At 44.8% G+C, this 144179-nt stretch overlaps 1 protein-coding gene and 1 long non-coding RNA gene across 4 annotated transcripts; one reads left to right on the forward strand and one right to left on the reverse strand.

The window, feature by feature from the left end:
- Positions 1–59318: 59318 nt before the first annotated feature.
- Positions 59319–116895, forward strand: Hlf (HLF transcription factor, PAR bZIP family member). Of its 3 annotated transcripts, none has more exons than XM_052755977.1 (4): positions 59319–59925; positions 62030–62365; positions 107419–107639; positions 112449–116895. In XM_052755977.1, the coding sequence occupies exons 1-4, from the start codon at positions 59811–59813 to the stop codon at positions 112665–112667; spliced, it is 891 nt and encodes a 296-aa protein (XP_052611937.1). In that variant the 5' UTR covers positions 59319–59810; the 3' UTR covers positions 112668–116895. The 3 variants fall into 3 exon arrangements, with proteins under 3 accessions (XP_052611937.1, XP_052611938.1, XP_052611939.1); XM_052755978.1 differs by having other exon boundaries at positions 59326–59925; positions 112452–116895; XM_052755979.1 differs by lacking the exon at positions 59319–59925 and adding an exon at positions 60461–60585.
- An 8249-nt stretch (positions 116896–125144) lies between these two features.
- Positions 125145–127115, reverse strand: LOC128123455 (uncharacterized). Its single transcript, XR_008222669.1, has 3 exons — positions 126960–127115; positions 126819–126860; positions 125145–125328 (listed from the first exon to the last, which is right to left on the reverse strand). It is a non-coding gene; the product is annotated as an uncharacterized LOC128123455 (long non-coding RNA).
- Positions 127116–144179: the final 17064 nt, after the last annotated feature.

A 144179-nucleotide genomic window follows, 5' to 3' on the forward strand; every position in this document is an offset into this window, starting at 1 on the left:
AAATTTTAATTATTTTTTTCAGCAGCCAAGTGACATCAACTGTGCTCAACTCTATGAACTTTCTTTTCTATAGATCTTTTCTCAAGCACTTGTGTCTTCGGTAGCCCTCTAATGCCATTACAGTTACACACACACACACACACACACAATCACATGTATGCACACAGAAAGAGAAAAAGGGAGGACGGAAGGAAGAAAGAGAGAGATTTATCTTTAAAGTGTCTCATGGAACATTTCATATACAAACCACACATACAAAGTCAAGGATGGTGGCAGACAATAGTAATCCCAGTATTTGAATGACCTTGGCAACAAGATTATAAATGTGAGGCTAACGTGGGCTATCTAGCAAGACTCTGTTTTAAAAATAGCAGCAATATGGTCAACCACAACACTCTTCCCGCTCACATCAATCTCATAATGAAAAGTGAAGAGGTCTTCAAAGTCTCAACGGTCGCAAGATTGCTCAAAGTTGAAGTCCAAAGTCTCTTCAGAGACTTACTCTCTAAGCATCAGAACACAATGGTGTGCAGCATACATTCTAATCCCAAAAGGGAAGAATAGGAGACCATCAAGGAAGCATTGGACCAAAACATGAAGAAAATTCAGCAGAATAAATATTCAATCCTCAAGGTACAGATCTGGAACCCAGGGCATCAGTGGCATGGTGTGAGCCCCAAAGGGGTTAGACAACTTGTGCCTTTGGCCTTTCTGTCTAAAGACCATATAGCTATGTTTGTGGATTGGCTTCATTCATTGCCCACGGCTTTCCTTGGCTAACAGCCCACATCCCTGGGTCTCTAACTTCCTGGAACATTGTTATGGTTTGAATGCAAAATATCCTCCATAAATCATGCATTTAAAAATGTGTTCCAGTCATTTAGAATATAAGAGATATTTTCATAATAGTATATTGCCACAATCAAACATTACACTGTTCTTTATATCAACCAAACATTTAAATTACCTCTAATCTGTTGGAATTGAAATTTTCATTGAAATAATTAATTGTTGTAATTCATATCCCATTTTCACATGCACTTTGATTATTTATTTTTATCTTCTTTTCCTTTCTTATGCTATATTATTTTCAGAAATTTTACTCTATTTTTGGTTTTCTATCACACACTATCCAAGCTACAGGGAAGAGTGAAATCACAGTTGTTCTGTAATTAAGAGACGTGAGTTTATGATCAGGATTTATTTTTACTGAGCTTCACTATGAGTCTGGAAATCTTTTTGTAAGTTTCACTCATAGTATTATATTTTACTCATCATTAAAATCTTTCTCTTAAAAAAAATGGTTCCCAGCTGGTGGGACTGTTTTGGGAGGACCTAAAATCTTTAGGAGATGAGGCATAGCTGGAGAAAGTGGGTTCCTGGAGTGGAAGCCTCATGTGGGCTAGCTCTCACCCCAGTCCTAGCCTGGGTTCTTTCTCATCTTTCTTATCCACAGAGATGTGAACAAATAGCCTCCCACTCCTACTGCCACGGACCTAACAGCTTCAGTCTCTCTGCCCTCAAGCTCATGTGAAATATTTTACTAGGGGGAACCCTGAAGACAAGGATAATAAAGGAAACGATTGAAATGATTTGTGCCAAAGGTAACAATGGCTTGATTCAGGACAATGGATACAAGAAAAGCAGAGAAGGCAAGGGTTCAAACACACTTCATGTTTTGTGAGAGATGAATAATAGCAAGGAAAGAAGTATGTCTTCACATTGTTCTCTATAGTTTTAGGAACATTTTATAGCAATTTCACACAAGTAAATACTTTGAGTTTGCTCTGAATCTGCATAATGGCATTAATAGAACTGTAAAAATCCTAATAAACTACAATAATTTATATTTTTATTTAAGAGATATTTAATGAATATTAAATGAAGCAAAGAGTAAGCAATTTGTACTGGTTGACTCATTACAAAATTTTATGACAGGACCATTTAAACTCATGAGTCCATCAGTTTGTTACTAGATATATAAATACTAATGTCCTCTTTTAATTAAAATGTTATATGCCATTAAAATTTCAAATTACATCCAAGTTTACTCATGAATTAAGTAAAATGTTAAAAAGTTTGGAAGGAATGAAAAATAGATCCATATATCTAGGAAAAAAATCAAGAAATTTTGGTCATGTATACTTGTTACGTATTATATATAAAAGAAATATTGCACAAAATGAATGTCAGATGAATTCAAGATCTAAACCTTCAGTCATATTAAGATAATAAACACCTAGAGGTCTGCACACATTGTGAAAACAAAGGACAAGGGCTGGGGATGCAGCTCACTGATGGAGCACTGGACCAGCACAGGCAAAGCTCTGGGGTTTATCCCCAGCAAAGTAAACAAGAAAACCAAATAACAAACTCATCTACTGTGGTGATATATTGTGTACCCTAATAAAGCTTGCCTGAGGATCAGAGGACAGAGCCAGCCACTGGATTAGACATAGAGGTCAGGCAATGGTGGCACACACCCTTAAGCCTATCACTTGGGAGGCAGAGATCCATCTGGATTTCTGCGAGTTCAAGGCCACACTGGAAACAGAGCCATCTCTCCAGCCCAACCAGAAATTTTTTAACCTTCAAGAAGAACAAATATTTATTTAAGATCTTGACAAAGGTATGAAGAGATATAGAAGTTCTTATACACACTTAGGGGAAAGATAAATTGATACAAGTTTTACAGAAATAAATTTGACGAATTTAAAATAAGTATACTATCTTATAGGAGTTTCTGTTAAAAAATATTAGTACTTGGATAAAAAGATGTATTAAGGTATCATTTCTATTAGTATAAAATTATAAATTACCTTATAGTCCCTAAGTAAAATGATTAGCTGTTTGTACATATATTAAATAACATTATGTATCTATTAAAATACAAGGCATATTTATAAGTATTACTTTATATTATTTCACTTGTTCTTAAAATAAGCAAATAATAAGAAATTTTAAGGTAGATCATTCCAAAAATAAGAATGCCTGTTGTGCAAGCATAAAACGGGCTTAGACCCCCCAGCGCCCATCTACAGCTGCACACACTGATAACCTGAACACTGTGGAGCGCAAAATAGGAAGGCAGATCACTAGGGCTTGCTGGCCACCAGACTAGTTCCAGGTCCGGTGAAAAAACCTGTCTCAAAGGAATTAGGTGGAGTGTGACAGAGCAGGACACCCAAGTTCTTTGTCTGGCTTTTGTACACATATATTATTCTTGTACACATGCCACACATGAATACCACATATACGTTCATGTGCAAATGTACACATAAAGGAAAAATACAGTCTACATAAAGGAAAAATGTCTGTGTGCATGTGTGTGTTGCTGCATAAGCTGAGCTCAGTAACCAAGCTGTATGTGCTTCCAAGTCATCCCTTGCTACTCATATACTACTTCCTCTACAGGTACTTTGTTCTTGGATCACCCTTGAGTATTAAGAACTAGTTAGTTCAAATTAAACTTCTATTTCACTTTTAGTTTAAATCTCTCCCCTCTTCCCAGCACCAGCCTAATCATAGTTTGGGGGCCAGCATTGGGGATGGCAGAGAAGTGTTCTCTCATTCATCTTTCCTTTCATCTCATCCTGGTTGATGACTACAACAGGGCCCATTGTGCAAAAGATTTCAGAGGAATGCCTGTGAGCTGGGCTTTGGTTGCATTGATGACATCAGACATTTATAAGTTTCAGAATACCAGGCTGCCTGTTTTACTAATACTATCCATGTTGATGGTACCCACAGCTCTATGGTTGCACCTTTGTCATAATAAGGGGTCAAATTATTTGCCCAGTTTGGCGAACATTCTAATCTGCACTGAGCTTAGAAACCAGTGTCACATGCTTCTCAAGAATCCATGACAATTCTGCAGTGTTTTCTCATCCTTTGCACCACTTAGCTAGATTATGGGTAATGAGCACTCAGGGCTGTTGGTTTGATTACGGACTGTGAGCTGCCCCATTGCTTCTGGAGCAGCCGACAGAGTCTGTGTCGATTTCTACTAGACATTCCACATGCGGCTATATCTATTGACTCCACAACTTACCAGCTGAACCAGGACACTTTTGAGTGTGTAATTGGAAGTCCCTCAGAAACCTCCCAACTTTGGGGGGCAAAGATGATTTTATGGTTCACTCAGATGGAAGAAGGGTTGGAGGGGGAAAGGATAGATGGAGGAGCGGGGAAGAGCAGAGATAGGACACATCTTGGTGTCCTGTATGGAGATCTTTGAATAATCAACTAATTCTTACACTGTTAATGATAAGAATCCCAGCAATAAAGTAGACCCAGGAAAGAGAAAGCATATTTGAATAAATGAATGGAATTATTGAAAGTTGGAAATTTCAAGTCTCATGAAAGGAGAGGGCTAGAGAGCCACGGATAGGAATAAGGAAGAAAAGATACAAGGAAGGGTGTGAGGTTTTGAAGGAAATGATCCCACTTGTTTTCAACTCCTACAGACAAACAGTGAACGTATAAGGAGACTGAAGATAAATGGAAGACAAAATGACCTTGGAACACAGACTACTCATCTGTCTGGGAAGAGAAGAGAGCAGAGAGGAGATCAGACCCTCGGCAAGAGGGTTGTGCCAAAGGCTACTGGAAGGCAGCAGAGACTCCATGTTCAGCTCAGATAAGCTAAGGCTCACCTCATCCTGCCCATGCTGGCAGGGCCCACACTGGGAAGTCATATTAAAGACTTAAGCAAACTGCCTGGGCAAGTGGTACCCACCTTTCTTCATCCATCTGTTACATATGAGAATAGCTACTCTGATGGTGAAAAATTGGAAAACTGTGTGGAAGCCACACATCTTTTAGAGTCTGATCACTGTTTTTGAACAGCATCTCATCTGTCCTGAGTGGAGAGAGCAGCCACTGTCCCACAATCAAGCTGTTGGTGTCGTTTCTTGTCTGATGTTGACCCTATGGACACCTTATCATTGTGGTTCTGTTGGTCACATCCTGTTGAAAGATAGATGTAGCCGCCAGATGTGGCTTTCCATCTTACCATTTGCTCACCTCTTCTGAGGAGTTTCCTCTCTCTTGGGGCCAGTTGTAAGTTCATTATTCTGGGGGATTCAGAGCATATAGAAGACAGGCTAGTGGGGAATGTGTTCGTATACATACAGAAAGAAGGAAAGTGGGGTGTGTGTGTGTGTGTGTGTGTGTGTGTGTGTGTGTGTGCAAGTTTGTGTCTGTCTGTGTCTTTAGTTGGGGGAAAGAGGTGAGATAAAAATGATTAAGAATAAAATATCTCCCAAGCATGCCTACCTTTTGTATCTAGAACAGTGGTTCTCAACCTTCTTAATGATGTTATGGTGGCCCCCAACCATAAAATTATTTTCATTGCTACTCCATAACTGTCAATTTGCTACTGTCATGAATTGCAATGTAACTATCTGTCTCTTCTGATGGCCTTAAGCGACCCCTGTGAAAGGGTAGCTCAACCACCCCCAAGAGGGGTTGCGACCCACAGGTTGAGAACTACTGATCTGGAATTGTCCCCCTTCCCAACTTTCAGGTGAAGAAACTCAACCAAAGACATAATTACTAAGCCTACATTTTAAAATGTCATTTTATGGCATTCAGCCTTAATGAGAAAAGCCTGAACAGAAGAGGAATCGAGCTTATTAAGCTCATTTTTTTTTTTTGCTCTATTTTTCTTGTTCTAAAGAGATCCAAGATTCAAAGCCAGGACAACAAAGGAGCTCTCATTCCCCTTTATGGGGTAATATGTTTGTTTTGTTCATTTTAAATTGGGCTTAAATTAGGCTTCCGAAGGAGGGAATTCATTAAAATCCTGATTTGCGGCTGGCATGCTGCCATCTCAAAGGCCAGTAGCATCGCTCTTGATACAGCTTAGAAGAGAAAAAAAAAAAAAATCCTCAAAATAAGATTGGGTCCCACTTGCTACCAATGTATGTTTTCATCAGATGGCAGAATTAGAAAGATGAAGACGTTGATTCCTGATGGGCAGACTTTATCCACTAAAAATAATCATAGATGTAAACCAGGTATGTGTCTTTCTAATAATTTTATGAAGATATAAACATAGAATCCCACAACTATGCATGCATGTTATAAAATTGATATCATATATAATGCATAAATTTATATTTTGCTCTTTTCACCTAATCTTATATTGTTATCTTTGCTTTTTGCCACTGAAAATATTCTGTGAAAAACCAATGTTCTGTATCTAAATAATGTCCCATCCTAGGCTAGTAATAAATCATCAGTAATTTGAGAGTTCCTTCCATTGTCTGCAGAGATGATGCCCACTTTTACCATTTTGTGAGGAGACGCTGCTCGAATATATAATTTTGACAACAGATATCTCTTTAAACTCTCAGCAGTGGGGTTTTTATATTCAGAGTGATGGTCATTCTGAACCCTTTGGAGCTCTTGCTGGGAGATGCACCCCACATCCAGGGAGCTTGTCACTGTGACTCCCAGGAAGGTTATGATTGGGTGGAAGGGAGTTTGGACATCAGAGGCTTTTCAGAGGAGATATCAGTCCTCACACTGCATCCCACCACAGCCTGCCTCACCTTCTGCATACACCATGGAGAAAGGGAGAGGATGCCGTTGTCTGCACACAAGAAGTGGCTTTACCTGGAAACCTCAAGAACTTCAAAAGTGTACCCTGGAGGTGAAGACCCAGCTATATGGAATCTAATCCATATTTCATGTACTTGAGAATGAAGAACTGAAGATGAGAATTCTTGGCTGCGATTAAGAAGGAACTATGTCTCACCAATAGCAGTTTCTCCTGGGGCCAAGTGAGGATTCTCTGATTAGTTGGGCCATCTAGCAGTACAGAATTTGACCAAGGAGGCTGGAGGTGGGTGACATGACACTCAGGCACTGAGGGAAGAGTTTGGCTAACTATTTAAAGAGTTCATCCTGTCCTCAGAACCAGGAGCTCCACAGAGCACCCTCAGAGCACTCCAACAGGCTTTAAACATCTGAACCAGGCAGAATGATGAACATTACAAATACATAGGCCATTCCCTGTCCCCTGACAGCACCTACTTCCTCTCTACCATGTCCCCTGGCCTTTGGGCTCTAAAGAGCAGAGGGACAGAACCCCCAGCAGATGATGGTATTTTCAGTTCAATCAAGGTTCAGACGTTAGACTAGGCTGAGAATGTTTAGATGTCTAATGTGACCCAAAGACTTTTTAATGATCTGAAAGAGGCCTGAAGCATCATAGCGTCTGCCTCAGAATTCACCCAAAAGGGCAGGAAAGAGTGTGCTCTCCTAAATGAAGATGTGGGAGCAGAGAGAAAACAGGATAAACTGTTTTCTGCTCTCTTCAAAAACTGAGGTTCAGTATTCCAGCAAAGATTTCTTTAAATTATAATGTTTATATAATAATAAATAAACCATAAAGGGAATTAAGCCTATTGGAAAACTGGAATTCATCTAATTAATCAAAGAGAGTACAGATAGTGGTAGTTACCAAACCAGTCAGCCTATGGATGGTTCCTTAATGTTATCAACTTGCTTTCTGTGTCTGTGAGTTATAATCACACCATCCATGTCAGCCGGAGACCTCATTGTAAACCGCAGTTAACTCAGTGGTAGAATGTTTGCTTGCCTGCCTGGCATGCAGGAGTCCCTGAATTCAATCTCTAACACCACAAACAAAAACAAGGCAAATAGCCTCTGCTAAGCAAGGAGCTTAAGTGAAATCAGGAGTTACTGAGTAGTTAGTTTATTTTCTGTTTTGGCACTGAGAAATTATAACGTAAGTAATCGGCAGTAATTATCTGGTCACAAAATTCATAGACACAAAAACCATAATTTTGCAAACTTTTGGTAGCTCAATTTAACAACTATCTGGACTCTTTAGTCTTCCTGATATAGAAAAAAATTAAAAAATAAAAAGTCTACTCAACCCAGTGCTCGTCCGTAATAGGTACACTTCAGATTTCCTGTCATTTGACTCAAGTCACCCCATGTATGCCCACTTCCGTTCTACTCAGAACCAGTAAGAAGGAAGCTGGAAGCTCTAGTTTCCTGAGCCCATATCTGGTGAAAGAGACCATCTACACCAGACACACATCTCCATCAGTCACCAAAAGGTCCTTAGAGTAGCTAGACAGTGACGGAGTTCAGCCAGGAGATGTCTCCTCCAGACCCTTGCCCTCCTACATCAGATGTATCCCCAGAAATAAAGAGTAGAAATAAGGGCAGTCAAACCCAAAAGGAATTACCTGTTTGCCTGGCATTTTAATTTCATAAATCTAGTAATGAGAAATGACAATGGAGAAATTCTATCCCCATGGCTCCCCCATATCAGACAGAGAATGTATTTTAACTTTATAACAAAGGCAGATTAATATGCCTCTAGCTTGAAATGACTTTGGAATTGTCTAGAAAGTTAACTGGGGAGCACAAGATCCCACCTCCATTCATCAATCATTGTGAATTATGTAATTAAAACCCCTATGAGCCTCCACAAGGTGAGGAACATTTTTAACATATGACTTAAACAAAGGTCTCAAAGGACAATTATAAGTAGAGGGACATAGCCTCTGATCAATCATAGAAGGAAAATGGAATTCATCCCTATCCCCCACACCCCTTTCCATTTGAAGAAACAACAGATAGGAAAGAAATTACTCATCTGGGCCTCTTCCTCCAAGAGGCAGAATCAGGCTTAAGTTCAAGAAAGAATATATGCCAGACAAGAGTTATCCCAGTGAGTGACACTTCCGGGCTAGAAGTTTCTCTTTAAAATCACCAACTTGTCCTCACTTCTCCCAAGTCTCATTAACATGGAAAGTAGGAGAGAGTGAGATGAGAGAGGTCTTGTTCCCACTCAGGTGTAGGCAATAATCACAGAGGTTTGATATTCTTCCTCCAGTGGAATGATTGGCTTTTTTTTTTTTTCTTCAAGACAGGGTTTCTCTGTTTAGTCCTGGCTGTCCTGGAACTTGCTCTGTAGACCAGGCTGGCCTTGAACTCAGAGAGATCCACCTGCCTCTGCTTCCTGAGTGCTGGGATTAAAGGTGTGCACCACCACTGCCTGGCTTAAATTACCAGTTTTTAAACCCTCCTGCCCCCCTCCTCTCCCTGATAAATCCTGGGAAAGCTGAGAGTCATGTACTGGTTTCTTGTTGCTCGACTGCCATTCTGTCCTGTTGTGACCTCAGTCTGCTCTGTGATGGCTACTGCCATCAGAGACTTTTCTTCGTCTCACTGCTACATTCCTAACTTCCTGGCTAGCCCCTGGCTTGATCTGTCGTCAACAAGAAGAGGGACATTTTCCTCCCTAACAATGTTTTGGCAAGCAGCCACAAGAGTTGCCTGGCTGTTGTTTTCATGTGAACATGCAGCAGGTACCCAAAACGCACTCAGCTATCAACTACCACATGCCTGGCACTAGGCTTTTATCTGGGACACTGGGGAGCAAGACATTGGTGGCAGCTGTGGACTTGGTGGAGTGCATTATCTGGTGTCGGTATTATCCCTCTTTTGTGCTGAGCACCATTCAAACAAGCTGTTCAAGTACAGAAAACCCTGGGGTGGCACTTCCTGGGCTGGCATTCATACCTGTTCATCATACTTAGCGTCTCGGGGCCGTCTCACCTCTCCACACTGAAATGAATTCAGGCACTTCCCTTTTTCTACACCTTTCTCCAAGGTTTTTTCATCACCAGTTTACAGAAGCTAGTACTCCATCCATTCCTTACTGCTGTCCCCAAGAGAGGTTGTGTATGTAATTGGAAATAGAGTTGTATTTGTCCCGGTAGGACAGAACTATGCTGATTACATGTGAAAAGATAAGGAAGAATATTTAAACCCAAGACCTGAATATTCACAGTATTAAAAAATTGTAGGCAAGGAACTGTCAGAGTGACAGCTATTGGAGGAACTGCTGGAGATATATTTTATATGTTTTGCTCACTTTTCTCAGGGCTGAAGAGTGAAGAAACCGTGGATGATTTCAGAAAGTAATGATATGACAAGATGTTTCTGCTTATCCTAAAATATATTTATTATTTAGTGAACTTGGAAAATAGGAGAACTTGTCCTAATGCTAGGGGTTCTCCAGATTAAGGAGGTCAGATATCTCACTCACTTCCTTACCCTTTTCCTTTCAGGAGAGATTTCCCCAGCCCCCTGAAACAAGATCATGTTATTTAGTCCAGGAAGGGCTACAATGTACAGTCCTCCTGCCTTAACTTCTCAAGTGCTGGGATTAGAGATGCATGTCATCATTCCAAGCTCTTTAGGATAATTATTTTATTCTGCCCTAAAATCCTGTATGGCAGAGACAACCAAAGTTCCTTTTTGTCTTCAGGAATTTTGTCGTTAGGTAATTGAGGCTGTACTTTACTCTTAGCCATAATTGCACATTCTATTCATTGTGCATTCTGGTCATCATTCTCTGGGATAAGGAGGCTGGAATTTCAGGCTTAACTGTGAAAACAGGGACCAATTATTTCCAGTTACTCCCAATGGAGCACATCATGATCTTCCCACAACAAAACAAGATCCTTGGAGTCAACAGTAAGAAGGTTTGGTCTTTCTGTTTATTGTGAAATTTCTTTTACAAATTTAAGACGTAGATGTTATAGTGAGGTGAGAACGTTTGCAGAATGAACTAGAGTCAGGGTAAGAGTGGTGTTGCTATGTAGACAGGATAGAGCCTGAACAGCTAGCTATAAACCTTTATCATTGTGTAATCCTGTGAACTGTCTTTGACCTGCCTACTCCCATGATAGGCATGTACTCAAGAGGTCAGTAAATCTGACTAAACAGAGACATACAGATCAGTGTGATCCTGGGACTTCAGATTGTTATAAACTGTGACAGAGCCTACTGGCAGGAACAACACAGAGTGCTAACTTGACTGTCTTGAATGCCCAGGCGTGAAATAGATGTCAAAGACTATCCCAGTTTTCTGCAGTGATTTCATTGACAAAGGGCAAAATTGTCTATATGAGAGAAGCAGTGAATGGAATGGACCCCAGGGTTTTGAGAGTGTGAACGCAGAATCGATGGAAGAATACAATATGGAAAATGTTCCTGAACAAAGCAAATGAAAACTTGATCCTGGTCTCATAGATAATAACCAACCTAAAGCCATACGTCACAGCAGAAGAGAGTTGTTTAGCTAGAGTATAGAAAAATGGATACCAGTAATGTAAACAATAATAGGTCCAGCCTATGTTGTTTACTCCAGGGTCCATGGAAGAGTCTAACAACCAGCTGAGGATTCTAATCTGACGGATATTCAATGAATCTAAGCACACTGAGTTCGTTAGTCCGTTCACTTTATTCTTCTAAGTCAATTCTATCTACAGTTTCTTTTCTGCTCTCTTAGCTCCTCTCAGTCCCTCCTGCTCTCAGTCCCTCCTGCTCTCAGTCCCTCCTGCTGTTCTCTCACATCTATCTAGTTCTTTCCATCTTCTTCCTCTCCTTTGTTCCCCCACGCACATATATATCCATTCATTAACAACTTGTTAGTAAAAACTACAAAGTAAACTTTCAGGGACAAGTATTCTGATAAGAGTCACACTTGGCAAAGACTTAGTCAGTTAATTGGTGACTGACAACAGCTGTAGGCTGTAAAAAGTTCTGGCCATCTCTTAAAGGGATAGCTACAAGGGTTACAGGGGAAGAATTTAAACCAATGAGAGATTTAAGGAAAAGGCAAAGAACACGTTGGCTATTTATGTGATTAATAATATCCAGACATGGTTAGTCAGTTAACAGCCTTTTTCTGTTAATCACCTGAATCTCAGGACCTATATATAATTAGTCTACTGAGCCTAAAACCTTGCACTAAAAACTGGTGTAGAAATAAATACAAAGTGTTAATTGTTATTTGAATCAGAGTGGGGAGGGGCTGGTGGAGGAAGCTTAGGGCAACATAGGTGCTATTGATCTCTTGAAGGACTAAGATATACCAAGGCCAGACACCTGCACTATCACTTCTGGTTCGCTATAATTCTTCTGAAGAGTTTTGATCTAACAAGGCCAGGCACCTGCAATTCCACTCTGTAAAAGTTTTACGAGGACACTTTGTCTGGCCAATATTTACCTTGTCAGTGGCTAAGGATAGAGAGCAAGACCTCTAAGTGTCTACAGTCCACATGGAACAATAGACCTAGTTATGAAGCATATTTTAGTATGTTTCTATTCATAAAAATTGTACGGTTAAATAAGAAACCATCTTCTAGACTATCCACAACTATGTGTGCCCATAAGATTGAGATGTAACCATGAGATTACATGTACACATTACATGGAAATGCATGGTAAATGGGGAGAATCATAGCTGTTATTGCACAAGTTTACAAGAGATAGCCAGTTCATTCAAAAGGCAGTAATTCCATAATGTCTTGCATGATGGTTTCCTCTAACAGAATCCTTAGTTCTGATAGGTTGGCCTTGTGAACTCTAGTAGTCACTGATGTATACTCCATGGACTTTTGCTACCAGCGGCTCTCAATACATCAAAACGACCAAATTTGGCATTATGCACTCAGTATTGCCCATGGGATACTCTCTAGAGCCCTCATGTAATAAACAGAGCACACAGCACTTGGCTAGGACTGTCTTTAGGATACTCACACCAACTCAGTTTTGAACACCAGAGCCTCGACTCACTTAGTAATTAGCTCCTGTCTTAAGTAGCTAAATTCTCTGAGCTTTGCTTCTTCATCTGAAAAAAAACTGAGACAATAATAATGGTTATTTTTTGTCTCTTTGACCTGAACACTTTGTGCACAGACTACATTTCCCAGTCTTCTCTGTAATTTTAGGAATGATCATGAGATTGATTTCTGTGCAAGGAAGTATGAGCTGAAGTAGTATCTGACTCTTCCAAGAGTCATACATACAATCTTCCTCTACATAATCTTCCATCTTCTTTATCCGTCTACTGAGGGATGTAACATAGCCTCCAACATCCTGAGTATTTGAGTGACTACATGATGCAAAGTCCCATTACCAACCCAGAACCACCTCTCATTTAGGAATTAATTTAACATAGCATTTAATCATTTTACCTAATGTGGTGGCTTGAAAGAAAATGACCCCCAAAGGGACTGGCACTATTAGGAGTGGCCTTGTTGGAGGAAGTGTGTCACTGGGGGGCTGGCTTTGAATTTTCATATATTCAGGATACCTCCCAGTGTGGCAGTCAACTTCCTGTTGCCTCTGAGTCAAGATGTAAGGACTCTCAGCTTGAGCACCATGCTGCCTGCATATTGCCATGCTCCCCATCATGGTGATAATGGACTGAACCTCTGAAACTATAAGTGAGCCATGCCTGTGAAATATTTTCCTTTATAAGAGATTTCATGGTCATGGTGTCTCTTCACCTAACTAAGATGCCTATTTTTTCTCTTTTATTGTTGTAAGACTTGAAAGACATGCATCCATGTAAAATATGTAGACTAGTTCCAAATTTTGTGCTGACTGTTCTGGGTCTGCACTAGACCAGTGTTCCTTGAGTGTAGTGCATGTGTGAGAAAAATGAACTTAACCCAATTCAGCTGTTATTTCATTCATTGACTTTAAAAATACCATAGTAGCCAGTGAGCACTGCACACAGTGTGTGTGAGTGGGATACATGCTAATTTGAGTGAGCAGATAGTAGACCTTCTATGTCTTTAAAGGACATTCCAAACGTAGGGTGGCTTAACAGCCATACAGTGTGTGTGTGTGTGGGGGGGGGGGGGTTGGTAAGAACAGCCCAGCACTGTACATGCATCTTGTCCTTATACAATTTGGGTTTGGGAGGTAAGAGAGAGAGAGGAGCTGGGTCAGATCATATCTAAGATATAATCTCAGTTTGGATGTGGTGGTATTGTGTTCCCCAAAATATTGTGCACCCTAATAAACTTATCTGGGGTCAGAGAACAGAACAGCCACTAGATATAGAGGCCAGAAAATGGTGGCACACATACCTTTAATCCTATCACTTGGGAGGCAGAGATCCATCTGGATCTCTGTGAGTTTAAAGCCACACTGGAAACAGCCAGGCATGGTGACTCACGCCTTTAATCCCAGAAAGCAAGCCTTTAATCCCAGGGAGTGATGGTAGAAAGGAAAGATATATAAGGCGTGAAGACCAGAAACTAGAAACTTTTAGCTGGTTAAGGTTTCAGGCCCCCAGATAAGTTTATTATGGTACACAATATTTTGGGGAACACAGTACCATCACATTTCCCCTTTTTTTGTCTAAAATTAAAAAAGCTTATAACTAATACAAGAAAAACTATCTGATAAGTATATACAATATATACAATCAAGAATTACATTAATGATATCTAGTCCATTAACATTTGACAGATTCAGACAAAAACTCTATTATATACATTAACAATGTCCAGTCCAGTAACATTTGATAAACTCAGACAAAAAAGATTTTTCCTTATCCTATTTAAAACAAGTAGTTCCGCCGGGCGGTGGTGGCGCACGCCTTTAATCCCAGCACTCGGGAGGCAGAGCCAGGCGGATCTCTGTGAGTTCGAGGCCAGCCTGGGCTACCAAGTGAGTTCCAGGAAAGGCGCAAAGCTACACAGAGAAACCCTGTCTCGAAAAACCAAAAAAAAAAAAAAAAAAACAAGTAGTTCCTTTTTTTAAAGTAGATTCAGTAATTGACCTTTTTATCTTATCATTTGGAGATATTTTTCTTGCTGAACTACTTATATAATGTTTTGACTTTCATTTTTTTTTGCTATTCTGCCATATCTATTTAGCAGTTTCAAATGTAATAAGACAGACCAATAACCTATTGCATCCTTTTCTCATCATACAGGTTACTAACTTTTCTTCTACTTAATTTTCTACCTTCATGTCCTAGAGTAAAGACTAATCTCCTTACAGATAAGAAAAATCCATATTAGAAATGAATATGGTGACATGATTATTAACCCTTCCAGCTATTACATCTTACATCATGCCAATTAAATCTGTGTCCCACCCCAAATTATTCTGTATGGCATGTGCAACTATCTGAAATTGTATTACTGTTTGTGGATGTATGAAGATGTGTGTGTGTGTAGGTGTGTGTGTTTGTATGTGCATGCATGTGCATTCATATACTTATGGAATAGATATCATTCCTCAAATAGCATATACTGTTTTTTCTTTGTTTGTTTGCTTTTTGATATGGCCTCTCTCCAAGTAGGCTACGCTGGCTGACCAGTTTAGCCCAGGGATTGCTCTGTCTCTGTCTCTGTAGCACTGGGACTATAAGTGCGCACACAGACACAGACACACACACAGACACACACACATCATGTCCAGCAGAGGACTGTGAGTGTGCACACACACACCATGTCCAACAGGGGACTGTAAATGTACACACACACACACACACACACACACACACACACACAATGTCCAACAGGGGACTGTAAGTGTGCACACACCATGTCCAGCAAGGGTTCAGGGACCAAACTGAGGTCCTTATGCTTGCAAGGGGAGCACTTTACTAACTGAGCTCCCTCCACAACCCTGACATGTTATTTTGACCTGTCTTCTCGTTTGTGTGATTGTTCTCACTGATGGAAGCTATGGGAGATGTAGGACTTCACGTGTTTGCCACTGTACTTCATCAGCCTGAGCACTGCCAGTCAGCAAGCAGAATCTCAAGGAACACTATTTTCTCAAAATGTGCTGATAATTTTTTTTGAAGGAGTCTATGATTTCTATGCATTGGTTTTCCTGGACTTTGGATTCTCAGAGATTAGCCCAAGAATTTCTAGGAGAACAAACCTAAGTGACAGATTCTGAGCCAAGTTTAGTGGAAAAGTCCAGTGCTTAGGTAGCCAGACAGCTGGAATCTGTAGGCAGTGTGACTGCATGGCCTTAAGAAATATTTGGGAATGAAGAGAAATTTGCAAATCAAAGTCTAGACACGTATATGGAGATGGATTTAGCTTATTGCCACATATTGCAATTCATTATCCTCCTTGCTGGAGTCAGGAAAAAACCCTCAGAGCCCTTGGGATTACCTTACATAGGAGAAAATGCCAAGGTGAGATATCATCCGCTAAGAAATAAGTCTTGTCAAATTCACCTCACGTTTTAGGGGTTAGGGTTATTAAATGAGGCTTGTGAAATTCACCTCATGCTGGGTCAAGGTTATTAACTGATGGAGCCCAGGACTGATCTATACTAAAGAATTTTCTTACACACAAGAAAGAAAAAGGTGGTTAAACTGACATAGGATTAAAGAACCGTTATGGAAGGTACAGCAGGGGTCTTTGGTGATGGACCTCAGCAGATTATATGAATGCCTGGAATACACACTGATCAAATTTGGGCCATAGAGATAGGAACAAGAACACATGGGTGACAGAATCATGCGCCCAATAAATGTCATTTGAGCTGTAATAATGGACTGAATATAGCAAGACTGAATTTAATGCAGATAAATATCAAGGCACGTACTTGGGGTCTACAGATCAACCACATATGTGATCCAGCTGAATTCTTCTAAATTAACCAAACCATTTCCATGCCACATAAGCAATGATACAGAAAATTCAGTCCCCGGCATCTTTCTTAGCCAAATCTTGAGCCTTAGTGGCCAGTGCCACCAGATAACTTGTGCTTTGCACAGTTCTGTGCCTCAGTGCCTGTTGAAAGAGTGTCTGCTGTCCCTGGCTATGATAGGTACCCCTCCACCAATGTGACCGACCCCCTTGATGCTGTTTTGACTTCTCTGGCTTTATGCACCCTCATGCCTGAGCCTAGTCTCCGGGAGCCACAGCCATGCACGCTCTGACTGTAGATATAGCTCAAGGATATAAGACTGGATAAATTGGTCAATCTTTTCAAATAAGAAAATGCAGGTTCTCACTTGGCTAGAAGTAAGCATAAACTGGATCTAAGCATTAAAAAACACACCAGGGCAGCCTGCACTGTGTGCAGATCCAAACCATCTTGTGATGGTTTAGAACTGAAATACTTTCCAGAGGCCCTTATGCTAAAGGCTTTGTTGTCGGTGGGGCACCATTTGGGATGGTGGAACTTTTAGGAGGCAGGCCTTCATTATTTTCCTGCCTCCACAAGAAGCTGTTGACTTTGTTGACTTTCTCCACCTACTCTGTGAAGACCAGACCACATCTCCAGCTCGGACTTGCTTCTGTGCAAGTAACCCAAAAGTGTATCCCCAAAAATGAAGATAAGAAGACCTTACAGTCTACCCTATGAGTGAGTATTCCTTCCGATTACCAGGGGAATGGACGAAAAGAATCTTCTTACTTCTTTAAAAAAAAATATATATATATATATATATATAATTATTATATATTATACACACACACACATATATTTACAAAAGCATGTTCAGTACTTAAAATTTGGAGAAGACAGGTAAGTTCAAATGTACATGTATATTCATCCCACATACACATATATATTTACAGAATAAATGTTGACTCCTACTTGTTATCACTGCCATCCTCCTCCAAAGGCCCTTATGCTAAAGGCCAGTTTGCTAAAGTATGGCAATATTTGAAAATATTGGGACCTTTCACAGATAGGGCCTGGTGGGAAGAAGTTAGGTATCCTTGGAGGGGGAATTGGGATTTCCAGTCCCACCCCACACCCACCTCCGTTCCTGCCTCACATGTGCTTCCTGACCACTATGAGACAGGCAAGTTCCTCTGCCATGTACTTCTGGCCATAATTTTCTGTCTGTAGGTCCAAAGGCAGCAGAGTCACATAACCAGGGACTGAAATCCCCAAAGCCACAAAGCAACATATAACTTTCCTTTTTTGAGACCAAATGTCATTCTGTAGCCCAGGCTGGCCCCAAACTCAGGATGATTCTCCTGCCTGCTGTGTTTTGGATTCCAGGCACACACACCCACAGCCAGCCCTTTTATTTAGTGTTGTTTATCTCCGGTGCTCTGTCACAGTGATGGAAAATGCAATACTTCGTTGCTACCTTTTGTGCTTTATAATATATTAAGATGTTGCGACCATGAAAGTATTGTTCTACTTCTAGAGCATTGAAGAATGCACAGTAGAACTATTTTTTAAATAATTTGAACTTTGTTATAAAGAACTTGTAAATAAAAAAAAAAAATCACACAGCGAAATTAGCCAGATCCAGTGTCTACACATCACAATGAACACTGATGCACTTAGAACTGTATTTTGCCAAGGTAAGTGGTCTGGAGAATAAGGTTTCACTACCCCCAAGTTTTCTCTCATTCTGATGTGATTTTCTAAGCACTGATTGTATCAGAATCCAGCCACCATATCAGTGGAGGACAGCTCTAAATACCTCCTTCCCACTACCCCACCTCTTTATTGTCCCTCCAGAGGGGTTCGGGGGTGCCTGGGGTTGACAATGCTTCATCTTCTCACCAGTTTTTGAGTGATGTCATGTGACTAACTTGGAGAAGGGCCAAAAGGATAATAAATAGCATCTTTAGTCAGGCCTGGAAGGACGGTAGTTCCTTAGGATGTCGGGCTGTTTTCCACGCAAATCCAGAGAAGAAGTCCCAGTGAATGTCATCCACATAGCATCCACCCAGGCATATAGTGGTCCCTTCCCTTATCATTATCCTCAGCTTCTTCTGCTGGGAGGGAGAGGGAGAGGTGAGATGTTATATTACTTGGAAGCCCTCCACTGTCTCTGTCTGTAAGTGATTTCTTTTCCTCAGACAGCAAACTCAACTCCTTGGGAGCCACCGTCTTAGTTACTGTTCTATTGCTGTGAAGAGACACCCTTACTAAGGCCACCTATAGAAGAAAACGTTTCATTGGGAGCTTGATTACACCTTCAGCTGGTTAGTCCATTATCATCATGCTGGGGAGTGTGGCAGCAGGCAGACATGCTGCTGGAGAAGTAGCTGAGAACTGCATCGGATTCACAGGCACCAGTCAGAGAGAGTGAGACTGCAGCTGACAAAAGCCTTTCAACCTCAAAGCCTGTCCCCATTGATGTACCTCCTCTAACAAGGCCACACCTCCCAGTCCTTCCCAAACAGCTCAGTTCCCTGGTGACTAAGCATTCAAATACCAGAGTGTAGGGTTCATTTTCATTCAAATCTCACAGCTATCTGGAAGCTATGGTGCTATGGCCCATTTTGTTTTCAAAGTACAGGAATGCCATGAAGACTCCACCTCACCTTTCAGAAGGAATGGGATTTAGTGTTATATTTGAAAGCTATACCTAAGTACTCTCACCCCACCCCACCCCTACCTTTCAGAGCTAATGAGGATCTCCCTGTCCCACCTCCCACTGAACCCCCTTGTCAGGTTTTGTCTGGCCTCAGTGGCCGCTCAGAGCCTCCCGTGGAGGAAGCACCAGGGAATGCCTCTTCACCAGAGTCTGTGGCATGGTCCCTGCCCTCTTAATTCTCATTGCTCTCTCCGTATCACAGTTATAAACGTGCACCTCACCCTGCTCTAGGCTTCTTTAAGTCACAACGTCTGGTTCCTCTGTTTCTCCCTCATAGAATTTGGAAATGAGTCCTTATCAGAAAAGCTACATGGGTTCATGGTGCCAAAGAAGAAACCGCTTGTTTCTCTTCCTTCTAGGACACTTCACAAGCTTCCTATTTTACCACCTTCCAGCTCTTGCTTGGGCTTCCCGGTGCTCCGGAGTGATGCAAGATTCTTACCAGCACACACCCTTGCTCTTCATGCTCACCCAGCACCACCTCGACCTGCAGGCAAAGAGTGGTTCTAAGCAGAATCCATAAACAATGGCTCCTCCCAGCTCTTCCTTTCCCTGCTCAGTAAACCCATGACATGACTCCGATCCCTTGGCTTCAAGGGGAAGCCAGAGCCCCCCTGACGGGCACCACTGCAATGAGGTGGGTGGGCACAGCAAGAAATTAAGTGGCCATAGGTACAAAACCCAGGCTCTGTCTTAACTTTCTGAGAGTGATATCCTCAAAAACAATTTCTCACCTGGAATTCTTCCCTACAAAGGCAGAATTGGGGCATCCCAAACCATTTCCAGCTTTATAAATGTACCATTTAATGAAATCTTGTATGAAAATGAAGACGGATAAGATAAGTGAAAACCTGCTGCCCTGGTTGAAGTTTAAGAGAATGTGATCCCTCCTTGCTTTATATTTTTGCACCTGCAGCTGCCTCTATAGCCCCTGGGAACCCCTGGAACCAAGTTGAAGGCCATTGAATGGACAACCTCTAAGCAGTTCTAACCAGAGTTACTAATCTCACAAGGTAGACATCAGTGATGTCCCAACAAGGAGAGGAGCTGAGGGGGAAGCAAAGCATCCTGGGGAGGATGGGAAGTCTACCCAGGGACACAGCTGTCTTTCTGTACACAGATCTGCCACACCCAGACATTCTCAGGGCTTTTGGGTTGTGGAGCCGCTCAAAGACAGAGACTGCTTTGCTCATCTCTGAATTCTCACTTTTCAGCACTGTGTCTAGTTCAAAGTTGCGAGGCGTTTACCCACCAACCCCACAGCTCCCCAGAGTTTTCTTGAGTGTGAGCAGCAGGAAATATTAGATAGAAGGATTTAGATTGTGGAGATGAACAGATAGAAAATAAAGGATAGCCTCGAGAGGGCCTGGAACCTATTCCAATGGGCCCTGACTCTCTCTGCCCCAGGGTATTTATAGAGATGCCAAGGGGTGGAACAAAAGACCTCCTCCCCCAGCACAGTCAAGTGCAGACCATCTCAGACACCTGCACCTCAGGCCCGTGATCCTAATCATCCTCTCTATAAGACCTGCTGGGTAAAGCCACAAGGAACCTGAAAACAGGCTCCCACACGAAGTTAGCATTTCTCCTGTATAGTTGATGGCGCTCAAGAGGGATGAGCTGCTCCCCATGCCTCCTCTAACGAAAGGCTTAAATTCCATCTGGCTTAGCACCTAAACTAGTGGTCCATGTATCTACATCACCGTGCAGTCAGACAGCAGGAGGCAGGCACACTAACTCTTCCTTCTCTGCATCTCGGACAGCTGATGTGGTGATGTAGTCCATGGTGAGCACTCAGTGAATGTGAGCGAATGAATGGTTGAAGATGTACAGATTCTTGATGCTGCTGTCTTGGCCATGAAGTTTGTGTCTTTCCGATGACTTCGCTGGCACCCTCCTACTTTGCCCCCCATGGCAGCTGGACTTTGTTGAGACACTGTCAAGAGCCACTCAAGCCCACCCAAGTGTCTGTTCTTCACTGACCCTGCTCTGTCCCTTCCTTTGGGTAGAAGGAGTCCTTTGGCTTTTCTTTTCTTTCCTTTTCCTCTATCACAGATTCAAGCTATCACCATTTCCTCTTCCTTCCTTCTCTTTAAAAATAACACATCATGAGTCAGGAGCATCAGCTCAGTGGTTAACAGCCATGCTGCTCTTGCAGAGGACCAGGGTTTGGCTCCCCGCACCCACCTGTGTGGCTCACAATCATCTGTCACTCCAGTTCCAGGGGATTTAACTCCCTTTTCTGACCTCCATAGGCACCAGACACACCTGTGGTGCATATACATGCAGGCAAAACACACTCATGTACTTAAAATAAATAAAATTCAAAAACTAAAATAACATGTAATGTAACATAGACTAGCATAATATACTGTAACGTCATAACATAATAATACAACAGTAACATAACCTGTCCAGTCCTGGGCTCTCCCTGTTCCTCTTAGGGCTGCTTACCTGGTGGTAAGGATCTCAGGCTGGCGTTTCAGCAGCCCTTAGAGTTGTGTAAAGGGTTTCTGTGGTGATTCAGGATGGGGATCCTGTTCCGGTCCCACTCTAAGACAACATACACAACAGAAAAGCGGCTGGGGTCAGGAAGGAGACTAAGTCAGAAGGGGAGGAGAGAGCCCAGGGAGCACGATGGGACGGTGTGAGCAAAGAACAGCGATACACAGGTATGAAAATGTCGGAATGAAACCCATTAAGTAAAGGCACTAATACGACCGACAAGCAAGGCAGCAAAGCTGCAAGAGGTGCAGACAATGCAACACAGAGTTAACTATAAACGACTGGGCGTGGGGCTGGCTCCCTGCTTTGGATTAGCTATGCATTTTTTTTTTTCACTAGCAATGTGGGAGGAGACCCCTAGGGATGGGGGCAAAGCCCTGATGAGGTTTAACAGGACCAAAGCTGAGTTCCTGGCTTTACTCCCATGATCTGCTTCTCCCCATCTCAGAAACCTCACTCTTCACTGCTCCTGTGACAAACTGACAGTCACCCTTGGCCCCTTTCTGCTTCTCACAGCCCATCTGTAGTCTATTGAGAGATCCCACTGGTCCTACCTTTAAAACAGATTCAGAAACTGGTCGTCCCTCCCTATTACTACCAGTTACCACCCTATACCAGTTTCTCTGCCTCAGCTCTAGTGACATTCAGGCCCAATAATTCCTTGTAAAGAGGAGGTAGGGGTACACTCTGAGGTGGCATCTCTCATATCTGTCTACCCACTAGGAACACATACCAATCTCCCTTTCCCCTAAGGTGTGAAAAACCAAACCATCCCTAGACATTGCCAGATGTTTCACAAGGGGGAGAGACTTGTGTAGTTGATAACCATGCTGTAGACTCAGCATTGTTGGCTTTCCCGTGCATGGCTGCAACAGTCAACTGTGTGACCTCCCTTTAACAGCCCTGGCCTCCCCTCTACAGTCTACTGTCAACCCAGCCACGAGCAGAGCTTATCCAATCTGGACACCGAATCACGCTGCTCTTCTGTTCAGCACCCTGCCGACACCACTCTTCATGAAAACCCTATCCTTCAGCCGATTAAAGAACCTGACCTAATGGGCACCAGCCCCACCCACCACAATCTCCTTCTTCACTGCCTCTCCTCTTTGTTCTGTGGGTGGCAGCCACCATGGCCCTCTTGTTGCTTCTTGAATGCCCAACACAGTCCTACTTCAGGACCTTATCCTTGCTGCTGCTGGGGTTCTGTTGAGGATGGCAGAGCATAATGTATGCAGAATAGCTAACATGGAGTTTGTCACACAGTACACTCAGAGATGTGAGCTAATGTTGTTTCACGATTTTTATGTTCAATTCATGAAACGTTTTCCCAAATCACCATCAGTTGCTCAAAATATTTGGTAAGCGATTTCTGGCAGAGGCTGTGAAAATGGCCCTAGAAGAGAGGTTCTCAAATGAGTTCTGGGTAAGGTATAGAGACATCAAGAGAAAAACACAGAACTCTCTCTCTCTCTCTCTCTCTCTCTCTCTCTCTCTCTCTCTCTCTCTCTCTTCTTCCTCTCCCTCCACCACAGACACACACACACACACACACACACACACCTTTTCCATCTGTCGCTGCTTTGATGGAATTCTACACAGCACATCACCCTCCAGTATTGTTCCCTGAGGATCACCCCTGAGTCAATGTGGATGCAGGAGGCATCATTGATGTTTCCCTTGAGACTTTGTGGCTGCTCAGGATGAAGAAAGCCTGAGATAACATGCTGTGCATGAATTGACAGAGTAACTAATATCACTGTGGACAGCACAGGACAGAAAACAAGGTCCTACAAATGTCTTAGTATCCTTGAATGTTCACCTCCATTGTCTCCTTACATGCCAAACCCAATCTTTAGGCAGTGAACATGGATGTATATCTAAAATCAATACATACCAATTCTTTTTTTTTTTTTTTTGAGACAGGGTTTCTCTGTATAGCTTTGTGCCTTTCCTGGAACTCACTCTGTAGCCCAGGCTGGCCTCAAACTCACAAAGATCCACCTGGCTCTGCCTCCTGACTGCTGGGATTAAAGGCATGTGCCACCACTGCCTGGCAATACATATCAATTCTTAAACCTAGTTTATAAAATAAGTTAATTTTCTGCTAATAATAAAATCTACTTGGCTCCAAGTCTGCACTCCACTCTACCCTACAGCAACCTTTTCTGTATCTGCTCTGTCTCCGAGGTCACAGGGAAAGTGCTTAGACAAGTGTCTAGCTCCATTCTGGTAAGTTGTGTCCAGTGAATACAATATATTATTATTCCTAACGTCAATATCATTTCTAGTATTTCAGCTTACCCATGGAAGTCGGACTTTGTTGAGCCACCTTGAGGCAACAGGTACACAGTTAAAGATGCTCACCAGAATTCCAGGTCCTTCTTCCTCCTGGCATCACAAGTGCACTTACCCACTCTGGTTGAATGGGGCCACATGATCAGTTCTAGCCAAAGAATTGAAGAGTCACCTCCAAGCTGGAGTGTTTCATGCTGTTGCAGGTCCTTTGAGCTTGATTTTCACTCTGCCAAAGAAACCAGATAATGGCTGTGCCTTCTGTCTCAGTCCCCAACCAAGAACAAAGATAAGATGGAGTACCAACCTGTAGTGAACAAGAGATAAATCTTTACTCTTTCAAACCACTAGGATTTGAGTTTCTTTGTTACTGTGACTTACCCTGATCCACCCTGATACACATCAGTAACTTTGTATCTGAGAACAAGCTGCAGCATGGCTAGTGTGTCATCAAAGCAGGGAGCCATCGCTTACAGGGAATGCCAAAAGAATTTTCCCAATGGGCTGAGGAACCGGCTCAGTGGGCGAGAGCTTTTGCTACACATGCATAACCGTAAGTGCCTGAGTTTGGATCCCTATCATCCATATAAAGAGTCAAGTGTGGGGGCTGGAGAGATGGCTCATTGGTTAAGATCATGGACTGCTCTTGCAGAGGACCTAGCTTCGATGTCCAGCACCCACATGGCGGCTAACAATCATCTATACTTCTAGTTCCAGGGAGATCTGATGCCCTCTTCTTGCCCTTGCAGGCACTGGCACACAGACAAGCATGCAGGCAAAATACCCATACACAAAAAGCAAAGATAAATCAACCTCAAAAGAAGTTTTAAGTTTTACACCTCTGTAAGCCCTACACCTCAGAGATGGTGGGATGGGGACAGGAGGATCTCTGGGGCTTGCTGCCTGCTGGCCTAGCTCCAGGTTCAGTGAGAGACCCTGCCTCAAGGACATAAAGCTGAGAGCGTGACAGGGCAGGACACCTGATGCCCTCCTCTGACTACTGTGTAGGAGTGCGCACACATGCGTGCGCGCACACAGAGGTGGGGGGACTATTAGCCCTAAATCGTATCTGAGGGTTTGGTTTGGCTTTTCTTTGTCTCACAGGAAGTATAGAGAAAGGAAAACTGGACTCCTACTTATGCATTGTGTGAAGCTCCTAACACTACGGCCATTCCTCAGTAATACATCTTAGCGATACCCTGTCCTACCCGGGAAGACATGCTTGACTCTCACTTTGATCCCTGACATCCCATTGGCAGTCATACCCATGCCATCACCTGGACACTCTAGTGCCCTCTCATGGCAATCTACCAGTCATTGGGCATTTTCAAATAACATTGAACATCAAGAAGGAAAAAGAGAATCTCCCGTCGTAATACTTGCCGCCTTATGCCAACATGGTCAACCCCACCCAGTACCTTTTAATCTCCAGGCCTTATGGAATGGGTAGCTTTGTAATGCCTGAAACTGAGCTCCCAGTTCCCAAAATAGGGATCTTGCCTGTCCTTCTACCCCTTGGCAAAAGTGAGTTCAATCCTTAGGTGATCATCTTTTAGGATTTGGGCAATTTTCTACTTGCAAGCCTGCTCCCTAACAGCCTCTGAGGGTTTTTTTTCTTTTTTCTTTTGTATCCAGGACTTAAATATCATTTCTTTCTTTACCCCAGCTGTTTAACACAAGGTCTCGTAAAATTGGGGGGGGGTGTCACCTCTGAAGACCTAACTCAGGTACCATATGTTGCTTGACTGTAGGATGTTGACTGTGGCAGAAACATCCATGCATTCTTCAAAGAAAAGCATCCTCTTGGAAAAGAATTTACAGTTCCTTATTGTTCTTATTTGTCTATACCCCTGTGACCCAGAGAGTACAGTATTAACTCCCTTCTCTCACTGCTGTGACACCACACCTCACCAAAGCAACTTAAAGAGAGAATGGTTTATTTGGGCTTGAAGGGACACAGTCCATCATGAGAGGAAAAGAATGGTGCCAGGAGCATGAGGTGCCTCATCACAGTGTCCCCAGCCAGGAAGCAAAGATGAACGATGATGCTCAAGGCTCCACCTCCCTTCCCCTCTTCTTCTCCCTCTTCCTCCCACTCTCTTTCTTCTTCCCTCCCTTTCTCCATTTCTATCCAGTTTGGAACCCCAATCTTGGGGCAATACAGAACACATGGTGTGTGGGGGTGGAGGGTGGTCTTGGTCTTGTCTCCTCAGTTAAACTTCTATGGAAACACCCTCACAGACACACCCATATGTGTGTCTCCTAGGTGATTCCAAATCCAGTCATGAGGACAATAAAGATGAACTCTCATAACCACTTTCTCTGCAAGACTTGATCTTGACTAGAGGCCAACAATGGGCAAACCCTGACCTAGCCTCACACAACTTTATGCATGTGTGCTTAATTATTGGATGAGTATACAGATTTCCAGATCATCCACATAAATCCACACATCCACACATCTGTTGACAACTCAACCTAAAGCAAGGCTTGCACTACGGGATAAAACTGGATAAGAAAGACTTCTGCAAGACAGAGAAGACCTGAAGAAAAGGATCTGTGTCTCCTGCCATCTGGTCGCTCTCAGGATGCCCTCAGTGCACTGTGGTCTTTGAGTTTCTAAGAGACATTTTCAGGTTACTATTACTGGCCTTTGTGGTCCACAAGACAAAGACAGCAGCATGGCCTTTCTGTATAACCACCCTCTTGTGACCTCAGGATAAATGCCAATCCAGTTTTGCACCTTAGCTGCATCGCTTCCCTCTCCTTGGTGCTGGTCCTGCGCTGAGCACATCTTGGACTTGAGTTGATAGTTGTTAAATGCTTAAATGTTGGAACTTCAGTGAGGACCTGATGGCTGTGGGTGTGCTGGGTATGTGTGCAGCTAGGGCTCAGCACGCAGCAAACATTCTTGGGTCTTCCCTCTCCTTCCCAAACAGCTAGCTAAGTGGTAGTGAGGCCTGTTTCATCTTGTTTTGTGTAGGCTAGGACAGGGACCAGATCCGGGAAAGGACAAGCATGACAGATACTCTTGGGGGTAATTTGTAAGCACATATGAAAGCGCCTGCCGATTCTGTGGTGTAACTGCATGAGCGGTTGGGAAGACGGAAGCCAGTGTCTTTAAGTGCTTACAATACAGCTACATCCACAGGAGAGTAGGACCTGGGTATCCTGGCTCCTCACCTTTCTCTCATCACCTCTCACTCCTCTGGCACACTCTCCCCATGTCATGAACTCTGGCCTCTTAACAGTCTACAGTGCTCACAGTGTCCAGCCATATACACAGCCATTTTCTCTCCTGTTTGTTTGATTGGATCCGAGCAATCCTTCATGACCATCTCCCACTTACTATCTTCTTCAACCACTCTCTGCCTATGCAACTGAACACCGACCACTGCATTAGCCTCTACAGAGGCTCTTAGCTGCTTGGTGTCTAGGACTGCTTTAATAGTTGGCAATCACCGTCTGCTTCATTATATTCCCTTTGGCTTCTGGGACTTAGTCATGGATGTCTTTTGGGCTTTTTTGTTGGTCTCTTTGTTTGTTTTGTTCCGATCTTTTGTTTTCCAAAAGCGCTGGTGCCTCTACATATAGGAGGCACTGACTGCTTACTGTACGGGTAGATAAAGAAACAGCATCTCCACCGTGGTGTCTGCAGCCTTCCTTTTATAGAATTCTGCCAAATCAGCAATGCTGATTTCTCCTTTCTTGGGTGCTGTTTTCAGTAGCAGAGAAGTTCTTCTGTTCTTATGCTAAACTGGAAAAGTGTACAGCTCAGGGAAGAATGTTGGGTACAAATGTGCAGGGAGACAGGGCTGTCATTCAGTCCATCCCACCTCGCCTGGAATAGCAGTGGTGCTGTGAGGGACACAGTGGCTGTCTGCCCAGCACTCCTACCTGTGGTCTGTTTTCTCTTGCTCACCCAAAGTTCAGAGGCCAGTACATTAACCCAAACGAGTCAGCACAGTCCCTAAGCCTGAGTTCTAGGAAGGGTTCAAATGTGTGTGTACACTGGCCCTAGCGCAGGCCAATGAGCACGAGGAAGATGTTCGCTTGATGTCTCTGGGAAGAAATGTGGTAGAAAATGAGGTGTCATGGCTGAAGCCACAGAAAGCTCTGGCAGGTGAAAAAACAAAAACAAAACAAAAACAAAAAGCAAAAAATACCCTTAAGTACTATGCATTGTTTAGCTGGTAACTCAAAATACCCAGGAATGCGGTCTTACTACGTATTTTAGTTAGACAGCTGTCTCATCAGAACTCTTGCTTTGGTTATTTTCTGTTCCTTGCAGCCAATCCCAGCCAGTATGGGAGTCTCTGTTAGCCACCCACAGAATAACTACAAAAATAATAACATCCTCACTAACAGCTCAGAGCAACCAGGAGAGTTGAAAGCCAATGGCAGGTGTAAAACTGCTTTATTATGCAAATATTTACCTCTGGGAATCCCTGGGCAATACCCCTTTCCTCAACAGGCAGGACTTGACTTATGTGGTTCATCTGACGAGCTCAAAATTTTCCATGCAATTTATCAGAATACTTTAGACATTCAGAGGCAGGCCGAGTAGAGCTGGCAATGTAACAGATACTGTAAAAGAAAAGGAAATGATTTACATACCCCAAATCAGGTGCCCCACACAATGTTAAATTGTTCTGGTGTTTTATTTATTTGTTTTTAACTCTAAAAACAAGTTAGTCCTATAAGGTACAAAATTGAATTTACTCCAGCGCCGGTAGAGTTAGTAAGGTAGTAAGCCTGTGTCCCCAGCCTCCCAAATCTTTCTCTATCTTTCCAGTTAGTGCCTTAGTAGAGGGGTGGGTGGGGTGGGTGGGGTGGGGGTGGGTGTGCATGTAATCTTTCACTCAAATGCTAACATCTTACACACTGTTTATAGGTGTGTTTTTAAAGCCAAGTCGCATAATAGAGCGAGGGGTCTGTTACCCTAGCTCTCAGGAGGTTGAGGCAGGAGGATTGCCGCTAATTTGAGGCCAGTCTGTCCTCCGCTACAGTGTTAACTAACTGCTGCCAGCCGACTCCTTAAAAAAGATTAAAAGCACATAATGTATCTTCAAGATTTCTCTGCCTGGATGTCTACAGAGCTATTTCACAGTCACTGCTCTTTTCAAGCGTGGTCCAGCCCTATCTTTCTCTTTTCCACAAACGGAGCCCATGACGCTGTCGGGCACTGAAGTTATTTCACCCTCTTGCCTTGGCAGAGGTGCTATGATCCTTCTCCTAGGGACCTCAAAGCACAGGATCAATTCCGAATTACGGATTTCAAAGGGCAAATGAAACTCCTAAAAGTCCTTTCCAAACTTCAGGTCCACGGTGACCACAGCAGCGCCCGCGCACTCCGCGGTCCGCACTCGCTCCGCCCGCAGTTGCTACCCCAGGACTGTGCAGCCCTGGCCTGGATGCCCCGGGCACGTGCGATTCCACGTGAGCCGCCCGCCCGGAGCGCAGAAGCCCAGGACGCATGCGCCTCCCGCCACTGAAAGTAGGTCAGGCTCCTCCTCTCACGTGACCCGCTCCCCTTAGCTACCCTCGGCGCCTCCCCGCCAAGGCGCAGCCGGGTGCGCTCGGCAGCCAACGTGATGGGGCCGGGCGCGGGCGGGCGCGGGCAGGGGCGGGCCGGCCGCGCGAGGATTTGTGGGTTCTCCTTCCTTCAGAGCGCTTGGTCGGGAGTCGGGCGGGCAGAAGCCGATGCCGCGCGAGGTGGATAGACGCAGAGAAGCAATTGAATGGGGGAGGAAACTGGTCTAGGAGCCCAGACTGAGGCCACTGTTCTCCATCTTCAAGACATTCTGCAAGGAAAGAGGGAACCTGGGTCACCTTGAAGTGGAAATAATCTCAAGGATCCTTTGCAGTCTCAGTGTGTACCTGGGGCAACTCCAACATTCCACAAACTTCGAAAGAAAATGCAAAGGAAGTTAATGGTTCCTGGAGTTTTGCAGGAATAACTCACAGTCCCCATTTCTAATGTCTCACCCACCAACCCCAGAAAACACTCATTCCAATGCACAGTTCCCCTTTTCTATACGAGGTCACAGGGAAGGGGGGTGACAGGCAGAAGGGGTTGTGAACAGGGCTGGGGTGGAGGGCAGGGGGGTGATCGCAACTCCTAGATGGCTGAAGCCAAGCTTGTATGTATTAGGAATAGATTCCTGTGCTCTCTCCATGATTTTGAACTTGTTGCATGATACCACTGTCTCAATGAGTGCAATCCAGAGAGGAGATTGGCAAGCCAAATCAATGGGTTACCATGCAGCAGGTTATAAATCTCTTGACAAGAGGTGTACCCACGAGTTACATAAGCAGGGGAAGAGGGGCGTCCAAGTGCAGGGGTGGGTACCCTGAGTTTTGAAGGCTAAGTGGGAGTGAGCTGGCAGAGACGCTAGGCAGAGGGGGTGGGAAAGTGTTCCAAACAAAAGGAACTACTAATAGTTACATAATATTTCCCTGGGGAGTTTTTACGAGAATTGTCTTAGCCATGCTGAGATGTATATTATTTATGTGTATGTGATTCTAAGCTGGTCCATGAGAGAATGTCCGTGGCCATGATGTTTCTCTCCTGGTTTTTGAGTAACTCCTATGGAGTCAGATTGCTATGAAAAAATGCAAATATCTTTTAACCCTTTCTTTTCAGTGCCGAGGATGGAGCTCAGGGTTTGCACATACTAGGCAAGCAGTATACCACTAAGCAACCTCCTCAGCCCTAATTTTTAATTTTGATAATCACTGTCAAATATTTTCTTAAGTAGTACCAAGATAGCAAACATTGAGTACTACTGTTAAATATTAAAAATCAGCATTGAATTATTGTAAGATATTTAGCATTCAACTGGTAAATTTGCCAGTTATTTCAAATCCACGAGAGCCAGTGAGATTAACACCTGATCTCTAAGAATGGCATAAATCCCAATGTATGCATTTCTGAGTTCTGTGAGCCATCGTAAGTCTAATTGGAGTGAAGTTTGGGGATTGGAAAATGTCCAGTCAGTTCATTTAATCCATACAGGGAATCACAACGGGGGGGGGGGGGGGTTGAACAGGGGTGCACGTGGAATGCAGCCCTTGCTGTGAATCAAGGGTAACAGAGATGAGAGACACCCCACCCCACCCCCACTCCGCCTCTGCAGCCAGAACAAGTGACACGTTAGTGTCCCCTTGCTGTGACAATCAGCTGAATAGGAGACATTTTTTTCTTTTGGCTTGCCATCTCAGAAGTTTCAGTGCATGGTCACTTGGCCCTGCTGGCGTGTGGTGAGAGAGTACCTCCTGGTTAGGGGTGCCTGAGGGGAATACTGCTCACCTCACACTGTTAGGGTTAGGACTTCAGTCTGGAAAGCAGAAGTAAGAAGGAGGTTTCCAAGAGTCCTTAAAAGACACACACCCAATGACAATGACATACCTGCTTTCCAGTACTTGTTACTAGTACCTCCGGCTGTCAACCAAGCCTTTAGCACAGGACACTCTGAGGACAATCCAGAGTCGTTTTAAGCCCTTGCTACAAATGTTGAGGAAGCTACAGTAGGCCCAAAGGCGTCTAGGTAATTTGACCAAGGACATGACTGTTATGTACAGGAGGAAGGCTGGGGAAACATTTGGTAATTTCCCAAAGCAAGTGTGCCTCCCATGTTCATTTGCATTGGTAATCTGTACAAAGAGATAATGTGACATTCAACTTTTGGAGCTGGGCATGGTGGCTTACACCTTTAATCTCAACAGATGAGGCAGAGGCAGGCAGATCTCTATGAGTTCAAGGCCAGCCTGCTCTACATAGTGAGTTCCAGGACAGCCGGGGGTACATAGAGAGAGACCTTTGGGACAGAGATAACAATGGCACTGAAAGAAGAGCATGCCTTGGATGGTGTGATTTTGCCTGCATCACACCACATCATCAAGGAAAACTGGAGCAGCTTCAGGCTGTGGTCCACACAACAGCTGTTTTCCTAATATCCATTCTGCCTCTTGTATATCCATCCATCACATACGTTCAGAAGGGATGGGGAAATCTACCTCCCCTTCAGATTCAGGGATTGGCCTAGACTGAATTAGTGTATCAGGGTAATGCTATTGCTCTTTGTTTTTGCTAGTTTTTTTTTCTTTTATTGCTTTTAATTTTTATTGTGACAATCCTTGACATAAAATTCACCATTTATATATTTTTTAAAAATTTGACAGTGTGTTATCGTTGCTTAGTATTATAAGATAGCTCTCTAGAGATTATTGATCTCTGCTGTGGATATTGCTCTGTGTAAATAAAATGCTGATTGGCCAGTAGCCAGGCAGGAAGTATAGGTGAGACAAGCAGAGAGGAGAATTCTGGGAAGTGGAAGGCTGAGGCAGAGAGACGCTGCCAGCCGTTGCCATGAAAAAGCAAGATGTAAGGTACCGGTAAGCCACAAGCCACATGGCAACTTACAGATTGATAGAAATAAGTTAATTTAAGATATAAGAACAGATAGCAAGAAACATGAGCCATTAGGCCAAACAGTTTAAATAATATAAGCATCTGTGTGTTTATTTTATAAGTGGGCTGTTAGACTGCCGGGGTTTGGTAGGACCCGGAGAGAAAACTCTAGCTACAGATCTCACTTGACTAAAAAACTTCATGTTCATTCATTTGCAATGCCTCTTGCTCCTCTTTTAACCCCAAGCCACCTCCATCCCGTGTCAGATTCTACAGTTTTAGATACTTCATGGATGTGCAGCCATGTAGTATTTGTCTTTCTGTGTGTAGCTTGTTTGTCTACCTTGTCTCATATGGAAAATTTTCCTTCTTGTTCGAGGTCACGGAGTTATTCCCCTGGATGTTCATACCACATTTTTCTTATCCTTTGATCTGTCAGTGGACCATTGAGTGGTTTGCATAATTCCCATCTCTCCTCACATGCCATCACTCTTCATATGAGGACTGGGAATGAATGCAACCAGCAGCTCTTAGAAAAGGCTGGCACACACTAAGTGCTCGGTGACTTTCAATTGGCGCTACTGCTGCTGTCCCTTCATTAACAATGGCTGCTCGGTCAGAGGCGCTCCTGGACTTCCTTTGGTGCCAATCTTTCTCCTGGAGTGAGGGTGAAGAAGCATGGGTGTTTTTTTTTTTTTACGTCATCTTCCCACTTTAGGGGAAGGATGATCTAGCTACCGACCTAATAAACAGAGGGATGGAGAAGGCCTCCCCTTGATCAGACTACACTTGCGGACATTTCTGTTGGTTGAGCCAAACACCTGCTGCCTGTTGTTCCCATCTGTAGGGTTTGTTTTGTGTTCATTGCCCACAAAAATCACGCTCATGCCATGTACTGGTCTACACGTAACCGAGGCACTAAATAATGATACTGGCTTTGTTCTTTCTGAGCATGAACACGATAGAGTGAATGAAATCTCATCTCCGTGCAGATGCATGCACTGTCCAGTGTACCCATTTCCTGGAGACTGGTAGCACAAAGTGCCGGGAAGTCACCGAAACTCACCAGATTTGCTAGGCCCCCTCCTTCCTCAACCATAGATGAGCAGTGAGGACTGCTGAGAGACACTTTCAGACCAGCCAAGCTGTCTGGGAGAGCTACCTAACTGTAGTAGAGATCAGCCAAGTTGACTGGCAAAGGCTCAGACCAACTGAGTTGCCTGGAAAGACACTCTTCAACCTGTTGAGCTGACTGAAGGTTGTGCAATGTGCTCCAGTTTCCAGCTTTCATGAGCTGTCACCCATGCTGGGGTGGGCTTTGGTGGGACAGCCATCTTTGAGTCATTTCTGTAAGTAACCCCTCACTCATACTCCTGTATGTAACCCCACTAAAATTGGCTGGCTCACCAAGATGGACTTTTATAGTATCCTTACATTGGTCTGTCATTAGTTCTCTTTCTGGGGTGAATAGACATTTGTTCATGTCTCCCCGGGAATAGTGTCACATAATGTGGCAAAGCCTCTGCATTTAATGACACAGTTTAGCCTACAAAATCCAGCAAGATATTAAGATATATATATATAAGATGTGTTGTTTGGTATCAGACATATACCTGTATCTTAACTATCTCATGACACAGTTTAGCCTATAAAATCCAGCAAGATATTAAGATATATATAAGATGTGTTGTTTGGTATCAGACACATGCCTGTATCTTAACTATCTTTTCTAAGTTTTGTTTAGTGTTTGGAGACTGGGATTGGGCTTAGAAAGGTCTCCTCTGAGACTAGATCCAGAATGAAAAGCAAACAAATAAACAAAGAGCATGTGAAGTTTTGGCCAGCCTACCACCACTAAATGTTTCCCAAGTGAGCAATTCATGTTGGTGTCAAATGGGCAGCAAATAGAAAAGGCACTCTGGATGTCTTACTCCTTGTCTGTTTCTGTGATGCTACAGGACTTGTCTCAGGATAATTTCTTTTTTCCCTTTCCCAATAACATTTCTTGGCCAGACTGCTGGTGTTGTATTGAGCAATGGGACCTCAGTTCTAGGCATGGTTAAACAACCGCCTGTGTGTGCTTTCCAAGTCCAGTAAGGCAGCATTCCCCAAAGGAATAAGAGCTTGGTTTGCATTCTGAGACTAGCCATTGAATTGGGTGGATTGTTCTTTAAGGACAAACTGTGGGACACAGAAATCACTTTCCACTTCAGTCTCAGTTTCTCTCAAAGTGAAACGAAGCTGTTGGAATCCATGGTTTCTAGTATTGACCTATTCATCAAATTAGTGAATGAAAAGAGGGTATTAATAAATGCCTCAGGTATTATTCCCCAAAACCTTTCCCAGCATGCAAGTGGCCATGAAGCCTATGTCCCATATTCATGACAGACTGTGAATGTTTGTCCCTGAGAATGAGATAGTTCAGATCACTCATCTTTGTGCATCTTATGATCTTTATTTCATTGTATAATTCTCTATTTTTCTGAAATGAGAGAAGGAAGACCAATTACTTATAATAGAAGACAGACAGCCAAGGAAAGTAATTTACTATTGCTAACCAGTGTACTGTGGATACATGCCAGTAAAGGAAAACTCAATCTCACAGCATCTTAACCAAAGATGGACATCAAAATCACTTGGGAGATTTGCTAGATACATTTCCTTTGACTCTACTCCTAAAAAAATGTGACTCACTGTGGTTGATATATTATGCACCCCAATAAACTTATCTGGGGGTCAGAGAACTCTAATTTTTGTTTTGTTTTGTTTTTTTTCCGTTTTTCGAGACAGGGTTTCTCTGTGTAGCTTTGCGCCTTTCCTGGGACTCGCTTGGTAGCCCAGGCTGGCCTCGAACTCACAGAGATCCACCTGGCTCTGCCTCCCGAGTGCTGGGATTAAAGGCGTGCGCCACCACCGCCCGGCTGGGTTTTTTTGTTTTGTTTTGTTTTGGTTTTTTTTTTTTTTTTTTTTGAGAACTCTAATTTTTAAAAGACAATGGCTAATTTTGTTTTTGTTTTTGTTTTTGTTTTTTTGGTTTTTCGAGACAGGGTTTCTCTGTGTAGCTTTGTGCCTTTCCTGGATCTTGCTCTGTAGACTAGGTTGGCCTTGAACTCACAAAGATCCACCTGCCTCTGTCTCCCGAGTGCTGGGATTAAAGGCATGCGCCACCACCGCCCGGCCTACTAGATTTAAGTACTTTACATTGGATTGGATTTTTGTATATTGCATACAAATTATATATATATATATATATATGTGTGTGTGTGTGTGTGTGTGTGTGTGTGTGTGTGTGTGTGTGTATAGTTAGTTAGTTAGAAAATGCTGTTTGTATATTTCTAATTTTGTTCAGGATATTGTACCTATACAGCTCATTTAACAATATAATGCAATTTGCTAATCCTTGAATGTTATTATTACCAACTATTAGGATATGAAGAAATGAAAGTTGGTAGTTAGACATTACAATTGAACTTGTAGTCATATTAGGTATGTTTTCAAGGTCAAACAGAGATATATTTTAGATAGACAGGTCATCTTCAAACCCTTTAGAGATCTAGAGAATATGGCATTTAAAATGTTTTAGTAGCATAGATTTTTTTTCTTTTTTTATGACTAGGAGACATGTCTGTTCCTGGCAGTACCAATCTACTTCAAAGAAGATATGAACATTGAAGAAAATGCATATGGAGTTATCTTTCATTGTGGCAAAAGTTAGCCACTGGGCAACAAAGTGCCCTTGCATCAACTGCTGACAGTGTGCTATCCAAAGTGGACAGACAGGACACAAAACAAAGGACTACTGATCCTTGCCAAGACAAGTGTGGTTGCAGCTTTGGCAACAAGCATCCTCTGAGGCCAGGACAACATGGCACCATCACTGAATTGGCCTTTGCAGTCTGGAAATGGTACAGTGCCCCTTTCTTTGAAGGCAGTTGAACAGGCAGTGGACCAATGGCTTCTGGTGTCCAGTGGAGCAGTAGCTGAAACAGTTACTCTTTAAGGAGTAACCAGGCTGACAGAGTCTAACCTCTCAGTGGTAGACTGACGTTTAATAAAAGAGATGAAGCCACCCACAAGCTGAGAAGAATGGGCAACCAAATTCCAAAAAACCAGCAATTTCCAGAATTTAAAATCCTGAATCATGATGGCACACTGGTGGAATTCAAGTTTATCTGGTACATGGAATACTTGCACTGAATGTGAGGTTGAGCTGTAGGCCTTGTGTACATACATCCTACTTCACAAATAAGTCTGTCAGGTATGCTAAGCCTGTAGGCCGAAGATGATGCCCCAACACTGCAGAGAAACCTCAGGTGACTGTCCAGGAAGCTGGCTGTTTCTGTCAATTCACATTTTTTTGGAAGTCGCTTGTTTGTACTTCCTGTTTTACTAGGTAATATTATTTCCTTCTTGGGTCTCTGAGGGAGTTGAAGATTAGATAGTTGTAGTTACAGTTTTTCATGTTAAGAAATTCAGAAAAGAAACTCACTAAGAGGTGTAAAGTATATAGATTTCAAAGACAACATAAGATAATTTTCTGTTGGTAATACAAGATAGGTTAGAAAGTGATTAGGTACATTTTGGACTCACCAAAATAGGATAGATAATGGAATATTTTCTTTGAATTTGTCAAATGCAAGTGGACTAGACATATATATATATATATAGTTATTATACTTATTGTATATAGTTTTCCTTATATTAGTTAGAACTTTTTTATTTTTTTTTATTTTCATTAGACAAAAAAGGGGAAATGTGGTGATATTTTATTTGTGCTTTAATAAAGTTTTCCTGGAGATCAGAGGAAATAGCAAGCCATTTTAAGTAAACAAAGAAGTCAGGCAGTAGTAGCACATGCCCTTAATCCTATCACTTATCTGGCGGGATTTCTGTGTGTTTAAGGCCACATTAGGGAACAGAGCCAAGCATGGTGACACATGCCTTTAATCCCAGTATCAACTATAGAGACCTGGAGGTCTGTACAGAAAGGTATAGACAGAAAGTGACAGAGCTGTGGAGGAAGAGGAAGTAAAGTAGCTGGACTAAGATAGCCAATGAGAGGGCAGAACAGCAAGGCAATAAAGGCATGAGTAGACAGGAAGTAACTTACATTTGGAAGCTGCAGAGTTGGTGAGGTAAGGTTAGCTGGAGGCTTTCCCTATTTCTCTGATCTTTCAACATTCACCCCAATACCTGGCTCCAGGTTTGTTTTTATTAACAAGACCTTTTAAGATTCATGCTACATCTGGAGTCCAACTTGTCAGGTACGAATTTTCAAAAAGCCTATTTGCATGTAGCCTTGCAGTCCACAGCTCAAGCCTGAGCTGCACTTGGCTGGTTGTAGTGGTGCATGCCAGTAGGATTTGCTGAAGGAGGCAGAGGTAGGAGGATCAACCTAGAAGGCTTGCTAAAGAGAAGCTGCAGCTAGGCTGAGCCACAAACAGTGGCGGTGGGACCATGGAGGCAGCAGCTGTTGCTCCAAGTTGCTGGCTGCTCATCATGTTGGTGACTGAGGTGATGCTGCTAATGAAATGAAGTGTTTACTGCTGCTTGTTCAGAGAAAAATTGCCAGGACCATTGTGTTACAAGAAAGCATCAGCAAAGGACAGTTTGGAGAAGTTTGACAAGGCAAGTGGTGGGGAGGAGAAATTGCTGTGAAGATACTCTCTTCTAGGGAAAAATGTTCATGGTTCCAAGAGACAGACATTTATCAGATTGTGATTGTTCCAAAACCAAAGAGGAGGCACACACACAAAAAAAAATTTTCTGTAGGGAAACATGACCATGCCTAACAGCAACTTTGAAATCTTCAAAAGGATGACAGGATCCCACAATGGTGATACCACATGGACTATGATAAAGCCATTAAGCTGATTAACACCACGGAAAGATCTGCTTTGGACTACAAACCGCTCAGAACAGTTTCGAGATGGGTAGCTGAGATGATCCAGCCTCACAGACTACTCAAACAAGGACTTGAGATAAACCCTGCACTTTTGCATTATGCAGAGACTGGACAACAAATGATATAGCTATCTTTCCTGGAACCTGACAATTAACCCCAAAATTTTCTTTTCATGATCCCCTAAAGATGACTTCGCCCCCAAACAGCAAGAAGTAATTTTAAGAAAATAATGCCCACAATCCCAAGAGGTGGGGTGGGTAGTTCTTGGTCATTTGAATTATGGATATTGTTATTGTTTATGATGGTTGATTACAAGTTGTTAATTGTTAATGGTCAGAAAAAAAGGCTAAACAAAGGAGATTAGATTAAGCGTTCCTGTTTAAAAAGAAAAAGAAAAAAGGATATAGATAAGAGGTAGATTATTGAATCTATCTGAAAAAAGATAGAAATAATGGAATGAAAGGGTAGATTATTGAATCTACTCTGAAAAGAAAAAAGGGAAGATATAGAAATAGTAAATGAAAGGTGGACTTTTTTAAAAAAGGGAAGACATGGAAATGATAAGATAAAAGGTAGACTTTGACTCTATTCAGAAAAGGAAAAAGAGAGAAAATGGATATGATAAGCTAAAAGGTAGATTATTGAATCTACTTTTAAAAAGGAACTACTTGTTTTACATAGGATAAGTAATGAAATTTTTTTGTCTGAATTTGTCAAATGTTAATGGACTGGACATTGTTAATGTAATTCTTGACTGTATATATTGTATATACTTATTGTATATACTTTTTCTTATTAGTTATAACTTTTTAATTTAAAAAAGGGAAATGTGGTTGATATATTATGCACCCTAATAAACTTATCTGGGGGTCAGAGAACAGAACAGCCACTATATTAACCATAGAAGTTAGGCAGTGGTAGCACATGCCTTTAATCCTAGCATTCTGGAGGCAGAGATCTGTCAGGATCTCTGTGAGTTCAAGGCCACACTGGAAACAGCCAGACATGGTGACACACACCTTTAATCCTAGCACTTGAGATCTCATGTCTTGCTTGGGAAAAACACATGCCTTTAATCCCAGGAAGTGATGGCAGGAAACAGAAAGGTATATAAACTGTAAGGACCAGAAACTTTAGCTTTTTAAACTTTTAGGCTTTTGAGCAGCAGTTCAGCTGAGATCCATTCAGATGAGGACTTAGAGGCTTCCAGTTTGAGGAAGCAAGATCAGCTGAGAAGTTGGCAAGGTGAGGTTGGATGTGACTTGCTCTGTCTCTCTGATCTTTCAGCGTTCACCCCAATACCTGGCTCTGGGTTTGTTTTTTATTAATAAGACCTTTTGAGATTCATGCTCCAACTCAGTAAATCTGGGGGAAGGGCTGCATTTGTGGATAGTTCTGCAGTGCTGCCTACCACCAGGTCAGAGCTGCGCATTTGTGTCTAAACCATCATTTCCTCATTTACGTTAGAGCATGTCAGTGTTCTTTCACTTAGTGATTCTAAAACATCATGTCTTGCCCAGTACAGTTCACATTAATGGAAATATACATCTGTAATCAAGAAGGACAAACAGCTCGGGACTGGGGCTGTCGCTCAGCAATAGAGCACTCACTTTGTGCATGTGAGGGCCTAGGTTCAAGCCCCAGTGCTACCAACAACAAATGGACAACACATCTTTTGTCCAAAGACACACAGTAGGAGCTTTAGTTGGTTGTAAGACATAACATGATGCAATTCAGAAAATGTTATTCTGTCATTGCAAATACAGTCAGCATCTCTGAAATTATGTGTGATGTTCTGCTCCAGAACTACACATTCTAAGCAACAGCAAAAAAGTTTGCCCTTCACAATAGATGGGGAGCAATATTTGAAATCAATGCTCTTTGTTAAGTCACTAAGGAACATTCTGGAATTACAGCACTGAAACAACAAGAGGCTTGATCCCATCAACCCTCCCGGAGAGTTTACTTAAGGAAATCGTATTTGTTTGCTGAACTGTAAATCAAACAGGTTCTGGCTTTCCATTCCTTCACACTCACATTTCTGTTGCTATATTAAGGAATCCAAAAACTAACACTGAAGGAGAGAAAAGGAGCAAACACCCTTTAAAATGCTGAGAAACAATTACTTGTTTTCTCCAAAGACCCAACTACTGGAGCAGCAGAGTAAGCAGCAGTTTTGGTGTCAAATGCAATAGAGTTGACCTCCAGTTCTCTCTGGACCTGTCTAGTCCACACCCACCATTCCTCCTCTGTTTTGATGTCTGAGCTTCATTGAGCTTACCTGCAGATTGGCCATCACCAGACTCCATGACAGGGCTGCTATGGGACTCATAGGAAGAACGTTGTAGATAAAATGCCCAACACATACTAGGCATTATCAAATGATTGAAAGCATCATCATTATTTTCTTACAAAAATTAGGCAGGTGCAAAGAAGCCCTGTTTACTTTTGCTTCATAGCTTCATCTCAGTGAGATGAATTTAGAAGGAATCAGACTAAATGTGGAAACTTCTTAATTGACTTTTTGTAAATAGAGCACCAACTCTGATATGTAGGCTTCTCTGTAGACTGTGTGCAAAATGTTAGCGTGTATATGACATTTGCACAGGAGTCAAACTGAAGACTTTAAAATGTCATTAGATTACACAGTAGCTGTAAATTCGGTTTCATTTGCCATCTGCTGAAGACTCGGGTTTGGTGAGCGTGGTGGTGCATACCTGCGATCCCAGCCCAGGGAAGGTGGAGACCAGAGAAGCCTGAGGTTGAGGAGAGTTTAGGCTACATAGAAAGACCAGAATGGCAACAAACTTGTGGAGATGAGTCACTGGCTTGATTTGGTTCAGTCCTCTTCCTTATGGGAGAAAGGCCTCCCAATAAGAAACACACTTAAAAGATCTCAGGTTCTTGCAGATCCTAATAATAAATTTAAGGCGTGTGGCTCTGGGGGGTGCTTAGTTGTTGTAAGGGAAGGGGAGAAGAAAATTCAGACCTTTAAAGAATGAACATACTCAGGTCTTGAATTTGCTTGAGAGTGAGTTTCTGTATCATTCTTAATGTGTCCAGACAAGAGGAAGCCAAAAGGAATAATTGAGATCATAACATCAGACAGTTGGAATAGAGGGGGAACACTTGAGGTACTTTATGAGTGGGCCTTTGCACCAAATAACATAGTAAAAAGTACGAACCATGGCTAATTGGTTGAAATTATTGAGCTACATGAAGTTTAAATTGAAAATAAATCTTTTTAAAGTATTGATACATTTTTAAAAGCTACTACATCTTATATTTAAGGAAGAGCTTTATAAATGATCAACTGTGGACACAGAGTTTGTAGTACTTGACTCTTAAGATGGTTTTCCAAGCAGTCTTTTTTGGGGGGAGGGGGTCTTTTATACCATTGGATCACCTTATAGTCATCATTTATCATGTTGTTTTCATTCAAAAAGAATATCTAATAATTACTGGAGACCCACATGGCAGCCTGGATACAAGTGGGAGAGACAACATGTACAGTGTCTCCCTTTCCACCTTTTAATCTTTCTCATGTTTAGAATATGGATCTATGGACTGGAGAAATGTATCAGATGGGAAATACATGCTGTGTAAGCCTGAGGACTGGAGTTCAGACCCCTAGCATCCATGTAAATGCTGGGTGGGTGCGGTAACCTGCCTGTAATCCCAGCACCTGTAGTCCCCAGAGCAAGTTGCCTAGCTAGACTAGCCAAGTCAGTGAGCTCTAGAGTCAAATAAGAAACCCTGCCTCAACATATAAGGTGAAGGAGGAGCGATCAAGGAAGACATCAGTGTCAACCCCTGGCCTCCACATGCGCCTGCACACACATGCACTCACATGCAAATCCGTAAACGCATACACTCATCCATGTGCAAGCGCAAGCACTCATGGATGCACAATGCACACACATATAGATTTGAAGAAGAACGTGGATCCAGGGGACATGGTGATGAGCCATATCCAACCAAGCTGAAGAAGGCCATTCACTAGGGAATGAGTAACAACAAAGAGGAAGCCTGTGTCTACCACCTAGAAACCCTGGGATGCTAGGGTATGATTTTTTCCTGGGAAGACGTGAATAATTCTCTCTTCATCCCAGATGGGCTACGGAGAGCTGACCAAAGGCCAACTTTGCCCAACTCCAGCTTAGTGAACCAATGCATTTACTGAAGTTACTTTCAGGAAATCGGGATCACTCAGAAGAGAATGGGTGATTCCAGGAGCTTCATCAGTGAAACACCCAGCCCAGTAGGAGTGATAACCCCCAAAAGCTGCATCACTCGAGTGCCTGGTGCAGTTTTCAGGCAATTCTACCCAAGAGTTTTCCCTCCCCCAGCAACTGCTCACTGCTTTTATATGCCCTTGGGAGGTTGGGGGGTTCATAATTATTGTAAGTTTCTTGTGAGTGTCACAAGCCTTCTGAACCTCTCTCCTTTTACCAGGGGGGAATGTTTCAACACAGTAGCAACAGCACTGTAACAAATGATCGCATCCAGACTACCATGAGAGAAGGAATAAACCTCCGTCTTGCTCACATTACTATGAATTGGACACCTGCATATATCAGTCAACATCTCATCACTGCAACAAAATACCCTAAAGAAACTATTTCAAATGCTCATGGGTTTGGTTACGATGTCAGAGGTTTCAGCCCATAGTCCTTGGCCTCATCAGTGTGATGCTGAAGGAAGGCTTGACATCATGGTCAGGAATACATGGTGTGGCAAAGCTGCTCCCCTGACAGCAAGGAAGGGGGAGGGCAGAGCTGGGGACAAGATACCTTTTTCATGGTGTGCCTCCATCGACCTACTTCACTTAACCCCATCCTCTATAGGACTTAACCATGACGTCATCTTCACTTGTCCATGTAATTATGACTCTGTGAGAGGATTCATCCACTCATGAGATGAGATTCAGTGTCTCGGGTTCTTTTCCTGTTGCTATGATAACGTACTCTGAACAAAAAGAAGCTTAAAAGAGAAAGGGTTTATTTTAGTTAAACAGTTCAATATATAGTCCACCATGGCAGGAAAATCGAGATAGCAGGAGCTTGAAAGAGCTGGTCACATCAAATCCACACTCAGAAAGCAGCGAGATGAATCCTCTGCCCAGAGAATAGCCTTGCCCACAGTTAAGTTAGGTCTTCCCACTTCAATTCAGTAATCAAGAAAAAAAAAAAAAAAAAACCCAAGGCATCCCTAGAGGCCTATCTCCCAGGTGCTTCTAGCTTTGGTCAAGCTGAAGATACTGACAACACAGCCATCATGAGCCAAATGTTTCCCCAAAGCCAGGCTTCTGAACATGGTTGCATTGAAGATCGAGCCTTTAGCACAAGAGTCCTGGGAAAACATTTTGTAGCCAAACCACAGCACAGTAAGAGCAGCCAAATTTATAGTCTATTATTGCTTTGCATTGTGTAACTTCCCTTCTAAGAATGACAGCAGTTACGTTACATTTTATGACCACCATTAGTTAAAATGTTCAGATTTTGTTTTAGGTGTAATACATTTCAGTGCTCACTGGTAACACTGATATACACTTCAGCATCACACACTTCAACCACGCACAGAGGCCCTATGAATAAAGGAGTGAGGGACTGACCGAATTCCTATATGTGGTTGAATGATAATTTCACTGACTCTGGGTTCACATTTGTTTTCCCTTAAATCTCTAGAGACAGCCACTGGTCTTTTCTACTCGTCTACTAGATCTTTAAAAGAACAGTGTCACAAATATATGTGACAATATTAGTCAGTATTTAACCATCTTTAAAGAACCCTGATGATCCCATTTTCTTACTCTGTTATTTAACTTTTATTTTTATTCTGTTATCATCTTTAGAAACATTAACTATCTTTTTTGTTTGTTTGCTTGTTCGTTCATATAGCCCCAGCTGGCCTCAAATTCCCTGTATAGCAGAGACTAGACTTGTATTCTTGATCCTCCTGCCTCCACCTTTAAAATGCTAGGATTACAGGCATGCACCACCATGCCTGGTAACTCAACTATCTCAACGCATCCATCCATCCAACAAATATTAAATAAAGTTGGCTTCTGCTCCCCGTATCCTCAGGTGTCAAGCACTGCTCAACAGGCCAAGACTAGAATAACAAACAAGATAGGATGTTTCCACTCCATGGAGCATGCCTTTCAGTGAAAGAGGCGGAAAAGAATTAAGCAAACAGAAACTAAACAGGGTCAAGTTAGACAGAGATCCATTCCAGGAAGAGAATCCAGGGCGATGTGATGGTGTGACTCCCGCAGAGCAGTGGATCACAAGGATGTCCCACAGTTTCAGTGGAACCACGAGAGACTGGAAGAAGCCATTCACCCAGATGGTCTTTCTTTGTCACATTCTGGGGCCGGCCCCCCTCAAAGTCCCGCTGAGGAATTTTGAAAAGCGATTTCAAAATGCATCTTAAATCGGACCACTTCTCCCCATGTTAGCTGTCACATGGGCAACCAAGCTACTGTTACCTCACTTCCTCTTGTTTTCACGATTGAACCCACCCTCTGGAGTACCCTTCCCACCCCGTATCCACAGGGACTTCGGAAAGACAAGTCCATTATGTCACTGCCTTGCACATAGCCTAGCCATGACTTTCTATGACAGGGAGTTATTTTCCTGTATTTCTTTTTCCTTCAGGAATGGAATCATCCAGTTTGGGCTGGACACACTTCTCATCTCTCTTTAGAGCCAGTTTTGGCCATGCCACTAAAGTCTGGCCAATGAATGGGTCTTGAGCAGAAGTGATGTGAACGGTTTCGAGGTTGTGCTCACAAGAAGAAAAGGACTGCCCCCCTCTTTTCCCTCTGTTGTTGGCTGTAATGAGGACCCACATGAGAAGGTACTGCTGTCTGCCATGCGGAAAGTGGTCGTTCCTGAGGATGATGAACTGAAGAGAAATATGGTTCCCGGCACTGTCGAGGTGTCGAGCAATTGATGATTACACAGGGGAGAAAATATTTCTATGTTTTTCAAATCCCTGCCATTAGGAATGCGGAGTGGTGGTTATGTGCGGCATTTCTGGGTTGTGTCCTTAAAAGACCACCTTGCCCTTCTCTGCCTCTGCACAATAATAACAGAGATAGCAGCCGTGTTGGACCCAGAAATGGAAGCAGCACTTTGAGGATCTTAGAGACATCATAGCATCTTGGGCTGCATATCTATGGATAGTTATGTGAGCAAGCAGCAAAGTTGGAAGGCATTGGAACTTGGGGACATCCAGAATCTCATGGCCACAGACTCTTAGATCCTGTGTAGCTGACATATTTCTTGTTATACTTCAGTGAAACCTGAGGTCCTTAATTAGGAGAAGATTGTGTGTCTCTCACAGGAAGACAATACAGAGCCTGGAACAAGATTAAAAATAGATTAGTCTCCTTCTCCTCCTCCTCCTGTTCACCCAGCACATGATTTTAATACCTGGGACTCTGAGATCAGTGTAGCTGAGTTTTAATGGGGCTCTAAACAATACCTACCATTGGAAAAAACTGCTCAATAAAAGGATAGCCTCACTAGACACGTGTGTCAGGAGGTATCGGGTTATAATCTGGCTTTTAAAAGATTCTACTTCTCTGGGAGAGTGGGAGTTATTGACTATATGCATTACAACTGTCATAGAGACATTCTGTCCAATCTGCAGCTAATTTTCCCTCTCTTCTAAGTGCCTACAGGAATGAGTACATTAGACACTCAGCAGCAGAAGCTTGATGTGTTAGCAAAGCACAGTGCTGGCACTTTGTTTAGATAGTTAGAGCCTGTAAATGTCAAGCCCGCTGCTGACACGTCAGTTAAACTGTGCGACGATCAGCGTCTCACTTAGGATATTCGTGGGATCCTGAGGAGAGGTTTTTACCTTCCCCGCTTCCCATTAACTGTTCAAGCTGCAGGTGAGAAAGGAAACCAATGGACTTTCTGCTAAGTCCCAAAAATGAGGTAGGAGTGTTGCATGCACTATTTCTATTACTCTCTCACAAGACTCCCGGAGGAAGGGCTGTGATGATCCTGGTTTTATTGGTGGGAAAACTGACGTTGGGAAGCGTTGACTAATTGATTAAGAATGGTGAACAAGATGATGGCAAGGCTAGCTTTACTTCCCTGCCTGGATCTAGCCAATGTCTATGCTCCTTCCTCCATCCCAGCTCCAGCTCTGTCCCCTCTCTGCAGAATTGGTGCCTCTGACCATGGAAGACGGAAGTAACAGCTGTGCATAGGAGTCTGGAGATGGGCGTTTCTGTTACCTCTGCTCATCACGTTGAGCCCTCTGGGCTTCAATTGTCTGAATACATGGGGTGCTAGAATTGAGGTAGATGGTCTACATTCAGCCACTGTAGGGAGAAGGGATGTGGATCCTGTGTCTGGTACAGGAGTGACAGAAAGAGTCCCACGTTAAGCACTCCAGGCCAACTTCTCCTTCCTTCCCTTAGCGTGCCCCACTTCCTTCCTTAAGTCCACACATACCTCCAGGCACAGCTTTCCTGTATTGTTCAAGAAAACCAAGAGTCAAGCGCTTCAATCACTGGGCCACACTGAAGGACAGAATTCATCTGTTTTCGACCCTCACGGAGCTTCAGGACTCTTCGGTCCTGGGCACAGGTCAGATCAAAACAATTAAGTATTTTTTAAGTGTGAAAAAATGAGCCAGGCAGTGGTGGCGCACACCTTTAATCACAGCACTTGGGAGGCAGAGGCAGGCGGATCTTGTGAGTTCGAAGCCAGCCTGGTCTACAGAGTGAGTTCCAGGACAGGCACCAAAACTACACAAAGAAACCCTGTCTCACAAAAACAAAACAAAACAAAGAAAAAATGAGTAAATGCAGATATAAGAGGGAGAGAGGAAAGAGAGGAAAGGTAGGTGTTTCACTGGGTAAAGTGTTTGCTGGGTAAGCATGAGGCAAGCTGAGTTCTATCCTCAGAATCTTCATTCAGAAGGAGATGGGATAGTGCCTGCATATAGTCCCTGCACTGGGGGAAAAGGAGGCAGGCAGATCTCTGGAGTTTGCTGTCCAGCCAGCCTAATGAAATAACAGGTCGGTGAGAGACCATCTCAAAGAATGAGGTGGACAACTTCTGAGAAACAGCATCCAAGGTTGACTTCTGGCCTCTACATACCCACACATATATGTATATATCTTCATGCACATACATGAACACAACCCCCCCATACACACACACACACACACACACACACACACACACACACACACACACACTCCCCCAAGTCACAAATCTTATGAATCCTCTCCCAGGGTCTACTCCATTCACTTGCATGCCCTAACTGCCAGCTTGGTGCTTCTGAGAACTAACGCTCACATTTTCAGTTTTGGATCTGATAATTACACAAAGTCCTGTTAAAAATGACTTCATATAGACTTGCAGTTAAATAAAGCATGCTAAATGCAGAGGTAAGAAAGAGATGGAAAATGAAAATTAATATATAGTAACAGAAAGTAGATCTGTGTGGCCTGGTGCAGGAGGAGAGAGGGAGGGACCAGAAAGGGCCATTAAAATCTTTGGGGGAGGGGTTGGGCATTTTTGTATTTTGATTATTATGATAGCTTCATGGGTGTATACAGATGTCAAAACTAATCAAGTTGCATGTATGGTTTGTTATATGCCAATTAAACTTCAGCAAAACTGTCAAGAAAGAAAAAAGTACCCAACCTTGGTTATTTGTATTTGTTAAACAGCGGAGTAAGTGTGTTTTAAACTCGGGGGTAGATGAGAAAGGTGGTATTCAAAGGTGTGGCGGGGAATGAAAGCCAGCTTAATCCTGTCATCTCAGGTGACATGAGCTATTGAAGCATTCGCCTCAGAGTGAAAGGGAGTTGCTGGGAAGATCTTTCACCGTCTGGACGTGGGTAAAATCACTTCAAATGAGCTACTTCAGGGTTAGTGTAGAAAGGTCCACTGTGGTTCATGCTGTTGAGGTTGTTTTCCTCGTGAAACTGTCGGGAAGAAAAGCCTCATACTTCTGTGTGACAGCCTCCTTTTCCCAACTCCACGTTAAGTGTGTCACATTAGTAATTGAAATCAGCCATGGTAAAAGCTTTGACACTGTGGGAACCAGCCAATACTGAAAAATCATGGTTTACTTGCCCAAAGAGCCAGCTGTTGGGCAGACATGGACACGACAAGAGTATGGTAGCTTCTAAATTTCTACAAACTGTTTGTAGTTCAGGGCTGGGGAGATGGCTCAGCGGGTAAAGGGCTTGCTGCAAAAGCCTAAGGACCTGAGTTCAGACCCCCAGCTCCCAGGTAAAATCCTAAGCATGGTGGAAGAGAGCGACTGACATGCCCCAGCATCAATGTCTGGTCTCCACCCATAAGCGCTGCATGTGGGCACACACGCACGCACAACACACACACACACACACACACACACACACACACACACACACACACACACACACGGGATGGCAGGGCATGCTGTTTACAGTACATACTCTTGGGCTTTCATTTCTCTGGCTCTATCCACATCACATGAGGTTCATCCCTGGTGTTAACATGGCATGAAGTCACTGGGAGGTGAATGGTTCCCTGCAGGGAGGCAAGGGCGGGAGAGAGGAACAACGTGAAGAGGTAGTTTGGGCTAGAGTTTTGCTACCAAGAGCCGGTCTGAGTATAAAGCTAGCTGAGGGAAAGAAGCTTTGGGCTAGGATGCCTGACTTGAGGGTCATCTGGGGGTCATCCAAGGACCCGGACTTGCCTTCAAAGAGGAAGTGGAAGATTTACAGAAAGTAAATTGTGTCTTGTCCCAAGAGAGACACCAAGGAAAGGATTTGTAGCTGATAGCTGGAGGATTAGGGACACAGGAAATGAACACCGGACAGCAGAGAAGGGGCTCTGTGGACAAGGCAGATAGCAGACCTGAGACTGAGTTTCCACGCTCTTGCAGAAAGAGCCAGCGGTAGTGCAGTTCCTAGGTTAAAACCTTGGCTTTGAATCGGCATGGAAAGGAGACTAAGGCAGCGGAAGGGGAAGGAGAAATCTTATCTCATTGGTAAATGTATACTGATAAAACACTGGTGTGATGGTGTGATGGTGTGTGTGTGTGTGTGTGTGTGTGTATGTGTGTGTGTGTGTGTGTGTGTTACAGAGAGGGGAGGGGAATCTTTCTTCACCTTTCAATACACAGAATCCTGAACGAATGAGGAGAACTTGGCCCCCATGCCTTTGTGTTTGTGTATTCAATTACAGATGTGGTATTTCTATTTCAAGTCACGGGCCCGATGACTTTGACTGGGGGACAATATCTGCCCCCAAAACTCTGCTGAAGCTGGTGGCTGGGGAGGCAAGTCCCAACTGCTCGAGATCCAGAAGAACGAAGACAAGATTCCCCCTCACACTGAGTCAGTCCTTGCTGGCATGTTCAGTTTAGACATTTGACTTCCCAAACTGTAAGAGAACGCTTTCTGTGGTTTTCAGACATCGCATTTGTGGTGCCGTGCTAGGCAGCTCTAGGAAAAAAAGACATGTCTCTACGAGGCGGACACCAGGCTAGAGAGATGGCTCAGAGATGAAGACAATGTGTTCTTATAGAGTGGTGGTTCTCAACCTTCCCAATGCTGCGACGCTTTAGTACCGTTCCTCATGGTGTGGTGACCCCCAACCATAAATTATTTTCATTGCTACTTCATAACTGTAATTTTGCTGCTGTTATTTATGTTATATGTAATATAAATATCTGATATGCAGGCTATCTGATATGCAACCCCCAAAGGGGTCAGTACCCACAGGTTGAGAATTGCTGCTGTAGAGGCTTCAGCTTGGATTCTCAGCACCCACTTGGCAGCTCATAACCAGTTCTAGGGAATCTGACGCCCTCTTCTGACCAGGCCTGGGCATGATGCACAGACATACAGGAATTCGAAACACTCATTCACACAAATCTTGAATAACTATATATTTTTTAAAAGCACATACACGTCCTAATTCAGACAGAACAGACTCTTGCAGCAGACAGACCCACGGATCTGCACTCTGAATCATCCTTCTGAACTTTGGAACAATCTCATTTGACTGCTACTGGAAAAGAGCAACTGAGTATGGCATTGGTCTTTCTGGACTCAAATAGCTCAGTACTGCAAGACATTTCAGAACTAAACATGGAAATCTCATAGGCTGCTTGCCATTTTCTTAACAAAATACCCAAGACAATTAGGCAGTGGTATGAGATACCCAGATTACTAGCTACTGGACCTTTGTAACTACGTAAGCGCTGACTAGCTGGCAACTGGAGGCACACCCGAGGCGACACATTGAACAGTAGTCTCATTTGGATGGGAACCCATTGGGCTTGGGCGTGTTCCGAAAGGAATAAGGAAGGAGAGCTGAATGGTCAGGACTAAGCCCCAGCAGGTAAACAGAAACCCAAGCCAGGGAGGTAATGGAGACTATGGGAGGCACTGATAACAAACACCGCCAACCTTCAGAGGTGGGTAAGAACTGACAGGCGCAGGAGGAAGGAACAAGCTGCTCACTCTAGAGCGATAGTTTCCACTCCTTCAGAGGTGGGTGAGGAAGAACAGTTGAAACTGGAGAGCGAGAGAAAACAACCGTTCTACAAACAGATCCGCCCAAACATATGGCCCAGGCAGATGACCCCGGACTTCGGCACTGCCCTCACCCCCTCCACCCCCGCCCCAGTAGCATCTGTATACACCTTCAAGCCATGAGGCCATGCCTTCCATGTGATTCCCAAGGATGGTAATACAGCTCGGTGGATAGAATGCTGGCCTTGCCAGCGCGAGGACCCGTGTTCAATGCCAAGAATCCATATGAAAACCTGCATGTGGTGGCATGGGCTGAAAATCTCAGCCTACTTAGTGAGGCTCAGGACAGTGAAAGACCCTGCCTTAAAACAAGCATGATGGATGGTGCCTGAGGATAGACGTCCAGTGTTGTGCTGTGGCCAGTACACACACACACACACACACACACACACACACACACACACACACACACACACACAGAGAGAGAGAGAGAGAGAGAGAGAGAGAGAGAGAGAGAGAGAGAGAGAGAGACCAACTAAGAGCAAGGGGGAGAATTTTCCTGTCAGTGGAGGAAATCCAAATAAAACAAACTCTTGAACTCCTGGGTGTGGCGTACCCCCGTGTGCACCTCAGGTGAGTCTGGAGAGAGGGAATGAAGCATCAGGATGAGAGGTAACAAGGCAGAGGCTTTTGATACTCGCCCTGTGCTGCACCAGCCAGTTTGACTTTGGCCTGTGATACAGCTCAGAGTTATGTTTCATAAGGAATGTTAGCAGCTGATTCATGGGGTTGTTTTAAAGATGGGTGACCATGTGGCATGCAAACCCTCTAGCCAAGTGCCTTGCTGAGGCAGAGTATAGTAAACAATAGTTGTGTCTCTTACAGCCATCCGGTAAACCTCACGTTGCAGAAAACTGAAAAGCTTGTACTTTGAACTGTGCCATTCCCACCCGTCTGTCCTGACTGGACCTCCTTCCCCGTTCCCTGCCTCCTTAGTCCACTCCTATCTTCAAAGCCTTCCCCACAGCTGCCCTATGAAGACTTCTCTTCGTCTTCAGAGCTAATCGCCCTTTGTGTCCTCCCCATCCCACCATTAATGGTAGATTGCCAGACTGCAGGGGCCTTGGAGCTAAATCTGTACCCTTTGGTCCAATCTTCAGGGCCCAGCCCAGAGCCTGTTCCAGAAGAGCCCTCCACTGGCGGTGTGTGTGTGTCCAGAAGACCATGATGCTGTCATCTCAGGAGAGCAGTCCTGTTGAGAGCCCATCAATCTTAATATTCTCTGCCTGGCCTTAACAGATAGGGAATAGTGTGCTTGGAGCCTAGTAAAGGAGAGCCTAAAAACTCAGGAATGCTGCCTCCTGCGTGGTACAGAGACCAGCAGATGCCTGAGAGGCATAACAAGTAGGAAGAAAGTAACCTGAGAATTTATCCCATCGCATGTCAAAAGATCTAAATCACTTCAGGCCACACACAGTCTCTCCTCCCACATCTCTCCCCTCAGTCCACGTCCCTGTGATGAATGCCCACATCCACACAGCTGCTCCACTAGAGAGAAACCAGCAAGGCTCTGCACACCTGGTTGGCACTGCCTCATATCATTAAGGTGATGCTAGTCACTTCCGGTGCTCTGATTCCATGTTTAGCAAAAAGGCTCCCACAAAGAGTAGCCCCACAGGGCAGAGAACATACTGTCCAGGTGACAGGGATATTTTTTTTTAAGTATTGCTTGAAGTTCCACATAACTGGCATGCTCCTTAGAAAGAATTCTTGTCTAAAGAAAAGCCGCACCAGGCTAATCTGGCTGCACATGGGACACCCATGTGTCTGAGTTGTAGTGGCTTGTCATGGCCTGTAATAAGTGAACCGATTACTAACGATCCAACAGAGATACCACATATAGATATAAAATTGGCCAACCACTCATGACATGGCTCACACGAAAGCCCAGGACCTTTATAGGACGATGGCAATGTTTATGAATCAAAACCTTATCTTGATTTTTTTTTTTTTTTTGGTTTTTCGAGACAGGGTTTCTCTGTGTAGTTTTGCGCCTTTCCTGGGACTCACTTGGTAGCCCAGGCTGGCCTCGAACTCACAGAGATCCGCCTGGCTCTGCCTCCCGAGTGCTGGGATTAAAGGCGTGCGCCACCACCGCCCGGCATCTTATCTTGATTTTTAAGGCTCAACTAATAGAGGGGAGTTGGTCCTAAGCCTCTGCAAAACTGTTGGCTGTGGTGGTTTGAAAGAAAATGGCCCCCGAAGGGAGTGGCACTATAAGAAGGTGTGACTTTGTTGGAGTAGGTGTGGTCTTGTTGGAGGAAGTGTGTCACTGCAGAGGCGGGCTTTGAGGTCTCATATATGCTCAAGATGCCACCCATCGTCTGAGACCACGTCCTGTTGCCTACAAGCCAAGATGTAGGACAATCAGCTACTTCTCTAGTACCATGTCCGCCTGCACACTAACATGTCATACCATAATGATAATGGACTGTACCGGCTGGTTTTGTGTGTCAACTTGACACACAGTAGGGTCATTGGAGAGGAAGGAGCCTCAGTTGAGGAAATGCTGCTGTGAGATCCAGCTGTAAGGCATTTTCTCAGTCAGTGATCAGTCTGGGAGGGCCCAACCCATGGTGAGCAGTACCATCCCTGGGCTCATGGTCCAGAGTTCTATAAAAAAGCAGGTTGAGCAAGATGTGTGTGTGGGGGGGGGGGGGGGCTCTCCTCCATAGCCTCTGCATCAGCTCCTGCCTCCAGGTTCCAGCCCTGTTCTGACTCCTTCCAGTAATGGACTATGATCTGGAAGTATAAACTAAATAAACCCTTTCCTCCCCAACTTGCTTTTTGGTCATGGTGTTTCACCGTAGCGATAGAAACTGTAACTAAAACAGTTGGACATGGCTTCAGGTCTCCTCTACCGGAAGCACTGTCTGCTTCAGTACTTGGTCTACGAAGCTTGTTTGATAGCATCCTCCTCGGATTAAAAATGAACTCTGGTCATCTGAAGTTTAGAAGTGATATTTTAGAATGCAGTTGATGAATGTTAACTTTGGTAAACTGTTCCCCTGACCTATCAATTGATCGAATTACACATTTGATTCTGAATCATGGTGAACCTTCAGTCTCTTTCTTCAGCTATATTTACTCATTTTAAACTGTTACCTAATCGACACAATTCTTTTCTGTCACCCCTTACTATGAACCAAGATAAGGGCAACTCTATCCAGAATCTGCTGGATTTTATTATTATTATTATTATTATTATTATTATTATTATTATTATTATTGAATTTTAGGTTGCATTTTTTTGAGGTTAGGATAAATGTGACATGGCTACCTGGTGAGAGAGAAAGAAGGTGAAAAAAAGTATTCATATTTAGATGCAAAATACCCACTAACAATGTAGACTTAAAGAAATGGGTACGCAGGTTAATCTGTGGGTATACCTCAGAGGAAAGAGAAAATGAAGTCTCCAATAGCAAGGCTCGCCTTAGTCTAGCCTTCAAAGTTTGCTAAGCACTTGCCTATGCATTGCAGCATTTCAGTCTCCTAGTAATTGCTAGCTGAGAAACACAGGCATCTGTTTATATTTCCCCCAAAGAGTGTGGAGATCAGATGGATTATCCAAGGTTACAGGACAGGAGTTGAGCCTGTTGGAAATTCAATGGGTTTACTAAAGGGATGTATATCATTTATTCTCTAGATAGAGAGAAAGAACACACGTGCTAGAGTCCAGCAGAGCTGGTTTTGACTCATAACTTGTGTGTGTGCTAGCTAATCACAGGAAAATACCAAGTCTCTCACTTCTGGACCTCATTGGTTTGTCTGTAAAATGGGATGATAATGCCATATACCCTACACTGTGTGACAAGTCATAGATGAGATAACGAGTTACCAAGATTAATACTTTGTATCACAGTTAAAGAACACAGCTAAGCACATTGTAAACATGTTGCTGCCATGGCCTCTTCCTCCTTTTCCTCCTCCATGCTGTTGTTGACATGTAGACTAGTGGCAGCAGGTAGGTACCCAGGAACCAATGTACATTTGGCCCCAAATTGTGCTCTCACTCTGTGTAATACTCTACACTGTTTTCCTTTCTCCTTGCTATATATTTTTTCTTTCTTTCTCTTCTAAACAATGTCTTTGGTCTTCTAACACACCTGCGTAAATCTTGCTCTCTGTACCTAGTGTTATTCTTTTTACACCTCTCTTAGTATTTGCCATTGATGTTTGCCAGAGCAGTACAGGGCTTAGGGAAAGAGTAGGGCAGTCTAACCATGATTCTTTCACTAGTCATTCTTGAAGAAGAGCCTAGCATTCCCAGTACATGTCTTAATTTTGTTTTTCATGTTCCTGAAGCCAGAGAATCCATTCTTCAGTAGTTAGGCTGATTAATCATAATTGTCCTTTTCAATGTTTTGGGTGAGTTGGAGGCCTCTAGAAGAGCGGAAGGGACAACCCTTGGCTTGGCAATTCAGTGCTTTTCACTGTGAAATTAATTCCCCAGATAAACTGGCGACAGGACAAACAGGTTCACCTAGAGCTTTGGCCCGGCCATACAATGCACTTCATAATCGCTAGGCAGTCCTACCAATGCACAGGTTCCCAGGCCCTGGGAGGGCACAGGAACAGGGGAAGGCACTGTGTGCAGAGCTGGATTTCACAGCCACCAGGAGTCTGAAACACAGACACTATTCACATAGCAAAGACCCCCTCCACAGAGCTTGGCCAGGGCCAAGGTGGCTCACTCCCACCTGCCCTTTCCACTCCATTCTCCTGCACAGCCCCCAAGTGTCCCTACTTAACCTTATTGTTAAGTCTCTTGGAATGATAACAGGTAGAAACCACTGGCCAAAACCAGAGCAGAGGGCCTTACAACTGTCATAGAATCTTTCTTTCTTCCTATGGTCTGTCCTATCCCCCTCTCTGAACAGCACACTGATGGATCTGAAGAAAGACAATCAGCAAAGTTCTTAGGATGCTAAGGATGCTCAGTCATTGTCCATTGGAATTCAGAGATGGGGCCAGGAAGGAAGGGCATCCCAGAAATGAACAGCATGAATGAAGACGTAAGAAACCAGTTGGCATGTACTAATCCCACTTAGACTGAGCTCCCGACACTGGCTCAGTCTGGTTTATCTTTGCATTTCGTAGATAGCTGTACATGTCATTGCTTAGAATGGATATGGAATGAATGGCTGATGGGCCATAATTCAACTAGTGACTCATTGAGCTGACAGCCAAAGTATCTAGTGCTTACTAACTCCCCTGATGAACTATACTGCCTAACTTCCATGCCCTATGTACTCCCCTCCCTTGTTGACTCAGGCCTAGCCACACACCTGATTTTGAACAATGGGCATCAGCAAGTAAAGCTTCAGGAACACAGCACATGGGGACTTATCTACTTTGCTGAGAAAAGACGTGGAAAAAACCACCCAAGGAGGCCATGTGGGAAGAGAGAGAGAGACCTTGATACTACAGGGGGAAAAAAGAAAGACCAACCTTGCAAGCATCCCCGCTGAGCTTCACCCATAACGTAAAGTGATGAGAAACAATAAAACGTTAGATGTATATGAACCACTTGCTTTGGAGGCTATTGTCCAACAACAGAAGATTGGGATGATATTTTTTTTAATGGATTGTCAGGACAAAACAATAGCATGGCGTGGAAAGGTCTTGAAAACAGACACATGCTACTTGTAACTCAGCGCGTGGGTTCAGGTCAACCTTTACGATGATTTGCAGCTCTGCATAGACTGAAGAATCAGCCTGAGGGTGAGAACCACCTTTTCCTGGCAAATGGAGAGCATCACAGAAAGCCACAGCTGGACACAATGCGGAGGTAAATGGATCGTGGGGAGCACCGCCCCACAATCGCAGTGCTTACATGTATATGGCAGGGAACATTTCAGAAGAGGAGCCGAAGGACTGTGGGAGACAGAATGCCAGGAAGTCTGCTCTGAAGCAGTGTCTCCTGTAATTAAAATTCTTAACACTAACTTATACACTGCAAGTGAAGAGGCAGAGCTGGACAGAAGAGAGAGTCACTGTGGTCTAAGGCAGTGGTTCCCAACCTTCCTAATGCTGTGACCCTTCAATACAGTTCCTCATGTTGTGGTGAGCCCAGACATTTTTTTTCATTGCTAGTTCATAACTGTAATTTCGCTACGGCTATGAATCATATTGTAAATATTTTTGAAGATAGAGAGTTGCCAAAGGGGTCGTGACCCACAGTCTGAGAACTGTCTAGGGGGATGGAGTTCCAGGGTGCCTACATCCAGAGGTGACCAGGCCTAGTGAAAGCAAATTAGATGAACCAGCGTCTCGGTAAACTGAGTGATGAGTCACCACGCCAGTTAAATGAGAACTATTTCGAAGCCATGGTGTTAGGCTCTCTCTGAAGAGAAGGAAACGGTTGCTCAGGCAAACAAATTCCTTGACTCAATAAGGGTTCCATGTGCAGAAACATGGGGAAGTGAGGAAGGGCAGAGAACAGGTGGCATTGAGGGATGCGGACGGGCTGTCACACAGGGCCTGGCGTCCTTTCTTAGGCTTGGAATCTTCACTTGTTTCTAGTCAGAATGCTTGCACCTCTCCTGGTCTATTGGCTCACAGGGTTGCGGGGAGAGTAAGTTGAGGAGATACCTCTCTCTCTGAAAAGATCATGGGAAGGGAAGCCCGTGTGTGTGTGTGTGTGTGTGTGTGTGTGTGTGTGTGTGTGTGTGTGTGGTCTGCTTCTATGGCAATCTTTACATGGCTCACTCTTGACAGGTTCGTGTCTTATCCATCTTCTTCAGACCAGACCGGGCACAGTCATTGGCATGCAGTGGTGCTCAGTAGATGTGCACACACTCACCATGGAGGTTTGTGTTTCTAGAATCCAGCATTCCAAGAGCATCTTGGTTAGCATGTTACTTTAACGTTCTGTCCAGGTTTTAGTCTGAGGGAATGAAGGCCACAAAACCATCCATCCTTTTACCAGGAAACTTCTGCTCAGGGAAAGAGCTACAGCCGGCCAAAGGCACTTGTTATGAGCTTCCTGTGCCCCTGGCCAACGGCCCCTCAGGGTTTCCTGAGTTTTAGGTTTCTTCTCTGCCCTTTCTTACCCTTTACTCTTGGCAGTGAGGCTTGGGGGGGCATTAATGTTTGCACCCAGGGACCCAGTCTATGGCCACAAAGGTCTTTATGTCTCATTGAACAGATTCTTGCAGACCCTTCCCCACAGGTCTGAGAATACAGCTCACTGTGGCAGAGCACTAGCCAGACATGAATAAGGACCGAGTTCAGTCATCACTACTGCAAAAACCACCACACAGGTTCCTTTATGGGCCAGGGGGACTTAGTATTGGCTAGAAAACGTGTAATGGAGGGGGCATAAAGGTGAAAGAGGACTGTGGGGATACAGTTTGTGGGTCTCTGCTCTCCTGGCATGTGGTGTTGAATGGTCACATCCCACCCCATCCACTCCACACCTCAGCTCCAATGTCAGAAGACTGGCCGCTCTACCAGCTTTCGGAGGGCCAGACGGAAGTGCAGCAGTCACAGATGACAAGATCCTCTTTACCTTTTAACAAATAGTTTATAAACTTATGTTCATTAGAATTCAGACCAACTGCAGCTGTGCCCAGTTACAGTTGTGCTAAGTCTTGTAAACACTCATCAAATTTCATTCAGTGTGTAAGTCTCTCATGCCATCCTTCCTTTGCAAGCGAACGTCTGTCTCATTAATTCCCTCTGACAGCGTGGGAGATAGTTCACTTCAGCTCAGTCTGCCACTCCCGTCTCCATTCTACATTTGCACCCTCTTTAGAATTCAGGAAAGTAGTTATTTTAGGTTGGATATGGAATGGGGCTAGAAAGAAGGCACAAAGCTCGCCAGGGCCCAGGAGAAATACTTAGAAGTCATCTGCTTCAGGTCTATCCAAACAGGAGTTTCCTAAACTTGGCCTCTGGTTGAAGCCACCCCAGGAGCTTTAAAAACCCACAATTGCCAGGACATCACCCCGGAGGGGAGGGTCTAATTTAAACCTGGGATGCCAGTGGCCATCTTTCGTTTTTTTCTTTTTCCTTTCTTTAAAAAGCACCAGTGTCCACGCTGAAAACCACTGACGCCAATTCCTCATCGCTCTACTCACTCTGGAAAAACAAAAACAAAAACAAAACAAAAACAAAAAAAAAAAAAAAGAACGAGCGCGCAAAAGGAGACGAGGTGGGGGTGAGTGGGGTTCCTCAGAGCCCAAGGCAGTCAGTGAACCAGGAAAGCTGGCACCTGCGCTTTTAGCAGCCCACCGTCGCGGCAAGAAGGTCCAGAAAAATCAGAGCGTGCGGCGATGCTACACACGCAGCCCGGGAAGGGCGGGGATGGTGGGCGGGGATGGCCTGTGCTCCGCCCCTGCACGCCTATCGGCGCGCGGTGCGGGCCCTGACGTCACTCTTGTCAGTGCAGCGGCACATGGACTGCCTGATGCGCTGAGCCCGGCGCTGCGGGGCCGCGGAGCGCGGGGAGCAGCGGCCGCGGCGGGGAGGGGGGTGGGGCGGGACGGCACCGCCTCGGGTGCTCGTGCGAGGGTCCGCGGCCCGCGCTTTGCCTTCTGCTCATCTGCAGCCGTCTACATTTTTTTTTCTTTTCTTTTTTCCTCTTTCTTCTTTTTTTTTTCCCCTTGCAATTTTGAACATTTTGCAAGTCTGAGTGACTGGGAGGCAGGTGAGAGCATCCTGCCCAGGGCCGGAGGATCCCGCGGGCGCTGAGTGAGTGCGCTTGCCCGCCCGGGACTGTCAGCACCGAGCACCCGAAAGTTTTTATTTTTATTTTTTATTTTGATATTTGTATGCTGGTGTATTTACAAAGACAGAGTAATTTTTTTTTTTCTTCCTTGTCTGCAACTGTTTTGAAAGCGAGTACTTTTGGTTGGCAAAGGACGGAGGAAAAAGCTCATCAACATTTCGGGGCGGCGATTGGCCTTCTTTTTAAAAGACAATTGAGTGCATCACGATGGAGAAAATGTCCCGACAGCTCCCCCTGAACCCCACCTTTATCCCGCCTCCCTACGGCGTGCTCAGGTCCCTGCTGGAGAACCCGCTGAAGCTCCCCCTTCATCCTGAAGACGGTGAGCGTTGCCTCGACAGCAGGGCTCAGGGAAGGGACAACACTTCCAGGGACCCCCCCTGCTCTGCCTGGCATCCGAATCTTTCTTCCCCTCGCCTGGCTTTAGTGGAAATTGGGGGCTCACTCATCACTCTTTCTCCTCAATGCAAAGGGGATCTCTCCGGGCAACATTTGAAATAGCGCTGGGGACCTGGCCCGGACTGTCTAGGTCTATCCTGCAACGCAGGTGACAGATGAACTTGACAGGTCTGGATCGCTGCCTAGAGTGACAGGGCATGGGAGTCTGCGGGAGAGTCTTGTCTCTGTGACTGAGGAGGGGAAATGGGGGAGTAGGGCTGGTTAGAGCCTGGGGTCCGAGTGAAGAGCGGGGGTTGGGGGGGGCGCTCACTCGGCAGCCTGGATATTTGGATTGTGTTACTGTTTCCGTTACTGTTTTGTATTGTGAACTCACGCGGCAGGAGCGGAGAGGCTTCTTCTCCCGCAGCAGGGCAATTCACAAAGCGGGGTGGGGGTGGTGGGGGGAGTGGTCTGTCGGCGGGAAGCGGTGCACGCCTCCAGCGCTGACACTTTCCCGGTGCACTCTTCCCGGTGGGAGGGGAGAGCTGAGCAGGCTCACGTGTAACCGCGTGCAGGAGCCGCCTCTGGCTTGAGCCCTTTCTTGGTAAGTCTCAAACCTTCCCTAGGCAACCCTGGCTGGAGCTGGGGAGACAAGGATAGGGTGGGGTAGGGGGGCATGCATGTGAGACCGGGCGGGGAAACCAGCTGATGCCCCACGGATTTGTGTTTTGTTTGGGGCGGATGCAGTTTCTTGCCTTTGGTGGTATCACAGTGACAAAAGCGAATCATGCGGCTCCAGAATAAAAAGTCTTGAAAGATTATTTGGCTGCAAATAGCCTCGGGGTGTTTGCATCATTTTCTCTGGGAGAGAACGCCTGTTGCGTTGCAAGAGTTGCTGGTGCTTGATTGCGCTTCCAGACCCCCCCCTCCCCCCCTCCCCAAACCCGTACCCTTCCTGCGTCTGAAGGAGTAGCATTTGGGAGAAAGCGGATGCGGTGGGCTCTTTGCGGTGGATGTTTTAAGTCTAACTCTCTAATGAGACTGTGGAGGATTTGGAGATTAGAATGAGTGGCAGTGGGGCTGCATATCTCTAAGGAATAAAAACTCAGAAGCAAATTCTGTAATCCTAGATTCCACCCACACCTGAATATTGGCAAAATGCAGAGAGCTTGGTAAAGACCAAATCCGGGGGAGCTGTATTTCCAGGCAGGAAATAGCTGCATTCTTCCATCCTAGTGTAGAATACAGCACCTGTGCAACTGCTTCAGATGGGATGCATCAATGTATACTTTTTTTTTTTTGTAAATTAGGTAATACTTAAATCTTTGGGGAAAAGAAAGAAGAAACCACCGTTTAAAACCGACTTACTCTTTTTGTCCCGTGGCTTTTCAAGCAAATGGATGAGTTTGAAGGTTCTTCCCATCAACCCCCCACTCCCCACCCCCCACCTACTACCCCTCCCACACAGGCCCCTGGCTCCTTCTAAGACAGGAGCCGCCTTATCTTCCTTGTAAATGGGGATAGTTGTAGTCTTGCAAGTTTATTGAGATAATATATGGAAAGGGAGAGTGTAAGAACTAGATATATAGTATTAAGGAGGGGGGGGCTGTTTTACTAAGATTAAGCATGAATACTCTGGCTTATAAATCTGAGTGACCTCAGGTTTTTGCTGTCATCAATTTTTGGAAGATAAAAATCGTGTCAGGTTATTGGTGGTTTCCTTTTAAAAAAAAAATCACATCAGTTGTACATAATCTTGGGTGTTATTTTCCCAGCATAGATTTCAGGGACTTGTCCCTTCAAATAACACACTGAGGACGACTGTTCTCTTGTTTGTATTCCAAATCATCCTGTAGCCCGGTGCTACAGACCGGTGCTTGCTTTCCAAAGTAAATAGGAAGATGTTGAAACTCTAGATCCACAAAAGACAGCATCCAGAGGGCCTCTGGTGCCCCCGAGAAGTAGTTTGGTAACAGATGGCAGGAAAGCTGGTGACCCCTTTTCTCTTCTGTTTTTAAAACAAGGCTCACCTTTGCCTTCTCCTTCAGCATTTAGCAAAGATAAAGACAAAGGAAAGAAGCTGGATGATGAGAGCAACAGCCCGACCGTCCCCCAGTCGGCCTTCTTGGGACCCACCTTATGGGACAAAACCCTTCCCTATGACGGAGATACTTTCCAGTTGGAATACATGGACCTGGAGGAGTTTCTGTCGGAGAATGGCATCCCCCCCAGCCCGTCACAGCATGACCACAGCCCTCACCCTCCTGGGTTGCAACCGGCGTCCTCCACGGCTCCCTCGGTCATGGACCTCAGCAGCCGGGCCTCTGCACCCCTCCACCCTGGCATCCCATCTCCGAACTGTATGCAGAGCCCTATCAGACCAGGTAAATTCTGGAAAGTTCACCCGTTAGATGTGGGGAGTCGGGGGAGGGGGGAGAGATTGGCACAAGTAGGAGACCTTACTTAGCACACCTTCCCAGAGGAGAGGAGGCCTCTCCTCTTTCAGTTCTGAACATCCTTCCTCCTTCAGTGAGCATGCCCAGCCCTCACCTGCAGAGTCAGTTAAATTCGGACTCTATGGACCTGCCCTCAGAAAGCTGGTGTGATTTCAGATCTGGGGTGCAAACCCAGCGTGTTCATTTTAACCAACTCCAAGGAGAATTCTGAGTAGTTGGTTCAGAGGCTACAGTTTAAGATACTCCAGCCTAGAGTTAATGACTGGGCTAATGGGTTAATGTAAACATCCATCCTATCTCCTGCCCCCTCCTCCTGGGTCCCCAAACACAAACATAATAGGATCTTGCTGGATAATTTGAGTAGACCCCAGAAGGCTGGGTTAACCCATATCCGTTCTCTGGCCCAAAGGGGTCAACGCCAGGAAAGGGGTGGGACAGTTATTTGTTTTTTCATTCATCTCGTCTTGTCGTTGACTAAGACCCAGAATCTAAACAATGGCAGGCTTTCCCATTAGCTGAGGCTAAGCCTCTTTCTTCTTAGCTCTCTGTTCCTGGGAGCCAATCTGCCTTTCGGTTCTAGTTTTCACTGTCATCTGTTCACCACATTTATTTCACCTTTATCAAGGCCTGTGACAGGGCTGGGGAGAGAAGCTTCAGGCAATACGTGCTTGTGTGAGGACCAGAATTTGACCCCTAGTGCCCACGTAAAAAAAGCCAGGCATAGTGGCACATTGGTAACCCTAGTGCTGGGGAGGTGGATACCCGAGGATCGCTGAGGTTAGTGGGCAGCCGGTTAAATCAAATCAAACACATGCACCCACATGCACTCCCCCCCATTGAAACAGGCTCACACATATATGCAAATGAACAATGAAATATGTTTTTAAGTGACACAAAAACATTACCTGGAAAGAACTAGCCTTTAAAAATTCCATTGCCAAATAGACAGGGATAAGCACAGACTGAGGCAGCCCTGGATCCATACCTTTAATACTCCACAGCACCAACCAAGAAGGAAGAAAGATCATTGTATGTGCCGGTTCCAGGAACAAAGATTCAAACTGATAAAATGACAGGAAGGTCACCGAACGGAAGGTCTTAGCTGCAGGGAAAGGCAGAAAACAGGACAAGAAGAGACTTGTGTTAGCATTTGCAGCTGAACTCTGTGTCCTCGACTTAGGCAGAAATTTCTGTTACACACAGAGCGGGGCTTAAATGGAAGGGAAGGAGGGGACGGAGAGAGCTCACCTACCTTTCTAGGTTAGTTCTGGAGTTCAGATTCACTCTTTTGTACATCTCTGGGCTTTCAAATCTATTTTACCCCATCTCCCAAATCCACTTTGGTTGATAACTCTAGGCCACGGGTTCTGTTGGAATGAAGTCTTAACCTGCTGTGACCCCCGGAGACAGCATCACCCTCTTGATGTGAATTAGGTGGCTTGCTATGAAGAATGCATAGCTCCACTGTCCTCAGTTTCTTCACTGGGAAAGGTCGCTAGCAAAATACTATGCTGGATATAATGATGTGCCACAGGGAGAGAGCAGAGTCCTAGAGAGTGGACACTGGCACTTCCCACATTCTGCTGCATATCTGAGTGACCTTAGCAATGGCATAGCCTCTTGGAGCCTCAGTTTCCCCTTTAATAGAAAGGTATAATTTCAATTTGATGGAGGCTATTTTGGAAGTTATAGACAATGCACCAAGGTCAGGTGGCTAGCTTCGCGTGTTTTGTTAATTCAAGTGGTTGTGGTTGTTGCTAACTTTCCCTGTTATGACAGTGTCACCTGAAATACCTTCCTAAAGTCACTAGAGACAGTACACAGCCTCTCTCTGGAGGGAAGTATCAGGAGAGTTTGCTCAGTGTCTAGGGTGTTCCTACTGAGAGTGAGAAATTGGGATCTTAGAATTTGAGGCTCAAGTCATTTCTCAGAGCTTCTTAGAGACCACAGTGGTCCATGACTCAGGTGATGGGGATTCCCCACTCAGAGTTGCTGTCCATAGCAAGGAACTCCCAAGTGTCTGTGAGTATCACTTCATTAAGTTACAGAAGAAACATACCAAGGGATCTGGAAAACAACCCCTCCATTTAAATATCCTTTAAAAAGTTAGTCGAATTACATTTGAAAATGATTTTATTCTTCGAATGGAAAAATGCAGTGGTAGTCATAACAAGAAAAAAATCAAAACTCTTTTTTCAAATGACAATAGATAAAAAAAATCACATTCTGCAATTCATACAATGGTGCTCATGATAAAGATGATACTGAGAAATGAAATTCTAGGGGACACGGACTTGATGGATGTGTTATGTCAAGCCAACCAGAAAAAAAAAAAAAAAAAGACCAAGTTCTTGACTGTTCTGCATAGCTCACAGGGCTGACCAGAATAGAAATACCGAGTGAATCTTGAGGAAAGTAAGTCCTCAGAACGGAAGAGCGCAGATGTAGCCATGAGCATTCTGAGAACTGTGTGATTTCAGCCCCAACCGAGATTTCTCAACCTTGGCACTCTCCCTGGAGGACAAGTCTTGTGGTGTACAGCCCTGTGGAGTACAGGATGTTAAAGGATATCCCTACTCTCTCCGTTAGATGCCAGTGGCACCCCACCCTCCAGCCGTGGCAGGTAAAAGTGTCTGCAGTCACCTCCAAACGTCCCCCTGGAATAAAATCTCTCTTAGCTGAGAATTAATGACAGGGACCTTCAACGTAGGCAACAAAATCTAGACTTAATTTAAGCTGCTATCATACAAATGAGGACTTTTTTTTATCCCCTATAATACTCTATGGCAAAACTTTGGGGAAGGTCCAGAGACAATGGGTCGCCAAGAAGAAAAAATATGGATATTAATAAGAGTTTCCCGCACTTTTAGGGGATAGAATGAAGTCACCAGGGTAGCCAGGAGAGATGGTGCAACACAGTTCAGACATTTGCCTTCAACGGCTTGCTCGGTGTGCAGCTTTTGAGTTATGCTCACATAGCATCATGTCGATAGCATTGCGTCACCTGTCTGGGTGAAAGGTAGGGAAGCTAGACAGACAGATCAGGCAGGAGGAGGTGGAGCTTGAGAGTATCTTGGAATAACAAGGTGAGCCTAGTTGGAAACTGTCCATCATGACTGCTCCCCAGACCCTTTCCGTATGTTAGGCATCCTGATCCAGTTCCTCCATGTAGTACTCTAGAGACACATTGAAAGCTGTGATGGTGGTGGTGGTGGTGGTGGTGGTGGTGGTGGTGGTGGTGGTGATGATGATGATGATGATGCCATGGGTTGTCCTGTCCGTGAAGGGAAGAGTGGTGGGTCTTGGATGTGGGGGCCTCAGGGTGTCTGAATGCAGCATGCTGGCTGTTCCCAGCCCAGCAGGATGGCCGAAATGTACGCTTTGCTGTTTGTACATCAGATTATATCAGAGGTCGTGGGGCGAGCATGCTCCTGGCGGTTATGTGCTGGGTACTTGGAAAAATAAGTATCTGTTTGCCCTGAGAATTGAGTGACTGCTTTAAGGAAAGCTGTCCCTTTAGGGACAGTCATCTATATAGCTTTGGGGTGTCCTGCCTCTTTAAGACCCAGATTCAGTTGAGAATTAAGAAGGTTTCTTTTCAGTTCTGAGCCCAGGGACTGAGCTGTGATGAAGGCTGGGTGCACAGAAATGTGAAAATCCTTCTGTGTGGTCACATGTGGGAAGAGAAGGACTTTGAGTGAATGGTACCCAGAGAAGGGAATGAGGACACTTGCTGTGGCTTTGCAGCCTGCAGTTTGTGTCTTCTTTCTGCTTCGTGTCCTTGGTGGTAGGACTCTTGACATGGGAGGGAAATTCCAGCTATGGAGTTTGTGTAATTATGTGGGGAGCTCTGGGCAGGTGGTTTCAGGATTATGGGAAGTCCCACAGAGGAAAATGGGTGAAGCTTGTTTTAAAGGACCTGTAGATCATATCTTTCCCTACCCAGGGTATGTCCATCCACTGGCTGGGAGCCCTGTGAGTGATGGTGTCATGTACAGCACTTTGAGAATCTTGGGAGTTTCTACTTCATTTGGATCAAGAAAATTCTGAAAGGGAGACAAGAAGGCCAGCTTGTTCTGAATGTAGTCTCTTAGAATTACTTATCTTGTCCACCATGCCCTGAAAGGGGACAGACTTAGCCTATTCTCCTGTCCATGTTGCTGACATATACAGAATAGTAATCCCTTGCCTGGGGCAAGAGATATTCAGGGAGGGAAATGGCAAGCAAGGCCGCTTGGCGGTAGGAATGTCGGCTTTGGTACCGGAGGTTGAGGTTTGCATCCTAGACCCACCCTTGGCTTGCCAGGTCATTTTGTGTCTGCTTCTCAACCTCTCTAAGCCCCAGTTTTACGGAGAAATAGAGTGTAGGCTATAAATAATCTTTTCCCCAGGGAGTTTCATCAGGCTTAAACAAGATGAAGCATGGCAAAATGCGATGAAGTGCGGGGCACGGGAAAGCTCGGTGTGAAGTGTCCTTAGGAGAGCAGTGGCGGGGTAAAGGAATGGCGGGGTTCCCTGTCCCCATTCTCCATTTAGGGATTTGTTCGTCTAGTCCTCTTCCCTCTGCAAAAAAAAATAGGACATGCTTTTTTCTTTCTTTTTTTTTTTCTTGTTTCTTTCTTTTTCCCTCAGCATGCCCAACAGTCATTCTTGCAGCTCGTGTGACCTGTCTCTCCCTCCTGGGTTAGAACAAATTACTTCCCTGATGTTAGCCTAGCACTACCATCTCTAGGTGAGCAGCTCCCCTTCTGCCTGTGGGAAACAACCCAGCATCCATCCATCCCCCACCCCTAGGTCTCATGGGAGCCCTGGACACCCTGGCTGCCTGCCTGCAGGACCGTGTGCTCCAGGCACGTGGCCATGCCCTGTGGAGCTTGCCCGACTCTGGGTGGTGTACTGGCTTGTCTTTTTTTTCTTCTTCCCTCCTCCCTCTCGCTTCTCTTCCCAGGAGAACTATTCCAAGTGCCAGTGAGCGATTGCAATCCTGACCCTAGCCTGAGAAAGCTGAGCTCCAAAGGGAGGGCCATTGGCAGGCCAGGGAAACCTGCTAACCTGGCTAGCATCCAAGCCAGCCCCTAAGCCTGGCCCTCTGGCCTGCCTCTCAGAGGCCCTGTCTCCTCTGTCTTTCCTGTACTGTGGCTGTGGGCAGGATTCCTGGAGGCCGGCTGCTGCCAAGGGTCTTGGCAGAGCGTTTTCAGTTCAGCGCTGTGCCTACCAGACTAGAAAAATAGCACTCGAAAGACAGAATTAGGTGGAGAAAAGGGAGAAAATGCAGAACGCCGGAGGGTGAGGCGACAGCCGTGATTTATTATGTGACTCCGACACCTCTCTTCCAACTAGCACTAATCACTTTTACCCAGGAATCATTTTTTATGTCTTAGCAGTGAAAGCGAAGAGGAGAAGGAAGATAGAGGAAGTAATAAGATGGGAAAACACATTAACAGCAACCAGAAGGCGGAGAGGGGCAGGTGGTACAGTGTTTGGTTCTGTAATGTCAGGAACATTCATATTGAATCTTTTTCATCCCTTGTGTTTGACACACATACCCCCCTGCAAACATCTTCACCTAAACCACTGAACCATTATTTTGCCGTGAACTTAAATTCTCTTAAGACCTAATGACCTGGTGGCTCACCACGTATCGTGTGTCTCAGAATCTTCTGGGTCTGAAACATGGATGTCCACATACAAGGTAGCATGGGCTCCAATAAACACAGCCAAGTATGAATCCTGACGCAGCCCCTTCCGGGCTCCCAGTTGATGTCGGGTAAGTCATTTAGGTGATGTGAGCTTCTGTGTTCCCGTGTGGGATTCTGGAATCATCATAGGGTTGTGAAGGTCCTCTGAGGCAGTGCATGGTAGGGCAGAAGCACAGAGCCTGGAACACAGCCACTGTGAGCAGCACCCCCAAGCTCCAGGGAGTGTCATTCTCTTAGGGGATTGAGCCTGAGACTCAGAGAGCCTTCACGCTGCCCTCCTGACCAGAGTTCAGGTCAAGGACTCGGGATCTCTCTTCTGCCCCTCTAGTTTGTCTTACCTGGCCCTCACTTAGCCTCTGGCTTTTATTCAGGTGATCGATCGGTCATGGCTCATGATGACCTTTTCTCATGTCTCCTCGCTCACAGGATTCAAAACCTGAAGCCAGCGAACGAAACGCAGCTTGAAGAAGTGCTTGCTTAGATTTATCTCATGAGTTATTGGCTAGTATATCTTCCAATGCCACAGCCTAATTTTTTTATAGGACGTTTTCATAACTGCCCTTGACCCCAGGAGAAAGGAAAAGCAAGACTTCTTGGAAAAGGAGAGTTCAGTCGGTAGTCCTGGCGACCCGCAAAACTGTTTATTCATCACCCCACCCCCAGGTTTTCCTTTAGTGTATACATCCTCAAGCTTCTTTAACTTCCTTATGCAAGAAGGGCCCAGCATACACAGTGTTTGCCACCAGTCAGCTCTGCTGCCTTTCTCAGGTGATACAGGGATTAGACTGGACCAGAGAAGGTTGTAAGATGCCAGGGCCAGGATGGACAGGCCCAGAAATAGCATCAGGTTTTGTTTGGTTACCATTGTGCTCCTGGGGGAAGACTGATGAGCCAGGATCTGGCTGCTTGTCTCCAGAGGGTGGTCATTTCAGAGGGAAGTTCAAACTTAACAGCACACAGATCAGTACCAGGACCAACTATATCAGTGCCAAGTGATGAGTTTATTGAGGCCTCCAGTGTCTACTGAAAAGAAGAGGATGAAATAGACACGTGTAACATTTAAAACTATGGAAGGGATTAGTGCCAGCCCTAGCTGACAGACCCCACAGGAAGTGCCCCAGGCCTGGCTTCCTAGAAGAGCTGGACCCAGTGCTCAGGCCCCAGAAGAAATGGGAGAGCTAGGTTGGGGAGTGGGAAGTGGAAAGTGGCACAGAGCTGTAGAGGAATGAAGTCCTCAGTGTGCTTGGGCAACAAGGTACAGGTTGAGTGCGGCTGGTCCAGAAGGTTCGTCTGCAGGAGGTGGTGAAGAGTTCTATAGTGGTTGGTCTCCTGGTACAGAAGGTTCGTCTGCAGGAGACGGTGAAGAGTTCTCTCGTGGTTGGTCGCCTGGGCAGCTCCATGCATAGTGGGCTTCAGAGCCTGAACTGTGTTCCGAAGGCAGTGGGGAGCCCCTGGAGGTTCAGGAACAGGGAAACAGCATGTGAACGTTTCTATTTGGGTTCAAGGTTAGATTTGAAACATTTTTAGAAACTTGACAATGGTTTCCTCTGGCAAACTAGGATTTCCTTATTTTTTTTTTATTATTTTGAAAATAAACACTCTCCCTCCAACATCAAACAGCTTTTTAAAACACAATGTTTTAATTGATCTAGATGAAGTAATTTCAAAACACAGGGTTTAAGTTTCACTTGTGAAACCCATAATTTTGGTGATTGGGGGAAGCACTGTCTGGCAAGAAAATAGTTGGAGGGATTTGAATGGTTTAGAATTTAAATGTCCAAAAGCAGAGCTGGCCTCAACGGAGTAAAAAATAGATTTTAATAAACTCAGCCCATTAGTGTTCATTGCTTTTAAATGCCTCTATTTTATACGGATTACTAGGTTTGCAAACAAGCATATTGAACCAATTTTTATGAGCGCATTTGTGTGTGTGTGTGTGTGTGTGTGTGTGTGTGTGTGTGTGTGTGTGTGTGTGTAGGTGTAGGTGTGTATGTGATTATATGCAAGTGTGGGAGGAGCGAATGCCTCAGTGATACAAGCAGTCCTTGATCATAAGGGTTAACTGCAACAGTAATAGCAAGCTAAAAACAATTAACCAAGTTTCTGGTCAGGTTCTTAGTTTTACTTGAGAACTGAAGGAATCATCATTGCACTGTCGCATGCTTGTTATCTGACCTTGTATTTGTGGCTCCCAGCTTCCCTGAAACCAGAATAAACCGTGCCTCCTGTTTATAGCATCCATATGTATTGGGGGGGGGGGGGTGTTCTTGCTAGAGAAGGCTTGGTGGGAGGCGTTGGGATGGCGGGTAGGTGCTGCATGAGACAAGCATGAAATGACATCTTTGGGTCCCCCTAGATGGTGCACATATCAAGCTAGCATTACAGGAGACTGGACGGTTTACGGCAACCCAAACCAGTGACCTTAAGTAAAAATAAGTAAGTTAGAGGCTATTGTACAGTTTCACTTCCGGCCACATGCAGTGGACAATCCCCAGGATGAGTCTACTAAAGAAGAAATTATCCAGTGCATGCTTCTGTTCCCCTGTGACTGTATACATGAAATTTTCTATAATGTTTGTGTTCCTTCTTTTCTGACACTAACCAATATCATTGCCATCTGAAATCACCATCTACCCAGTCTCATGTCCTCTCCTGAAAAAAAAAAAAATGACTGGGCACACCAAGTTCCAAAAAGTTTTACTTTTAAAAGTTTAATCTGGCGTGTTTATTATTGTTATGATCGATGCACGAATGCTTTGAAATCTGCCGGTCTTATAATGAGGTGTGGTGGGTGGCTAATGGAAACCCCTTGGCACTCCAGTCTTTCCCCATAGACCCTGAATTCCTAAAAAACAATGAGTGCGTACTACAGAAAGATGCTCATGGGACCCACAGCACTAAATCATCTGTGACAGAATGTTCTTGCAAAGAGTGGAATTGCATAAATGGATCGGCAGAAATAAGTGCTTTGGCAGAAGTCCTTGAGTGCGGAAGAGCGCTGTTTGCTCTTCTAATTAGCTCTGGGTAGCAGTCTTCCCTGATGTCTTCGCTGAGGAACCCAGGCTGAGATCTCCTTAATGGTCTAGTAGAGCTGCCATATATTTTTTTTGAATTTGTGTGTGTGTGTGTGTGTGTGTGTGTGTGTGTGTGTGTGTGTGTGTGTGCGTGCATGTATGTGTGCATGGGGGAGTCAGAAGAAAACTCAGATGTCAACCTCATACAGTCCACTTCCTTTGAGACATAGTCTCTTGTTGGCCTGAGCTCACCAATTATGCAAGACTGGCTGGCCAGGGATCCCAGCAATCCCCCTGTCTTTGCTTTCCGGGTGCTGGGATTGCAACCACACACCACTGGCTTTTTATGTGAGTTCTGGGGATCCAACCCAGATCCTCACGTTTGTGAGATAAGCACTTTACCAGCTGAACTAGCTCCCCAGCCTGAGGGCTACTACTGTCATTGGAAAGGGTTAAGAAGACGCTGTCCATCCATGCCCACGGAATGCCTCTTGAGTTGAACTGGTGAACGAGAAAGAGGAGAGTTTTCCAGTGAGGGAAAGGATGCCACAGGGCCCTGAACCATGGGATTTAGTGCTGGAAACCAGATGGGCAAGATCACCCAGGTACGCAGCAGTCAGCTTAGCCAGGACAGAGATCACCATACCCCTAGGTATTATACAAGCTCTGTTAAGGATGTGGGCAAAGAAAGCCCCATGCTTGGCACAGAAGACTTAATTCATCTTACTCATTATGAACATACCTTGCATTTTGCTCAAGAGAACTGTGAAACAAAGGAAGAAGCACTCTCGAATTCAATCACAATAGCATTGCTTTACTTTCCATATATATATATTTGGTTTTTTTTTTTTTTTGGTTTTTCGAGACAGGGTTTCTCTGTGTAGCTTTGCGCCTTTCCTGGGACTCACTTGGTAGCCCAGGCTGGCCTCGAACTCACAGAGATCCGCCTGGCTCTGCCTCCCGAGTGCTGGGATTAAAGGCGTGCGCCACCACCGCCTGGCTATATTTGGTTTTTTTGAGACAGGGTTTCTCTGTGTAGCTTTGCACCTTTCCTGGAACTCACTTGGTAGCCCAGGCTGGCCTCGAACTCACAGAGATCCGCCTGGCTCTGCCTCCCGAGTGCTGGGATTAAAGGCGTGCACCGCCACCCACTGCCCGGCACTTTCATTATATTTTAAAAATTACATTTACTTGTTTAATTTAGTGGTGTGTGTGTGTGGTTTCTGTGTGCACGTATGTGAGGGCTTACTGTGTGACACAGTTCATATGTGGAGGTCTGAAGACAGCTTCCACAAGTTGCTTCTTTCCTTTTACCATGTATGCCCTGAGATCAAGTTCATATTGTCAGACTCAGCGAGTGCCTTTACCCAGGGAGCCATCCTGCTGCCCTAGGATTGCTTTTAAAAGTCCCAAAGCCCTGGAAAGACCCAGGGGGGAAGGTAGAAAAGTAAGAAAGAAGAGAATGTAGAGAGAAACAAAGTCTGGGTAGACGTTCTGGGGATGACAGCCATCCAGGGCCAACTTTATAAGAACTGCATAGGTTTTGTTTCATTACAATTGAGGGTTGTTTTTTTTTTTTTGGTAAGATTTATTTATTTATTATGTATACAGTGTTCTGCCTACATGTATGCCTGCATGCCAGAAGAGGGCACCAGATCTCATTACAGATGGTTGTGAGCCACCATGTGGTTGCTGGGAATTGAACTCAGGACCTCTGGAAGAACAGCCAGTGATCTTGACCTCTGAGCCATCTCTCCAGCCCACAATTGAGTTCTTTATACTGACCTACATTTTCAGGGAATCCAACAGTTATATTTCTTCATAGAATCTGCAGTAGGCTTAAATGGCCAGCAACATGCATGGAAATGAACAATTTTTAAAAAGCTTTGATCTGTATAAAAATACATTTCATTTTTAGCTTATGAGTGAAACTTGCCCAAATAGTGAAGGCCAGTTAAAAGTATCCAGTTATTATATTCCTTAGATGTTTGAAGGTGTACTGTATGTAGTAGTGTGGGTATTTTATCAACTAGACATAAACATTTGAGTCTGCTTGCGTCTGTTTCTCTTTTTTGACTTTCGGCTTATCAGGTGGTAGCATTGCATTGACTTAGATTTTATGATCATTTGACCTTGAGTCAATGATACAGAAATTTGCATTCTTTGTTTTTGTATGTGTATAGTATGTGCATGTGTCCACTGTGTGTGTATGTAGAGGCTGGAGACTATATCAGATATCTTCCTCTATGGCTCTCTCCCTCATTTTTTGAGACAGTGTCTCTCACTGAATGTGGAGCTCACTGATTCTGCCAGAGTAGCTGGCCACTGAGTCCCAGGGTCCTCCTGCCTCTCCCTTGTCAGTGATAGGATTACGCATGTCCGTTATCGTACCTGACTTTGATGTGGGTGCTGGGATTACAAACTCGGGTCCTTCAGCTTGCACAGCAAACGTTTTACCTACGGAACCATCGCCTGTGTCTCTTTATGAAGAAAGCATTATGAAAACATAATTTGGGGAGCACTTGGCCTTACCTGAGCAGGAAAAAGTCTTTTAGGACCTTAACCATGAGCATCTGCATTGACCTTCTTAACCACGAGTATGTATTAGTGAAGCCAAAGGACCTCTGACGTGGAGGTGGTTCTGGGTCACATTTGTGTCCCCTCCACATTGCTGCTCTTTGTCTCGAGCTGCCCCCTCCAGTGCTATTTTAAAGTGTTTTATACTTCTATACAAAAATTCCATACAAGGACCTAAAAGCCAAATACCTTTTTTTTTCATTGATTTGTTGTCAGAGAGGATGTCATAGACAATTCCCAAAGATAATGTTGTTGTTGTTTTTTTCTTGAATTTTACTAATAAAAACTCACCTGTCAGAGCCACTTCTCAGTCATCCTTTTTTTTTTTTTTTTTTTTTTTTTGGTTTTTCAAGACAAGGTTTCTCTGTGTAGTTTTGGTGCCTGTCCTGGAGCTCACGCTGTAGACCAGGCTGGCCTCAAACTCACAGAGATCTGCCTGCCTCTGCCTCCTGAGTGCTGGGATTAAAGGCCTGCGCCACCACTGCCCGGCTCAGTCCTCCCTTTTTATTGAGAAGCGATTGCTAAACTTCCGCCCTGGACTTCTGCCTTGACTCCACTGTTTACCAGCAGCAGACGGCCTCTGCCTTTATTTCCTGCGTTGTAAGAGAATGGAAATAGCTGCTTCCAGGACCCCGGGAGGAGCCAGCGAGGCCGTATATAGGAAGGCACGTCTTACCTACATGACAGATGGTGGCTTCCAACACTCTTGTTTCTGTTATACAATCATTGTTTCTCCTCTTCTCACCTATGGACACTTATGTGAGAACACACCCGTGTGAGTGAGGTGATGGATGGACACTGTTCCACACCTGTTGGGCCAATATAGGAAAGAAAGGGCTATGAAGAGGCGGCAGAGAGGTGACCCTGTGTGCATTTGCGCCTGTGGGAAGAAGCACACGTTTGCAGTTCCATGACTGATCTTATTGCCGTTGGCCCTTCAAGACATCACATGATTTCCTGGCTCCTCCAATCCACATCTTTGAAGCCGGAACTTGTATTCACCTGTATCCTCCACCCTGCCATCCTCCAACACTGCTGCAGTACGTAGAGGGAAAGAGAGCAGAGATATGTGTCTCTTTACTCTTGAGCCTTTTACCATGACGGGAGATTTGTGATGCTCCCTTCTGTCTTCTTTTGGGGGGACACCTCTGAGTCATAAAGGAGAGATATGGCTGCTCTCCATTTGGGGGGTGACACTCTTGTTAATGGGAATAAACAGGACAGTGGGTTTCCAAAGCCAGCATCCCCACAGGCCCATGTTCCCCTTCATAGGAATCTCTTCAGTGCTATTTGGGGAGCACCGTGTCAGACAGGAAGGTGACTAGAAAAGCTTGCACAGGAAATGCTGCCCTTTTCTTGACATGAGATGGAAACATAAAGGGATTGCTAGAAACAATTATTAAGAAAAGTGATGAACCTGATATGTCTTTGCTTTCATACCACATGAGAGGTGTGAGGTTCTCGGCGTATTTATTGGCACCCTGTCATGTGCTGCATGCACATGTGGATGAGGCAGGGTAAAGCTAATGGAGGTACAGCAACGCAAAGGGGTTACACAGCATTACAACACCAGACCTAACACGATGTTCCCCTCTTAAGAAGGATGTTGCTTTCATCCCAGCTAAAGCCCCCTCATCAGATCTTCTCATCCTCTCAAGCGTCTCTGGCCACTCCTTTTACAAAAGATTAGATCTAATCCTCCTAAATTTAAACTAGCAAAATGCAATATGGAATCATTGCCATATGCATAAGGGCTTTTTATCCTGTGTGTGTGTGTGAGTGTGTGTGTGTGTGTGTGTGTGTGTGTGTGTGTGTGTGTGTGTGTGTATGTGTGTGCGCGCACGCTCTCGCAGATGCATAAGGAGGCCAGAGGTTGCCCTAAGTGGCTCCCTCAATCACTCTTCACTTTATTTACTGAGGTGGTATAGTCACCTTGCCCAGTGGATCCCAACTCTGCTTCTGGTGTCTGAACGCTGGTCCTCATGCTTGGAGATCATGTACCTGTCGAGCCATGTACCTCTGTAGCTCCCATGATGTGGGTAAGCCGGGGGCGTGCTAAGGATTTCATGTAAGAGGGGGAGAGATTTACTCATACTAAGCATGAGCGTGCTTCTTGGAATTTAGCCTCTTCCTAGGAGGGTTGAATGTTGGAAATGCTTTGCCAAAATACTTCTTTTGTTCTCTATCAGCCCTTCCATCTTGACTACAGGCAGCTTAAAAATAAGTTGGGCATATCTGAGTGGCCAGAAACCATGGCAATCAGGATGAAATCATTATCAAGGCAGAAATAACAAGCTTTGATAAAGCTAGCCAGAGAAATGGTCCTGAGAGCATCCACACACTTGTATGGACCCTTATGTCACCAAATTAGATTGGATTTGAAACCCCAGCTCTTATAGGAAGCCATGAAAAGTTGAGCCAATTCTGAGCTCTGCTCTGCCCTTCTCCTCTAGAAATGGTGGCCTGTTTCACAAAGTTGCCATGGGGGTTAAGTTACATTAAACATGATACCCGTGAAACAGCCTGGGGCTGGGCCTCCTTAAGAGTTGTGACTGTCATTTTAATTCAGAGTCACATTCTATTGTTAAAAGAGAACTTTCTAAAATGAGTGTGTAGTTCCTAGCTTTGGAGTATCAGTTTCAGGTTGCTAGACTGAGTCTTTACAAGTTCCCTGATGCTTGCTTGGGGACAGGAAGCGATCTTGTGTGTAATTCTTCTGTGTGACTAGTTATAAGAATCGTCTTATGCTAGCCACCTCTCTGGGTTTTACTTCTTTGTTTGTAAAAGGACAACAATGCATGTCTTCTATGTGTCGTCTAGAAGCCAGTTAGAAAGTGGACCAAACAAAGCTCAGCGTGAAGTTCAAACTGGGTTGGCTGTATTATTTCCATTGGATTTGAAATGGCCAAGGGGGAAACGTGTAGCAAAAACACTTCAAAGGTAGCATAGCCCCGAAGAACGAAGAACTTGGAGTCAGCCGATCCAGGCTTGGCAGCCGCTTTGGCAGAATGACGGTATATGTTTTTGGACAGGTGACCACTGCTCTCAAGGCCCCAGCGTTCTTGTCTGTGAAATGCAGGTGCGGGTTTTAACTTTGTGATTCTGTGTGCTTAGACTCCTCTGAGCTGTGACACTAACAGTCACATTTTGGGGACAAAACAAAACAAAACAAACAAACAAAACAATTTCTTAAAAGCCTCTTGGAGTCATGGTGCCAGGGAAACGGGTTGAGAACCTGCCAGCCTGCCACTCCTCAGAGTGGATGGTGTTTAAAAACTGAAGCTTTAGTGCCGGGCATTTGACACCGTTTGAGGTGGGGAGACAATTAAAGTGGGTTAAAAACAACCTCGATTCTGGATGAAAACCACTGGTTTCTTAAACATTCCGGAGCTACTCTGAACCTCAGTTATCTGTCTGGAATCGTTGCTCCAAGGGTTGGCTACATCAGCAGTGGTTCATCAGCCAGACAGCTTACAAGGCAGAGGGGGAGGGGGAGTGTCCTCAAGGTCCTCAGCTACCTCTTTTGATGGCAATTTTCCCATCTGGGCTTCAGCTGCTCTTTGGTGTGTCTGAAGGCAGGTTTCTAGGACTGCTCATGGGGGTAAGTTTCATCTCACAACCTGGAACGTTACCTCGAAAGATTCGGAGGCTCAGCCTGGATCAGTGGAAACAAAGAGTTTTGGGATTAATTAGCAAGGTCTGCCATGCTTAGGTGTGGCAGTACTAGTGCCAGATATTTGTGCCCCCCCCCCCCCGCCGCCGCCGCCGCCGCCGCCCCCAGAGCAGGTTGGGAAGATCCTCTAGGTCGTGTCCCCTCCACTGGGCAGCAGATCAAGGACTTGGGCCAGTGTTGTTTCCGGTGTCATGGAAAAAAAAATGTTTTCCAAGCCTCCAGCAGGTTCTGTTTTATTCTCTAGGGGAGGTTTATTCTAGTTAAGTGAGCAGAGAGAATGGAAGAAAGGAAGTCTGTTGATTCTGCTCCACAGTCACAAGACAGGAGCTGCAAGGTCAAGAAAGTTGGAAACTCCACTGTGTAATCTGTGGAAACTCCAATGAAGACCAGGCAAGGTGCCCCCTGGCCCAGCAAAGGCCACCACAGACCACAGATCTTGCCTGCCTCTGGCCAGAAGGTCAAGGCTACAAATTCCCTGGACACTAGGCCTTTGGTAGGCAATCAATCATACACTCCACATCCAATGGCCCTGGAGAATTTGCCAGTTCATTTAAAACTGAGGATACCTTTCAGTTATTCATGTTGATGGAACAGAGCATCTGAGGTCTGTTTCTCTCCAGTTTTGGAATGTGATTTATACTTTTATACTGTTGATCTGCTTTCCCGGTGATGTTTGAGCATTTCAGATTTTTTTTTTTAAAGAACAGTGGAGGGGGTGAGAAGTGCTTTTTTGCAGCTCTCAATGTGTTTCTCATAGCCAGCCAAATGTCTCCGAGTCTCCTCACTTTAAGCCCATGAATGGTACCATTGGAATCCTAACACCTACCTTGTATTGCATTCTTACTATGTGATCCCTGGGATCCTGGTAACTGTGCGGAAAAAGGGTATGTATATTCGGGAGGATGTTGGGCAGTGTTGGGAGAAGGGACTGAAGGCTAAACATTGTCTGTGAAGAATCCACTAAAGACCTCACAGAGTGGAGAGTGGCCCTGACTTCCTTTGTTCCTGCTGCTTCCTGTTATTTTCCAATGACTGCACTTGAGCTCTGCATACAATTAACTTTCAATTATCCTGAGCCTGATTAGTCAGTTTGCAGATTAACTAAGGTGAGGGCTCACCTGGGCCTGCGAGGTGCTCTTCAACTCAGTTGCTCTTGCTGATTAATTAGTTGGTTATGGCTGATTGCCTGCTCTAGGATTCGGAGACTCTGGGACTGGGCTACTTACAGCAGAGGAGGGCGGTCAAGGGGCAGCTTTGTCCACGACCTTTGACTTTCTTCAGCCGGAAGTCTTCACCAGTCATGGAAAGCTCGGAATTCTCCAGCCCAGTTCCCCAGAGGTTCAGACATTCCCTGGGATCCTGCTCTTGGGCCCTCACCCCACCTTGTGTTTCAGGCAACACACTTTCCAAACTGGGAAATCTAAGTTGACCACGGGTTGCTGTGAATGGGAAAGTCATTGTGATTAGAAATCTAATATGCTAAAAGTAAGCCCGGGACTCAGCAATGGGGACTGCCAGCCCCCTCTTCCTCCTCAGGCTGTAAACCTCCCCTCTCCCCACATGTAGACTGACAGCCCCGGATCACTAAGCACTGGATCCCAGCAGAGGTCTGTGGAAGTTAAGGCCATGGGGACAATGGAGACAGGGGCTGCAGGCTCCTCAAGGTCCCGATCTACCCAAGGTGATTGTTTAGGATGCTTGTGATTGGATATCATTGTTGTCCTAGGTGACCACATTTGCCTAAGTCCCTGTGGGGTGAGAGGGCAGACATACGTAAGTTGGCCATACCTTACACAAGGTCAGAATAAACCCTGTAACCTGGCATCAAGCTCTCACCACATCTGGGTTTGGGCAACAGATACCTTGAGTCTTAGGTAGATTCCAAACCTTGAGAAAGTGTCCACTGAGGATTTAGGTCTGTGGATCACAAAGAAAGAGGGGACACACACACATCGTATTTGATGGGGTTCTGTGAATTGCCCTCACTGCTCAGGCAGCCCTCACCGGAGCACCTGACTCTGTCTTCCTCTCTGGGTTCTCATTTCACATTTCCCAGACGTTGGCACCGTGGGTCCAGCATCTGCCGCCTCTTTCTAGCCAGGCCCGTCGATATCTCTGGTCCTTCATGTTTTCCCGGGGCTGTCAGTGTGTGTGTACAGTCTAGAGATCACATTTTATTAACACAAAGAAATCTGCTTGGGCTGCCTGGTTTTGCAGTCACGTGGAGAGAAATGTGTTTCCTTGGTCCGCCAGCCTGCAGCTCTCTGTGCAAAATACAGCAGAGAGCCGGGCACCGGGCCAAGCTTACATTTCACTTCGGAACACACTTTCGAATCACTCCTTGGCAGAACATCCCTGGCGGTGTCTATTTGGGGAGTAAGTTAGAGAAGTGTTGTTTTTCTCTTAGGAGTGTGTCAGGAGATAGGACCTTTAGAGCGTGTTTTACTTTTCCCATCCTCACATCTTCAGGGTGCCCAGATATCTATATGATCCAGCAAAAGGCTGTAACATCAGGAGAAAGAGAAGCCCCCTTTTGTCCCTGGCTGCCCTGCAAAATCAGTAAACACAGCCAACACTGCCTGGGCTGGAGAAACTTAGGCCAGGGTAACAACATCAAAAGCTAAGTTCTGCAGCTCCGGGGGCAAAGGGGCTCCTCTCCCAGATAAAACAACATTGTTGTCCAATTCTTTCATTCCAAAAGATCTGAGACTTCCCTACAGTGGGACCTCAGCCAGCCAGCCAAGGAAGGAACTCCAGCAAGCCTTTGGAATGGTAAATGCTATGAAAATAAACAAACAGACCTCTTCCATTCCCTTCTCCCTCCCTTGCCTATTTTTATTCCCCCCCCCCCCCACCTCCCCGTCGTTCTCCAGCACACTGCAGTACCCTGCTTGCTCTATACTGCTCCTTTCCCCACCTCCATATTCTCCGGGACTGCGCTCACTAGTCTGCCTTCAGTAAAACAAAGTGCCTAACTTCGAAACTGAGGAATCAGAAGAAAGGAAGTCTAATTTGAGTAATCTTCCTCAGTTGCCTCATGCTCTCTTCTTGTAAAGTGACAACCTGAAGCCGAACTTGTGTCTGAACGACGAAGTTGGTTTGGGAATTTTAAATCTCCTTTAAGAAAGATCAGAATGGCTAAAAGACATTTGCTGGCATAGTATGGACCTCTCTATTCCCTAATGAGCTAGACCCCTCTCCGTGAAAAGAAACTCTGTCTTTGCCCTCACCCCCACCCAGAAGCTACGTAAGGATTTTTCAAGGGCCAAGCCTTGCTCTCATTCTAACATTGGAAATTTGGGAAGGTTGCACTTTCTGTCAGTACTGTGTGGCCAAGCAGCAACTGATGGGGACCTAGAGAACCTTCCTTGGCGGATGCATGTGTCTGGCTGCGGTTTCCTAGGCCAAGTAGCCCCTGGGAGCCGCCGCCCGCCCCCCTCCTCTCGTCGAGGATGCCTAGACTCTCAGAGCCAGGCTGCAGCTTCTTGCTGGCCAGCTCCTGGTGAAGCCTTTGCTTGCTTTGCAGAAGGCAGGTGCCAGAGACCCATCCACCCTCCCGGAAACCTGTTGGTAATTAGCTTTAAAAATAATGCCAGGGTTCGCACATGGCTGCTGGGTGCGTTAACTCAGTGGGGAGGAAAGAGAGTGCTGCTTCCAGGTGGGGTTAAATCAGGTTATCCAGGAGATGATGTCACCTTGTGCCTTCCAAGAGATCTGTCTGCAAGTGTCGAGGAATAGTGGAAGGTCAGAAATCTATTCAGAGCCACGCCCCCTTCTCTTCATATATGAGACTGGGACATTTTTAAGTCTTGCTTTCTCTTTGAGGAGACTGGAGATTGAACCACGGTTCCGTATGTTCTGAGCATACACTTTACCACTGACAGGCACCCTCAAACCTGTCACATTGTTGGTGGGGGCAGGTGGGGGGGTACTTGACAAAATCTCTGAGAGAGGATGGGGAGTTGGTCACTTGTCAACATCAAGCGTCCATTCTCCACTGTGAATGTGTGGATTATCTTTTCAGTGTACTTAGCCTGGTAAATGAATACCTGGATAGTTACTATTTGCCACTTAGGGAAAGACCATTGACCTCTATCCCACTTAGGGAGTGTTTGGGGAATGTAATTTCATTTCACAAGTAACAATGTATATCTTTGGAACATTATAACAATAGGACAATTATTATTCAGACAGTGCCTGGACTAAGAGAATCAGCCATTAAGGTTGTAGGACTGGGATTGTGTCCCGCCTCTTACCAGTGTTAAACTTGAAGCTTGCAAGATTTTTGCCTTTTCATAAGAAAAGATTTGTGGAAACTGATCTCCTAGGCTCCCCAAAGCTCTCCATGCTTCCTAATGAGACCTTGCCAATCCTTTGACTAGGTTTTTGTTGATAACTCCTCAGCACATGTTTTCCACCAGAATTGGTAGCCAGGAATCAGTAGGTGAATGAGTGAAGGATACATCCAAGACCCCTGCTTTTGTTAGAAATGGCTTTAAATGGATGTTGGTGCCTGTAGAATTTTTTTTCCAACACGGTAGGTGTTTACGAAGGTCCTGATGGTGCAGTGAGCCGCTGGGTGTTCCTGAGCCGGTGGGTCTCGGAGGAGGTCAAGTGTAGTCTCTCCCCCCCCCCCCCGCCCCCGCTGCTGCAATGACAGGCCCTGGGATCCTCCGCGCATGACACTTTCCTGATCTGCTTTTGTTACATGCCATTACCTTCTGATTGATTGTACAAACAGGCAAGAAAGAAGAAACCTCTGAGAGTAGAGAATTTCGATGCTTGCAAATCCAGGTGGATATCCAACTCCAGTTCTCCACCTTTTCATCACAGAGACATGTCTGGAAGTCAGCCGCTCCACCTGCATGTGCCCAGATCCCCTGTTAAGATTTCTTAGAACCCACCCAACAAGTTCTTAGCTGGGATTTAACTGGGTAAATAGACAGCGTGGGCTGAGGGAAGAGGATGTGCTTTTCTTTTCTTTTTAAGTAACTATCTACCAAGGGTTAAGAAAATGGCTTAATTGGTAATGTCCTTGCTTTATAAGCATTAGGACCTGAGTTCAAATCCCCTACTACCCACATAAAAAGCTGATGTAGTCACACACACACACACACACACACACACACACACACACACACACACACACACCAAGTTAAACTTCTTTGATTAATAGATAAAGGCAAGCACTTCTCTATAGACATGCCATTTGCAGCTTCTTTGTGTGTAGGGTTTGACTGGTTTACAAAATGGTGAGTCTCTCCACACCATCCAACGGTTGACATGGGAACAGACGTGCCCAGTGCTGAAGAGAACCACTTCACAATTTAGCTGCGGCCACTACTGCAGTGCCCCCCTAGGTGGAGGGGTTAGCTGCTTCTTTCAGATGTCCTCAGTCCTCCCTGCATCCATCCTGAGCCTGCCATCCCATCCCACGGGGCCATGCCAGGGAGTGGAATGTGAGTCTCCGGCAGCAGCTGGAGTCATTCATCCTTCCCACGTGCACCATGCCTCGGTTCATCCACTTGTTAAGGAGAGGAATGGACCTCTCATCCTGCCAGGTCGAGGTAGCAGAGTTCTTTAGATTGGGTACGGCAAAACATTATCCACTCACTATTATAGTCACGTGGGAATCCAACTACGACAGGTCAGGGCCTTAAGAACTTCTGTTCTCGCAAAAGAAACGCTTCATTTTTCAGACCAAACTGTGATGACTCTGTTTCATCTCTCCTAGAAGTGTGCTTTCATTTTATCACTAAACATGCCTGATTTCAGCCCCAGTTTGTGGGATTCTGCATTCCCTTTTGTTTATACTGTGTCGGGGGGGGCAAGAGACTGATTGGCCTGGGCTGCTTCTGTGCGCCACTTTGGGATGCAGGAAGGTTCTGTCTTGAACAGTATGGATAGACCCCCTTCTCAGGAGCCAGAGAAGCAGACAGGTAAATAAGCAGAGCCCCCTTAGTGGAAGGGCTGAGTGCAGACTCGAGACACAAGGAAGGCAGTGGAAGGGCCACTGGGTATGGCAGCCATACTAGGCAATAGCTGGTCATCATCGTGCTCCATTGATGGGGGACAGAGCTTTCCTTTTCCCTTCTGCCTGGGAAACCCTTACTCCGGCAAGAAACCATGTACCCTCTACTCCAAATTTCAACCTTCCATCAGGAAGGCGGTAGAAAAGGAACAGCTCCCTAGTTACTTAGCCTCTTCTTTTGTACTTATGATAGTTCGGGCGCCAGGCTGCACAGTTTTATATGTGTTATCTCATTAAACTCCAAAGCCACCCCTGGGTATTACTAGCGTTAGCATTCGATTGGTACTGCTGTTGCTGTCCTCTTACAGATGAGACCCAGAGAAAGTGAGCAGAATGGGAGAGAGAGCAGTCAGCAGGCAGGGCTGGGACAGGATGCCGTGCCACCATCTGGCGCTGGGGCCCTATGTTAGGTCGCTGCGGCCTCCTCCACTGTTCAGGAGAGGGCTCTCTGCCTGCAGGAGATAGCAGAATGTCGGGAGCTATCTCAGTGCACCTGTGTCCGTGGTATGACATAGCGGCTGCTAGGTTCTAGGATCCTGAATGTGGAGGGACAGAAGAGAAAAGGATGTTTGGACCTGGCAGCATGTCTTGAGCCCTAGGCTCTAGTCAACCAGCAACCAGGGAATCTAATTTTAAAGGACAGCCAGACCAGCTTGCAAAGCACAAGGTTTATGTTTAAATCATGAAGGTTTAGTTTAAAAGTGAATTCTCTGCTTTTGTTCGACTTGCAAAACCTCAGTTCCTTCTGACATAATAGCAGCAGAGATGTACCCGGGATGAAAAACTTGACTTGGCAATCAAGCAATCTGTAGGAATGGCCGAGGGGGAGTTAGGAATGTGGAATGATGTTGTGCCTCTGAGGCCACGGGTGCCCAGCTCCCAGCATAGTCACACAAGTCACAACCCACACTGCCCCGTGCCACAGATGATAGGTGGATATAGTCAAGAGAGCCTCCATCTTTCATGAATAGGTTTCTCTTGTATGGACACACGCATGTACGTCCTTAGTGTGACACGTGCATAAATACCTGGCTATGTTGGACATCAGCTGTGGGTTTAGCCCTCAGTGAGATGTGGAAGGGAGATAGAGGCCCTTTTTCAATATTCCTATCCATCTATTTCCCTGTGATATACCTGGTAAGGGTTCCTTCCAGATACGCACCGAGGAAGTCGCTTCTTCAGAGATGCTTACGGGAGGCAGCACAGGGCATGCAGCCTCACTTGGTAAATATTAGTTTCCTTCCTCTTCCTGTGTGTAAGGCAAGTTGTACGAGCGAGTGAGGCCGCGACAACTCAAAATGCAAAAATAGCTCTGCCTGCGAGGATGTGGCCTCTTTTCCCCGAGTGTGGACCAGATGTCAGGCTGCCTGGTGAGGACTCGGGGAATGTGACAGCTTTCCTCTGCAGGCCCTCTGTGCTTCTCTCCAGATGGAAGCCTCCCTTCCCATGTGATTTGTGGATCTGAAAAAAAAAAAAAAAAACAAGAGCCAAAAAGACAGTCCGGGAGTCTTGCTCTTTATCAAACGCGTGTGTGGATATATGGATTTCAGGTATCACCGTCAAGTCAGAGGCGTGGCCATCTCATCATTTCCCCGGTTGCTTAGTGACAGTAAAGATGAGGGGTAGCCTAGAGACTATGGATATTCATTTTGAGCTGCTTGCATTCGGTTCTGACCTCACGTTTATTCAGAGCCATCTGTTTACGGTGCACTGAGCTGGGTGTCTACAGTTGAGATAGAAGGAAGATGCCTCCTTTGAGCTGCTAAAGCCTGTGAGGTGCAAAGGAGATAAATCATCATGACTGGAGTGTGATAAGAGACGGAAGGAAGATATGAATGATAATCTCTGCACAGGTAGAAGAGGGAATAGCAGAGATGATCCTCAGTTCTGTCCTCAATGTGGTGAAGAATAAGCAAAAACAGAACCCATCAGTCGACAGGAAGGATTTCCGACTGAATGGGTTTTACGAGACTTAATGAGTTTTTTCCTAACAGGCATTAACAATGTACCAGTAATGTGTAGGGAAAAATAGCCAGTCCACACCAGTGAATCACAGGCAAGAACCATTCAGAGTGTTATAGGACAGAGGACGTGGGTCAGAAAAGAAAAGAGGGAAAAAAATATGAAAGTGGTGCTTAATACACTCCACCTAACTGGCTCTCCTTCCCCCAGATGAAGGAAGAGTTTGTGGCATAGTGTGGGGCCTGTGTCAGCACTCCCAGGGCGCCAAACCATGTGTCTCAAACATGGTGTGTTTAAAGAAGATGTTGGGAGGTTAGAGGCGGCATAATTGATATGATTTAGAAGTCGCTGTGGCAACACACCCACTTCTAGAGAGTCAGTGTCTGTGGGAGGGCAGGCAAGCTTGTGGCTTTTGCCCTGTACTTTCCTGTGCCTGCCTATCTCCTGCTCTGGGCCAAAGGTCTGGACAAATTCAAAAGGACAAATGCCCCACGTGGCTCACTGCAGCCAGTCTTTGTGAAATTGACCCTGGAATAAGATAAGGAGGCGGTTAGCAAACCAGCTAGGAGGTTACAGGGAAACGGTGAGGGAGAGGGAACCCAAGCCAGCTTGCCAACTCTTCAGGATGCGTCTCCCCATATCGGAAAGCATGGAGTAGCCTGTGGATTTCCATGAAAAACATAAATGCATATGGCCTCCATGAGTGTACACTGCCTTTGTTATAAGCAGTAGCACGGAATGCTTGGGGACATAAGTAAAATAGACTTTTCGAGTGGCAGAAAGATTTGGGTTAATGAAAAATTGGCTATGATGAGTTTCAAAGACCTCGGTGCTCGCCTCTGAGGCGCCACCTTCTGACGAATCCTCCTATAACGTGGTTGGAGGCAAGCTTTGGTTTGCCAACCCCTGAAGCAGAGGCTCCTTTGACCACATTAGTAGTTCATAAAGTTGGCCTCACCGGAGAATAATTAACTAGTGGCGATTCTTGACATTTTTTTATTTTTAAATATTCCATTAAAAAAGTACTGTAGGGTCATTCTTAAAGTCAGAACTATACAGCAATATAGCTTAAGTTCTTACAGCCTATTTCCAGATTGGCTTCCTACCATCTCTTGCATGCTTTTCCAGAGAGTTTCTTTGCCTTTATAAGCATATACATACACACACACACACACACACACACACACACACACACACACACACACACACACACATGGGGGTGTGGGGGTGTATATCATGTGTTTGGGGACATGAAAATATATGTATATATACTTATATGCACCTGGCACGTGCTGTTGCACAACTTGCCTTTTTAATATCTGTTGGAGAACTACCCTTATTAGCACATAGAGATCTGCCAGCTGCATGGAGTCCCGTTGTCTGGGTGTTCTGTGGTTCGTCGTTGTTTCTAGGCATTTAGATCGGTTTCTTCCACAGATGCCATCATTCACGTTTGTGGTAGACCTAAAATTTAATTCCTAGATGTGGAAATGCTGGATGGAAATGTGTAGGCTCCAGAGGAAGAGAACCAATTCACACTCCCACTGTAAGCATGTAAGAAATCTCCTTCCTCTTTCATTGAAAAGAGAAATCGGAGAGCCCAGGCCACATTTTCAGATCTTCTGATTGAGCTGGGAGGGGTGCTGGACGTCAGCGTTACCTCAGTGTTCCTCAGAGCCTCGTAGGTGGATCTCTAACAAGATGGAGAATATGAGCCATGAGTAGAGAGTAAGGGTAATTACTTGGTCATCCTTTGGGATCCAAAAAGCAAGACCTCGTGCGCTGTTGTGAGTTGGGAGAAACAGAATGATGTATTTCTTCTGAAATTCCCACTACGCGGGACATCCCCATTTAGACAGACATGGCATTAAATGAATCTCTATCCATAAACATGGTATATTAAAGCAACGAGGACCAGAGAAATGCTGCCTAGGTTCTGTTGGATACTTTCCTCTCTGTTGTAATTGTTTAGTAACAATGCATTTTTTTCTTTGTACAGTCTCTTAAGGAAAAGTCATGGCCTCAGATGCCTTAGAAGTAGCTAGTTTGCAGATATTAAAGGTTAACACTGTTTGCTTTTGTTGCAATATGAAGTGTCCTGGGTTGATGCAAAGCTTGCCACCTTCAGAAATTCAAAGTCTCTTCTTTCTCTTCCTTAGGTAACTCAAAACATTGAGAGACACAGAAAATGTCATCCACCCGAAGACTCACACTAGTTACTGTCTTCTGTGCAGCCCGTTTCAGACAAACATCACTAGCCTTCAGTTCTTTGATCCTATCTTTTGTGGCTGTACCATCTCATTCTCTCCAGGGAGTCTCTGTCCTCTGAGCTGCTCTGAAGCCTCTCCCTGCTCACTCTCTCCCTCAGAGTGCACACTTAACACACACACACACACACACACACACACACACACACACACACACACACACACAGAGAGAGAGAGAGAGAGAGACACACAGACAGACAGACAGAGACAGAGAAAGAGACCATTCATCTTCACCTAATAGCATTTCTTTCTTTTGCCTTTTTTTTTTTTTCAGTACTGGGGATTAAACCAGAGCATCACACATGACAGACAAACCCTCTCCTTTGTCACTGAGCTTTGTCACTGTATCACCTGCACAATTTTATTACTTTTTTTGGAGATAGATCCTCACCACGTTGCCCAGGCTGGCCTTAAGCTTGTTATGTAGCTCAACCTGGCCTTGAGCTTCTGATCTTCCAGCTTCAAACTTCTGAATAAAAGAATGGTTGGTGTTCTAGGCATGAGAATGGCTGGTGTTATAAGCATGAGATGGTGTTATAAGCATGAGATGGTGTTATAAGCATGAGATGGTGTTATAAGTTGGCTTTATAGGCATGAGCCCCCATGCTGGGCTTCTTTCTTTTTCCTTCTGAGAGAGCTTCCTCCTGCCCCCTCCTACCTAGGGTTTTCCTAGTGTTCTTTCTTTTCTGTTGTTGTAAGGAACCTGTCCAAAAGCAACTTCAGGGAAGAAAGGGTTTATTTAGCTTACAATTCCAAGTTTTAGACCATCACTGCAGGGAAGTCAAGGCCGGAACTTCAGGCATCATATCCACAGCCAGGAGCAGAGAGAAAATAAACATGTGGATCCTTGCTTGCTGGTCTGCTTCATCTAGCATTCTCCTGCCTTGTATAGTGCAGGACCCTCCCTGCCTAGGGCAGTGTGCTGTGCACATTCATGGCAGGTCTTCCTTCACCAATTAACAATCAAGACAACCCCCTGCAGACATGCACACAGACCAACCTGGTCTAGACAATTCCTCAGTAAGACTGTGGTCCCGTGTGATTCTCGGTCATGTCAAGTTGGTAGTCAAGTAACCATGAAGCTCAACATAGCCTTAAAAAATGGTTTTCTCTTCATTCAGCTCATTCCCACAGTTAGGTAAAGATGGATTTTGATAGGGGGTTTTGTGTAGGAAGCATACACCAAATAGAGTGTTACCTGTTAACACCCTGGCCTGACAAATGGGATTTGGAAGCTCTGGTATGCTCTTGGTCCGTGGAAATGTAGAGACTAACATGGGACTTCTTTTTGGTGCACAGTCCTGATGGGCATGAGCTAGAGGAGCTGAAAGGGAGCCACAGCATGGATGATCCAACTGCTTGGTGATGACTCAATGCTGCGTTTCTGTTTACCAAGAGGCACACAGACCTCACCTTGTGTCTGTGAAAGAGAAAAGCAGCTTTTGTCCCATGAAGTTTTCTACACAGACTACATTATGCAGAAGCCAGATGGGTTCAGTTTGGCTAATCTTAGTGCAAGCTGGGAAATTTCAACTGAAATAACACATTTCTAAGAAATTGTCTGGGGTAGAATATTGTTCTCATGTATGTATAAGAGAGCGGCATGGTTATAGGGCAAAGCTGAACTACTGTATGCTTAGATATATGTATGAGGATTTGCCTGTACCCCTCTTTCCTATTTACATATTAAGAAGAGATTTAAGAGGCCCCCTCATTTTTCTTGCTTGCTGTTTCAATGGCTGTTAAACAGTTTTCCTCTCATGAAAGACTTGAATTTATTTGGAAGGTCCAAGTAGGCCTTTCTCCAAATTTTGGCTTGCATCTGAATGTAAAAATCACCTATATCCTCCATGACTGTTAATTCAGATTATAGGTATTTGTAATAGACATGTGGCTCTATAATATTCCCTTTCCTACTGCCTCAGGGATTGACGATGGAGCTGTAGATTTCCATGATGTCCCCCATGCTATGAAGAATACACACATCCAGATACATACCATTTAGCACAAGAAGACTTGGGCATTGAATACATGCATGACACTAACCTGTCCGTCACCGAGTGCAAAGGCTGGTAGCATTGGAGCGAATGTTCACCTTGAGATCTTGGAAACATGAAATCCATTTTTGTTTAGGCACCAGGTGCCCCTGTGGAATTAACTCGGCTTGTCCTCTGAGATCCATATTCCTGACTAAGCATATCACCAACCCCTACCCCTGAAACTCCCTCCACCTAACTGCACATGTTCCATAATCTTTCAGAATTATCAATGACAAATATATAGTGTGGGAATGACCATTATTCTGTGGTATTTTCGCAGCCTAGGGGGCAGATGGCCCTGATAGTAGACCACAGAGGATGTCTCTATAGGCATTTCACTTGCCATTCTTTCTTCTTCCATAACATCATTCTCCAGACCTAGATATAAAAACACATAAAAAAAAAAATGGAGTAGCACCATGAGGCCATAGGTTTACTAGGCAGTAAAAAGAGGCACCTTTATCAAACTAGGTTTTTCAGTCTATTAAGATGCTCTTAGGAGCATCTCTCTGGGTTTCCCCGCAGAGATGCAGACACCCGACACCCCAAGACACTTGCGAGAGTCCCAGCATCCCTGCCTCATGCAGGAGCCATGTGAGTGTTGCTTGAAGGAAATTGTCTGGCATTAGCTGTTTGTGTTAGGGATATCTTTGATGGGCTTGGGTGTGTGGGAGTGGAGGTGGAGGAAGAAAGGACTTTGGAGTTAGCCTTACCTTTGAATATAGCTTCTTTCAACACACCATTTAAGCTTCAGCAAAGGACTTAATTCGTTCAGTTACGTTGTTTGTCTGGTTGGCTTAGTTTTTTTTTTTTTAAAGACAGAATCTGGCTACTAGCCCAGACTGGCCTTGAACTCGCCACCCTCTTGTCTCCACTTACCAGTGCTGGGTTATATAGGTGTGTCCCTCCACACTCAGCTTGAACTCTTTCTTTCTTGTTTAATGGAGGTGATATGGTCGCTGCTTACTTACGAGGCCTGGTAACTGCTCCTGAGTGATCGACAGTGTAGTCAGAAGCATCTCTCTTTGGTCAGTCCCATTTCTGTTTTGTGAAAGAGCTGGTAGCCTTTTCTAAGTGTGCTGCTCTGAGTCCCCTCTTCTGCCTGTCCCTGAAGGGTCAGTGTCCCTTCCCCAGGATCTTTTCTTTGACTTTCTTGCTGCTGTGTGTTCTCTCCTCGAGAGGCCTCAAGATCAGTACATCTGTAACTGGTTAACACAGCTCTTCAGACACCTAAATCTACCCATAAAACTGTGGTGCATGGCCTCGAGGCTGCTCCATCAGGCATCTGCAGGCAGATGGGGCCACCAGACTCTGCCTCTTCCTCTGAATGTTTTCACTCTGCCTATTCCCTCACCAATGAATGATAACACCTCCTTCCTGTCCAGGTAGCCACGTTACCATCACCCTCTCCCTCTCCTCTTCCTATGCAGTTGGCTGAAACTCATCCTTATCCCACATCGGTAATGAGGTTTCTACCCCTGGTGTGTGTGGACCCTCACCCATTCTGGTTCTCTTCTAACCCCACCCCCATGCAATAGCCACACCCATCTTCCAGAAAAGAGCCATGCCGGTGATGCTCTTGTTCCAGTCTCTCCAGCTGGCACCCATTTCCTGGATGGTAAAATCTGACCATCTCTAACTGTTCTTGGCTCTCAGTCCACACTCCTTGCCCCTGAACTCCAGCTGTTCTCCAAATGGTGTATGACTTCTCCTGTGTCTGGAATCTTCGTGTGTTCGGTTCCTTTCCCCTTGCTCTTCTTCTGTTTGCTTTCTGGCCAGTTTCCAGAACCTGGCCTAGCATAGATGCCAGCTCCCTTTGAAAAGCATTTCCTAATGTCCTGTACTCCCTCCAAAGAGAGAAATTAATAAGCAACCTTTCAACTGTAACCTTTGGCTCTTTGGACAGAGTTCTTTCAATCACTTAACACCCTGTACTCTAATCATCCATGTACTTAGCAGTCTCCACAGCCAGACTGCATGTTCGTAGAGTTTAGATTTACTTTTTATGTTCTCAGAACCCAGTCCACAATAGGCACCCAATAAAAGTATTTAAAGCAAACACATTTTTTTTTATCAATAAGCATTTATTACTCTCCTGTATAAGTCATGGATACGGTCTTGCCTGAAAAGATTTACAATCAAGTTTGAGAACTGGTAATTACTTAAACGTCAAGAGACAGTTAATATGATAGAAACTCCAGATTGGCGTATGTTAAGTGCAAAATGGTATAGATAGTATCCCGAGAGAGATCAGTTTGCCCTAACTTCAGCTAACTTTGTCATAGTTCGGGGGAGGTGAAGGACTGGGATCAGGGCTTGTTAGGTGACAGGACAAAGAAAACTGGAGAGATATGAACACAAGTGTTCTAAGGCAAGACAACAGTTTGCCTTGGGCAGATTGTACAAGGCAGGGGCGATACGCCTCACCATGGAGGTCATCCACCATCAAAGGGCTGGGACGGAGAGGCGCTGGAACATTATGGGCTGCCTTGGATCATGAAGATGTTCTGTTGAAATAGCAGATGGCAGAAAGATCAGGTACAAATATAGCTTGGTCGTCCAAGTCCTATATAAACAGGCCTGCATCCAGCCCACGACAGGGGTCCAAAACACAAATAAGAGACTGGACTGGACTATATTTATGACTACACCCAGAGGGAGCTTGGACTAGCCTCTCAGCCTTGTCTCATTATTTCATGGGAGTGCAAACTGAGGTTCAGGGTGTTACTCCCAAGGTTCCCATACTGAGAAGAGGGTCCTTGGAATCCACACCGTGGCTCGTTTCTCCTTTCTGCCTGAGAGTTGATGGTTAAAATTTAAGGCCGGACAGCGTTGAGAAATAGCCAGTTTCCAGGCACGAGGAACCCTGCAGGAAGGGTGAAGGTCAGCAGAAGCTGGAGGTGATCTGAGCTTGAACGCATCCAGGCTGATGATGGTGAGGCTGGAGGCACTGACTGGCAGGCGGCAGCCCATTTAGCACTCTGGGTGAACTTTAATGCAGGGGAGTTGCAGAGAGCACTTGGACAAAAGCCAAGACAAGGTGGTTTAGGCAGGGAAGCACGTTTACGGGACGGGGGCCAAACTTGGTGCCTGGGGGGGGGGGGGGATTTGTGACGCTCCTTGAGATGCCAGGGACACACCTGAGTGTTATTCATGTTATCCAGAAGTGGATGTCTCAAACAATCCTGTTTCCCTTCCTGTCTTGTTTAATTTGACTGGGGGTGGGGGGAGAGCAAGGGTGACAGGGTGGAGCGCATGAGCCCTTTGCAGTTGGAGCCTAGGTTCGGAATGGACAAAAAGCCAACACCGGTCTCTTCCTCTGCTCTCCTGCCTCACGGCCCCCTTCTAGATCCAAACCAAAATTTGCACGTAGCCCAAAGGAAAGCCGTCCATGTAATAACTAACCCTGGCAGCACTTTGTAAACTGCGGCTTTCAAATGACTAGGCCTGCACATTTCCACTGACTCCAGCGATTAAAGAGTCTCCGGGGACCTCCGCAGCGCGGATGCTAGTGGTGGGGACTGCCGTTGAAAACGGGAAGAGCCGCTTTCTGAAAATAGACTGCAGGTATGGGCCAGCTCATTTCCCCTGCTCGATAAGGAGGTCGCCCGGCCTAGGGGGAGTCAGGTAGATTGCTTACTGGCTCAATTTCTCTACCAGTAAAATGTACCCATTTAGTCCCACCCATTTCACAGGGTTGGCAGAGGGGCAGGATGAGGTCGTAGATGGGCAGCAGATATCCAAAAAGGTCTAGTGTTGAGAGCAGAAGCCCCCCGCTTCCTCTGTGGAGATATGGTGGCATTGATGGCCGTTGTCACCTTGCATACCACAGGGGACTCTGTAGTGGGTTGACTGTAGGCTATCTCCATTTTTCCCACTTCACTGGACCCTTTGACTTGTCCTTTATTATGTAGGTTTGTTGAAAGGCAGCTTGGAATGGCTGTTCTTTTCTACATCTCTGCCCCCACAGCAGCGGTGGGAAGAGGGATCTGGCTGCTGCTCCCTTTTAAGAGGGACCACTATTAAGCCAAACAGTTTACAGAGTTTGAGCCAGCCAGCAATTGGCTACCTGATTTCACCTTTCATTCCCCAGGACTTAGCCCTACCCCCACCCCCCGATTCCCCACAAGTATGGCAGAAACTAGGACATTGCCCATTTCTATGTAGTTCCAAACATTGGGGTGCAGTGTGGGACAGAGAATAGGTATGGGATGGGGGTGGGCATTGTTTCCCATCCTATCCATAGCATCTGTATCCACCTTTCCCTTTCTAGAATTTCCCCATTCTAGGGCTTCAGAGCTGCAAGATCCCAAAAGGAACTCACGCTGGTACTCAGTACTGCTGGCACTGTGAGTTCGTTAGCGGCCTCCTGGAGTGCAGTCACAGCTATAGAGAACCCACAGAGCCATATATGCTGACTTCTGCCGCTCTGTGATGCCCCCGCCCAGGTCTGCCAGACGCCCTCAGCCTAGGGAAGAGCAGGCAGAGGGTGCCCTGGGGTCCTCTTCTCGATGATAAAAATGGGAAGGCCCAGGGCCACACACACTCTGACCTCTAGTTGAAACATCTGTTCCCTCCCCACCCGACTGGCTTCTGCCAGGCTGTGGTTGTGAGCTCTGGTCCCACCGCTCGCTCGCTCGCTCGCTCGCTCGCTCAGCGGGTTCAAGAAAGCAGATTTTGCTGACGGCTCTGGCAAGCGGCCTGGTGACAAACGCCCTTGGAATGAGAGGCCTTGCTAATCCTCCGGGCCAAACTCCTGCCAAGTTAGAAGCTGCCGAGTCAAGTCAGGGCCACTCCGAGTGCTGATACACAGCCCCGGGACAAAGTGCTTGTCCTGGGCACAGGGTCACACTTGGTGGTATCTAACAGGCTGAGCGAGGCTGGGGCTGGAGGAAATGGGTGCCAGGGGCATGGCAGGAGAGAAGTTCAGGATCCAGACCTACTCAGGGCCTTTCTTCTTTCTGTATGTCCCATGTTTCCAGGAGAGGGGAGCAGTGTTGTCTCAACCCAATTCACCGGTGGGGGGGGGGGGGTAGGACTCTTCAGGGTAGAGTGACTAGCCCCAAGCTCTGTGGGTGAAAAGCCCTGATTTGTCTGCATTTCTGATGAGTGATGCTCCCTTCTCTAGGACAGGTCCCAGACAAGGGTCCTAGGCATGAGTGAGAGCCTCCGAATAGCATTCTACCCACACCAAACATCAATCGTCATGCTAATCCTAAAGAGTATAGATATGAAACACTTCTTCCCCACGAAGTGACCTGTACGCCAACTTTTTGTTTATGTGCAGAAGGTATATGTGATGCCCTTCAGGAATCCTGTCTCCTCAGGAGGAGGAGCAGCAGCGTCTGGCTACGTAGAGGTTCCTTACATACGCTGGTGTGAGGGACCACAGTGGCAGGTGTGCTAGCCCGGTGCGTCCATGGTTGTCTTGGCAAATGTGGTCCCACTTTCTGCAGAAGCTCACTCTTCTGGAACCAGAACAGGGAGGAGATGGATGGATGACACAGAGGGAGGGACAGACAGACGGACGGATGGACAAGGGTGGAGAGCCGACTTTCCTGAGGCTTGTGTGCATGACAAAAGGCTATACTTGTCTCTTTGGATTACCAGCTCTTGTTGAGGCACCCATTGGGCTGGAGGTGTTGGGATCTGAAGATACCCCTCTTTCTTCCTCTGCCGCCTGTGAGGGAGAGGGTGAGGTAGAGGTGAAGTATGCATTTAGGGTCTGGCTGGCTGGTGGCCGAGTCCAGCTGACTTGAGTGACTGACTCAATGTGAGTGGTCTCATCGCTATGACCTCTTTCTTTTCCTTCTGTAAGACATGAGACAGTGTCCACTGCACAAGGCAGGCTGATGATTCAATGTGGTTCTGTTCAGAGAATCCCTAGCCCAGTCAGGATGCAGGGCTGCCCCTAGCTTGCCCTAGAGGCGGGACTAGGCTTCATGCCCTGCCCCCCTCCCCCGGGTGGTACATTTGTCTGTTGCAGAGTGAAGAAGAAAAGTCAGAAGAATCTGACTTTGTTACTGGGCATGCCTGGCAAATGATGCGGCATTTCAGAGCCGATTTTGTTCTTCTGATCTCCGTTCCTTTATTTCCCCATCTAGAGAATGAGGAGCCTAGTGATTCCACCCTCAGAGCACAAACGTGAGGATTAAACACGAGCTTTCTGAAAAGCTGGTGGAAGTAAAGGTTCCACCTGGTTACCCCTCGGTTAGTAACAATGATACTCACGGGAGGGAGCCCACCTGCTTGCCCCCAGGACACATTGCATCCATCTTCACACTGGATGGAACAGAGCAGCTCCCCTCCTGCTGTTTACACACCAGGGCTCAGATGGCTCTGCAGATTTACTGCTTACCCTTGTTTCTGCTGGCAGCCTGTTCCTCAGTGAATAGAGGTGTTGGATAAGAGCCTGGAGATCAAAGGCGTCTTTACAGTGGGACTTCCTTTGTATTGATTCTGCAGTCTTGAGAATGAAGACTTCCTGGCACCATGTCTGAGGACTGCTTGAAGTGTGTGTGTGTGTGTGTGTGTGTGTGTGTGTGTGTGTGTGTGTGTGTAAAGGTGGGGAGATTACACATACACACACATATATATTTATATAGAAAGACATATATTATGTATATGTATATATGTGTGGGGTGTGTGTGTGTGTGTGTGTGTGTGTGTGTGTGTGTGTGTGTGAGTGTGCGTGTGTGGAGACAGAGACAGGCAGAATGAGTGCCCAGGATCCCAGGCCCAGGACACTTAAAAACATTCAAGTCTTAGCAAGCTCTTAGTTCCTGGGGGAACAGAGGACCCATTTCAGTATAATCTTAAGCTAAACCTTTCCTTTCCTTTTGTTCATGCATGTGTAAGCACGTGCACGCACGCACACACACACACGGTATGGTGCATATATATGGGAAGGCCAGAGAAGGATGAATGGCTTGCTGTATTATTCTCTGCTCATCCCCCTGAGCTAGGCTGCAGGGCAGCAAGCCCCCTTCTCAGCCCCTCAGTGCTGTGGTTATAGCAGCCGCAGGAGCATGCCCAGTTTTGCTGACCTTGTGCCTTAGATGCTGTGATCTGAAATCATCTCCATGCTGCGCAGCAGGTGTTCTTACCCAGAGAGCCATCTCTCCAGTCCCAGGGTAAACCTTTTCTAGCTCTGTCTTTTTCTTTTCTCCCCGCCCCCACCTTTTAACTCCTTTTTCCCCTTCCACATCCTTTCTTTTTATTTAACCTGCATTTCTTCTTTCAGTCACTCTTGTGTCCCTTCTTTGGGTTCTTCCTCCATCCCATCTTTTGACATCTTCTTGGCTCCCCCTTTTCTTCCTCCTCTTCTAACTTTCTAGCTCCTTGGGTGGTCTTCCCTCGGCAACATGTAGAGCAGCTCCCTACAACATAGGTATCCAAGAAGACATGCCTGCTTAAAAATGCTTTTATTCTTCAGAGTTTGAAAAGCAAAGATGCCCCTGAGAAGCAATTCGAAAACAAAAATGAGAAAAATCAGTCCCTGTTCCAGTGCTATTAAAAAATAATAATAATAATAATGTGGATGGAGATGAATACCATGAGGAAACCCAAAGGGGTTGGATGGGAACTGGGTGGGGCAGAAGCACATGGGAGGATGGGAGGAGACGGTATTGGAGCCGGAACTAAAATAATGCAAAGGAGCAGGCAGGCAAATGGAGGGGAAGAATGGAGGTGGGGATGATACCAAGTACCCAGGCCTTGCCTGTGTGAATGCAGAGGGAGGGCTAGTGTGGGGCAGGGGTCTTCAGTGTTGTCACATGTGACAGCGGAATTTTTCTGGAAGCTCTGATACTAGAGGTGACCTGCCTGCGTGTCTGTCTGCTTGCAGAATGTCTTCTGGCAGCTGGATTACATGGTTGGGGCATGGGTGGAAGGACAGAGACTAGCTAGGAGGACAGAGGTTCCAGAGGTTCAGGAGAGGGATGGTGCTGGCCTAGAAACAGGGATGAATCTATGTGTGAGTCAGTCTCTGTGATCATAACATCTACAGTTTTGCATTTGTGGTTATATATAGATCACTCACCAAGTTCTTTCCAGGTACTATGTATTATGCTGAACATTTTACCTGTGTACATTGTCTCATTCCTTTTCACATATTCCTCTCCCTAGCTGTGTGGCCAACACTCTCAGCTCCTTTTGTAGTCAAGAAAATCAAAACTCAGAAAGAGACCATAAAACTTCTCTGTCTCTCTCCAACTCTCTTTCATTCTCTCTCTCTCTTGCTCTCTAACTCTCTCTCCCCATATCTCTCTGTCTCTCTCTCCAATTCTGTCCTTCTCTTTCTCCAACTCTCTCTCCCCATCTCTCTCTCTCTCTCTCCAACTCTGTGTCTCTTCATCACTGTATGTCTCTGCCTGTCTGTGTCTCTGTTTGTCTTTCTCTGTCTCTGTGTCTATCTCTGTCTCTCTCTCTTTGTGTGTGTCTGTGTGTGTGTGTGTGTGTGTGTGTGTGTGTGTGTGTGTGTGTGAGAGAGAGAGAGAGAGAGAGAGAGAGAGAGAGAGAGAGAGAGAGAGAACAATTATTCCTTTTCCCAAACAGACTTTGATGGGGTGTGGCAGAGCAATTCATCTTGTCCTTCTATTCACAAGTGTCCTGATGTGTATTAGCCAGGTGGCAGAACTGGAATTCGAAAGAACCTAAGCATGTCTCACTTCCCAGGTCAACGTTACCTCCTTAACCTCTGGCTTAATGTGAAGGAGACCGTAAACATCCCCCATGCAGAGTAGCTCAGTTCCTGGGTCAGTCATGTGCTGTCATGAGAGTGCTAACCAGTTGCAAAACCTCAGGAACATACGCAAGTAAGGATTTATTGTTCACTCATCTGCATTTGCTGTGAGTCAATCAGTGGCTGCTCTGACCTTAGCTGGACCCACGCATCTAGGAAGGAGGTGATTGAGCTGATCCCTGGCCTTTCCAGCGCCCTTCATCTTCCAGCGGGCTTGCCCAGACATGTTTGTGGCGATGGCACACATGCTACTGATAAAGAAATGGGAACCTGCATAGTGCCTTTAGGCCTAGCTGCAGAAACACCAAAGCATTTTCCCATATTCTTTTGGCCAGTGCAAGGCAGGAGACCAGCCTGGATCAGAGAGCCTGGGAAATAGATTGTACCTGGAATTGCAAAGCCACGTGGAAAAGTTATGGTCAGGAGAGGGATGGGACCTTGGACCACTGGCACATATCTGCACGTGTTAAAGGAAATTACATCCCCTGCCATCAGAAACCAACTGGCCTGGACTCAGAGTCTGGGGAGAACCACACTTTTAGGATATGCTCGGGAAGTTTTTATTTAATCTCTGTACATACTGCAAACTCTCCTTATTGATCCTGAAATATCATTATAAGTCTCCCAAGGCAATGGGCTTCTTGCATTCTAAAGGGATTTCCAGGAACAGGGGTGTGTTATACTGAAGCAGGCAGGCTATTGAACCCCCGCTGTTGTTTTCTCCTGAAATCTGGGGGTTGCCAAGAGAATAAAAGATCTTATTATCTTACCCCATCTGGGATCCAGAAGATCATAACAAGCAAAAGGATCCAGGCTAATGATGGAGAGAAGAGAAGGAGGCAGGAGAGAAAGAACCAAGACCAGGCTTTGGATCACAAGGCTTTTCACCCACCGGATGGAAAGGGATCCATTTGGCCAACGTTAAAAACTACCTTCGCTTTTCTCCACCTTTCTTGATGGAGGCTGACTGCCCTCAGCTTGCTCATGCTCTTGAGGAACAAACACTGAGCAACATGCCTCTGTCTGTTTTGACACGGCTGCCTTAAATCTAATGCCTGTCTGTCTACCTAGCTACCCGAATGTGGAGCACACCAGAGGGGTTGTGGTTGCTGCAACTAATCTTGAGGACTAAGCAATTAATCACGTGATTATGTATGACTTTGATACAGCCATAAATTAAGAACATAAACCAATGACCTGAGCAGACAGAACACAGATTGCGGCTGTCCCCACCCGTCGATGCCTGCCAGCTAATCAATTCGTTGGACAGGGGCTGCTAAATTCTCACTAAAGAGGAGGAAGGAGAAGGTTTCAGCAGGCCTGTGTGGTGGTCAAAGCAGAGACCGACTTTGGGTGTCAGGGTGACTTTGAATCTCTTCCCAGATTTCCTTTAGGACCTCTATTCTACCTTTTCCTCCAGAATCTTCCTTGGCTCTTCTGGAAATGTCATCATGAGGCCTGTAGAAGAGGAAACCCATGCGCAGCAGACAGTAGAATCTACATAGTGGAGGTTGAACCTGCATTATTTAAATCAAACCTTAGAGAAGCATCAAGTTTGAACATAGAAAATACAGGAGGAAAACACAAACAACAACACACAATTATCTTAACATTTTTTAAAGAGGGTGACACATTTGAGGAAATTTAACATTCTTATTTCTGATTAAAAAAAAACAAAAAAACAACTGCCAATACAATACGGGTGGAACTCCCTAACCGTGAGACTGACCCTTCGGGCTTAATGGTTTGAGGAGTCAACAGCATTTTCCATTGACGTCTGTACAGTGGGATCACCCATCTCACCTCATTCCACCTCATGTTGCAGGTGCAGCTGATGCAGGCAGATTAAACCTCTCCCAAAGAAAGAAGTGGGAATTAGAAGCATTCAAAACAAGCTGTAACCGGCCCTAGAGGCGGATGATAAAATTATTCACCAAAAAGTTAAGAAAAGTCAGACTTGCTAAAACTGTGAGAAGCAGGATGGGGAAAGTGGCTGGATGTGAGCCTGGCACCTTAAGACCAGCTCCTTCCTACCTCCCAGCCATAACCAGTGAAGAAATAAGGGAATGAGTAACAACCACCATAGAGCATTTAAAATTAAAAAACACAGCAAAAAAATTGAAAAGTTAAGACTACTGTAAGAACTGAAAACATGTTTTTTAAGACTCCCAAAATAAAATGGAGATGTTAAGGATAACTGTTCCTGCAGGGCTCACTGGTGATCTTCACAAAGCTCCTAATGAAGATTTTAAATACAACTCAACAAACGCATTCTGAAACTCACCTAAAAGGATGCAAGTATAGGAGCAACCAGAGGCATTTTTTACAAAGGACAATAATGGAGACAGAACCTGTCCTGTCAAACATTAAGCCTTACCAATATCATTTATTAGAGCCAGGCATTGGAAAGCATTAGTGAACATCCTTTTTATGTTGTACATGAAAAGAAATTCTGGGTGATTCAGAATAAACCAGCTACAGTTGTAATAAAGAAAAGTACAGGGTTATATGCAGATATGTGGGCATACTGCGTACATATGTAAGATATACAGTGACAATGGAAAAATCTCTCAGTGGTGAAAAACTATAAGATCATAAACATAGGGGGAAACTGTTATACGTAAACCAGATGAGAAGAGTATATCAATAGTTTATAAAGTTTAATTTAAAATTGAATAAACACTGAGCTCACAAGATGGTTCAGTGGGTAAAGGTGCTTGCCACTGAGCCTGATGGCCTGAGTCTGATCCCCGAGACTCACATGGGAGAAGGAAAGGACCAACTCCCACAAGTTGTCCTGACCTCAACTCTGTGTGCACACATGAGCCCACACAAATATTCACACAGGCTCACAAAATAAATTAAGTGTAATAAATGTATTTTAAAATGCATAAAATCTACTTTACCATTTTAAGTCTTTTGGAGAATTTCACATATGTATATTGTGTTTACACTATCATTTCCACTCCTCCCTCTCCCCCTCCACTCTGTGCCCTCAGATTCATGACCTCTTACTTAATTTTGTATTTATATTTTTAAGTCAAGATTCATATATCTATTATTAAGTCAAGACTGAGCACTGGGGAATGGATTGGGTAAACTGCTGGGGGCTTGTCCCTGGGGAACACCAATTCAGCAGCCACTAATTACCCGTAGTTCTTCATCTAGAGGGAGGGCCTTTTTAGATTTCCCCACCCACATTGGCATTTTAACTGGTGGTGTCATTGTGTTGGTCTTCTTTAGGCCACTGTTCTGTTGGAATTTTATGAGTGCAGCTTCCCTGTCATATACAGAAGACACAGTCTCGGAGCAGACTTTCTGGTCCTCTCGTTCACGATCTTTCAGTCCCCTCTTCCTCCATGTTCCCAGAGCCATAGGTGTAGGCGCTGTCTTGTAGATGTACCCCTTTGGGTAGGATAAAACTATGAGGGGTACAGAGAAGAAGCTGGTACCCAATAAATGTGTAGGATGATGAGCATGACTAGTAACCAGAGAAACGAAAACTTGTGCCTCTCAAACTGGCATCATTTTAAAATGAATGTTTAGTTAAAAGAAATTTGGACCCTCCTTTATGCCTGTGTAAGTATGAATAGGATGACATTTTAGGGCAAAATTTGGAAGTACAGTCATCACAATATTAAAAAAAATGTACTTGGCTTCATGTGAGCAGCCAAATTTCTAGGGATCTCCTGTATTTAAAAAAAAACCCACTGAGAAAGCTCATTAGCTGGGGAATTATTGGATAATTATTATATTCAACATTGGTTCTTTAACAACAAAGTAGAGACTTGGGACGGAGCTGGAGGTGGGGTGATAACACCTCATTAGCATGCAAGAGTCCCTGAGTTTGACGCTTACATAGCAATGCATCATACATTTACTATTTGTATTAATACTTTTATGCCTTAAATATTAAAAAAGCAATATAAGATACATATTCCCACTTGGCTTATACTGTTTATGTGTAAAAGCCAAGGCATCATGGGGGAAGGGTGTAGCCCACTGGTAGGGTATTTGTCTAGCATGATGGAAGTCCTAGGTTTGATCCCCAATACCAATCCCTGAAGTTTTGAAATGATAACTATTCAAGGTTTTGCATCAAGATATTCATCCCCGGGGTGGTGGTGGAGGGGGGGGGGGTGTTGAGAGGGGCTAGAGAGAGAAGAGCCATGGGAACTGCATATTCACTTTCTTGACATATTTCTGCATTTGAGGTTTTGCTGTGAACGTTTTTGGTAATTTAAAAGTAAAATGTAATGCTTCACTCTAAGTCAATAATTCTTACATTAGAAATCTGAAAATTCATAAAAGGTAGAAAAATGTAACAAAAGCCTTTCTCCCCATGACCCAGTGATTCCTGGGAGTTTTCAATAAAGGGTAAAACAACTTCAGCGGGAGGTAATGTAGCAGACAAGATGGGTAAATAAGATGACAGGAGGGACCTGGCTTTGTCTCTTTACATCCCTAGCCACTTTCTGCTTGACCCTGGGGCGGCCATTTACTCGTGCTGAGGTCCACTTACATTTTCCCATTCTGTGGGAAATGCTGACCTGCTCCTCTGGAGAAGAGGGCTACAGAGATAGAATGCTAGAATGTTCTGCCTAAATGGGAAGTGCCACTGTTAGAGTGACCATGGATGCATGTCAGGAGTTCAGTATCTCAGGGCTGGAGAGATGGCTCAGTGGTTAAGAGCACTAACTGTTCTTGGAGGACCCAGGTTCAATTCCTAGCACCCATTAGAAAAAAAAAAGAGTTCAGTGTCTCAGAGGACCAACCAAAAAAAGGGGATTGTTCTTTAGATACCATAACAAGGAGTTGGATGGGCATGAAATAGTTAAAATGTGAAGATCTATGCCCTCTGGTAGAAAGTGTGTGTGTGTGTGTGTGTGTGTATGTGTGTGTGTGTGTGTGTGTGTGTGTGTGTGTGTGTGTGTTTGTGTGTGTTTGTTTGTGTGTCTGTCTGCCCACACATGCATGCTCATGTGTATAAAGCTTAAAACCATTTAAGATAGCATAATAAACAGAACACTGAAATCTGAAGAAGGAATTTGAAATAATGGAGAAATTCTATTTGGGAAGCAGTAAGAGATGAAGCAAAGCCGGCCATGGAGGCTCACACCTTTAATCTAAGCACTCGGGAGGCAGAGGCAGAGGATCTCTGTGGGTTCAAAGCCAGCCTGTTCTACAGGGTGAGTTCCAGGACAGTCAGGGCTACACAGAAAAACCCTGTCTTGAAAAAACAGAAGTGAAGTGGGAAAGAGGTAGGGAAAGAAGTGGGTAAGATACTGAGTGGATAAAGGCACCAAGGCTGGTAATAATAATCTAAGTTCAAGAATGACATAAATTTAATCCCCAGGACTCACATGATGGAAAAAGAGAACTGACTCCTGCAAATTGTCCTCTGACCTCCACATGCGTGCCAACACACACACACACACACACACACACACACACACACACACACACACGAATATAATAACAAGAAGCTAGAAGAAGAGAGAACATTAGGTATTATTGTTATTAAGTTCAAAGAGATTTCCTTCATGAAAAATAACGTCCCTATTTGATGGGGATGAGGTTCCTTTTGAAGGCAAGGTCAAGAGGCACAAGATGAAACTGCACTATCACCATCCAGTACGGAGCCCTGCAGTCCCTAGTAGCTGGAGCTGTGAGGCAGCTTGGCTAATGAGAAAACCCCATCAGCTGCCAACGCCTCAGGGGCCGTCTCTTCCTGTCTGGCAAGCAGTACACAGAGCTCAAAGCAGAGCAGGAGCCTAGAAGGTCATTTGGGTCATTTCTTTTTCAAGCTCCCTTCCAGGCCTTTTCTGAAACAGGCACACAGGGGTTCGTTTTCACTACAATAGAAGCAATGGACTTCACGCTTTACCCTCGGGTAGGTTTTTAATGAAACGTAAAGATTTCTTCATACACAGGGCCCACCTTTGGCAGTGAAGGAGAGGAGGAGCTGGGCCAAACACAGCCAAGCTGCATCCTCTTATTTATTCCTCCAGCATGAAAGGCGCAATTGTAAAACTCCGATGAAACCAGAAGTTAAGCTTCAGGACTCCCAGCATAAACATTTGGCCTGTCATTAAGTTCACTTTCACCAGCTCGACAAAGAAACACAATCCACCCATTGTTCCACGGATGTTGGTGTAGTTCAGTGGCCTTGTCTGCAGAGGGTTCAAGTTGAAGTTAGGTTGTCTCCATTATGCCCTTTCTGATCTTTTTTTTTTTTTAAAGTACCCCTTTTCAGCATCTGTAAAGCCACTGTTAAAGTGTGCCTGGTCTATCACGACAGCCTTGGATCTGACCTGTATCCACCTGTGCCCCCTTCAGTCCATTCTACTACAAGTCTTTTTCTAAGCTAGCTATTCATTACTTCTCTCCTCAAAGTCTTCCTGTGACATCCAGAGTCATTTGTTATATTCCCCACAGCTCACCTTGCCTGTGGCCACATCTCTGGTGGCTTTACCTAAACCTATTCTGTCTTCTGGTTCTGAGTTCCAACCACTGAGGACGATTTGTAGCTTCTCAAAAAAAAAAAAAAATGCAAACTGGAGGGCTGGGGATGTAGCACAGTGGCCCAGCCCTTGCCTACAATGCTTAAGGCCCCGGGTTTGATCCCCAGTATAAAAAGGAAGGAAGGAAGGAAGGAAGGAAGGAAGGAAGGAAGGAAGGAAGGAAGGAAGGAAGGAAGGAAGGAAGGAGTGGAGGGTGGGAGGGAGGGAGGGAGAGAGAGAGAAAGGGTTTGGGAGATGGCTCAGTTGGTAAATTGCCTGCCACCAAAGCATGAGGACCTGAGTTGAGATCCCTAGACCCCATTTGAACACCCAAAAGGGAGAGGGTCTGGGGACAGATGGGGACCCCTGAAGCTCATCGGCCAGCCAGCTTAACTAAATTTATGAGTTTCAAGTTCAATGAGAGGCACCATCTTGAAAAATAAAGGTGGAGAATGACTGAGAAATGACACCCATCGCCTGTTTCTTGCCTCGCAGGTATACGTGCATACCCGTATGCATATGTGTGCAAACCTACACTGCCAAGTACACATACAACACACACACACACACACACACACACACACACACACACACACACACACACACACACACACACACTGAAACACTTGAAAATTTCTAGCTTAACTTTGTGGCTAGAGTACCTCTTTGCTGCTTACTATCTGTTCCAAGATGCAGCTGGACCAGGTGTCATCGCCAGGATCACCCTCTAACTTCTCTTAGGTTATGTATGCTTTCCTCCACTCTGGCTCTACATGGGATTTACTTCCATCCTTCTACCATGACCCCTTACCCTAACTGGCTAAGTACAGGCCTGTCTCTGTGACTCACCTGGGAAACACCTGGAGTTTCCTACAACTGTATTCCTAAAATCCTGTAACCTATCCATCACACCATCCAGCATGCCTGGCATGGATTGATGCTCCATGTGTGTCTTAGAGTTATTGCTGTGACAAAACACCATGGTGGTTTTCCTATGGTTCTGACCTCTCCATAATTCTGGGGTCAACTCAGTTGCACCTTCACAGATAGCCTCTCCTAGGCTCTCTTTGAGGACTCTGATCTATCCACATAGTAGCAAGTCTCAACTTCTCTCCATGAACTCTTCAGTCTTGGGACTTATACTTCAACTGAAGCTGCACATTCACTCGTGGCCTTACTTAGCTTCCCATGAGTCCAACCTTTAGCTGCACTTGACTTCATGCCTTCAAAACCAGTACCACCTGGGAGACTCTTAAGAACACATGGCCAAGTTTGGCTGCCAGCATGAGGTCCAACCTTGGCCACCTCTGGAATACAGCTTCTCTGTGCTGACTCCAAGGACACGTTTCTCAGAAGATTTCACCTCAGTGATGCTGGTCTCTTCTTAATCACCACAAATTTCTTGACCCAGGGACCCACCATCAGTTAGTTGTCCTAGTAAAGCGGAGATTTCACTTCTGTGGTCTTGATCTCTTGTTAATCACAGCTGATTCTACAGCCCCAGTTGACCAGAACCGCAGCTTCTTAAACTCAAAACATCAAATGGCCCTAATAAAGTCTTTAAGGAACTCAAACTTTCCTCTGAAACTTCACATGCCAGACCCCCACAATTTATGCTACACAACATTATCTTCAAAGCTCCCATAGAACAACCCCACTGATCTCTGAGCACTGACTGACTTTTCCAGTCCAAAGTACCAAAGTCCTTCCACAATCCTCCCCAAAACAGAACGGTCAGGTCAGTCGCAGTCACTCTCTGCTATCAATTTCTGTCTTAGTTAGGATTACTATTTTTGTGATAAAACACTATAGCCAAAAACAACTTGGAGAGGGAAGGGTTTATTTAGCTTACCCTTCACCATCACAGTTGATCCTGGAAATATGTCAGGACAGGAACTCAAACAGAACAGGACCCTAGAGGCAGGAGTTGATGCAGAGACCATGGAGGGGTGCTGCTTACTGGCTTGCCCCTTAAGGCTTACTCAGCCTGTTTTCTTGTAGCACCCAGGACCACAAGCTTGGGAGTGGCACCATCCACAATGAGCTGGGTCCTCCTACATCAATCATCAATTAAGAAAATGCACCACAGTCTTGCCCCGGGCCAATATGGTGGAGGCATTTTCTCAATTGAGGTTCCCTCTCCCCAAAGGACTCTAGCTTGTGTCAAGTTGACATAAAACTAACCGACACAATGATTGTAATAGGAAAAAAAAGAATGTGTATTTTTTTAAACCGTCTTCATCCTGTTTGTGAACAAGTATGTATGTGTCTTTGTTTTGCCTGAGAAGACATGAGTCGATCATGTTCTGCCTGCTGTGTCCTCAGAAACACAGTGAAGATAAGTAAGGACAGATGGCAGTGGGGTCAGACCTAGGTTGGTTAACGACTCTCAACACGCCTACAGAATCACTAAGTGGCTGTGTCCTGGGTGGACTTAGAGGCGATATAAACGAAAACTCCTGTGTTGTTCCAGGCCAGCTGTTACCGGCAAACCGAAATACACCGAGTCCCATTGACCCTGACGCCATCCAGGTCCCTGTCGGGTATGAACCAGACCCAGCAGACCTTGCCCTCTCCAGTATCCCAGGGCAGGAAATGTTTGACCCTCGCAAACGCAAGTTCTCCGAGGAAGAACTGAAGCCACAGCCCATGATTAAGAAAGCTCGCAAAGTCTTCATCCCAGATGATTTGAAGGTAAATTGGAACTGGTAATCAGGCTGTGGGTAGATGGAAAGCAGGATTAGGAGAAATTAAAGGGGTGATTCCAGGAAGGCTGCACACACTTGGAAAGGGAGGGCCTGTGAGTTCTGATTATGTTTGTTGGCATGTGACTTCTTGGCATGGTACTTCCTCTCTAGGAGTTTTCTGAAATATGCTTTCATGTCTTGATACTGATCAGAAATAAGGAGAAGCAGTAAAAGGCTGGAGAGATGTTAAGTTCCCACAGGAAGCAAACTGGCTCCTCTTTACAAGGGATCCCATGAGCCCATGTATCAAGCCCAAATCTTTCAAGGTTGCAAAGGAAAAGAAAAAAAAAAAGATGATTTGGAAAGGGAACCTGGGTCTCAGTTTTCTGAGGTGTACCTTCTTTGTTCATTGTTTGTTGATAGTGAGCACTACCATTTCCCTGAGTGCCTTGGAGACTAAACAAGTCTGAACCCCCCCCCCTCCATATTGCTGACTCAGGGCCACCAGGATGGCATCTTGTGGGCAGAGATGGGGGATCCACTGCTATCATTTGTCTGTCATGTAAGGTTCTCTTGATGTTAGCTCAGCAGTTAGTTCTGAGTGGGTTTTCTCAACAGTGTTGAAGGGCATGCAGCATTTATCCAGGGAAAGAGATTTGCCTGTTTATTCTGATACATTTACCTTAGGATAAGAGATATTCCTGAAATTATGCCAGCACAGAACTATGTGTGATTAGCCATTGCATAGGACTTTTTCTGTTCATGCTTCTTTCTAATCATGAGAACAATAAATTATTATATGTATGCAAGGCATTAAGACCAAGCATAATTAGCCCTTTTTGATACCCAATCCTCATTGCCCAACCATAAATATGCTTCATATGTAGAGACACTCTCTAGGAAAATGAGAGTCTGGGACACTGTGTGAACTGATGAAGGCCAGTCTTTCCACCTGTGTGTATCTAGAAAGAACACAGGAGGCAGATGTGCCCAGAAGATCTAAAGACAGCTGTTATCCTCACATATATCTCACATCTGAGAACTCCTTAATTGCTGCAGAATGGGCAAGTGTCAGGGCTGAAGTCCAAAGTTACCACTTTACAGTGGAGGATATAGAGAATCAGAAAGGGGAACTGAGGTGAACTTTAGAGTAAGACAGATTCTGGAAAGGTCACTGTAGCATATTAACCCAGACAAGGGACCCTTGCATAACAAACCAAGAGTTGTCACCCTAAGAATCAAAACCAAGACCGTCTATAGGAAAAATCCCAGGAAATCTAAACTTCTCAGGGCTTTGATGGTTAGATTGTAAGGGGCCACAGGATTAGGTCCAAGTCGAGTTAAACACCTTATTACAGTTGGATGCCTTCAGGGGTTTTGAGTTCTTAGTCATCTAATTCTCTGTATTTCAGAGTTTTAGCCCTTCACCTAAACCAGGAAGCCTAGTCAGCTGGGGCTACTTCTTGACTGGAAGGTGGTTTGACAGGATGCTACTGAGCAGTAGATTGAACTTCTAGCCAAACCTTCACAGAGTCTCCAAGTTTGCATGTTGGAAGAGTGAGCCTACTTAATGGCCCGTGTGCTCTTGGCAGCAAAGAGGCTGTGCTAAACCATCTGTGCTGGAATGATGCGTATTGCTTCTGTCATGGCTGAGCCCGCCCTTTCCACATGGTGGGTAGGGAACTGGCAGGAACCTTCTCTTTCAATGTGCCCTTAGGGGTTTTTTTACAATTGCAGGTGAAGCCACCAGGCACAAATCTGGAGCTGCTGAGAAGCAGGAAGAAGTGGTGTTCTTTCACAGAGAGGACAGGGCTGGGGTGGGTGGGAGACAAGGTGCATGTGGCCTTCAGCACTGGATGACAGAGCAATAGAGTTGGGTGGGACCTACCAAGAATGGTTTTCCCCACCAGTGCTTGGTTTTCTTCTTTGAAGTTGGCCTGTTGGGCTGGCATAAATACTGAGGGAGAGCTAAACAGGGACATATGGGGGCTCCTAACTGATCACACACAGTCACATCTATTTCTTACCACTCTTAAGGGGCATTCATTCCCTTGACAGACATCTTTCAGAGATGTAGGCTAAAGTAAGCCAACACCAACACTGTATTTGGGGTCATGGAAATTCTAGTCTGTAGAGAAGAGGGGAGTGTCTGTTAGAAGTGGGTGGGATGAGTAGGTCCCTGCTGTGTGATGGTACCTGGGTAGCCAGATAGCATCAGCTCCTGGCAGGGACAGGATGGAACGGGGAACCCTGTGCCAAGTCTGTCATTCCTACTAGAGATCCTGCCTCCCTGTCTCTAGTCAGAATGATGAAAGGAGCAAGATGGTTTTTCTAGGCCAGGGCATTCCTTCTTCCATCATTCCCATCTCTTCCATCCTGTCTTACAGCTCTGTTCTCTGCTTCCCTCCCACTTAAGAGCTTTCTTCTCCATTCCACATTTCTGCTAGCTCATCTGCACGTGTGGGCAGATGAGGCTGGGAAAAAAAAAAAAGCACCTTACATGTGATAAGAGGTCTGAACAAAAACTGAGTTAAACCTGAAGAGAATTGAGGAAGAAGAGTTGGTTGTTACACTAAGGCCATTCGGCGACATCGTGGTCCTTAAAGACATGGTCAGAATTGTCACAGAGTGCCCAATCCATTCTACCACTTCCCAAGGGCTTGCTCTCATGTACAGCCTCACCTTGTGCCCTCATGTTCCCCTGTGTGTAGGTTCTGATCCATTCTGACTCAGCCCTCCATCGGAATGTGCTTGGAAACCATACTCCTGGGCACACTGACAAGTGTGGTGGCTTTCCTGATACTATAAAGGGGTGGAATGGAGGATGACCACGAGTGAGCCAAATGGCCGCCATCAAAGCTGGGTGCTTGACTGTTCGGAAGATACCTCTGGTTCCCCTCGCCTGGGTGATGTCACTGGGTTACCCAGGACCTCCCAGCCAGTCTCCTTTTCTGCCATTCCCACCAGCTTTGAGAAGCACAAACAACAAATTCTGTCACCAGCCACAGCATACCTGTCCACACTTGCTCATCTAGGTATTCCCCAAAGGGCTGCCTCCTCCCAAGGAAGAATTCTCATATCAGCTATTCTGAAGATCACTTTTTCCTCCTGTGACACATTATGAAATATATAGAAGTGCAGAGACACTTTATGAACAAAGGACAATCTTGTGACCAGCAGACAGGAAGTACCTTCACACGTTTTCCTTCTCACACACTGTCTTCGCGAAAGGTACATGTCTGCTGAGGATAATGGACAAGTGTAGGGGCAGACCACTGATCCTGGCTGCCTTTTGCAGCCTTGAGCCCCACCTCTGTGAGTGACTTCTTCCGATACTAACTGTCTCTTGGCATCCTGAGAGAGGGGAGGGACTGGCCTCACCCATTTATTCTAGGTGACATAAAGTAGCAGCTTTGCTAAGACAGAGGTATTCGCTGTAGCACATTGTTGATACAAAAGGAGTTAGAAACTTTCTTTTGGCACCATCTCATCGATGGATTAAGAAGGTCAAAAAGATCCCCCTCTGTCTTCCTAGGAGCTTTTCTTTGTCTTGGTAGAGAGAGAAATGATGGAGGCATATATGGGAATTCCAGATAGGGTAACTGAAGCCCAGTAAGCAGTTACGTAGGAAATTAGAATACATTATTTAAATGTTAGCCATTGGTAGAAGTCCACTGAGTAATGAAAGCTAATACATTTTTTTTTTCATTTCTGTTTTCAATTACCAAAGTGTACATGCCCCTTATGTGACATTCTGATAGCTCAGGATGTATAAACTGAAAGGGTAAGAGATCTTCCTTTTGTCTGTTGCCTCACTGGTTTGGTCATTCTTATTAAAGGCACCTATATTGGCCACTATAAAGCCATCTGGGCCTCCCACTATTAGTAAAGTATAGTTTTAATCGAACTGTGATAAACATGCATGTTCTCCAGCAGGTTGCTGTAATTTCTACCCACATCATAGTGTATCGCACACATCTGTGCAGTATCCCCCCACAACAGGTCTTTATTTTTAACAACTGTAGAATATCCCTTTGTGTGACTCTATGATAATGTAGTTATGGACTCTACTAGAGATGATTAGTTATTCTCATTTTTAGCTTTTACAAACAATCCTATAATAAACAACTGCACCTGTGTCTGCATACGTGGAGAATGTGAGATGAAATCATAGAGGTGGAGTTGCTACATCAACAGTGTATTCATGAAGATAGATTTTAGAGATTTTTAGCATGATATGGTGCTAAGTGGTCAATGATAGGAGGATGAGGAGTTCAAGGCCACCCTTAGCTACATAGTGAGTTCAAGACTAGCCTGGACTATGTAAGACCTGATCATAAGGGGTGGGGAGGTAATTTGTTAGTTAAAAAACAAAAATTATGTATGTATACTACTGAGAAATATCACCATATTGCCTTCCAGGAACAGGGTCCCAACTTATAGAAAAGCCTAGATATGTATTCACGGAAGAAAAAAATAAGTTTATAAAAAAGAAAACCTTTCAACCAAGAGAGTGAAGAAAATTGGAATGGAATTTAGGGTGTGTGGTGAGCTTCCAGCTTTCAGTCGAGCTCTGATCTCTGCTTTACTGGGCACAGTACTGCGTTGGGCAAAGCCTGTTGTGACAGGTCGGTCCTTTCTCTAGGAAGGAAGCCATGGCTGGCAAGACCATGCCCTCAGTCGTGTAGACGCTGTAAAGGAAGGAGACAGGAATTAAGAAAGCCAGGCTGGTGTCCCAGCACACCCCTGGCTGACACCCAGTGTGTGCGGCTGAAACCTAATACCTTGTTTCTTTTTTCCTTCTGTAACTAATGAGCAGGATGACAAGTACTGGGCGAGGCGCAGAAAGAACAATATGGCGGCCAAGCGCTCCCGGGATGCCCGGCGGCTGAAGGAGAACCAGATTGCCATCCGGGCCTCGTTCCTGGAGAAGGAGAACTCAGCCCTCCGCCAGGAGGTGGCTGATTTAAGGAAGGAGCTGGGCAAATGCAAGAACATACTTGCCAAGTACGAGGCCAGGCACGGGCCCCTGTAGGATGGCATTTTTGTGGGCTGGCTTTTGACTAGATGGACAGCTTGTTTCCTGTCTGGTAGCACCACACCCAAAACCAACCTTTCCGACATCAGCACTTTACCAGAGGCATAAACGCAAACTGACTCATACTTTGGTGTGCATCTGTGTGTATGTGTGTGTGTGTGTGTGTGTGTGTGTGTGTGTGTGTGTGTGTGTACACGTGCTTATGGTCCCATGTGTGGTCAGCGGTGTGCATGTGTGCGTGTGTGTATGTGTGTGTATTCCTTCACATTTGCCATTTAAAGATAGTCCTCTTGTTGTCTTTTAGTTCCGAACAAGAAAGGTGCCATGTTTTTATTAGACTCTGGAGACTCCTCTGGGGTTTCCTCCCCTCCCTTCTCCACTCCTGCCCCTTTCCACCTTGCTTCATGTTCCAGTGAACTCACTTTTCCAGGGGCTGTGTGGGCTACAGGAAGCGGGGGCCCCTGATAAAGCAGTGGATCTCAGTTATCTAGAACATAAGCTCTTGTTTCTGTTTCAGCCACGAGTTACCATGCTAAAAAGGTGCACAGCATACCCTAGCACTACGCTGCAGCTGAATTCCTTCATAGGTTGCCCCCCTCCCCACCCCCATCTCTTTCTCTCCTACCCTTTCTCGTTTTCCTTTCAGTTTTGGTGATAATTGTCTTCAAATTTAAAGTGCTGTTTAGATTTAGTAGATCCCATATTTACTTACTGCTACCTACTAAGTTTCCTTTTAATTCTACCAACCCCAGATAAGTAAGTACCATTATAGAACACAGAGTGTGTTTTGCACTGTCTGTACCTAAAGCAATAATCCTAGTGTACGCTAGAGCATGCTGCCTGAGTATTACTAGTGGACGTAGGAAATTTTCCCTACCTAGGAATTTCACTGTCTTTTAAAAAAAATCAAAATTAAAGTAATGCATTTGCGCATGACCAGAATATTCTCAGGACAGGGAAGCAGAGGGCAATGGGAGGCCTAAGAATGAGGGGTTGATTTATCAGTATGTAAGCCAAAAATAATAATAATAATGCATCTTGGAGAAGCCTTTGCCATGGATGTGCTTCGTTTTGCTATCTCCCTTCTCCCACACCAGCTCATTCCCACTTTTCTAGTTAACATGTCCCTCTTGATATTCAAAACGATTGAATTACTTAAGATTCAGTTCACCCACTTTTTTTGTAATGTATATTTTGGGGAGGATATTTTGCTGTTTTTAGAAATCAGTTAATTAAGTTAAAGGGTTGATGTTTTGTAAAGCCCCCTTCCCCCTGTGGTGTCCTTTTTGAATGCCTCACAGATCAATGATTCTGGAGCCTGTGTTTCTTACCTTCTGTTTGCTTTTGAACATATGTGCGCCTATCAAGTGGACTTCTGAAAAAATGAATGTAAAAGACACTGGTGTATCTCAGAAGGGGATGGTGTTGTCACAAACTGTGGTTTATCCAATCAATTTAAATGTTTACTATAGACCAAAAGGAGAGATTATTAAATTGTTTAATGTTTATACAGAGTAATTATAGGAAGTTCTTTTTTGTACAGTATTTTTCAGATATAAATACTGACAATGTATTTTGGAAGACATATATTATATATAGAAAAGAGAAAAAAGGAAAACTATTCCATGTTTTAAAATTATATAGCAAAGATATATATTCACCAATGCTGTTCAGAGGAGTGCTTGGGGGTTTTGAAGTCTTTAATATTTTAAACCTATTACTGACACATCAGCATGTTTTCTGCTTAAAATTAAAATTTTATGACAATATTGAGGCTTGCTGTGACGAATCCTGCTCCAACACTTTCTTGTTTCTTATTAGGTCTCAGAAGGAAGTCAGTTAATGTCACCCAAAAGCACAAAATGGGTTTTAGTCAAATATTTATTGGATGATACAGTGTTTTTTAGGAAAAGCATCTGCCACATAAATGTTCACTTCAGAATTCTGAGTTGCTGGATTGGAGTGTTGTTGCCAGAGCCCCAAATGCTTTGGTTCTCTTTTGGCCTGTGCATCTCAGGCAATGCAAGGTTGACCTCGGTGCTATGTGTATGGCTTACGATTTGATAGATGTTTTGACTATGAAGATGGTTGTTCTTTTGTTTCACTGAGTTGTATAATGTCAAGAGAGTCTGCTGCTGCTTCAAAGGCACATTTTGTGCTTGATTAAAATCCCCTTTCATCCATGGATGTTTTCCAGTTTCCTTGCCTCCACAGTATCTGAATTCTCTGCAGATCTGGTGATGCCCTTCTCTTTCCATCAGCCACTCTTCTGTCTAGTGTCAGAGTTCTGGAACATGAGACCTTTAGGATTTAGTCCCAGGTACCTGTTTTGTTCCAAGCCACAGATAATGGCAGAAGATGAGAGAATATGAGACTTGCAATACATTTTCCAAGTAAATTACTAATAAAAAAATACTTCGACAGCCTCCCATAGAACTGAATAAGAGATGATTCAGTAATAGCCATGAGATGACAAAGAGTTGGTCTTTTTGAAGATAAAGAGGCTGATTGCAGAACTGCTCAATGACAGTATTCATCAGAGCAAAGATGAATATATTTAAACTTAAGTAGAGAAGTGTTGAAGTGTTGTACTATAGACCATCCAGATTCAAATGGGACTGTTAAGTGGTAACTGACAGAAGAGCATACCTGGTCTTTCTTGGAATTGTTTGTACCAAATGAACCTTACAAATGTTTTCTGCAGAAGACATAAAAAGATCATAATAAAGCTTATTCTTTTGTATGCCAGGGAAGGTTTTAGGAACTTACCTCATTCAAAACAAAACAAACCACCACCACTTTGGAGTCTCCACAGGTGCCTTATATATAGGTCATTATCACCCCCTCCTTCCCCTGGCAGACTTCTGTCTGTCTGGAGACATTAAAACAATGATGCTCAGTGTCCCAAGAAGCTAGGGCCCAGGGTCAGATGATTACAGCAGATCGCAGCCATTAGGAAAGTTCTGTTTTCAACAGTCACCATTTCAACCTAGGCATCTTTCAATGATTATTTGGCCATTAAAAATGCATCCAAGCTGCAACATGCTATGTGATCTAGACATAATTTGGAATGAACAGTATAGCACTTCCTTACCAGGTCATGTCATCTCATTTTTCAACTATTTTCAAAGAAAGTAAAAAGCAAAAAACAAAAACGAATCAGTGTGTCTCTCTGCTCATGCTACCTTGAAGGAATGGGAGGGTTATAAATAAAAGTCTCGACTCTAGAGGAAGTGATACTTTGGACCATTCACAAACCACATCAGGCATGGCTGAGCTAGGCCTTTGTCTGTCAATAATAACAGGCCTTTAAAGAACCATCCCTTGAAGCAGAAGGACCCTGTGTCTGAGAAAGTCAGAATGGAATTCAGTCACTGGCTGAGTGGGAACTAGATTAGAGAACCCAGAGGTTCCTTCTAACCCATTATCTTACTGTGGGAACTTACATTAATTCTAAATATACCTTTGAAAGGGCTGTAGCCTTGTTTTGGGGAGAGCTGTGGAGGGTGGCAGGGGGACAAAGTTGTAGATGGCAACTTCTCTCCTGCCCAAGGGTGAAGCGATTAACATTGTACAACATACAAGTTAGATGTTGATGTTTCTAAGAGTTAATCTGTTTGTCCCTGTTGTTCCTTTGAGGAAAAACTGAAACTTTGTCAGAGTTAAATATGAGGTCCGCAAGCCTACTGAACTGTGTGTGGCCTGTCTCCATGGGCCAGGATTTAACTTGGAGGTTGGTCCCCAGCAGGTGACTGAGCTGAGGTGTGATGCCTTCCCTGTGGTAGATACCTTCCACTCTGGCTCTGAAGGTACTTGTTTCCTGCTGAGGGCTCCTCAGGACATCCCTCTGGTGAAGCCAAATTCAACTCCAGATGTTTGGTAAAATCAGTGTCATGAACAAATGAACAAAACCATAGGTCTTGACGGATTAAAGTTTTAGTAACTACAGCCAATGCATTTTGCCAAAATGTACGCAAAGCAATGTGTGTTTGTGTATGGATATTTAAGTGGAGACATAAAATCTGTAAATTTTTTAGCACCTCACCAGATGTAACAATTAGCTATTATCCTTCCGGCAACACCACAAAGATCGCATCTGTTAAACAGGTTCAAGTTAGCTGGAGATTAGTGTAATTGTACACCATGACGTAGGTGGTATTTATGCTGTCAAGTCCAAAACTTTATTTGTTCTTCTAAATGTTTAATAAACTGATTTTTTTCCTTTTTTCATGTACTTTTTTTCAACAGCCGACTAGCAGCTGATTGTTTCAGTCAACATAACCGATAGTTCATTTGCAGAGATTTGAAGAGATGTTAATTGTACTATATAATTAGTAATAAAGTATCATTTATGGATGACTTATGTACCAAATACTGCACCATACACATGGTTCCAAAATAACCAACGAAGTAACAATTGTTACAGAAGAGGACATGACAGTGTAAGCAAGTTAAGAAACTTACATAAGGAGATGGAGAGCTGGCTCAGTGCTTAAGAGCTATGGCTGCTTTTCCAGAGGACCCAGGTTCAATTTCCCACACCCACATGGCAGCTCACAACCACCTATAACTCCAGTTCCAGGAGATCTGATACCTTCTTCTGGCCTTTGTGGGTGCAGACGTTTATACAGGCAAAACTTAACAGTACACATAAAATAAAAATTTAAAAACAAAATAAAACCAAAACATTCTCAAAGTGATAAGCATAGTAGCTACAGAAATGAGTACTGATCTGCTGACTAGGTACCATATACAGGGAGATCACAAAAGCTCGTCTGGGTCTGTGTTCTTGTTGGGTAAACAAAATCACACAGGGACATATTATAGTGGCTCAGACCAAGCAATTATGAAGCTAGTTTGAGTTGGGGTCCAGAAATCGGAATTTTTTTTTAGTGCCCCCAGCTAATTGCCACATATGATCAAGCGTAGTTGACCTTCCAGATCTGAAGGGCTTGGTTCAGGACCCTCAACGGTGACTGAAATCTGTGATGCGCAAGTCCTTTATATAATACGGTGCGGTGTTTGCATGTAACCTGTATTTATACCCTCCAACTGATGCTGTAATTCACCTCTGTGGTACCTATACCTACCACAATGTAAACGTTATATAAGAGGATGTATTTATAGGGAATGATGAAGAGGGGAAAAGTCTGTGCATGTGCAGTGTAGACGCAACCATCCCAAGCCCACTACACAGCATAGAAGAGCAGCATCCAGGTTGAGCCTTGCTCAAGTACTCTCTCAGACATCAGTTTTCAGGAAAGGAAAGCATATGTATAGGTGGCGGAAACGCCTTTAAACTTTGCCTGTGCGCATGTGTTTCTTGGGAATACTTTGTCTTCCACCAGGTGCGGCAGTTTGACAGTTAGCTAATCCCTGTGCACACTCAAAGTTTGCCAAGTCCTCCTCGAAATGATGGAGAGGTGCTAAAGAGACCAGCGCAGTAGTGAAAGACAGGCTTATAAAGGCCTTTGTGTTCCTTCGACGTCCTCAGACTTCCCAGGTCTTGACCTTCCCAGTGCCTCATTGTTCAAATTCCCTTAAAATCAATAGCCCTAGAATTACCCTCTCCAACTCCACCCTTTAAAGGGCTAATCTGAGAGGAGTTCAGTTTCTTATAACCAGTTCTTCCCAGCTGGTAACTTTATAGTTAATATTTCTGAATTGGCGTATTGATGTTATTTGATGTTATTTGAATATCATTTACATTACACCACCAGATTTTATACACACACACACACACATATCACTTGTCAAATATATAATACCCAGCAAATATGAGTTGCTCCCCCATACTGTCCAGTCCTCTCTCCTTTTCTTTGGACATTCCAAATGATAGATAAGAAGCCTCTAGAATTAACTGGCTCAAGATTAGTGTCCTCTGTCTGGCCTTTGAAAATCAAATGAGTACCAGGAGGGGCATAAAGAAACAAAAAGCCCATTTAGCCATTTCTCCCTCAGGCTAGAGTCACATGCAAGGTTTCTCTCTTAAATGTATTAGAGGACAGGAAGTGGATTAATGGTCCGGCCATCTCTGTATATCCGTTATGATCCCTATATCTGTCATGTCCACCCATCACAGACTCATGGATTGATGTGTGGTCACCAGCTGCTGAAGCTATGCTTGGAGGTTTCAAAATCTCTGGGAGCTGGGACCTAGAGGAAAGATGTAAGTCACTGGGATGGATGCTTAGAGGTACTGTTTCTCGCCTTCCTCCACCAACCCCTGCCTTCCTGTCTGAGGTGAACTCCTCTGTCTGCTGCACATTTCTGCAGCCATATTGTTTTGCCAAGCACAAGGACCAAGTGACCACGGGCCAGATGCTCGGCAACCATCAAGCAAAATAATTGCTACCTTCTTTATATCTGTTGTCTATCTGGTCATCTCAGTGAGAAAAGTAATATACCTCTGTGATGGTTAATGTCAACTGTCAACCTCATGACATGTAGAATTATCTGAGAGATGAGTCTCTGGGCACACCTTTGAGGGAGTACCTTAGCTAGGTTAATGGAGGTGGGAAGATCCACCTGCCCACCATAGTGGCACCATTCCATGGGATGGGATCCTGGACTATGAGCTGAGCAGGCATTCATCACTCTCCATTTTTGACTACGGATGTAACATGGCCAGTGGCTTCAAGTTCCTGTGACTGTCCTGCTGGGATAGACTGAACCCTGGTGGTAATAATAAACTCTTCCTGCCTAAGTTGCTATTGTCTGAATATTTTATCACAATAACTCGAAAAAGGACAAAGACAGCCTCCTAACAGTCATTACCCTCCACTCCCAAGATAAGTAAGTACTGTGGGCTTCTCTCCCAAAGGCACTCCAATTTTGTATATGCACAAGCAAAAAGAGTGCTTTTTTTTTTTTTTTTTTTTTTTTTTTGGCTAACATAGTTTTGTTTCGGCTCTGTAACCTCTCCACTCAGAGTGCAGCCACCAAGCCTCTTCCAGGAAGAACCCCCAAACCACTACTGAAAATGAGTTCCCAGATACAAAAGACGTCTGTGCCCTAGAGTTGAACCTGCAGTCACCAGCCAATTAGAAACTGTACAGTTTTCCTGGGAAGTAGGCTGGGTGGACTTCTAGCATGAGTCACAAAGCACAGATGCAATCCAGTTTCATTCCCCAGAAATCAGTTGTCTTTTTGTTGAGATCTTTTCAGGATCTCACGTCTTGGAAAGGGGCAAGAGGGAAGAGGGGAAGTGGGTCTTCCCATGAACTTCTTCGAGGAAGCAGCAGTGGAGAAGGGAGCAGGGAGGCGGCCTGCTCCCTTCCCTGTGATGAGGATCCCGCCATGTCTGAATATCACTGTGTAAGATGAATGACATTCTCTCACCTGGTTTTCATCACAGCCCTTTCAGGAACTCTGGGAGGTATTCAGGGCCGAACAAACAAAGAAACAGATTTCACGATGGCAAGCCTCACCCAAAGGTCTGAGAAGTGGGACAGCCCTCTGTGGCAAGGCCAGCTGACATCTCTTTATTCCTAAGGGGGTGCATCCTGACCCAGCCTCCTTCCCTGTGGGTCTGGGCAGGGGCGGCGGGATGGCGGGGGAGGAGGGGGAAGGTCACGTGTCATTTTCAGTCCTATGAACACACACTCAGATGTCCTCAGCCATAACTAAATAATCTCAAATAAATTTAAGAAAATGAATGCCGGAAGCAGTTTGCACCCCTAGCAGTTTATCCCTAGCCTGCACCCCAGTGCTTTTCCACCCACTACCCCTGAAATGGAAGATTCTGATTTGCAAAGGAGATGACAATTTGGGGCTGACTCCATCCGAGACAGGGCTGCCTTCTCCAAAATGAACCTCCTTCACCTGGAATCTAGTTCTCCCTAATTTTTCTGTTCAGAACTTTGCCGTTAAAAGGGGTGTTCTTTGACAAAGCTTCCTGGCAATGCCTCGCCCTGTCTGCAGCTGCCTACCTCTTAACCGGACAGCACTGCAGAGCCCTGTGATCCTTCTTTCAGGTCGCCTTCTCCCACAGCTACAGACAGGAGTGGAGACACAGAAGAGACTCATGAAAGAACTCTTAGAAGACCAAAGGCTTTTCGTTCTTTTGAATGAAGATGACACTTAGAAGTAGGGGGATGCAGTTTGAAAGAGGAGACAGGTGGGTGTACAGAAAGAAGATGAGCCGTTCCTTGGTCTCCCAGCTCCCGGTAGGAGCCTTGGATCTGAGATATTTGTGTGCTGAGAGCCCTTCTCCCTCTCAATCGTACTGTCTTTCATCTCCCCTTTCCCTTTCTTCTCTGCTCCCTGGCTTTCACTCTTCTCTCCCCCTGTGTGCAGGGAGATAACTGCCCATGGACAAGAGGTGGGAAAGTGAGGATGAGATTCATGTCTCCATGCAGAGGATGGCCAAGAGGAAAGGCCAGAGGGCAGCCAAGACCTCCTGGCCCTCTGACAGTGATCTTATTATATACATGCCATGGTTTTGAGACCCATTCACCAAAACGTCAATATATTTTCCCATCTTCAAATACTGACCTCCTAGCATCACAACGTAATGTTGGAATCAGAAGGTGCACTTTCTAGATTCCGTTTATCAAATCCCTCCACTCTCTGGATGAGAAGTCTGTGGTCTTGAGAAGAAAGGTGACTTGCAGAACGTGGCACACAGTTACACACAATTGTATTCCAGCAGCCCCTGCTTTCCAGCCCAGTGGTTAATGCGGTGCCCTCTCTTTCTTCTTCGGCTATTTCCCTATACTAGACCCAAAGCATGAAACTGGCCTCATTCTTGTTTTGCAGATGGAGAAATGAGCACAGGAAGACCTTCATCCCTTCTGTCCACTCTCTCCTAGGATGGAGTATTCGCTCTAAATATCTAAATCCTGCCCACTCTTCATTATAAATTGAAATCACTTTCTCTGAAATGTTCTGTAGTCTCCCATGTTGCCAGTGGTTGCTCCCTCCTTAGAATTTCACCCATTTCCACTAAAGGCTGCTTATGTCCTTCTCTTGTGATGACTAACTGCCTATAATGTGGATTAAGTACATTGGTCCATAGTATAGTACGGGTCTAAAAGATGCCAGCATCTCTGAGGATGGAGACTCAATGCCTGAGACTGTGATTAAATCTAACCCTAACTACTTCATTGTGTGAGCTTTTTAAAAATGTGTTTCTGTTCTCACAGATTTGGTTTGCAAAGTTTTTTGTTTTGTTGTGTGTGTGTGTGTGTGTGTGTGTGTGTGTGTGTGTGTGTGTGTGTGTGTGTTTTGGGGGGGGGGAAACACAACAAACCCTTCTTGGCTTTTGACGAAGATTAAGTGAGAAACACAGTGAAGGATTGGGAGGATGGTTTAGTCAGTAAAATAATTGTCTTGCAAGAACCAGGACCTGATTTGGATCCCCCAGAAAGTACTAAAAACATTAATAAAATATATGATATATAGAAATGGAAAAGGCTGGGTGTGGGGTTGTACACTTGCAACCCCCGTTGGCCAGACGGCCTAGCTTACCTGACAAGTCCCAGACCAACAAAAAACCAAAACAAAACAAAACCAAACAAACCAAAAATCCCAAGGTGGATTACACTTAAGAAACAACTGAAGTTGGTCTCTTATCTCTAAATCCATGCGCACATATACGCTTGTACACATGTATACACAGGAACATGCACATACACACACACACACACACACACACACACACACACACACACACGAAACACAACAAGTTAGACAAGAATCTAACCTTGGAGCACCATTATTTATTGAAGTCTGCTTGCCATGTATAACCCAATCCTAGTGAAACAACCTCTCAAGGGATCACCCTCAACAGGTGCACACCAAAGGCTGGTGGTAGGCTGGGTCAGCCCCAGGTACAGGTAGTAAGAAGCCGATTGTTCAGAAGTGATTTTTGTTTTGTTCTGTCTTGTTGAAATAGGACTTCATGCATCCCAGACTGGCTCTTAACAAGTTATGTAGCTCAGGATGACACTGAAACCTCTTGTGGGCTACAAGAATATATTATAGAGACTCAGCTGTATATTAAAGCTATACTTAGAAATTTCAAGGCATTTTTTTCTAGAGTAAGCCATCTATCATGGAATATTTGGAGTTATTCAGTTTTTAATATTTTAGCTATCTTCTGCTATGAAATTCTTGTGGGCCCATATACTACTAGACTGTATTGACAAACTGTGTGAGCTTCTCAGATGCTGATCCACTAGGTAACACTCCTCCACAGAGCCTAGGAGACAGGCCGACTGTACAGCTTTGCTTCTTGTGCAAATGAAGCTCAGACCATCCCTTGCCTTCAGGCCTAGTGGCATTGCAGAGTGACTGACTGGGAGCAATAGGACTTTTTGCATAACCAGGTGTAGTAAGGACTGGAGCAGAATTCCAGAGGCAGGCAGAGAGCCACAGGGCAAGAAAAAAAAGAACAAGGAGAGTTTCTGTAGATGGTGAGGCAGAATGACTCAGGCTGAGGAGTGAGGAGCAAGGAAAAGTTTCTTGTAGATTGTAGGTGAATCAGCTCAGGAGAGGAGAAGAGGAAGGAAAGATGGAAGACAAAGGAACAGGGGACGAAGATGAGATCGAAAGCATAAGGGCTTAGTTATTACTAGGGCAATGAGGGGACAGAAAAAGTAGATACGGAGAGGAACTGAGGCTCAGGATGGAACTGAAGCTGTATAGATAGAATTTTGTCATAGAGGAATAAAGTAAATGGACAAAGGACATGGTGTATGTAGATTCTTTTCCCTCAGATAACCCCATGCTGGATGCAGTGTCTTCCCCAGGACTCTGGGAGAAATCTTCTCTGGGCAGGGACTTGGGAAAATTCCATTAGAACCCTTCATATTCCTGTGTCCACATTGTAAGTGCCACATTACATTACAGGAGTGTGCCATTATGCCTAGCTTGAAGTGATCTGAAATGAGATGATGTTAATATTCTTTGTTATCTGACCATTTTATCTTTTCTCAGGATAAACTTATCTAAACATTTACCAAATACAATCAGAATTGTGAAATTTCTGCTGAAGGTATTTTAGTGGAAAATTTTAGTTGTAGAAACTTGGAACACTGGTAGACTAGACCCCAGAGGAAAACAAAGACATTGGGAGTGTTGTAATTTGGGAGAATCTATCGGGAAATGGGATTTTTTTTTTTTTTAATGAATCACTGCTGATCTTGGGCACACATGAATATTCAAATTCTTCTTGGAAAATTCCTATTTGTAAACCTGTTGCTTTATGTGAACGAAAATCTTAGAAATTAGATTGTTGAGCATTCTCCAATTGCCCACACACGAAAAAAAGCTTGATGTGAAAAAAAAGCTACCCTGTCCAAAAACTGAATATGCTAAAAAGTGCAATTTTGACAGTCAGTCAGTCAAAAAATATACCTATGTTAAGGCATAAACATAAAACCTACAATAAAAATAGTTTTGAAACAGGCCAATACTCAAGTGTGAGTTTTTCCCTTTAAAAACGTACTAACAAGAGACTGGGGAGAAAGCCGAGTCAGTAATGTACACACCATACAAGCGTTAGGACCCAAGTTCTTCCCCAGGACCCATATAAAACCAAGTGTGGAGGCACACATTTGTAATCTCAGCACTGGGAAAGCAGACAGAAGCATCCCTGGGACTCAATGGCCAACCAGTCTAATCATCAAGCCCCAGGTACCAGGGAGAAGCTGTCTCAGAAATCAAGATGGATAACTCCTGAAGAACAGTATTGGAGGTGGGCCTTTAACCTCTGCACACATGTACATGGATGTGCACCACACATATACAAACATATTAACACACACATACATATACTGCATACATACAAAATACACTAATAAGAAAGATTTGGTAGAACCGATTTATAATCGCTGCTCCCTGACAGTCTGAAGCAGGGGGATCATGACGAGTTCCAACCAGCCTCTGCTAGATAGGTAAATACTGTCTTAAAAACAATAAACAAACAAACAAAAATTAGTGAAAAATTAAAAACATTATTATAACTACTCTTTTTTTCCAATTTATTATATTTATTTTACTACTGTGATTTTTTTTTTTTTAATAAGGCAGTCAGTGGAACCAAACTATGGCTTTCTAGCCAATATTATTACTTCTTACAAGTTGCAACATTACTAAAAATAATTACACTGGACAGAGGAGAGGAGGTTATAAGCTAGCTGCTTTCCAAACAAAAGCTGGGTACTCCCCTGCTGTGGAGATCCATTCTTTGGCAAGACCTCCAACATCCCCACAGAATTTTGGAAACAGAGCTCAAATAAGGTGATGTCTCTGGCAAGGAGGTGTATGTATTACTTGGAGCTTCTTATTAAATTTCTGGTCCTTGTCCATTTTCCTAAGTGTGAAAGGAGAAAGATGTTTTCCATCCTCAGAACCTCCTGTCAGAGAGTGGAAGGTTTCTCCACACTGACACTATTGACAGGCCAGACAACTCATTAGGGGGAACTGCCTTGAGCATATGTTCAGCTACATCCCTGTGTTTACCTTCTAAATACCAGAAGTACTTCCTCCTTGACTGTGACAACAGAATTGCCCGCCAGAAATCACTCAGTTGAAAACCATGGTAAGAGACGGAGTTCCGGCATTGCTTTGCTGAAATGGTTCCCTTTTATGTTGTTGAACTTGGCCAATGCTGTTGAGCTCTCCCTCTTGTTCTTCTCCCCTGACCCCACACCTAGAAATCAAAAATAATACCATCTATTCTGATTTGATATAAAGTTCACAAGAGATAACACACACAGGGAAATGACTTGTACAGCTTCATAAAGTCATTATGATAGACAGGTCAAGAATCAGATGTAATGACTCAATTGGGGAGGGGGGCAAATGAATCTCTTCAATAGATGCAGAACTCAATTTCATCTTTATTTCAGTCCCTCAAACCTTAATTGTCCAATTAAAGGTGATTTCCTCTTTTCTAAATTAAAAGAGGCTCTTCCACTCAACACAATCCCTTTGGAGATCAATTCAAAGGACAAATGCTTATGATTTTTCTCTCCTCAGCATCTCTCTCGAGGTTGTATATTGGGGTCAGGTGTAACTTATCAGTCCTATGATGGTGAGTGGTAGAGTTTCAATCCACATGTTGGCCTCAGGTCTGTGCTAACCTCTGGGATATTTGAGACTGAGTTCATAGTGTTCATCTTGTTCTTTGGAGATTAATGTGTCTTCCCAGACCTGGCCTCTACGAGTGGGGTCTCTGCATCCTGAAGTCACCTTATTGATCACCTAGTCTGTTCTTGTCCTTCATGTCTTTCATCAACCAGAATCTGTGCATATTAGCATATAGGGCTTCAAGCCAACTTACCTGGACACCTTCCCGGCCCTCATCCTGCTGCCTTGGAGCTATCTTGGAGGATGAGTTGTGTGGACCAAGGACTCTCTTTAGGTCAGGTGTAAGTGATTTTTCTATTTCCTTATCTGTGTGGTCCTGCTCATCATCCTTTCTTCCTTCCCACTTGAAACAATCCAAGTTGTTCTGAACCTCCTCAGAACTACAACGACCACCACCACCACCCCTCTCCTGTGGAGTAAGGGATTCTTTTATCTTTTCATTTTGAAACAAGGTCTCACTGTGCAGCCCTGGATAGCCTTGAACTCATGATGCTCCTGCCTCCACCTCTCAAATGCTCAAGATACAGGCATGCCCCACTATGTTTTTTTCTCACTGCTCTAGTTTCCTTTCTGTTGTGGTGATAAAATTCTAACCAAAAGCAACTTAGGGGAGGAGAGGGTTTATTTGGCTTGTACTTTCAGGTCCCAGTCCACCACGGAGGGAAGTCAGAGCAGAACTCAAGCAGGAACTTGAAGCAGAAACCATGGGGATTCACTAGCCGGCTCACTTTCCAGTTAGCTTTTCTTATAGAGCCCAGGACAACATGCCTAGAGAGTGTTGCCGCCCTCAGTGGGCTGGGCTCTCCTACACCAATCAATAGTGAACGCAATCCTCCCCAGGCCAGTGTGGTCTGGATAGTGCCTCAGCTGAGACTCGTTTCTTAGGTGACTCTAGGCTATGTCAAATTGACACCTGTAATTAAGTAGGACACTCCTCCCTTAACAATTTATCTACTCGAACCTATGAAACATTGTTTTTTTTTTTTTTTTGCTCCTTCCAAGGGATAGCAGATTTATCGAAACATTGATGTCCATTTCAAAAACACTCACAGAGTTATGGTGAGGGTTCGTGGCCAGGTGTTGGGAAGAATTCTGTGAAAATGAAAAAGCATGTTCCAAATTATCTTCAGACTTCTGCCAGCTGTCCTCCCACATGGAAATAATCTGTTGCCCTTGAAGATCCAAACTCACCCTCAGAGAGACTGCGGTGCAAGCTTTGAAAACCCCCTTGCTTTTCCGAGTTGTCCTTTCTCTACCCTTCTTCCACTGTCCTCTGCCTTCGCTCTGGGCTGGTTTCCTGTGTGGATTGTCCCTGGAAAGAAGCCCTTGGGTGAGCAGAGGGCTTCTTTTCTGGGGAAGTCAGACCGATACAGCTGCGCTGGCAACCAGTGTTTCCAAGGAGGGTCGCCAAGCATGTGGGGCCTCTCCTGAGAGAGCTCAGACAACATTCCCTCATGGAAAAACCATTCAAGTATGTTTCTTCAGAACCACGAGAGAAGTCCAGGGCGGACTCGCGGACTCTTTACTAGCCACAGGAACCTCAAAAGTAACTGCCCATAGCTCTGTCAGCAGTTGTCCCTGGAAATTCAGATCCTTCAGCCTGTTCAGGGCCAACTCTGCATTCCTGGTGTCACCCCCAAACTTATGCTACATGCGTGTGACACACACATGAATGGGCACACCTCCCCTTGGACTTGATTTAGAAGTCTGGATTTGTATAATGGAACTTCCTGTGCTACACAGACTAAAATAACTCTGGAATTCCTTTTGGGGTAGATTTTAATTAGGAAAGACATAGCACTTAAATTATGCTTATTGCTTTCAGTTGCTCGTACAGATTGTGGATTAAGAAAAGACCACAAGAGTCATATGAACTATATTTTTTTTTTAATGGGATGGATCTGGTAGGGGAAAAAATTCTACTCCGTGCCAGAATCCTGGGTAATGGGCATCATGGTCATTATCTTACTTGGTCAAGAGGTGAGAGTTTGAGCAACTGGTCTAATTGGGAACCAAATGCTTTAGGAGCTATCAGGGAGCATGCCCTTAGCATTATTCAGGGACACCTCCCTGCAGCCACTATTCACCTGTTAGGGCGTCTGGCCATCACCAATAGAGATAGGATGGGGCCTATGTGTAACTAAATGAATTGTGAGTGTGACGGAGATATTCAGAGTGAATCGCATGAATAAGAAGTATGTGTGTGTGTGTGTGTGTGTGTGTGTGTGTGTGTGAACAAGGTCTGAGCCACAGACGTCGCTTTTGCTCCATTTGTAGTGTACAGTTCCACTTGCCAATGAATGGCTATCATTTTGCTGAGACTTAAAATTTGGTATTATATTTTTAAAGGTTCCTGGCTCCTGCCTTTCTTTCCTAAATCTTGATGAAAATTAATTTTCAGCCTACAACTATGATTTTACTCAAAAGCCTCAAGCCACCTGACTTTGTATTTTTGTGTGTGTGTGTGTATGTATGTGTGCATGTGTGCATGTGTGCACACGCATACGTGGAGGCCAGAGGGCAACACTGGCCATCTTCCTCAATTGCTCTCCACTTTCCTTTTTGAAATAGGGTCTCCCACTGACCACCTGGGGCTTGCTGAAGTAGCTGGATGGACTGGCCAGCTAGATGGAAGGTCCAAGAGATCTTCCAGCCTCAGCCTGCTGGGGCTGGAATTACAGGTGTGCGGCCCACACCCAGCTTTTAAATGGGTGCTTTTGAATTGAAATCTGGTCCTCACATTTGTGCCTCACATTTTGCCAGCTGGGCCATCTCCCCAGCCCCTGACTTTGCAGTTCTTTAACAGTCACATGACTCTAATTGCGGCAGCTGCCTAGTTTTTCCTAAGGGTCCTAGATGATTACTAAGCAGCCATTTTTCCGTTCTCTGTTTTTCTGCTAAAGAATTGTGGGGCCTCAGATGTATCACGTGTCTTTTACCATAACCATTGAACAAGTATTTATTCATCATCTCTTGCCAGCTAGTCTGTATTCTAGACGATGGCAGGGATGGAGCTGTGAATGGTAGTGAACATGGCAGGGAGGACAGGGAAGGGAATGAACAGGGTAGTTCCAGGTTATAATGAAAACTGTGAAGAGACTGAGAGAGAGTGGCACTAAAGGGCTGTGATGGTGGGGAGGGGGTAGACCATCAGGAGAGACGCTCAAAAAACCCAAAAGCTTTTAAAACTGAGACATGATTCATGAGGGGAAGAAACCATGCCTCCATCTGAAGAAAGAAGAGAGACGTACAGCAGCAAGTGCCAAGGCCTTGATGCAGGGAATGGACACCTCAGTGGGCCTGGTGGGATGTGGAGGGGTCCAGCACGGGCACATAGCACGTGGAAGAGCTTACAGGCCATGGTATGAAGCTCGGGTTGTATTCTAAAAGCGGTGAAAATATTTGGGAAGTTTTAACAGAGGGGAGGCTTGCTCTGGTTTACATTTGAAAATGATCCCTCTGGCTGCCATATGGCGAATGAATTAGAAAGAGGCTTGCACGCCAATTGAGTGGAAAAGTCCACAGTGGAAGAGATGGTCGCCTGGACTCTAGGTAGGGACATTATGGAAAAGCCTGGATCCCACGGGTAAGTAAGACCACAGGAAATAGTCAGTGCTTAAGCCCACTGAACCATCTGCTCCAGGCCTACTATATGGTAGTGCAAATATGCTTGAATCCGGGGCTGGAGAGGTGGCTCAGAGGTCAAGAACCCTGGCTGTTCTTCCAGAGGTCCTGAGTTCAATTCCCAGCAACCACATGGTGCCTCACAACCGTCTACAATGAGATCTGGTGCCCTCTTCTGGCCTGCAGGCTGAACACTCACTGTATACATAATAAATAAATGAATCTTTAAAAAAAAAAAATATGCTTGAATCTTCCACTCCCAAACGGTGCTTTCTGCTGGGTGACCTGGTCAACGGGGACTGCTAATGTCTCCACGGGAACTAGAGTGACATGGTCTGAGCCATGACCACATACCAGCATCTCTGACATCCATCTTCCTGGAATGCCGGTCACAGAATAAGCCATGGGAGGCCACCAGGAAAGGGCAGGGGAAAAACAAAAGAGCTGAGAGACCCTGAACTCCTTGTGGAGCATCTGACCCTGAAGACGTCTGAGGAAGACACAGACAGACAGAAAAGAAGAGGCCCATGTCCGTCCAAGATCACTAATGTGGATGGCAGAAAGACAGAAAGACACAGAAAGACATAAAGATGCTGGGCACGAGAAGGCCAGTGACTTGCACTTTCAGATGAACTTGAGGGTGTGTGCTCCCTGAAGTGAGGCCCTGCTGCAAAAGCCTCCCAGCCTCCTCTTTTTCTAGCAATTCACACCTCCTCTGGAAGTAAGGATAGAATTTCCGAACATTTCTAAGAGTTCTGTATTCCCCAGTCATCCTGTGAGCATCAATGCTACTCTACCAAGGGTGTCACTGCTGCGTCACAGTATCTTATATGTTACATCCTAGTGTGAGCCTTTCTCTGTAGCTGTGCCTTCTCCACAGGAGGATGGCCTCCTTGAAAGGGTCTTGCTTGCTTGTGCAGCCTTGGGCCATACCCAAGGACCTTATATGCAGTCGGCAATCCACAAAAAGCTGCTCAACAGTTAGCTGTATGACATTCCTAATCATTCTTCGTTGTTAATCTCTGTTGGCTACAGATGCTTTCGAGAAAAACGATGATAGTCATGGATCCTTTCCTCCAGAAGAACCCATACACAAGAGACTATTTCCTTGCAGGCATGGTGGTGCATACCTGTGATCCCATCACTCAGGAGGCTGAGGCAGGGGGCTGTCGAATTTGAGGCAAGCTTAGACTGTATAGGAAGAACCTTTCTCAGAGGAGATGGCAATTAACACAGAAACCCTCTACTGATGAAGGTATAAAGAATGAGACTGTGGAGTGCCCACCCTAAATGGGACATCTACACACACACATCCCCAAGGCTTAGGGACCATTTCAGAAGAAGGGGCAGAAAGGATTAAGAACCAGAGGCGGTAGGTGACTGCCAGGAAAGAATGCTTCCAGACACAACAGGACAGTTGCACATAGAAACCCATAGTGGTTGTGACAGTGCACACAGACCAGTGCAACCTCAGGGCAGAACAAAACCCTGCACACAGACCAGTGCAACCTCAGGGTAGGAAAAAAAAAACCTGCACACAGACCAGTGCAACCTCAGGGCAGAACTAAACCCTGCAAACAAGACCAGTGCAACCTCAGGGTAGAAAAAAACCTGCACACAAGACCAGTGCAACCTCGGGGCAGAAAAAAAAAAAAAACACAGAAGGAGGAGGCAGTCACTAAGTCCCACCCCTAGCTGAGGAGTTATTGGCATTTGATAGCTTCTGGAAGAAGGAGAGATTGTTTTCTTTAAAGGATGTGACCCCTGGTAGGTCAGCCATGCCTTAGGGCAGGCCCCATGTCCAAGAGTATCTGGGCAATACAAATTGTACTTGATAAATTTTAAAGAAAGATGGCAGGAGAGGGGAGGAGAGGAGAAGAGAACAGAGGAGAGGGGAGAAGAGCAGAGGAGAGCAGAGGAGAAGAGAGGGGAGGAGAGCAGAGGAGAGGAGACAAAAAGTCAAGCTAGTATGGAGATGTGGGATCTGGGAGGACTCGGGGGTGAATATGATCAAAACACATTATATGAAAGTCTCAAAGAGTTAGTAAAAGTATTATTTAAAGATAATTTCATCTTGTATCTAAAGCCTCCATATCCCCATAAATCGGCTGTTTATTTAGTTATTGTCCCAACATCATTGAGTGAATTGCTTTCTTGGGTCATGCTCTTTCTAAATTGTTGCTATCATGAGTCACATAACTGAAATCATCTTGGAACAGAAATTGACAAGGTTCTTTCTCGAACAATATGGCACGTAAGCTATTTCTCTTCACTATCAAGTCCAATTATTATAATATGTAATACCAAAAAATTAAACACAAGATTTCCATGTGTGCACATGCTCCTGCGTGTGGAAGTGCAGATATACATGTGCCCATGTGGAGGGCAGAGGAGAACCTTGGGTGCTATTCCTCAAGTGTCATCCACCTTGTTTTGAGTTTAGGCCTCTCACTGGCCTTGAACTCACCATGTAGGTTAGCCTGGCTGGCCATTGAGCCCTGAGTGCACCTGCCTCCTCCTCTCCAGTCCTGGATTCTACCACAGCCAGACTTTTTTGCATGAGTTCTGGGGGTCAAACTCAAGTGCCCATGCTTGCAAAGCAAGCAAGATTTTACCAACTGAAACATCTTCTCAACCCAATACATTATATTTTTATTTTTTATAGTTGGTAAAATTGAATACCAAAATTTAAAAGTGACTTATTCAAAGCCACCATATCTCTTTTTCTCATACCCAGAACTCAGATAGCTGGACCGTCAAATCCTTTCTCCCTTCTGTGATTCCTGGCCAGACTGCATGGGTCACACTTGCTGAGGATTCGAAAATAAAAGTCAGAACGATACAGAGAACTGGTCCTAGAGCCAGTTCTTAGGAAAGAGATGACAGCTAAGATATGAGGCTCCTACCCTGGGCTGTTGTAACCAGATTATGTCTGTCCTGGGCAGAAGAGCACAAAGGGTGCTGAAGTCCTGGAAATGGGTGACTATTCACTCCACTGCCCCTGCGAGCAGGGCAATGATTCCAAGTGTTGTATTCAGGAATTCAATCTAATTGAGATTACTAATTAGCCCATTTCAACCTCTTGCGCACGAACACATCCAATGCAGCAGCTCTATCTCCTTGCAATCCAGTTGGTTTAGGACAAAGTCCCAAGGGGATGGGACACTTGAATGGTCCTTCACCCCTACCTTCCCTTGTCCACAGTAGAAGGAAGCAGATTCTGTGATGCTTATCCTGCATTCCTTCTGCTTCTAAAAGAGAGAGGGAGGAAGGGGAAGGAAGAAAGGTAGAGGATGGATGGATGGATAGATGGATAGATAGATAGATAGATAGATAGATAGATAGATAGATAGATAGATAGACAGATAGATAATGTGTTCAAAGAACGGAAACTTGGAAATGAAAAAGGAAGGAGAAAGAAGTCATGATGCTGGTGTGAGTGGCAATAAGAATATCTTTCCCTACAACTGTGAGGACTTTCACAGCCTGAAAAACATATTCTCAGCCGCTTATACTCAACACTTTGTCCTCCAGCAGCCTTGAAGATGGGCTGTCAAATGATTTGTGCCCCATTTTACAGATGAGAGACCCTGAGAGGGGCAGAGGGACAACTCCCAGCCATTTTCTCCTTCCTGCCTCCACCTGTGTTGCCCGGGCACATTTGGCAAAGGGTTCTAGGGGGTTTGGACAACCATCTGCTAGGGAGTGTTAGCAGCCCTGGCTCAGATTGGCTTTGGGGTTAAGAGCTGGGCGACAATGTGTTAGTTAAAATGAACAATGATTCCTGTCCCTTTCCCAAATCAAAATGTATCTAGGCAATGATTCAAGATTTTTGCTTTGGGGACCTTTTTAGAAGAAAAATTAATGAAAAACTATGGATTTTCTCTTTGGAATCTACCCAGAAGCTCTGAATCCAATCTTATGTAGAAATAAGGTCCTTGAAGATGTAATTTTAAAAGAAAAGGTCAAACTGAATTGGAGTGGGTCCTGAATCCAATGACTGCCGTTCTTGTAGGAAGGAGAGGATTACAAAGCACCTAGAGTTCAGGGTTGAGAATCCATGGGATGATGGAGACAGGGGCTAGGGACAGAGTGACAGCCCATGGAATGTCAAGGATTGTTCATGGGATGATGGAGACAGGGGCTAGTGACAGCCCATGGATGCCAAGACTTGCTCGAAGCCACCAGAAGCTAAAAGAGACCAGGAAGGCCCCTCTCCTACCTAAAGCCTTCAGGGAGTAAAGAAGTCCCCACTGGAACTTTGATCTTGCATTTCTGGTCCCCTGAACTATAAGAGAATGAACTTCAGTTGTTTTAAGGTGCCAGTTGAAGCATTTCATTACATTAGTCCTAGGAACTTGGTACTCAATATCTCCTCTGCAGACTACTCACTCCGGGAAACAAACGGTTTTCATTTTTCTAAACATGTGCTTTGGTTCCATGCACCACACCTTTATCCACTACCTCTGCCTCTTATGCTCCAGTCCTTCTCCCATTCAGTGCCTACTCCACCCTTGGGCTTTTGGGTAGCGTTTCTTTCCCAGAACTTTCATGACTCCTTCTCTCTCCCAGGCTGGTTAAAATACTCTTTTTCCCTCATGTTCCCATAGAGCGTTTTCCTGTATCGTGATTGTTACACTTACCCTTGCCTATTTACTAGACCAGGAGGCTTGTGAGAAAGTATCTTGCCTGAGGCCCAGATGTTGACAGAACACCTGGCATCTATTGGATAGTTAAAATGAGACTGTGCATTTAGTTGTAGACAGCTGGCCTACTTAAGACAAGGCAGATCTCCTGTGGCAGGGCAGGAGTTGGAGCTCCATTGAGTTTCCAGCTGGTGAGTTGGAGTCAAAGCGGCACCAGGAGGCAGACACATGGCCATTAGGCTGTGCAAAGGCCCCTGGCTGTTTCCCTACAGCTAGTTCATATGGGCTTTATTGCCCTGGGGAATTAGACCAAAAATTCTTCCTCAGATCTCTTCTCCTGCTCCTAACCCATGCTCTGGGACAACGTGTTCTTCCAAAGCCTGGGAGTGCAGAGGCATTGGCCTTTGCTCTGATAGGGGCTACCTGTGTGGCCTACATGACTTGAACATTACAACACTCATGACCTTGGTCTTTGTCTATAAACTGAGGAGCTAAAAATTGTCATCCCAGCTCTGAGAGTCCCCCTCTCTGAGATGCCACAAAGCAAAGAACGAAATGCTGCTGGTGTCCTGTTAAGGTGATGTGCCTCCCCCAAACCCATTTGAGTACCAGAATTCCCACTTCTTCACCCCTGCTTCCAAGCTTCCTTTTGCCCTGTGCCTGTGTCTCTTCTGGCTGTAGCGAATTAAAAGGTGTTGATGGAAAGATAACATCCTTTATAACTCTTCTCGTCATTTTCTTCATTCAAGAGGTACTATCCTCAGTCCTGGGGAAAACAGAACTAAAGAAAACACGCTTTATGAAGCAATAAAAGAACAGCTGACTTCCCACTAAGGATTGCCGTGAAGTACCAGATGTCCAGGAGGGAAATCCTATAAAACAAAGCAGCTGTGCGGACATGGCTTCTCAGGTCCCCTTGCCCTCCAGGCCCTCATACCACAGGTTCCTGTGCCTTTCAGTTGAAAGGGAATCTCTCCACTGCATGGGCCCTGTACTTTAAAATTACCATGCTTGGTGTGTGAGGACCATCCGGATGCTGCAGCTTTGGGCCACATGGAAAGACTCTTCCCTTTGCTGGCTCTCCAGGCTCCTAGGAACCTCATACTCAGCCTAATCCAGCTCCAAAGTTACCTACCTCTTTATTGCCTCTATTGTTAAGGTGATTCTTTCCTCTGTGTTCAAAGATGAGGACAGCTACCATATAGACAACCACTGTGCATCCTCGATGTGCTACTGCGTCTTCAGTATCGGGCCTAGGAATAGCTAGAGTTCTTCTCCAGAACTCCTCTGCATTTATCTTGGCACTGTGAGTCATCTAACCAACCATATTTCCTTTCCTTTCTTGCCGTGGCTGCTCAGATGCTCCAGGCCAAAAAAAAAAATAAAAATAAAATAAAATAAAATCTGTGGCCCATCCCTAGTACATCTACCAAATCCTGTGATGCGATATAAAAGGCCAATCTTACCTTTATTCTTTTCCTGTTTTGTCTCTGCCTTTCTTTCCTCTTGATGCTGACAATGAAATGAAACGAATATTTGGAAAGATTTCCCTTCCCCCTTTGGACAACTAAGCTCAAATTCTGGATCAAGGAGAAGAATATTAAACAGCGAATAAAATATATGGTATATAGACCTCTGTAATTTTCCCCGCATTCCGCAACTGACAAGGGACGTGGGGCTCAGAGGGTCCGGCTGGTTGGTTTTTCGCCAGCTCAACACAAACCTAGACACAACTGGGAAGAGGGACTCAACTGAGAAGATGTCTTCATATGATTGGCCTGGGGGCAAGTTTACAGAGCTTTTTCTTAGCCAATGATTGGTGTGGGAGGTCCCAGCCCACTGTGGGTGGGGCCACCCCTTGAGCAGGTGATCCTAGGGTGTATATGAAAGCAGGCTGAGCAAACAACAGGGAGTCAGCCAATCAGTACCACTCCTCCCTGGTTTCTCCATCCGCCCCTGCCTCCAGGGTCCCGCCCTGTTTGACTTCCTGTCCTGACGTCCCTTCGTGATGGAATGTGATGTGGAACTGTAAACCAAAGCAAACCGTTTCCTTCTCCCAAGATGCTTTCCGTCGGGGCGTTTTATCACAGCAATAGAAACCCCAAGGAAGACAGAGGGGTTACCTAACAATTTCAAGGTCATACAGCTTTCAGGTGAAAGAGTTAAGATGTCGAAACGATATCCATCTGACCGCAAAGCTCACACTCCAGGGGGCATCATCACGTGTACCTAGTGAACACTTCCTAAGTACCTGACGTTGGGCTGAGGATCACGTGTGCATTATCTCATTTGTCATCACCAGTATCACATCCCAACAAAGCTGCAAAACTGAGGTTTAGAGAGACCAAATTATTGTCCAAGCTAATGCTGTCACTGACGCAAAAACCCACACAGCCTGGACTTGAATTTCTGAACTCTTTGCAGCCTTCGCAATGTATAATAGAGGTAAGCTTGCAGACACAGATGACTAATTAAGTGTTGTCTGGCTTCTTTTGAATGCCCAGCTGCACGGTTAGCTATCACCAAGTTCTATCATCTAAAAACTCCTATGGATGTCTAGCTAGGAATAGGTATTTCTGAGTTTCACAGTTCTCCATGGAGCAGATGGATCAAAAAACACAAAGTCTGTGTGCAGCACTGGAGTTTTAAATGCCAGCCTGAGCACTGGCAGAGAGGAAGGATTACCTAGCGTCTAGGGTGAAAAATAAAGCCTTTGGGAACAGCAGCTCCGCTCGTTGGCGCCACCTAGCAGTAAATGTTGGCAATTGCTCACAGAAGGAAAATGAAATTCCCTAAGTACTATTTATTGGACCTCTGGGGTGTCGAGTGTCACCTGCACATCTTTTTCTCTCCTATAAATCCTAACCGGAGACATGCTTTTATTTTAAGAATTAGAAACATAGAGATACCAAGCAACTTGCCAAAGAATTTGACCCTTATCTGTGCTCTTGGAGCCTTTATTTCTTCTATACTGTATCTCAAAAGCAGTGTTTCTTGGTACCCTGCGACTTCTCCATCCTCTCGCATTCGGGATCACAGATGCTCCATACTCCACTGGAACTGTGATGACACTTTCAGGAAGCAGATAAGCTGTGGGTGTCCGTAAGATGGGGCTCTCCACATCCAGTCCAACTCATGGTGTAGAATGCCTGACTCGGGAAGCAGGCCAGCAGCTCTCATAGAGGGAGAAATGGCAGATCCTCATTATCATGGGGATCAATCACTACTTACTGACTAGGTGCTGTAGGGATTAAAAATACTGGCCAGCCTCAGAGCACGCCAGAGCCCTCTGAATGGGGTTAATAGCTCCGGAGAGCTCTGCGGCATGCTAACTTACTGTAATGGCTAGTATTATCAGTCAGTTTGACAGGATCCAGATTCACCTGGGAGATGGGTCTTGTCTTGGTTTGAATAAAAATGGCTCCCACAAGCTCATAGGGAGTGGTACTATTAGGAGGTGTGGCCTTGTTGGAGTAGGTGTGTCCTTGTAAGAGGAAGTGTGTCATTAGTCACTAGTGGGTGGGCTTTGAGGTCTCAGAAGCTCAAGCCAGGTCTAGTGGTATTCACTTCCTGCTGCCTGCAAATCCAGATGTAGTCGCCTATGTGCTGTCATGCTTCCCACCATGATTATGGATTAAACCTCTGAACTGCAAGTCAGCACCAATTAAATGTTTTCCTTTGCAAGAATTACTGTGGTCATGGTGTCTCTTCATAGCAATAGAAATCCTAACTAAGATAGGCCTCTAGGCATTTGTGTTGGGGATTATCTTGAATGAGTTAATTAGGGTAGAAGGACCTACTCACTCTAGGTGGTATGGTTTCCTGCCTGGGATCCTGGATTGTGTAAGCAGAGAAAGGGAGTTGTGTTGTTGAATAGAATATTTGTTTAGCTATATAAAGATGTGTTGCATTTGTTTGTGTTACAGAATAATTGTTTTTAGCTATGTAAAGATCTATTACTTTTGTTAATGCTGCATTTGTTTAACTAGGTAAATGTGTTGCTGTTTTACCTTGTCTGCCTAAGGCACCTGATTAGTTTAATAAAATGCTGAATGGTCAATAGCTAGTCAGAGGAGAGACAGGCATGGCTGGCAGGCAGAGAGAAAAGGAGCCAGCTAGCCAGCCAGCCAGGCAGCCAGCCAGGGGCCAGCCAGCTGAGGGCCAACCAGCCAGACACGGAAGAAGCAGGAAAGCAGGATGGACGGTATGTAGATGAGGTGAACAAGCCTCCTCGGGGCAGCACATAGATGAATAGAAATGGGTTAATTTAAGTTAAAAAAAAAAACTAGCTAGAAACAAGCCTAAGTGAAGGCCAAGCATTCATAATTAATAATAAGTCTTCGTGTCATGATTTGAGGATTGGCAGTCTAAGAAAACCTGCTGCAGAGCTGAGCATCAGGAAGGATGCATCCATTGCTCTCTTCCTCTTGACTGTGGGGTGTGATGATGTGATGTGGCCAGCTGCTTCAAGCTCCTTGGTGCTGTGGGTTTTCCACCATGACAGGTTAAATCCTTAAACTGAGAGGCAGAATAAACCCTGTATGTCTTAAGTAGATTCTGTCAGGGAGTTTAATCAAAGCAACAGGAAAAGCAATTAGGGCATCTACCTCACCCCATTTCCCTTTTCCCAGCATCACAGTAGCCATAAAACCTCATAGCCTCACCATCTTGGTGGCTTTGAAAATCAGCATCCTAGCAGGCCAGGGAGAGCAAAGCATGTTTGGAGCACCACCTAAAACCTAACACAGAGAGCTGTTGCTATTTGGCCTGTCTGGGAACCCCTGAAGATCTCTACTTGCAGAGCTTGTCTTTCAAATAAAAACTAGCACTAATTTTAGTGTCTAAAGTGGATTTCATGATGATATTTTCATAGACACACCTATCATTGTACTTTGCTCGTGTTCACCCTTCCACGACCTTACCCTGCCCCTCCTCCTCACTCCCACTGGTCCTCCTCTTTGCCCTAACTAGCAGCATTCCTTCTGTTTCTATGTTAGACAGATGATTGATAAATATGGGTAGATAGAGATATGTGTGTGTGTGTATGTATATATGCATATAAGTTACATCTAGATTCCACACTCTTTTTCCCATTATTCTCTCTTGTTCCCATGCCCTCCCCCTCTTAGTCCCTCTCTCCTCCCTCATAGTTTTCTTTAATTTTATGTCCTATGTGGGTATGTGGGTATTGTCATGTCATATATATTTAAGTCTATTTCACACATGAGAGAAAACAGACACTATTTGTTTGAGTCTGGATTATTTTACCTAATACCATGACCTACAAATCCTCCCCGTTTTTAAACAAATGGTATAATTTCATTCTACTTTATGGCTTAATGAAACCCTACTGTGTATATAGGCCACATTTTCTTTATCCACTCATCCATTGGTGGACATCTAGGCTGGTCCCACGTCTTGACTGTTGTGAATAGTGCAGTAGCAAACACGTCTGTGCAAGCATCTCTGGAGGAGTTGACTGGGGTGTTTGCACAGGACTGGTTCAGATGGCAATCCTACCTTTAGTTAGTAGATGAACCTGCATTCTGATTTCCATAATGGCTGCATCCGTTTGTATTTCCACTGACAGTGCATTAGGGTTCCCCTTTCCACACATCCTCTCCAACATTTGTTATTACTTGTTTTGGTTTTTGTTTGTATTTGGGGGGGATGTTTTTGTTTTTGTTTTTGTTGTTGTTTTGGGTTTTTTGAGACAGGGTTTTTCTGTGTAGCCCTGACTGTCCTAGAACTCACTGTGTAGACCAGGCTGACCTCGAACTCACAGAGATCTGCCTGCCTCTGACTCCCAAGTGATGAGATTAAAGACATGAGCCACCACAGCCCGGCTGCTTGTTTTCTTGACATTGCTGACTAGTATGAGACAGAATTTCCATGTAGTTTTGTGGGTTTTTATTTTTTTATAAACTTTTTTTAGTTTTAAAATTAAAATATATCATTCCTTCCCTTTCTTTCCTCCCTAAACCCTTTCTATTTTTCCCCCTTGCTCCATCTAAAATTCATGGCCTTATTTTCCTTGTTTTATATATATACATATATATATATATGTATATATATACATATATATACATATATATATATAAAATGATATGTGTATATATACGCATACATGTATAAATATGTAAATGAAACCTAGTGAGTCCATTTAGTATTGCTTGTATGTTTATAATTTCAGGGCTGACCATCTGGAATTGGATAGCCACTCAAGAGGATCACCCCTGGGATGACTCAATCTTTAGTTGCCTGCAGTTCTTTGTCTAGAGATGGGACTCTGCAAGACTCTCGCTTTGCATGTTAGCATGTCTTCTGGTATGGCCATTGCTCAGGTCTTTTTTAGGAAGTTACATTGTTAAGATAGCATGGTTGTAGCTTCTCTCTCCTTTCTAGGAGACACAGTCTCACAATAGACTCTCTGTTCCTCTGGCTCTTACAATCTTTCTGCCCCCCTCTTCCTCCGTGCTCCCAGATCGATGGCGGGAATTGTGTTATGGATGTGTGTTATCTCCACGGGGCCTGGCATCCCCTGATCTGTTATCTTTACAATACGATCAGTTGTGGTTTTCTTAATGGTCTCTGGTCACTGCAAAGAGAATCTCCTTTGATGAGGACGAGGGCTGCACTTCTCTGTAGGTATAAGGTTACATGCTAGAATCTAGTTAGGAGTTAGGCTAGTCTAGTAAAGTGGTGGTAGTATGTTCTCCTCAAAGATCTACTACCTCTCTATGTATAGTTTTACTTTGCATTTCCCTTCCAGCAATGGATGTTGAACATTTTTTTCAAACATTTATTAGCAATTTCCATTCATTTTTCCACTTATTGATAGGATGAGTCATTTGGAGTCTTCATAGACTATATGTACTAGCCCCTGTCAAGTGAATAGTTGGCAAATGTGTCATCCCATTCCATAGGCTGTCTCTTGACTCTGCTGATGTTTCCTTTGCATGCAGAAGTCTTTGAGTTTTCGATGCTTGCTATTACTTTATGAGCTATCAGGGAATCCTTTCCAAAAAGTCCTTGCCCATGCCTGTGTCTCAAGGAGCTCGAGTTTAACTTTATTGAATCTTTTTCAGAGCTCTGTTGATAGGTCAAGTTGGGGGCATCTGCTGAAAACAATCACGAACAATGTTTAACACTGGGGTTCGCTTAAAGCAGAGGTCACAGTTGGGACAAAGATGAAGCCTTAAAAGGAAACACTCAAGACGGATCTGCAGCATCTTTAAAGAGATCGAGAAGGTCACACATGTGTGCAGGGCTGTGCCCTCAAAAAGACCTAAGAGTACTCCAACGTCTTACCTTCAGCTGACAACAAGGCCCCACATTAGCAGGAAGTGAAGGCCAAGGAGGCAGAGTTGTAAATGCTTTGCCCAAGTAGAGAAGGCTCATCATAAAGCTCACAGAGAGGGCCTTGGCAAAATAGTATAATGCATTTAAGATCATCTCTATTCAGTTGTGAGCTGACCACCAACTGATTGAGTGGAGAATTCTCAGAATTTGTTCAGAAACATTGCTACACAAGCAAACAGCAATGCAATAATAGCAAATCCTTAAGAGGAGATCATGTCTGATTTCCATGGGTGCCATATTTTACCATTTAAATTATCCAGTTTTCAACAAAACCAACAACAAAACCTGGAGATAAAAAGAGAGTACAGTGCCGGGCGGTGGTGGCGCACGCCTTTAATCCCAGGCATATCTCTGTGAGTTTGAGGCCAGCCTGGTCTACAGAGCGAGATCCAGGACAGGCACCAAACTACTCGGAGAAACCCTGTCTCGAGAAACCGAGAGAGAAAGAGAGAGAGACAGAGAGAGAGAGAGAGAGAGAGAGAGAGAGAGAGAGAGAGAGAGAGAGAGAGAGAACAGCCTGTGTTCTGTGTTCAGAGAATGAAGTGTTCCATGGAAATTGCCTGTGAGGAAGCTCAGACTTCAAAGCAGCAATTATCACTCTGCTCAAAGATCTAAAACCATATGCAAGGAATGCAGGGAAATCGTGAGACCAATCCTACCTGAATGGAGACCATCGATACAGAGCCGGAAGTTATAAGGAAGAACCAGATAGAAGTTGTAGAGTTGAGAAGTCTACAATAACCAGGATGGCTAGAGGAGCTTGCTGCAGGGCGAGCGTGAGAGCGAGTCAATTGTGCCTGTGACGTCTGCGGAAAAGAGAAAAACCTCATCAACGGGGATCACCAGAGACCTGTGAGCAAACATCGAGCACACAACATGTTAATATAGACGAATAATGACATACCAAACAGGAGAGAAGAGAACAAAGGTGGCGAAAAAATTTTGAAGACTTAGTAACGGAGGACTAAGGGTGTGGCTCAGTGGCAGAGCATGTGGTGACAAACATCTGGAATTGAATGACAAATTTAAAAAGACGAACCCCAAGCCCGATGCAGAGATAGATACATGCCTGTAATCACAGCACATAGGAGGGTGAGGCAGGAAAATAACATGTTTTAGGTCAGCCTGAGCTACTATATTAGGTACTTTTCTTACTGTTGTAACAAAATACCTAGAAGTAATAATTTAATGATGTCTTTTCTTTGGCATCCTGGGGATTGAATTTAGGGCCCTGTCCATGCCAGACGAGTCCTCCTCACCTACTGAGTCATGCCCATCCTACCTCATTAAATGTTTTAAAAGGAAGAACGATGTAGTTTGGCTGATGTTTGCATATGTATCAGTGGCTCTGTTCACGGTTTACCCACTTCCTCAGCAGCCACTCCATGTTTGTGGGCGTCTCCACAGTCTTCCTCAATCTTTGCCTTCATCCTCACATCCTCTTACCTTGCCCACTCTGGGGCTGCCTGCAGGGATCTCGTCCCTGTCCCACTCTGTCTGACCTGTGTCCGTAAGTCAGAGGACAACCTGTCAGTTCTCGCCATCTAAAATGTGTATTTCTGAGTACTCGGTAGATTATTAATGGTGGGAAAATTTAGGGATTGGCTTTCTGTTTATGTTTGTAAAAAACAAAAACAAAAACAACCATCAACAACAAAACCTCACTGTTCATAAAATCACTGTTTCTGTCTGGACCAGGAAAATTGTGGATGGTACTGGCAGAAACCACCCAGGTGCTGACGACTGTACAGCCAGAGGCCGGCAGTAATTTCTTTAGAGACAACTTAGGTCATGAGATCAGCTTCATTGGACCGGGATGAATTGGTAAGGTTTGTTTAACATGAGGCAATCAAACTATAGTTTCTTCATCTCCAGGAAAGAGACAACCATCCCTGCCATGTCTGCTGTATGAGACTCTATGCAGCTGTAATGAGATGGGTAATGAAGCCGATTTGTAATAGTCAGGGTCTGTCTACTTTCCCTTTATTCGGTCTCTGATGGACCGTACTATCACTCTGTGAGTGTTTATTGAACTTCACTAAGTAAAGTGGAATCTGCAACCTGAGATATTGTGCTGAGAATCCATAGTAATGCTGTGGTACATACAAGAGCCGTCCTGTGTTCATGTTAGTGGATGCCTTCTGACTAGCTATGGGAAGTAGGGTAGGGTTTTTGTTTTTTGTTTTTGAGTGGGATTAAATATGGATGGTTGACCAAGTAGGCAAAGAAGTTTAGAATCTACAGAATACCAAAGTGTAAGAGGTTTAAAGTCCAATGTGAATTTGAGTCTTACTCTACCACTTCCGAGTTAGATATTTGTTGTTAGGCAAGTGTGTGTGTGTGTGTGTGTGTGTGTGTGTGTGTGTGTGTGTGTGTGTATGCGCGTACGTGCACTTAGCAATGTATCCAACCCACAAAACATCATTTAATATTATCTTTCCAATAATGCTCCCACCTGTCACTGACTCCTCCCTTGTTGTGACTCTCAGCATAGGCAGTAGCTAGGTGCTGTTCATCCACTTCTCTTCACTGTCACAGAAGCTAGAATATCCTTGCAGAGTGGTTAGCCCTCTGGGCCCATGCTAGCTAGTGATCTCTCACGTATGGAGCAGGGTCAGGCAAGACTGTCTTTGGAGAGTGAGACACAGCCGTGAATTAGAATTAATGACAAGAATCAAGATCAATGCCACAGATCGGGCTCCAACGCTGAGGCCACGCTACCACCAGGAAGTGGACAGAATGTAAAGGAACTCGGAATAACAGTGCCAAAGAAGGAGAT

The sequence above is a fragment of the Peromyscus californicus genome, unplaced genomic scaffold (assembly GCF_007827085.1).
Source record: "Peromyscus californicus insignis strain IS unplaced genomic scaffold, ASM782708v3 Scaffold_3__1_contigs__length_106647218, whole genome shotgun sequence".
Lineage (NCBI taxonomy): Eukaryota > Metazoa > Chordata > Mammalia > Rodentia > Cricetidae > Peromyscus > Peromyscus californicus.

Bases quoted from the DNA above. Each gene is read 5' to 3' on its own strand.
- Hlf (XM_052755977.1), top strand. From the start codon at position 59,811: ATGGAGAAAATGTCCCGACAGCTCCCCCTGAACCCCACCTTTATCCCG. The intron at 59,926-62,029 runs GTGAGCGTTGCC...CTTCTCCTTCAG, and splicing joins CCCCCTTCATCCTGAAGACG to CATTTAGCAAAGATAAAGAC. The intron at 62,366-107,418 runs GTAAATTCTGGA...GTGTTGTTCCAG, and splicing joins GCAGAGCCCTATCAGACCAG to GCCAGCTGTTACCGGCAAAC.